Genomic DNA, 144,179 nt, shown 5'->3' with positions numbered 1-144,179 from the left:
AAACAAAATAAAGGCATTCTGTCCATCTACAACTACAAAAAAAAAAAAAAAAAAAAAAAAAAGTTGTTTCCTGCAGTGGATCCCTTGCCTTGTGTGACTGAGATAATGAATTCAGTTGTAACTTATCAGGTTAGGATGGTAACAATTGTGTCTTTGAGGACAGGAAAGGCACGTATTAATTGTTCTCTGTTACAAAAAGAAAAATGTATTTATTCATCATGAGAATGTCCAGCTTATTAGCAGAGCAGTGCACATTTAAGCACAAAGCAGTATGAGTTCCAGACTTTAAATAGCAATTCAGTCTGTATTGTTTTTGAATAAATCACCCTTGTAAGCATTGGGAATTGGAACTGGTGTTTGTAGAGAATATGCCCTTTCTCAAGTTTTCCAATCTGGAGAAGAGAATGTGATGGTTAGTTGAATGTCCTGGAAAAGAGGGTCACTGTGTCACAACGGCTTCACTTTTCCCCAGGACTTAAGGACTTGTCAGAGAATACGCAACATGTTGTATAAAAAATATTGAGAAACTGATTTCTCTGGTCTGGCCAAATGAATACAATTTTAATGCTTCCTTAAAACAGTCTTTAAGAAATTAAAAACATAAAATCTTTAGTAGTGATTCTCATAGTGGTGGGCATGTGAACCTCAGTGCTGAGGATGCTTTAAAAAATCATATGGCTTAATATCAGAATCCCTGCTCTGGTGAGCCCTGTAAAAAATCTAGGTAGTTCTACAGACATACATGCTTCAGGTAAACACATGTAACAGAAATCTTTCTCAAGGGCTGGGGATGTGGCTCAAGCGGTAGCGCGCTCGCCTGGCATGCGTGCGGCCCGGGTTCGATCCTCAGCACCACATACCAACAAAGATGTTGTGTCCGCCGAGAACTAAAAAATAAATATTAAAAAAATTAAAAAAAAAAAGAAATCTTTCTCTATATTATACTCTGGGTACAAAGGCACTTCAAAAACCACATAAAACATGAAGCATACAAGGACAATTTACTTCTGTGTTCCCACAGGGTGGTGTTATGCCAATGGTTAGTTGGCATTTCTCTCCGTATTTCTTTATGCACTATATCTTGTCATTGTCCCCAATGCTGGCACACACTGCAAACTAAGTGCTTGTACTTATGCAACAGACATTTTTGTTCTTTATGCCATAAAAATATGTTCATGCAGCAAACATTTATTGAGCATTTACTATGTGCCTGGTAACAGTATGTGATGCATAAGCAAATGAAAAATAAAGCTCATGCCTGCACAGGACTTGCATTCTAGTGGGATGAGATAGACAACAATAAATCAACAAACCAGATAAATAAGTAAATTACATAAGGTAACTGCTGCAGGTAGGAATTTTTACCTGTTTTCTTTCCTGTTTTGTCTTGGTGTATTAGAACCATCCTTGGCTTACAGCAGGTACTCAGTAAGTATTTTCAATGAATCATGTGGCTTACTTTAATTGCATTTCAATAGGGAACTGTTGGCTGAATATTATGCTTTAAGGATTATAATGGTACTTACCAGGCAAATACTTTCGACAAGCTATTTCTTCCACATCCTTCTTAGTTCTCGGCGGACACAACATCTTTGTTGGTATGTGGTGCTGAGGATCGAACCCGGGCCGCACGCATGCCAGGCCAGCGCGCTACCGCCTGAGCCACATCCCCAGCCCTCTTCCACATCCTTCAATCACCGACTTTCAATACTATCTGTAAGTATAATTCTAAATAATGAAAGATAATATTGTCCATCGGATCCCCATTCCATGTGTTGATAGGAGTTGTGAATGTGGGGTTTTCCTGCTTCAGGGAGTAAATCTTGAGAAGGCAGGGCTTGGTTTGTTTTGTTCTTGGGTATGTATATTTCTTATTCCTCTCAACAATCCTTTTATGATCTCTTTCCCTTCTTGCTTTATTTACCTTTGCTCCTACTCCTGGCTCTAAAAACTGGAAGACTGCTTAATATCCAGGAAATCTAATCTTTTACTGTAATCTCCTTTTCAGTGTTATCTCAACTTTGCATAGACTCAAGGGAAATAAGTATTTCTTAGAGAGATTATTAGACATAGCTGTATTCATCAAGCTCTGCTTATTATAAATCTCTCTTGGTTGACCCCATGTACAAATTGTGTTGGTAGGATGGAGAAAGAGTAGAGGAAGCTTCTGGAACTAGCAGCTATGTTCCTCAAAGACGGGTACTGCTTGTTGGTGTTTGTAAGGCAGTTGTCTATTAAGTTGGATTTTCAAGTTATTTGGACATCATCACTCTGCAATATATTATCAACATTCCTGAGTTAAATTTCTAATTAATCTTCCCATAATTTTAAAGCATATCCACATATTATGATACTTACCTGGAATATATGAGGTGGTCAGAGAAATATTTGAAACTTGGTTGATTTAAATATCAAGATTTGGGGGCTGGGGTTGTGGCTCAGTAGTAGAGCACTTGTCTAGCATGTGTAAGGCACTGGGTTTGATCCTCAGCACCACATAAAATGAATAAAACATAGGTATCGTGTCCATCTACAACTAAATATGTATATTTACTATATATAAAAATTAAGATGTGTTTTTTAAGGTGTGTACATTAAAAATGTTTTGTAAGCATGTGTTTCCTGTGCATTCTAAATAAAATATAATGAATAGAGAAGAATAACCTCTACTTTTTATTATGGAGGCTCAGCATTCAAGACAAATGCTTCTTGTCAATCCTTATGCTTTTGATTATTTATAGTTTTTTTAAAAGTTACTCTCAGCTCATGAATTGTGTGTTACACTCCCACATTTGGACACCTTAAATTACTAAGTGTATGAGAAATCTTTTTTAAGGTTAAAAATTCACCATTTTAAGCATTTGGAGATTTAAAGACAAAAGCATAAAGTTATTTGTGGAGAAATGTTACATGATGGCTGAAATAAAAATCTTGGGATAAGAATAGTGTGTGTGGAGGAGGGTTTGAAATATCCACAAGACCAACATTTCACTTTTTAAAATGGAAATTCCTTACTTTGGTCACGAGAATTCTAATCGCAGAGCATGCCAGATTTTAAAATGTTTATTTTTAAAATTGAATCTATATATTTACCTTCTTATAAATCATCTTAAGGCTCAGTTAGTTATTTGGCTTATCAGGATTCCCCTAAAGCCTGTAGATTACTGGGACTGGTTTCACATTTGTTAGACGTTTTTTGTTTTTTGAGAAACACATGCACCCAGGTATAATCATTCACTTATTTTATTTGTCTACTGGTAGCAGTTTTGAGTAAAACCTACTTTCCAGGTCTCTCTCCTAGGACAAAAATATGCAGTATAATAACAGCTGTCATTATCCCCGATGATAAGAACCTCAAACATCTTTATTTGAAAGCTTCAGATTACATCTGTTGCAACATCAGTGAGTCGGCTCAGTAATCTCCTCTCTTCCCCACCTGTAACGACCTGCCTGCAATATGATTCCAGGTTCCCCAATGTAACTTAGTTTTCATTTATTTTTTAAATTAGCAAGTCAAAGTAGTCGTGGGAGGAGGAGAGGTGAAGAGAGTCACCTTTTTGTTGTTTGTGTACTCCCTGTCCATTCGCAATTATTTCTGCCACCTGGTACACAGAGGATGTGATCCAAGAAAAGGGATTTTCTCTTACACACACACACACACACACACACACACAGAGAGAGAGAGAGAGAGAGAGAGAGAGTCATAGTACCAGAAGTTGACATATTTCACTTTTGCTCTTTGGTCTCCCAGTTTCATGTTCAAGTTATTCAACTGCCAGGTTTCTTTTAAAGTAGGAGGTATCTGCACAACAAAACTAGATGATAAATTATCCCTCTCAAAAAAATAAAATATAGCAGGGCATGGTGGTGCATGGTAATCTCAGCGGCTCAGGAGGCTGAGGCAGGAGGATCGCCAGTTCAAAGCTAGCCTCAGCAATGGTGAGGCCCTAAGCAACTCAGTGAGACCCTGTCTCTAAATAAAATACAAAATAGGGCTGGGGCTGGGGCTCAGTGGTTGAGTGCCCCCGAGTTCAATCTCTTGTACCTAAATAAATAAATAAAATAAAGTACAAGTCAGTTGGACAATAAAGTGAGAGCTCCAAGACTTGCAATCTCAGCATATATGCAGAAAGAACTCAGAGAAGCAAGAGGGCATCTCACTGACCTGGGAACAACAAAATAACCAATGGGTAGTTACAGAAAGCTCAGAAAGCCAAAGTAAGAACAGGAGCTAATAGTGTAGGGGGTTTAACACTCCAATGACCTCAGTCTGAAAAAAGGCAGAAAGGAAGGCTGGGGACATAGCTCAGTTGGTAGAGTGCTTGCCTCACATGCACAAGGCCCTGGGTTCAATCCCCAGCACCACACACACACACACACACACAAAGTCACAAGAGGACACAAACAGTCTGGGTCATATGAGCTCTTGGAACCAATCAGCCAAAGCATCCTTTGAGGATAAAGAGCCACATTGCAGTGGTGCATGCCTGTAATCCCAGCGGCTTGGGAAGCTGAGGCAGGAGGATCACAAGTTTGAGGCCTGCTTCAACCACTTAGTATATCCAAAACAATCCTGAAAATGAAGAACAGAGTTGAAGGACTTTCACTTCTCAATTTCAAAACTTATTATAGTGCTCATTTATCAATACAGTTTAGTACTGACATAGACATATAGATCAGTGGAACAGAATTGAAAATCTAGAAGTAAACTATTATGTTTATGGCCCATTTTTGACGAAAGTGCCAAGGCTTTTCAATGGGGAAAGGACAGATAGACTTTTTAACAAATAGTATTGGAAAAATTAAATATCTGAATGCACATCATACCTGAAAATGAACTTAAAGTCGATCAGAGGCCTAAATGTACAATCTAAATCTATAAAGCTTGTAACAAAAAACAGAGCAAGAATAGAAGTTCTTCTGCTTATACACCCCCTGCCCCCCATGAGGAGATTTCTGTACCTATCTATGAACTGAAGTGTTTGGGGGAAGTCTTGGAATTCACTTAGGAGGCTGTGAAACCAGAGTGAAATCCAAGGGCAGGAGAGTCATTTTGAAAGTGCAGACCCACACCTAGGTGTCACACCAGCTGGTCACTATCCTAGCCTCCGACCCAGGAACGGACTCATTCCCCAAAGCGCTTGGTTGTAACTCTTTTGGCCTTGAGCCATTCTATGAAAACCATTCATCAAGGGGTACTGGAGGAATCGGGCGAATGAGTACCTTGGCAGACAAGCCAGCCAACATGAGTCTGAGTAGTGGATCAGAAAGTTATCCTGTAACTCAGCTCCAGTCCCCTGCAAATTGCTACTGTTTGCGCAGGGACTCACAGAGAGACTTCCTTAGCTATACTACCAGGTCAAGTTTGCTGGCCTCTATGTTCCATGGATTCTCAAAGGAGAAGCTCGATTTCAGACCTCAGAGGCAGTCTGGGAGCAACCCCCAAAGGCACAGGGGATTGCCCATGTGTCTTCACTGGGTCACATTTGTCAGCCTGCATCCCATAGCAGACGCTTTGTGGGGAGGTTTTTGCTTACTGATTCAATCTAGTAGTAATTATGGTCTGTTCAGATTTTGTTTCTGCATGGTTCACTTGGCAGGTTATATATTCCTAGGAATTCATCTATTTCTTCTAGGGTATCCAATTTGTTCTTTTTTTTTTTTTTTTTTTTTTTTTTTTTTTTTTTTAAGAGAGAGTGAGAGACAGAGAGAGAAAGAGAGAGAGAGAGAGAATTTTTCAATCTTTATTTTTTAGTTCTCGGCGGACACAACATCTCCGTTTGTATGTGGTGCTGAGGATCGAACCCGGGCCGCACGCATGCCAGGCAAGCACGCCACCACTTGAGCCACATCCCCAGCCCTCCAATTTGTTCTTGTATAATTGTTCTTAGCAGTCATTTAGGCTCCTTTACATTTCTGTAGTATCAGCCGTCATGTCTCCTCTTTCATTTCTGAATTTGTGTCTTTTTTTTTCTTAGTCTTGCTAAAAAGTTTGTTGATTTTGTTTCTTTTAAAAAAACCAACACTTAGTTTTGTTTTTGTTTTCTTTTTCCCCTTTCTGGTAACAGGGATCAAACTTAGGGGTATTTAACCACTCAACCACATCCCCAGTTCTTCTATTTTTGAGACAGGGTCTTGCTAAGTTGCTTAGGGCCTTGCTAAATTGCTGAGGCTGGCCTTGAACTTGGGATCTTCGGCATCAATTTCCCAAGTGGCTGGAATGATAGGCCTGAGCCATCATGCCCAGCTTTTTGTTGATCTGTTCTATCATCTTTGTAGTCTCTATTTCATTTACTTCTGCTCTAATCTTTATCATTTCCTTCCTTGCATTGACTTTGGGCTTGGTTTGCTCTCTTGCTGGCTTTTTGAGGTATAATGTTAGGTTTTAAATTTGAGATCTCTCTTGTTTTTTGATGTAGGCATTTATTGTTCTAAACTTCCCTCTTAGAGCTTTTCTTTCTTCATCCCATATGTTTTGGTGTGTTATGTTTCCATTTCAATTTGTCTCAAGATGTTTACTTCTGTTGACTTAATCATTCCATAATATAAGCACATATCAAATATCACATTGTATTCCATAAATACATACAATTATTATTCGTCAACTGAAAAATTTAAAAAACAGGAGAAAACCAGCAGGGCATGGTGGTGCATGTCAATGATCCCAGTAATTCAGGAGGCTGAGGCAGGAGGATCGCAAGTTCAAAGCCAGCCTCAGCAAGGGTAAGGTGCTAAGCAACTCAGTGAGACAATACAAAATAGGGCTGGGGATCTAGCTCAGATGGTAGAGTGCTTGCCTTGCACGCACAAGGCCCTGGTTCAATCCCCAGCACCAAAAAAAAAAAAAAAAAATAGGGCTGGAGATGTGGCTCAGTGGTCAAGTGCCCCTGAGTTCAATCCCCAGTACCAAAAAAAAAAAAAAAAAAAAAAAAAAAAACAAGGGCTGGTGGTGTGGTTCCATAGTAAAGCACCCCTGGATTCAATCCCCAGTGCTGCAAAACAAACACACTTCAACAATAAAACAAACAGAAAAAACAGGAGAAAATCTTAATGACCTCAGGAAAAGATTCCTTAGATACAATCTCAAAAGCATGTTCATAAAAGAAGTTAATAAATGCGGATCATTAATATTTAAAGCTTTTGAATTTCAAGTGACACTACTAGGAAACTAAAAAGTCAGAAACTGGAAGAAAATATTTAAAAATAACACATTTAGATAAATGACTTATACATCCAGAATATACAAAGAACTCTTGTAAACTCAATAATAAACCAATTTCATAAATGAACAAAAACATAAACTTGTCTACAATACCTTAAGAGGACGACTGCATACTAAAAGCATGAATGTATACACACACACACACACACACACACACACACAATTCCTTTTTTTAACTGATGAGAGAATTTTTACTTGCAAAATAAAAAGTTTTTAACAAATAATAAAACAAATCTGTTCTATACACATGTCACACTTTCTTTTTTATTTTTAAAATTTTTTTTTAGTTGTCAATGGACTATATGCAGTGCTGAGAATCGAACCCAGTGCTTCATACATGCTAGGCAAGTACTCTACCATTGAGTCACAAGCCCAGCCCAATATGTCACACTTTAAATATCAATACACCAATAAGTTAAAAGCAAAAGATGAGGAAAGTAAGCATGAGAAATCTGAAGAGGAGCTATTAATATAAAATAAATTTCAAGAAAAAGTATTTTCAGAGATAAAGGGGAACATTTCACAACCATAATAGGGTAACTTCTTCAAGAAAGTATAACAAGGGGCTGGGGCTGAGGCTCAGTAGTGGAGCACTTGCCTAGCACATATGAGGCACTAGGTTTGATCCTCAGCACCACACAAAATAAATAAATAAAAGTATGTGTCCATCTACAACTAAAAATTTTTTTTTAAAGTAAAAGAAAGTATAACAATCCTAAATGACACACAATTTCAAGGAAGAATTAAAGGAATTGATCACAATTCATTCAGTTCCTTTACAAGGAGGATAACCTTAGTTATCCAATAATGTCTATTTATGATTACTGATAAATTAGAATTTATTTCTACTACCATAGGCAATTTCTTTTTCTTTCTTTGGTACCAGGGATTGAACTCAGGGGCACTCGACCACTGAGCCCCATCCCCAGCCCTATTTTGTATTTTATTTAGAGACAGGGTCTCACTGAGTTGCTTAGGGCCTCACTGTGCTGAGGCTGGCTTTGAACTTGTGATCCTCCTGCCTCAGTCTCCCCAGCTGCTGTGATTACAGGGGTGCACCACCACTCCCAGCTTATAATTTGTGCTTTCTATTTCCTGTCCCTTTTCTTTATCCTCCCCCCTCATTTCATTCAAACAAGTGAATTGACTGCATTTTACTCTTTCCTTCCTTTCCTACTTCTGGTCTGTACTCTTGTTATCTCTGTTTTTTTTTCTTTCTTTTTTCCTTTTAAGTGTTTATCTTAAATTTTTAAGATACTTGGCTTGAAGCCAGAAGCCAATCTAGATCTTTATCATTCTCTCACAGATTCATGGGTCTTAAAATATTTGACCTCCAATTTTCCCTCTCAGTTTTACATGTTATTGATAATATTTTATTTCTACCTTAATTAATAATTATTGTCATTTATTATTTTTGTAGTCAAAACTATAGTTTTACTGGGCTGGGCGTGGTGGTGCACACCTGTAATCCCAGCAGCTCCGGAGGCTGAGACAGGAGGATTGTGAATTCAAAGCCAGCCTCAGCACAGTGAGGCCCTAAGCAACTCAGTGAGACCCTGTCTCTAAATAAAATACAAAATAGGGCTGGGGATGGGGCTCAGTGGTCGAGTGCCCCTGAGTTCAATCCCTGGTACCAAAAACAAAACAAAACAAAACCAACTATAGATTTATCTAAATCCAGATTTAAATCTAGATAAATAGCTAAATTTAAACAAATTTATCTAAAGAGATTTAAATGTATTTATTTATTAGATTTATCTAAATCTAAATCTAGATTTAACTCTAGATTTATCTGCATATTTATCAATTTTTTCCCCATATATTCCTCACTTTGTTTGCTAGCATGGCTTTTCATATCCTATACTGTCCTTCAGGATTCAAAATACAGTGAATGCTTTAGAGGTCCTTAGGATGACAGTGTCAGAGTGCTAGGCTCCTTCAGTCTTTGTCCGGAAAATGTCTTTATTTGGCCTTTGTTTCAAAGCAAAATTCGGTGCTATGGAGTGGCGCCTATGAGAACCTGCCACGCAGATCTTTTGCTACAGGGAGCGCCACTGACAGATGGCCTCAGCGCGGCTCTGGGAATCTAGGCGGCAGCAGGCAGCAGCGTTAGCATGGAGGCCACGCTCCACAAAGGCTGCTCTCAGCTGCTGACTCAGCTGGGCCGGGATCCCAAGGCCGACCCACTTCTGCGCGACGTGTGACTCCTCCGAGGGGCTGCTCGGGCTTGAGGTTGCCTCATGGGCCGGCCCGACCTTGCAGAACTGTGCTGCATGTGGCATCTGTGCGTAGGCAACCCCCCCTCTGCAGCGAGCCCTCCAACTCCTGGGTCTCCGTCCCTTTCCCCCCTCAGCAGCATCTCCCTGTCAGTCCCTGAATGTCCACCTCCATCTTGGCTTCTGCTTCCCAGAGGATCCAGACTCACAGATATTTTGTCAATTAAACCATACAAAATATGTACAGTAGTTCAGGCCTCAGTCCCTCCCTGCCCCTGTCTACCATTTCCCCACCACGGGCACATTCAAATGGATGTACTACTTTTTTTTTTTTTTTTTTTTTTTATTGTTTTAGTTGTCAATGGACCTTTATTTATTTATTTTTATGTGGTGCTGAGGATCGAACCCAGGGCCTTGCACTTGCTAGGCGAGTGCCCTATCGCTGAGCTACAACCCCAGCCCCTACTTTTTAATCCACTTATTTCTTGTAAATTTTTTGAATTTGTTATGGAAATGAAATACAAGCCCATATTTAGTCTTCTTTTCCTCTTTCTTGGGCAAAAAGTAGCCTACTATGATCACAGCCATTCAACATTTTATCTTCCAGGTCTCTTGTTTAAATATTTTTAATCTTTGTGTCACTCCATTCAAAGCATTTGAGAAAATTTCCTTACATCTATTTTATTCTATTCCTTCTCCTTTTTAGCTCCATCTAATCTGCTTTCCAATTCATCTATGGAATGCCTTTCTAGTTCTTGCTTGTTTTTGGTTCTGGGTACTAACCCCAGGGCTGCTTAACCACGGAGCCACATTCCTAGCCCTTTTTATTTTTTCAGACAGGGCCTCGCTCACTTGCTGAGTCTGTTTTTGAACTTGTGATCCTCCTGCCTCTGCCTCCCCGGATGGCTGGGATTACAGGTATGTGCCACTCTGGTCACTGGCTGCTTTTAAATCTCTACAGTTCTTATTTTTCCTAATCTTTTTCTTTTTTCATGTTGCCTATTCTTTGCTTAGAATTTCAATCCTTTCAGCTTTCTAATTGTTTAAACTATAGCGATTTTAGATTCTCTTTGAATTTTATCCTAGTAAAGTCAGCTTTCCCTCACTGTGACCAATATACCTGACAAGAACAACTTAGAGGAGGAAGTTTGTGTGGGCTTCTGGTTTCAGAGGTCTCAGTCCATGGTTGGCTGATTTTATTGGTCTGGGCCCAAGGGATGTCAGAAAATCATGGTGAAAGGGCATGGGCCAAGACGGCTACTCAGGTCATGGCAGTCAGGAAGCAGAGAGAGGGTGTACGCCTGGGACAAAATATATAATCTCCAAGGCACAGCCTCCGTGGCCCACCTCCTCCAGCCATGCCCACCTGCCTACAGTTACCACTCAGTCCATTCAAATTATTAATCGATCAAATGGATCAATCTACTGATTGTTACGATCTTATAATCTAATCATTTCATCACCTTTTAACATTCCTGCATTAACACAGGTGCTTTTGGGGGGTACCTCATATCCAAACCACAATACCTATTATTTCTGGTTGGGGGGGGCTCTAGATCCTTCTACTTATTATATCTGCTGATTTCTGTTTGTTTCTTTGTGAGCTTTTAAAATGTTTGTATTGTAAATTCAAGCACAGTGGGGTGTGGTTTCCATGGGAATCCAATCTAGCCAGGGCTCTTTGTGTTCACTTTTGCCAGGTGTTATCAATTAGGGTCCCATCAGGCCCCAGAAACCATACCAGAAATTTGAACATAATTAATGCAAAGAACTAGTTAAAGGTGATTGCTAAAAGGATAAAAGAAAACTTGAAAAAATAGAGAAATAGCATAGCAGGGAGCAGCTTCTTCTAGAGCTGAGGAAACAGATCCAGGGAGGCAGATACTCTGCCCCTTCTCCCAGCCCAGGCCGAGCCGCAGAGCTTGTGCGACTGTATGGCTGCCTTGTTGGATGGTGGAAAAATTCTCAGGAGGCCAAAAAGGGCAGAGCTGGCCCACAATTTGCTGGCCAAGGCTGGAGATCAGGAGACTGCCCACCAGGGTGCTGGGGTGCTGTGGCTGGTGAGCAGGGAATGCCTGTTTGGGTGCATGCCACTGGGCCTCCTGTGCGGTGCTGACAAGGACTTCATCTTTTGGGATTCGGGTGAAAACTGCTGAAAGGTGGGTGCCACAGTCTCCTGCATACCACTGGCAACTGCACCATAGCTTTCTGGAAAAGTAAACATATCAGACCAGAAAGAAAAGCTCCCGCCTCCGCTGGGCTCTGCACTGTTCCTCCAGCACCCTCACCTGACCAAGCGCCGGCATTGCGCTATCTGGCAAAGCAGAAATGTTTAAAAGGTTCAGTGCCACAAAGCAGGGCCGAGAAGGGTGGATCTGGATCTGTAAGGCAACAGACTAGCAAAACTAATCATCCATCGGCATATCAGGTTCTTAAGGGGACCAGGACCAATTTTCTTTTTTTTTTTTTAATTTTAGGATCAATTTTTAATGTTGACTTTTATAGTTTTAGGATTATTAAAACATGAGTAATATAAATTTGGACTTCAAGCCCCAAATAGGTATATCCCTGAGATTTTGATTTTTTTTTAACAAAGATTTTTTAGAATATTTTTTAGATGTTGGTAGACCTTTATTTTATTTATTTTTATGTGGTGCTGAGAATCGAACCCAATGCCTCACACATGCTAGGCAAGTGCTCTACCACTGAGCCCCAGCCCTAGCCTGTGAGATTTTGATTTTTGAAGAGACATTTCTAACCAACCCCTAAAGCTTCCCACATACCATTGCCTAGAGTAGAGAAGACCCCACTCCTATGTGGCATTGTTCCACAGCTATAATGATGTCTGTGCAAAAATTATTATGTTTTAGAGCTATGCTGAAGATTCATTCAGATAAGTGAAACTTTTAGACCCTCTCATGGCTTACAATATCAAATTCAGTATATGTAATAAAAAACCCAAAGACAGAAAAACAAAGTATCTCAAAGAAAGAAGTATGCAACCAAAAAAGTAAGCTAGCACACTTCCCAAATGGAAGAAACAGTAGCAAACTGAGGATGACTTTAGGATTAAACATCATATCCTCAGGAATATTCTAGAGGAAAGCCCATGAACAGAGGGTTATAACTGGAGCTTTTGGAAATGAAATATATGAACATTGAAATTAAAAGAAAACTCAAGAGATGAGCTAAAAAGGGTAATGGACACATCTAAGGATGATGTTCAAAATCTTGACTGCGCCGGGCACAGTGATGCAGGCCTGTAATCTCAGTGGCTTGGGAGGCTGATGCAGGAGCATTGAGAGTTCAGGGCCAGCCTCTGCAACTTAGTGAGACCCTGTCTTTATTTTTATTTTTTATTTTTTTAAAGAGAGAGTGAGAGAAGAGAGAGAGAGAGAGAGAGAGAGAGAGAGAGAGAGAGAGAGAGAATTTTTTAATATTTTATTTTTTAGTTCTCGGCGGACACAACATCTTTGTTTGTATGTGGTGCTGAGGATCGAACCCGGGCCGCACGCATGCCAGGCGAGCGCGCTACCGCTTGAGCCACATCCCCAGCCCGAGACCCTGTCTTTAAATGAAATACAAAAAAAATGGCTGGGGATGTGGCTCTGCCCCTGGGTTCTATCTCTGGTACTGGGGGGGGGGGGGCTTTACTGAGTAGTACAACACAGGTATCAAACCATCCAAATATACACACCTAACAATGAATACTGGCCTGATCTCAGCCTTAAACACAAATGAAGATTGGGCCAGGAGATTTTTCCCAGAGTATAATGCATAGGAGCAAAGAAATGAAAAGTAAAAGATACACATCAAGAGACATGGAAGATAGATCCAGATATTTTAAGTGTCTGTTGATAGTGACTCTTCATAGATAAGAGAATAAAGAAATAATAGAATGTTATCAGAGCTCAAGAAGATGAGTCTTCAAGCTACTTGGATGCACCAACACTAATTATACAGATCCCCCACCTTTTTAGCAAAATCCCCCACCTACACATATTATTGTGAAATTTTAGATCTTGACATTTAAAGAAAATCCTAAAACTTTCAGAGGAAAAATAGACTGATTACCTATAAAGAAATGAACATGAAATTGGCAATAATGTATCTAATACTATAAGACAGTATCTTGAAAGTTCAGAGGAAAAATTATTTTGATCCTAGAATTCTATCCCCAGCCTCACTAGCATTCAACTTTAAGTGTGAAATGAAAACATTTTTGATAAATAAGCATCTCTAAACTTTTCCTCAGACCCGGATGATTGCCAAATTACTTATTTCTTAGATATGTAAACTATTTTTGAAAGAGTTATCTCAGTATGTGAGGGGTACAGGTAGAACATGGAACTGAATAACTGAAGGCCTGCTACGGTTCTTCCTTTATTGGGGTAGGCTGTGGAGTTAAGAGAAGAGAGTCATCAATGTTGCATGTTGATGAAAAATAAATTTAAGTAATGTGACAGGAACAACTATATGACACAAACAGAATTATTCAGTAAATTATTTGTAATACTCTATTTACATTCTGGTCCATTAGGTGGGCCTATCTGAAAATGATCCTTATATTCTAAAGATCTTTTATTCTAGTTTGGACAAAGGCTATTGAAAAAAATTAAAGCTAGGGCTGGGGATATAGCTCAGTTGGTTGAGTGCTTGCCTTGCATGCACAAGGCCCTGGGTTTAATCCCCAGCACCACCAACAAATAAATAAATAAATAAATAAATAAATAAATAAATAAAAGCTAACATTTAATGAGCAGTTACTATGTGCCAAACACTTTTTAAGTATATCATATGTATTATTTCATTTAAACCCAATAAAATATAAGATAGAGAAAAGGATCATTATTCCTGTTTTACTGGTGAGAAAACTGAGGCTGAAGTAAGCCAGGATTTGAATCCAGACAATTTGATTTTTAATCATTTTCTTAGGTGTGGGAAGCCACCCTTGAGCTGTTTGAGCGTCTTCCCTTGGCCTTGAGCCGAGATTTAGGTTTAAGCATTGCAATCTGTTTCGTGGCTCCTCCTACCTGATGGATTGCGCAACGCACTGACCTCTATCTTCCATGGGCCAAGGAGACCAATCTCATAGCTCCGCAGTTGGGTGTAACCCCTTGGAAACTGGACAGCCCACCTCCTACCTTATTTGTTAAAAGAACATTCCATGGAAAACCTTTGAAGTTTCCCCAGTATAAATAAGCCAATGCGGGCTCGAGCTCTCTTTCTAGTGTAGGAACTCAACCCCTAAGGTTAAAGAGCTGTCCCATCTTGCTTTCTAAAATTCCTTCTCATGTCCTAGGATTTCTTCGCAGTTTTTTCTTTCTTCGCTTTATTCTGCAGCCAACCCGCTCCACGAAGAGGAACTCTGATCCCAGCACCCTCGCAGGACATAGGTACTGTTTTGCCTTCACTTTGCTTCTGTATTTGCAACTGTTTTGGGGTCTGGGGATGCAGCTCAGTGGTAGAGTACTTGCCTAGCATGTGCAAGGCCTTGAGTTTAATGGCCAGTCCTGCAAAATGAAACAAGCAAACCAAGACACTGTTTTGAGTACCTTTGAATTCTAAGGCAGTGGGGTGGGTAAGGAAGGGGTAGAAAAGAGGCTGTGAGTAAGATACCATTTCTACCTGACTTTTATCCACTTGCAGTCAGGGGTGTGGGGAAGCAGTGTGGCATGGTGTAAAGGGGGTGGGTTTTGGCCTTTCACAGGGCTGGGGTCCAGTCTCCCCTCTAGCACTTACTAGCTATGTGCTCTATCTTTTCTGTGTGTTGGTTTTGGCAACCAGACAATGGAAACCCAACATCTATCTCATTGGGTGGTTGTGAAGATTGAGCTATCCTATGTGAAGTACGCAAGTTATTGCAATTTTATTAATTTTTTATAGTTGTAGATGGACAGCATGCCTTTATTTATTTGTTTGTTTGTTTATTTATTTATTTATGTGGTGCCGAGGATCCAACGCTGTGCCTCACACATGCTAGGCAAGCGCTCTGCCGCTGAGCAACAGCTGCAGCCCAAGTTATTGCTATTTTAGATGATAACATGCCTTCGAGCTCACCGATAATTTCCATTTGGGGAGATTAGGATACACTTCACGGAAGAGATAATATCTGAGCTGGGTTGTAAAGAATAAATAAAATGTTTAATATGCAGAAATGGGAAAAGAGGTTCATTATGGCTGAGCTAACAGTGTGAGCAAATCCATGTTAGTGAGAAATGAAATTGGGTCACTTCATGCAGTACACCAAAGGGAATGAGAGTCAATAAAGCCTGAATGGCAGCTTTGATTGTATTTTGGAGAAGTAGATGGAACTAGATTTTGAACTTCCCAGACAGAATTACTTTGATTTCCTTCTTAAGTTTTCTGCCCTGTGTCCCACTGCATAGACCTAACAGCAGCAAATTACCTGAGCTTCCCAAGGGCTGGTAGGCTCTCACTGTCCCCTGGTCTCCATTCTAGGGGCTACAAAAGCCTTTGTTTCCCAGCCTCTTCTGCACAGAATAGTGGCTGCACTACACTGTTTCTGACTAATGAACTACAAGCAGAAATCCACTGGAGGGCTTCTGGGAAAGTTTTACTTTCGAAGGGACAAAAATTCTGGGACCATTTCTTTCCCTCTGTTTCATGTTGTGTGGAGCTGCAGCCACTAACTCATGGCCATGAAGTTACTGAGCAAAAGATCCCGTTACAGTTGAGACACTGAACCCATTTCCCAGCAGTTGCTAATCTCCAGGACATCTAGATGTATGAGAAAAATGAGCCCCTGTCCACTGTTAGCCGGTTTTTCTGTCCTTGTGGCTTCTAATCAGTTCTAAAACAATGGGAGGTATTCAGGCTTTGGGCATTTCAAAAAATAAGGCAGAGGGCCCGGGGATTGTGGCTCAGCGGTAGAGCGCTTGCCTAGCACTTGTGGGGCCCTGGGTTCCATCCTCAGCACCACATCAAAATAAATAAATAAAATAAAGATATTGTGTCCATCTACAACTAAAAAGATTAATAATATATAAAAATAATAAGGCAGAACTGGTTTGCACTGAGGCTAGATTCTAGTTATTCTGTTTTTCTTGAGTCAAAGCCAACAGTCCCAATGATTTTGAAACACAATCTAGTATTTGGCTGAGGTCAGGCTTGGACTGGGAGAGTTTGTAAATGGGCTGAGACAATTACATAACAGAGACAGATGGGCCACGGTTCAGAGTCACTACTCATCAATACAGGTATCTGCATGGTCTCTTCAATCTATTTATTATTTGTTCTATCTAGAAAAGTGTTCTGTTGTCAAAGAGAAAATACTTTGACATTAAATCATGACCTATAATGTCAGAATAATTGGATACAACATCCATAAAGAGGAAATAACAGAGTGATGTGGAAATTCAGTTTGACAGAACTGTTACTTTACTGTCAAATATAAGGCAATGTCATCTAACTTTTCTGCTGTGAAAAAATTGTTATACAATGATTCCCAGGGCATGATAAAGGTTTAGCCCAGTCAGTTTTCAGGGTACAGATTCATCCATGTGTATTTTTCTGTCTTGGTGACCCTCAAAGTTGACTTGTTTGGATTCAGTACAGTCTAGGTTCCAGGACAGAAAATACATTTCTGGTTGTTGGGTTAGCAAAAAGAGAAAGCTTTGAGAAATTAAGAAAATATATTTACAAATGAAATTACTGAAGAACTGACCACCTCAAAATATTTGGCAATCTTTGTTTTGAACTTTGGTTTAGTGAATATTCCACTACCTGTCACTCAACAGTACCTAAAATTCAATAATCTTTTTGGGGGGATACCGGGAATTGAATTCAGGTGCACGCCACCACTGAGCCACATCCCCAGGCAGGAGGATGGTGAGTTCAAAGGCCCTAAGCAACTCAGTGAGACCCTGTCTCTAAATCAAATACAAAATAGGGCTGGGGATCAGTGATCGAGTTTCCTGAGTTCAATCCTGGGTACCAAAAAATGAAGCAGTGAATATGTTTACAGACCAAGAAACTGTGATCCAACATCAACAACCCTAAAATTCAGGCCTCTCTGGCAGCAAACCTCTTCACCATTTACAGGCCATGCTGATACAATGCAGGTGGCAGAAATGCTACCCAGCATCTTAGACCAACTTGGGGTAGACAGTCTGACTAGCTTAAGGAGACTGGCTGAAGTTCTGCCCCAAACAATCTGTGGGTGGAAAAACACCCTTTGTTAGCGGGGAGAATAATGATGATGAAATTCTAGATCTTGTAGAGAATTTTGATGAGGCTTCTAAGAATCAGGCAGAGTGAAATTGTTCAACTTTTTAAGAAGATAAAACTTGGAGAAATTACTGGAAGCTGTTATTTATATTCTGACCTTTTTTTTTTTTTTTTTTTTTGTACCAGGAATTGAACCCAGTGAGCCACATCCTCAGCATTTTTAAAATATTTCTTTTAGAGATAGGGTCTCAGTAAGTTGCTTCGAGCCAGGCTGAGTTGCTGAGACTGGTTTTGATCTGTGCTCTTCCTGCTTCAGCCTCCCAAGCTGCTGGGATTACAGGTATGTGCCACCATGCATAGTTTATGACTGTTTATTTTTTAATATATTTTTTTTGTTGTCAATGGACCTTTATTTTATTTATTGATATGTGGTGCTGAGAATTAAACTCAGTGCCTCACACATGCTAGGCAAGCGCTCTGCCACTGAACCTTAACCCCAGCCCGTATGACTGTTTTTTAAAAAATTGTTTTTGTTTGTGGCTCTGATAAAATCTAGGTCGCTAAATTCTTTTTTTTTTTTTTTGTACTAGGAATTGAACCCAGGGGCACTCAACCTCTGAGCCACATCCCCGGCCCTTATTTTGAATTTTGAGACAGGGTCTCACTGAGTTGCTTAGAGATTCACTAAGTTGCTGAGGCTGGCTTTGATTTGTGATCCTCTGGCCTTAGCCCCCTGAGCTGCTGGGATTACAGGCATGAGCTACTTTACCCAGTGGTTTCTAATATTTTTAAGCCCAAGCCCCTTGAACACTGCAAACTCTTTTCAGTTTTTGCTTATACACAATTTATTCTTTATAGCTAATTAAGCTGAAGAAGCCTGGGAATGAAGTTGGAAACAAAGGTTAATAAATGCCTTTTTTTTTAATAAAAGTGAATATAAACTCAATAGTTGGTTGAATTCTATTTTTGAGATCAATCATACACAAATTGAAGCCATTGTAGGATAATCATCAAGCAGCGATTAAGGCTGTAATGGACAATATTAATAGAATCATAAAAAAGAAAAAAAACAGGCGTGGCAATGCACAACTGTAATCCCAGTGAATCGGGAGGCTGAGGCAGGAGGATCCTGAGTCAAACCCAGCAATTTAGCAAGAAGAAAGAATAGGACCATAAACATGGTTAAAGAAGTCAATAATCTAAGACTTAAACTGGTAAAGAGAAAAAAATGTCTTGTGCACGAGTGGGTGAAAACTGCCTGCTTTATGCTGTCACTTGCTTCTGAAGGATTCAGGACAATCAGTTTGAGGTCTCTGGCTGCTTTGGTCTTCCAGTAATTTAGGGGTGACCTATAGCTCTTTGAAAGACCTGAGTGCAAGGATCAATATCCTGGAGTATTATTGTTTTGTTAGTTAGTAGTACCTGGTAATGACCTTCTCATCAAAGTTGGAGGGAAGCCTTTCTGTGATCATTCTCCAGAGGACAAAGTCTCTGAGTTTTAAATTGCAAAGAAGGCTGTTTTAGAGTAGTTTCTTGATCTTAGCACTAGTGACGTTTTCAACCAGATAAATCTTTGTTGTAGGGGGGCTGTCCTGTACACTGTGGGCTGTGGAGCAGCACTCCTGGCTCCTGCTGACTCAGTGCAGTACCCTGCCTCCAAATGTGATAACTAAATGTCCCCTGGGGGGGGCAAAAGAGCTGCTTATTGACATCACTATTTTAGAGGATGTCATGAAAATTCTTGTACCTGTTGAACATAAGACCATGAATGATGTGGGCAGTGAAGATTATAGGTAATACTTGTGTGTGTGTGTGTGTGTGTGTGTGTGTGTGTGTATTTATCTATCTCATGGTGCTGGAGATTGAACCCAGGGCCTTGTGCATAGTAGGTAATTACCACTGAGCTACACCCTCAGCCTTTATTTTTTTTAATTTTTAATTTTATTTTGAGACATGGCCTCACTATATTGCCTAGGCTGGCCTCAAACTTGCAATCTTCCTGCCTCAGCCTCCCAAGTATCTGGGGTTAGAGGCATGTACCACTGCACCTGGCTAAGATGTGATAGTGTACAAAGATATTTAGTAGCATTTCTAGAGGAGAATGAGCATCGCTAGAGAGAAAACTCACAATTTCCTGAGTAGAAAACAAAGACAAGCAGCTTTTCCATTATTAAGTTGTGGATTTTTGCTTAGCTTTGCTGATCCTCAGAACAGATACATAGTGGGCAAACATATTAATATCCATAGCTAGGGGCAACTAAATATAATTCACTTGGAGTTTTCTTTGGTATGGGATTGAACCCAGGGGTACTTAACCACTGAGCAGCATCCCCAGCCATTTTTTATAGTTTATTTAGAGATAGGGTCTTGTTCAGTTGCTTAGGGCCTTGCTAAATTGCTGAGGCTGGCCTCCAACTTGTGATCCGCCTGCCTCAGCCTCCTGATTTGCTGAGATTACACATATGCACCATTGCACCTAGCATATTTGGCGGTTTTTAAAGGAGATCTGAGGCTATGGCTCCAGTTACTATCCCATCTTTAGAGTTTTGAGAGAATTATGGCACAGGCAAGTAGAAAATGCACTTAGCTGCATATTTTTCCACCAACTTGGTATAAAGCCCCAGGAGTTAAAATCGGCATACTACAAAGATACCAGCATACTCATGTTTTTTTGTGTCATAATTCACAATAGCCAGGTTATGGAATCAGCCCACATTCCCATTAACAGATAAATAGATAAAGAAAATGTGGTGTACATACACATTGGAGAGTTATTTGTCATAAAAAAGGACAAAGTCATATCATTTGCATTAAAATGGATGGAACTGGAGAACATCATGTTACGTGAAAGAAATAAGCCAGACTCAGAATGACATGGATCACGTGCTTCCTCTCATATGTGGAACCTAGAAAACACCAAGATGACATGAAAGCAGAAGGGAGACCATTAGAGAAAAGGAGGGGAGTCAGGGGAGGGAATAAGTAGGGTCATGGTGGAGGTGTGGAAATAATCAAAATATGTGACGTGCGTGTTCGAATAGCCACAGTGAAATCCATTACTCGGTATAATTAATATGAACTAATAAAAAATAAAACAGTAATAAAGCTTTCCCACCAATGCTGGTTTAAAAATTAGTCAATTTATCTCTGCCTTGATAATATGGCTGAGCACCCTGGCTAATGTGCTGTTAATCAGCGCTAGCAGAACACAAAGGAGCAGAATCCTCTCTTGGGGTAAAACACAACTAATTTATAAGGACAGAGTCCAAATTGCCCAGTAGCAATAATATAGTATGAACAGCAGGGACACTGGCAAACTTCCAGCACCTTTTGTTTTATATCTTAGAGGACTGCCCCTGATTGACAAGGCAACTGGCACCCAGAAAGAAAATACCTTTGTGGGAAGCTTTTATACCAGTCTGTGTGCTAGCACATGATCCATCTCCTTTAACCTGAAAGCACGCAGTCACTGAAATGTATTTCATCTGCTTATTTTATATACAAGGAACCAAGGAAGACTGAACTCCTTTGATGGTCAGACTCTTCCAACCTTAACTTTGGGAAATCAGAGTTCTCACAACAGTTCTGAGTTACTTAAATGTGGAGAATGCTGAAACAAACCTGACTTGTATTTTTTTCCCCCAGCCCTTTTTATATTTTATTTAGAGTCAAGATCTTGCTGAGTTGCTTAGGGCCTCACTAATTTGCTGAGGCTAGCCTTGAACTTGCTATCCTCCTGCCTCAGCCTCCCGGAGTCAATGGATTACAGGTATATGCCACCACGCCCGGCTCTAACTAGTATTTCTATTATCTTTACTTTTTATAAGGTAAAGGAGCAAATTTTTTTTTGGTGGGGGGTGGGTACCACAGCTTGAAATCAGAGGCACTTGACCACCAAGCCACATCCCCAGCCCTATTTTGTATTTTATTTAGAGACAGGGTCTCACTGAGTTGCTTAGTGCCTCACCATTGCTGAGGCTGGCTTTGAACATGCAAATTTTTGTTGAGGCCATTCCAGGAAATCCAAAGACAGCTTAGGCATAAAAGACATCCTTAACAGTTTTATTATTTCATATTTAGGCTCTGATAAGGGAAAGACAAAGTCAAGAACTGTCAGGAGACAGAGGACACTAACATAGCTGTCATTTTAGAAAACCTAATATACAGTTAGTTATAAATATTTTTAAACTACAGTAATGATTAACTGTGTTTTAGGAACTTACTTAAAAATGAGAAACTTTTGTCAAAATTATTCAAGAGTTTTCTAGAAGTATAAAGAAGTAAAAAGAGTATTTGCGGGTATTAACAAAATATGTACCATGACAATAAAAACAGGTCATAACAGGAACCTCTGTTATCCAGGTAGAGAATTACTTAGCTATTTTTACAAAGAAGAAAATCTAAATCTAGTTTTATACTTTTTTTGTATATCATATATATAATACTTTGCAGCAAAATTTATATGCCTTTTTTTTGGGGGGGGGTGTACCGGGATTGAACTCAGGGGCACTCAACCACTGAGCCCCATCCCCAGCCCTTTTTATATTTTATTTAGAGACAGGGTCTCACTGAGTTGCTTAGGGCCTTGCTTTTGCTGAGGTTGGCTTTGAACTCGAAATCTTCCTGTCTCAACCTCCTGAGCTGCTGAGATTATTGGTGTGCACCACCCTGCCTGGCCCGGCTTTTATATGCCTTTTAAAATAAATCTACCAATATTGAATATACCCTTAATTTTTTTTAACCATTACTACTACCTTTAAAAAATATTCTTAACATACTTTTTTTTTTTTTTTTTAGTACTGAGAACTGAATCCAGGGGGCACTTAACCACTGAGCCACATCTTTAGACCTTTTTTAAAACTGAGACAGAGTCTTGCTAAATTGCTTAGGGCCTTGCTAAATTATAGAGGTTGGCTTTGAACTTCCTGCGTCAGCCTCCTGAGCTGCCGGGATTATAGGCATGTGCCACTGTGCCCAGCAATATACTTTTATATATAGCTAAAATTCACATAGTATAAAATTAAAGTGTACAATTCAGCAACATTTAGTGCATTCACAGTGTTGTGCTACCTTTACATCTATTCAGTTCCAAAACATTTTCATCACCCCAAAAGAAAGCCTATACCCATTAAGCAGTCACTCCCCCGCTGTGCCATCTCCCTGGTAATCCCTAATCTGCTTTTTGTCCTTACCTATTCTGGGTAGTTCATGCAAATGGCCTCATGCAATCAATATAGGACCTATTATTATTATGCATGGCTTCTTTCAGTCAAGCATGTTTTCAAGGTTCATCCTTGAACCTTTTATGTATCAATATTTCTTTTCTTTTTTAATGGTTGAATAATATTCCATTACACAGATCTACCACCTTTGATTATCTATCTATTCATGGATTGGTGGACATCTGGGTTGTTCCCATCTTATGGGTACTGTGAAGAGTGATGCTATGAACATTTGTATGTAAGTATGTGTTTGTATGGCTGTTTTTAATTTTTTTGAAAAAAGATAAATGCACACACACATACACCTGTTCAGATTCATGAGTAGAATTGCTGGGTTATATGCATTCTTCTGTTTATTGTAGCACTATTTATGACAGCCGAAAGATGGAATCAATCTAAGCATTCACTAACTGGTGAACATATTAAAAAAATGTGGTATATATGCACAATAGAATACTATTCAGGTATAAAAACGATGAAATTCTATTGTGACAACATGGATAGAACTGGAAGTTACTAGAGCCAGGCACAGAAGGACAAACGCAAGTGGAATCTAAACAAATTGATTTCACAGAAGTTCAAAGTCAAATAGTGGTAAACAGAGGTTGAGGAGAGTAGGGAGAGGGGCGATAGGGAAAAGCTAATCAAGAGGTACTAACTTACAGTCAGGAGAAATAAGTTTTGGTGTTTTATTGTACAGTCATTACCTATTAATGACATTGCATTGTATATTTCCAAAAAGTCACAAGAAAGAATATGGAATGTTTTTAGCAAAAGATAAATGTTTGATTTGAACGTTATACAATGTGTACACGTATTGAAACATCACATGGTAACCGTAAATATGTATGATTCTATGAGTCAAAAAATTAATTGGCCATAGATATATGGGGTCTTCTGGACTTTAAATTTTATTTCATTGATTTATATGGGTTGTTTCCTTGTTTAGTGACTTTTCAAAACCATTTTGGTGAAGTCTGTATTCTTTGTCATGTGGCACTGAAGTCTCTGTTCTGTTAGCTTACGGTTAAGTCTTTTTTTGGGGGGGGGGTTCCAGGGATCGAACTCAGGGGCACTCGACTGCTGAGCCACTTCCCCAGCCCCATTTTGTATTTTTTTTAGAGACAGGGTCTAACTGAGTTGCTTAGTGCCTTGCTAAGTTGCTGAGGCTGGCTTTGAACTCATGATCCTCCTGCCTCAGTCTCTAGAGCAGCTGGGACTACAGGTTTATGGTTAAGACTTTTGACAGTGTTTCCTGAAATGCTTAAGGGTCAAAAACAGGAGGAGGAAGAGGGAGAAGAACACACAAACACTCTCCCAGTCCTTGCAGACAGGCTTCGTGTTGGGGTCCTCCTTTAACATTTGGCCAGGCCATTTACAATCTTGGTCTTTCTCTTCACATCTTGATGGCTGGGAGCCTGATGACCAGCTAGAGGTGAATGTTTAGGATCTTTTCAGAACATGCAGCAAACCCTGGGCATGAATGTGGCTTTTTTTTTTCTTTTCAGTATTGGGGATCAAACCTAAGGGCAGTGTACCATTGAGCTATAACACCAGACTTTATATTCTTTATTTTGAGACAGGATATTCTAAGCTGCCGAGGCTGCCCTCCCAATTTGTGATCCTCCTGCCTCAGTCTCCCATGTCACTGGGATTACAGGCCTACGCTACCACACCTGTGGCTTTCTTGATATAGAAAGCTATACCTTCCACCAGGTATAGTTGGGAACTTTAAAAGTCCTTATTCACCCATATATCTCTTTTCCCAATCTTTTCCTACCTAGGTCTTTCGGTCTATTTTTTTGTTTTGATTGTTGTTCCCTATCCCAGATTACTACAGTCAATACTTGTGCCTTTAAATGCTTTTTGCAAAAGCTGTTTAGGAAGCTGGGCCTGGGAATACTGAGTTGAGTGAAACACGGGTAGACCTTGTACTGTCCTTTGAAGAACCAATGGACAAGTATAAGCCCATCACCACAGATGAGTTGAGAGGATGGTTCATGTTGTCCCTTCTGAAATTAGCACCCTGCAATAGGAGTGTGGACTGTTGTCCCCATGGCTGCCACCAGTATGGGAGATTGCGGGCAGGTGCTGTCTTACCTCAATGCTTTTGTCTTCACTAGTCTTCCCCTGGTTGGTTTGAGTAGATTCTGAAGTTCTGCAAAAGTTCACCGCGACAGTTTTTCCTAGCTCGTCAGTTGCTTTTGTAGAGGGAGTACCCTACTCTGCAATTTTTGGTGACACCACTTCTTAATATTCTATTTTATTAAAAAAAACATATTTATTGTTTTTAGTGATAGTTGAAACCAATACCTTTATTTTATTTATTTACTTTTATGTGGTGCTGAGGATCGAACCCAGGGCCTCACACATGCAAGGTGAGCGCTCTACCACTGAGCCACGACCCCAGCCCAACTTCTTAATATTCTTTCATTTTAATGTGCTTGGACAGAAATACTTAGCTATGTAAAGAAATAATAAAAGGCTTTAACTTTAATTTAAAAATATAATCAGTCTTAGCATATTAAACAAAACAATGTTAATGTTACATTGAAACACGCATTTTAACAAATAGTATCCTTAGGTAACAAATCATATCTGTTTTCTTCCAGACATATTTATATTTTATGTAATTACAATATCATATATAGTCTTGATTATTTTTATCTCTTTTAATCTAAATAATTAACTTCTGTTTTCTCTAAACCAAGAGAAAACCAGGAACCATCTAGCTAATTTTCTCTGAGCACAATTTTCAGATTATCTATATAAATTTTAAGGTGGCAAAATGAGCATATGACATCATCCAAAGCACTGGAACATTTTAATGTATACCAGTAAATGTATACCATTTTATAATACATGCAAATAAGGGTAAATTGAAGTTAGGTTTAGTGACCAAAAGCTTTATATATTCTTTTACTTAGAAACTATCCAAATATCCAAAGATTGTCAATGAATTCAGCCTAATATTTAAAATCTTAGCAAAGGTTAACTAAAGATCTGGAAATTACAGTTTTAGCTAACACATTAAACCCTTATGATCTGTAAACTTACAAGAAATTTATAAGCGTCAATCCTTTGAAATGACATCTGTAACTAAAATTTCATTTAGTAAAAAGCCATTTTATGTTTGTGATCTTCAATATTCAGTGGAAACAATGATAACTTATTTGATCCACAAATCTAATTTAGGAAGTTTAAATCTTGAGAAGTCTGACTTTAGTTATATCTCAACTAGAACACGGGCTTGCATTAATTTTATAGATTAAAATCAGAAGACATTCTTCTTATCTTGTAAGGATAGTAACAAAGGCTATTACTTAAGCTTATCTGTATTAAAACTGAAACAGTTATTAAATTTTTTCTTTCTCATAAACATCTGAGACTATCTGTAGTAGACAGTGCTAGAATATGCACATGATGGAATACTTTTTCTGATCAATTATTAAAATTTCCCACTGCTTAGGGAAGGTCAGATGGAGGGAGGAGGAGCGGGAGACTGGCACTCCATGTCTGCAATCTCACCCTATTTCCAGTTATTTCTGATGTTTTTTTTCCTGCTGCTCCTGGTGCCTAAAAGCCTGACTGGCTTCATCCTAAGGTGGCAATTAGGCAACATAGGAAGATGCCTGCAGTTTTTTGCTTCTGCTACCACTTGGTTTCAGTTGCTGGGTGTGGAAGGCTGCTGACCACAAGGAGAATTATTAGGTGGTGAAATTCATGAACCCTAGTATATACCTACAGTGTCCTGCTTGGGCAGTATTAAGAGGACATCCTGAGCAGTGGTGCACGCCAGTTATCCCAGTGGCTGGGGAGGCTGAGGCAGGAGGATCATAAATTCAAAGCCAGCCTCAACAACTTAGTGAGGCCCTAAGCAACTCAGCGAGACCCTGTCTCTAAATAAAATATAAAAAAGGGCTGAGGATGTGGCTCGGTGGTTGAGTGCCCCTGAGTTCAGTCCTCGGTACCATTAAAAAAAAAAGAAAAAAGAAAGAAAGAAAAGGAAATCCTGCCTCCTGGGTTGTTCAAGTTCTAACACAGTGCTCAGTTAGCCATCACCCATGTGGGTGCAGGTGGGAGAGGCCCTTGTGAAGGGAGGAGAAATAGTGGCCAGTGACTTAGAACAAATGGACTATGTGGCTATGGAAAGAACAACCTGGGCATCTGAGGAAGGAAGGAATACCTTAGTCCCTAAGAGGTGTGGGAGTTGGGGAAGGGGAGTATTTAAATGCTTTCTTTTTCCCCTAGATCCAGCCCTGCAGCAGCATAAGACACCATGTCCCTTGAGTCAGGCAGCAGCTGCAATTGGTAAGAAGACCCTGTTGCATCCCTGTCCTCATTCTGGAAACAGAAACACTTACATAGGCACGGCTGGCTCGGAACTGTTTGCTATGCCTAATACCCTCACACCAGCAGGACTATTCAGCCACTCCTGACACCCTCACAAGGCAGAACTGTCTGCCATGCGTCACACCCCGCTCCTTCCCAGTGTGTACCAAAACAGCCTTGTTTCACTCAGATGCGAATGAAGATATGCAGCCCTTGGCCTTGGCTCCTTAGCTGTGGTGCAACTCCTGTGCATGTGGTCTCCATGGGGGCCTGCTGCATCTCTCCACAAGACATGGTGACATGGGAACAAGAGCCACCTCACTGATGCCCCTCCCATCTTGTTGTTTACTTTCAGCATCTATCCATGGCAGTTTTACTCCTTGCCAGACTGAGGGGGGGTCGCTTCCCTAACAAAGATGGAACAAGGTAAGATGAGATTTTCATTTTTTCAGAGAGAATATAATTGTGCCCTAAATGGGCTCCTTCTCTCTCTCTCTCTTTTTTTTTTTTTTTTGGTACCAGGGATTGAACCCAGGAGTTTAACCACTGAGCCACAGCCCTTTTTTTAATATTTTATTTAGAGACAGGGTCTCACTGAGTTGCTTAGAGCCTTGCTAAGTTGCTGAGGCTGGCTTTGAACTTTCGACCCTCCTGCCTCAGCCTCCCCAGCCGCTTACAGGTTTTACAGGGGGAAGTCCGCTTACAGGTGAGTGCCCCTAAGCCTGGTTCCTTCTCCTTTCTAACAGTGCCCCTCCTCTTATTCTTCCTTTATTCCCCCATTAGGAATCACTTATTTATAAGATGTTGCATTTTAGCAGTTAGAAAACAGTTAGATTATAAATTTGGGTACGTTTTTTAAGAGTTCCTTGGAAACATTCTTTTCCAGGCCTAAAACCCAAAGTGTTAAACTATCTGATATCTTCATCTCTTTCATAGCAGTTATAATTGAAGTTTCCTTATAGTCTTCTTTTTTATGTTAGCTTTAAACACTAGAAATTACAAAAATGTTTTAAAATCTGAAACACTGAGTAGATATGTATGAAATGTTGTTCATTAGGAGAGAAAAAAGATCTAAGCTTTTAATTGACTACCCATGCCCAGTCTTGTTTTCAAAAGACTTTACTGTATATGTCCTCAAATATATAGAAGAGAAAGAATATGAACCTTCATGTTTTTTTAAAAAATATTTCTCTCTTTTTTTTTAACCTTTATTTTATTTATTTATTTTTATGTGGTGCTGAGGATCGAACCCAGGGCCTCGCACGTGCTAGGCAAGTGCTCTACCACTCAGCCCCAACCCCAGCCCCTGAGTTGCCATGTATTTATCATCAACTTGAACAACTGTCAACGCAATAGAAACAGAACAAGATCAACATTTTTCTAATCTTTTTTATCTACTTCCCCCAACATTTTTTCTCAAGTATTTTAAAAGAAACTCCTGGCATTTCATTCCATATAAATATATTAGTCTTATTCTACAAAAGTAATGCAATATAAAAAGAACAATAGAACATCAGCGAAGGAATATACTTGTCCCATTCATTCATCAAAGGCAATAGATGGGTACTAAGCTAAGTGCTGGCTATACTAGAAAGATAATCATGTGAGTACAGAAGATAAAGCCAGGCGTGGTGGAGCACACCTATAATCTGGGCAGCTTGGGAGGCTGAGGCAGGAGGATCACGAGTTCAAAGCCAGACTCCACAAAATCAAAATGCTGACCAACTCAGTGAGACCCTGTCTTCAAATAAAATAGAAAATAGGGCTGGGGATGTGGCTCAGTGGTTAAGTGACCCTGAGTTCAATCCCTGGTATGCCCTCCCCCACAAAAATCTAAAAATTCATGGATTATTAGGTGAATAAATAGAATGATAATGATAATGATAATTTATAAGTCACTTACTGTTTTAAGCTTTTGCAAATGTTAATTCTTTTATTCTTCATGATCATTTTCTGAGGTATATGACTATTACAGATGAGGAAACTGAGACCCAGAGGAGTGAAATAACTTGATGGAAAGAGTTCAGATAGTATGTAGTAGAGCCAGGATTTGAATCTAAGCAGTTTGATTTCAGAGGCTGTGCCTTGAGGGATAAAAACAGGGAACCATTTTAATATTGTGGTAAAAACAATGCTATTTGTTCATCAAACCATTTCTTTGCCTTTGTAAGTATACAGACTATTTCCCATCTCCCTAGCCTTCAAGTGGGGCCATGTGACTAACTGGTTAACGGAATGTGGGTGGAGAAGTGGAGACAGGCAGGCAGGCAGGCAGACAGACAGACAGGCAGGCAGGCAGACAGACAGACAGACAGACAGGCAGACAGACACACACACACACAAATGCACATAAATATTTATTTATTCTGACGGTCATAGAATGATGGCTGCCCAGTATGATTAAGTTTCTACCTGGAGGAAAGCCTCCTATTAGGCCCATCTTTATTGAACTTTGTGAGCTCAAAACTGTGTTAAGTTATTGAGATTCTGGAGTTTGTTATGACAGCTAGTGTAAATTATACTAATACAAACATTAATTTAAATGTTCTAAAATGATCAAATATTTAAAAAATATTGAAACATACAGAATTCATTAAACAATCATATCTCTATCCCCAGATCTAACAGATAGCAAAAAGGTCATATTTTCTTCATGTTTTTCTTGAAGAAATCCATTGCAGCATATGTTAAGAGAAATAAGCCAGACTCAGAAAGTCAAGAGTTGTATGTTTTCTCATATGTGGAAGCTACAGAGGAAAAAAGAAATAAAGGGAGGGTCTCAGGAAATTAGAAGGGAGACTAGTACAGTAGAGCAAGGGGAGACAGGGAAGAAAAGGGGAGGGCTGGGAAATCAAAATGACCCATCATGCTATATACCTGGATGAATATCTCACAATGACACCCACTATTATGTGTCACTATAAAATTAATAAAAAATAATTTAAAATTCCATTATCTGACTAGTAACTGCTAACTAATAAAGCACCACCTCATCCCTTACCCCTTCCTAGAAGTAACTACAATCTTGAAGGTGGTGTATATTATCCTCATCTAGATTTATACTTCAATATATTATAGATATTGTTTTATGTGCTGTGAAAGTATAGAGTGGTATCAAAAGAGATTGCATGTTTCATTCAGAATTTGTTTTATTTTGGGACTGGGGATTGAACCCAAGGGTGCTTAACCACTGAGCCACATCCCCAGCCCTTTTTATTTTGAGACAGGATCTCATTAAATTGCTTAGGGCCTCGCTGAGGCTGGCTTTGAACTTGTTATCCTCCTGTAAGCCCAAAACGCTGGGTTTGCGGCTAGCCAGTACTGGTTTTTAGATGTATTCACATTGGTGCAAGTAGATCTAGTTCATTTGAACACTGTACAAATATACTAATTTAATCATTCATTCTCTCTTTTTTAAAAAATTTATTTTAGTTGTAGATGGACACAATATCTTTATTTTTATTTACTTATTTGTATGTGGTTCCGAGGATCAAACCCAGGGCCTCATGCATGCAAGGTAAGTGCTCTACCACTAAGCTATAACCCCAGCCCTCATCTGTTCTCTTACTGAGGCAGTTAAGATTATTCATAACTGTTTGTTTCTACCAAGAGGGCTGGGATGGACTTTCTTGGCATATGACAATATAATATCTGAGGGTTTTTGTTTTTTTTTTCACTTAAGCTGATACTTGATGAATGAGAAGTCATCCATGTGAAGAGCCAGGAAACAAGCTGTTTAAGCGTCTGGATCAGAAGACAGGCCCTAAGGTGAGAGGGAATGGCAATGACTAGACAGACTCAGTGAGATCCTAGTGTAGTGAGTGAGAGAAACAGGGGCAAGAGTCGGGGGGAAAAAGGAGAAGCAGAAAAGGGCTGCTCTGCTAATAGCTTTAGAGGTCACAGTAAGAAGTTTGATTTTTTTTTCTAAATGCAAAGCTATTAAAGTGTTCTTGTTTTTTTTATGTTGGTCAGACCGTGTCCCAACATTGTAAATTCCTTCCCTCAATTCACAATGAATATAGCATCTAGCATCTGTTATATGAATGCATTTACTGCTTTTGCTCTCTGTTTTGGAGAAATTGCAACATATTCTAAAAAGAAAATACTTTTCAATTCCTTCCCTACCCTTTTGTGGCTGAACAGCATTTATATATTTCAAAATGAAACCATATGTATCCCAATTTCATTTTTCCATCAAAAAGACTTAAAAGAAATGCCTTTTCTCCCCCATCCATGTTTTGTAATCAATTTGTTCTCTTTTGTTAAAATCCAATAGATTTCATCGAAGATCTAAAGCACGTAGGTCGATTCAGGAGCTGAGAAAATATACTGCTAGTCCTGAAACTGAGATGTGACAGAATCACAGGACGCCCAAACAAAGGAACTGAAAAATGTGAATGAAAAAAGTAAGTAACTCTCTTACAGTGCCAAACAGTACTACAGACTTTCAAGTGACAAATTAGAAATTATTTCCAAATGTGGGTCATGCCTTTAGTAATTCAGCCCAACATGCTAACATTTCCTCTCCTTCACCATTCATTTCTTTTACTAGCCCTCTGTATGTCTGCCAAGTGTTTATGTTGGAGTATCTAGGAGACAGAGGTATCATTCCCCTTGGGAGCTTTCATTTACTTTATCTACCTGATCTTCAATATTAAAGCAGAGTAAGGTTCACAAGTCCTTTTCCTGTATTTTCAACCTATTTTCCTTTAAGCCATCCTTTTTTTTTTTTTTTTTTTTTTAACCAGGGATTGAACTCAGAGGCAGTCAACCACTGAGCCCCATCCCCAGCCCTATTTTGTATTTTATTTAGAGACAGAGTCTCACTGAGTTGCTTAGCACTTCACCCTTGCTGAGACTGGCTTTGAACTCATGATCCTCCTGTCTCAGCCTTTGAAGCCACTAGGATTACAGGTGTGTGCCACTGCACCTGGCTTAGGCCATCTTTTTTGACAATGAGTACTTACTAATTTTTAAAGATACCTATTCAAAAACAGAAATCTCAATAATCTATAATTGATGTGGATGAAATTTCCTTTTTTCTAAAACAACTTCCCCATCCACTGATTTTTTTTTTTTTTCCCCTTTACTTACAAGTTGGTCATACTCTTTCTAGGTAGAAACACACTGCTAAATAGAATGATACCAAAAGGCAAGATGTAGATTTGTGTTTATACAATAAGGCAGAGTTAAAACCCTATCACACAGAATCAGAGTTTCAGTGTTAGGAAAGACTTTTAGGATCACCTTGCACAATTACCTATTTTTGGTGTATATGTGACAACCCCCCATCTGATTCCCATATTGGGGATTGAACCTAGGGGTGCTCTGCCATTGAGCTATACCCCTAACACTTTTTATTTTTTGAAACAGAGTCTCATTAAGTTGCTGAGGCTGGCCTTGAACTTACTGATCTTCCTGCCTCCACCTCCCAAATTGCTGGGATTATAGGTATGTGCTACCCTGCTTGGGAGACAACCAGATTTCTTAAGTAAAGTCAATATCCTTTTTCAGAAGGGAGGGAGAGAGAAGGACGGAGAGGGAGTGAGACAGACACAGACAGAGATACTGATACAATGAAACAAGTCAAAACTGCACAAGAGATGGTCCAGTTCTACTTAACATAAAATTTTTGTTTGTTCCCCATGCAAATTAAAACCACAATGAGATACCTTAATCTGTTAGAAGGGCTAGTAAACAAAAACAAAAACAAAACAAAACAAAACAAACAAAGAAAAATGCTGATGAGGATATAGAGAATAGGGAGCTCTTGTAAACCCTTGGTGGTAATGCAAATTAGTATGGCTATTTTGGAAAACAATAGGGAGATTCCTCAAAAAACTAAGAAAATTGCCATATGATCTTGAAACCCCACTTCTGAATATATATCCAAAGGAACTGAAATCCCTATGCCAAAGAGATGTGTGTTTGTTGCAGTGTTACAGTAGCTAAGATTTAGAAACAACCTAAGTGCCTGTTACTAAATTAATGGGACTTTTAAAAGGTTGTATACTGTAACAATACAATCATCTTTAAAAAGAATGAAATGCTGTCACTTGCAACATAGATGATTCACCTTAAGTGAAATAAGCCAGGCACAGAAAGACAAATGTCTCATGATTTTACTTGTATGTGGTATCTAAAAAAGTGAAAGTCAAGTAGAAAGAAGAATAGTGATTACCAGAGACTGAGGGCAGGGGAAAGTGGGCAGGGAAAGGAGTATTGTTGTACAAAGGGTACAAGTTTCAGTTAGACTTAGGAGGGGAGGAATAAGTTCTGGTGATCTATTGCACAGCAAGTTGACTGTAGTTAATAACAATGTATAGGGCTGGTGTTGTAGCTCAGGTGGTAGAGTGCTTGCCTTGCATGCACAAGGCCCTAGATTTAATCCCCAGCACCACACAAAAAAAGAACAAACAACAACTATGTACGGCTCAGAATTGTTAAGAGTGGCTTTAAAATGTTGTCACTCCAAAAAAAAAAAAAAAAAAAAAAAGTGAGGTGATGGTATGTTAACTAGTCTGACTTCCTTATTCCACAGTGTATACATACACTGAAACATCACTTTGTAGCCTACCAATATATACAGTTATTCATCCATTAAACATGAAAATAAAATTTCAAAAAAGTTTGCTCCCTAGGGGTAGCTTGCCTAGGGATTAATGATAGTCTCTGCCCTGCAGTCACAGCACTTGTAGGGGCTATAGATAATCCTAAAACATTTTAAGTACTATAGTGATACATGTAAATGTGCTTTAGGCCCACAAAGGAAGGAGAAGTGATTACACTGGAGGTTAAACCTTCAAAAGACAAGTGAAAGGCTTTCAAGAGTAAAGAATTAGCCAGCACAATACCACGGTTCTGGTCCTGTAGTCTCAGTCACTCAGGAGCCTAAGGTGGGAGGATTGCTTGTGCCTTGGAGTTCTAGGCCAGTCTGGGCAATGTAGGGAGGCCCCATCTCAGTAAAAAAAAAGAAAGAAAGAAAGAAAATAAACTATTAGGTATATGTATAATGCACTAATAAAAGGAAAAGAAACAATAAAATGAGAGTATCTTAACTGTAGGAAAAACAGCACCAGCTTTGCTTACACCTTAGGAGCTGCAAAAATATGTCAGTAAAGGATCAAAACAACTGACACTTTAACAGTTAATGTCTACGTGAGTACACATTAGAATCCTTTGGGAAATCAATACCTAAGTCCAGACCAATAACATGTAATCTATGGGGGTGGAACCCAGAGGACTGCTTTTTTTCTTTTTTTTCCCCCTTTTTTTGAGAATCATCATTTTAAAGCAGGGGCGAAATAGTAAACGTGGATTTTGACGCGGAAAACTCCCGGTTAGGAATAGATTCAGTGAAAGCCCTTGGTAGGCAGGGTAGCTATTTCAAGAGCAGGGACAGAAGCGGGAGCCCGCCGCAGAGGATTTAAGGACTGTTTCTGTGTTGCACTAGGGATCTGCGTGGCGGTAACGGGCTCAGCACCCGCCCCACTCTATTAAAAGTAAGTGATTTTGTGGGGTGACTCTGTCCCTACCCCGAATCATGTCTGCTAGCACATTTTCCCACAGTTAAAAAAAAAAAAGGACAATACGTCTCTCTCCCACGCAACACGCCTAGGACGTCTGTGGGAGGAGCAAAGGCCTGAAAAAAAAATCACTCGCGCGCTGCCACTCCGTTTTCTTTGCGATTCCAAAGCCACAACTCACGAGCTTCCAGGGTCGACCTCCACGGTCGTGTTAGGAGCCCGCTTAGGGAGTGATGAGCGACCCCTTAGGGCAAACTGCTGTCTTTAAGACCCTGGGTGGGGAGCGGGGAGCGGGGGGCGACGGTAGGGGCTGGGTACTGACGTTCGCGGTGACGCGGCCCGCTCGGCTCTCACTCCGGCTTCCGGCTGTACGCGGTCCCTTTTCCGCTTCCCCCCCCCACGCGCCTGCTCCGCCCCACTCCCACGCACCCCCCTACCCCCCACCGTCACCAAGCGCTACCGCGCAGGACAGCGGGGAGAACAGTCACAGGTTGTTATCGGAAGGCCCCCTGCAGGTTCCCCTTCCGCTCTGTCTAAAGACTTCCGCTTTGGGCCGTCAACATGGACGCTACTGCTGCCGGGCGCAGCGGCCTCTGAGCCATCGCGGAGGTGCAGCTTTTCTGCGGCGGCGGTCCCCCTTCCCCGCCCTCTCTGCCTCCCCCCGCCCCTCGCTCCCGTCTCTGGAGCCGGCGGGCTCGTAGCTTCATGGGGGCGGGCCTCTGTGGCCGGCGCAAGGCTTCCTGTTCTGAGGCTGCCCGGCTGTAAGCGGCGGCGACTCTGCCCGCGCCTGCCTCGGCGCGGTGACCGAGCGCCCGGGAGGTCCACGGGCCGCATCTTGGCCGCTGCACTAAGCCCGACCCTGCGTCGCTATGGCCCCAGTGCAGCTGGAAAACCACCAGCTGGTCCCGCCGGGAGGCGGCGGCGGCGGCAGTGGCGGCCCGGCGTCAGCCCCAGTTCCTCCTCCTCCAGGAGCCGCCGTGGCGGCGGCCGCTGCGGCTGCGGCTAGCCCCGGCTACCGATTGAGCACCCTCATCGAATTTCTGCTGCACCGGGCCTACTCGGAGCTCATGGTGCTGACCGACCTGTAAGTGCCGCGAAACCCACGCCTGCTCCCCAGCCCCCGCTTCCCGCCCAGCCGACTGAGGGTTGCGCCTCCCTTTCCCCCGAGAGGCTGCCGTTTTCTCCGCTGGGCTGGCTGCTTAGTCTAGAATTTTTGAACTCATCGGGTGCAGGGGAGGTGAAGAAGCTTTGTATTGGGGGGGTCTTTCTCGATAAAGTAACCGAGACTTGGCTCATTTAGCGTGTCGTTACACTGAAGCTGAAGATTGTCTTTGGGATTTTTGTCTGAGTTCCCAACAGAACTCTATTGATTTCTGGCTGAAAGCTTTTTAGCCCAAAACCCAAGATCACAGTGTAGTATTTAGGAATACATAATATTCAAACTTTAAAAAAACCCAAAGACAGGAAATCTTTCATATCTGGATGATACATTTTAAATAGAGGTTGTAATTGCTTCTGTTTAAACGCAGGAGATATATTGTGTTTATATTGTGTTTAAGGTAATTCATCGTTTCAGATGCAAGTTTGTGTGTGTGAGAAACATTTGAGAATGTTTGAGTCTTTATGAATTTAGTCAAAGTAAAAAAAAAAAAATTGTAACCAGCCTGCTGCTGTTATTTCACCTAGTTACCTATGAAAAGCCTTGGGGCTTGATTAGGGTGTTAATCCCTTCAGAATAGGATCAGAATACACTAATGATTCAGTGCATGAAGAAAAGGCATTATAAAATTTGGGGGGCTCTTTTACATCTTTTAACCCAGGTTCAGAAAAGGTAAGTCAGAGAGGAAAGAAAAAAGAAGAAGAAAGATTAGTTTTGATCTAGATTAATTTTTTAATCTATTGTAAGACATCAGGGTTTTCAATTACATTAGTGTGGAGATTTTAGGTTGTACAGTGCCACAGTAATTTGTTACTGGAGACTTAAAATATTTGTTTGCATGTCACTAAAGAAATTAGAATGGGTTCCACTGACTCCTGTGAAACGTCATTCTCAGTTTTGATGTACTTCATTGAATGAGACAGGAAGAAATCTAAAGATAAAAGAAATCTACCCCTGTCTAATGAGAAATTTAAATAGCTGTCACGATTGGGAATTCTTTTTTTTTTTTTTTTTTTTTTTTTTTTTAAAGAGAGCGCAAAAGAGATAGAGATAGAGAGAGAGAGAATTTTAATATTTTATTTTTTAGTTATCAGCAGACACAACATCTTTGTTGGTATGTGGTGCTGAGGATCGAACCCGGGCCGCACGCATGCCAGGCGAGCGCGCTACCGCTTGAGCCACATCCCCAGCCCACGATTGGGAATTCTTGCAGTACTTTATTCCTCTGCAATGATTATTGTTGGATTTCGTAAGAATTCACGAGTGTCCATGAGACAATTGGATATATGTGAAGGTCACCTGTCTTATGTATAGCTGGGAAGAAAATGGTGAGGACTGCTGCCATTAGTAATTGTGTGATTCGTTTTTCCATAGGAAATTTGGAGAGATTCCTTGAATTATATTGTTTTGTTTTTATTATTTTAAAAGTTGGTTTATGAAGAAGAAACATCTGTTTTATTGCTGTAGAATAAGTATATAGGTATAGTATGTTGATGTGTGCCCCCCACACCCAGCCCAGCGCAGACATCTCTGTTGAACTCCAGATAATATGTCCAGATACCTACATTTCAGTATCTAGTGGGCATTTCAACATATCAAGGCCAGATTCAAACTCCTGATTCTACTTGACATCTCCCCTCTATCTCAAAACCTTTTCTTTCTCAAAGAATACATTCTTTCTGTTGTTGCTCAGGCCAAAAATTTTAGAGTAATTCCTGGCTCCTCTTTTTTCACATCCCATCCCCAGGGTACATCAGCAAGTCTTGTCTCTCACTTTGGAATCCCACCACTTCCCAATGCTGTTTCACCAGGTGTTGGTCCAAGCCACCCAGTCTTCAGCCTGTGCTCTGCGGTAGTCTGCTTGTTGGTGTCTTTCCTGCCCTCGCCCCTCTAGTTTCTTCTCCACAAAATAGCTGAGATGATCCTTTTAAAACTTATCTGATCAGAACCCTCCAGTGGTTTCTCATCTCACTTAGATTGAAAAATTTTTATAATCACCTACATAGAGAGTGCCCATAAAGTTTATGATCCAGCAGGACACTTTTGAGCCTAAAGGTAAGTGGCATTAATAGTGGTGTCAGAACAGCAAACAACCAGGACTATCTTGTGCAAACCAGGACATGTGGACATGTGGTCATTTCCTTTTATTTCTTTTTTTAAGTACTGGGGATCGATTCCCCCCTACCCTCTCCGGGTGCTTTACCACTGAGCTACATCTGCAGTCCATTTGCTTTTTTATTTTGAGACCAAGTTGTCAGTCTCACTAAATTGCTGAGGCTAGCCTCTAACTCACAAGATCCTCCTGCCTCAACCTCCTGAGTCACTGGGATGACAGGTATACAACTCTGGATCTAGCCCCTCATTTTCCTTTTAAGGCCCTGCATGATCTGTGCCTTTTTTCTCTTATGCCTTTAATTCATGTCCTAATACTGTCATCTTGGAGCCTTTGCTCTTCCCTGAGAAATCTGTGTGATTTGCCTTCTCATTTCCATTCGATCTTAGTTCACATATAACTTATCAGAAAGACTGCCTTTCACTACCCATTAAAATAGTATTCTGCACCTTCGTGCTGTTCTTTCTCTGTGCTTGGTGCTTTTAGTTTTCTCTTCAGGACTTACTGTCTCCTGACATTATTATTACATGGTACTCTCTCCTCTGGTCACTGGAATGTAAGCTCCTTATGGAGAGAGATTTTGACTTGTTTTCTACATTCCCCAGGGCCTAGAATAATGCCTGCACATACTCGGGTCTTAACTAAGTATTTTTTGATTTAGTGCATGAATAACTGAATTTTTAGAATTGTCATTGCAAACCTTGGAGAATGTGATGGGAGGAGTCATTGTTGCTCTTGATACATAGGTATATAAAATAACTTTCTTCATTTTTTATTTGTGTTAGAGAACTTACTGTGAAGGTGCCTAAATACTGTGTTTTCCCTTGTTCCAGGTAAAAACTCTTGGGATTAATGTATTATGTACAGCCAATGTTCTAGTAGAAGGGTCTTTAGGGACATAGTTACTTATTTTGTAACACTTGATGCTAGACTGTGAACTATTGAAGGTAAACTGGACAGCCTTGGTTGGGCTTTGGCCCCACATTTCTGTTTTTTTTTTTTTTCCCCTTCTGCTAGTCTACCCCCACCCCCAACAGATATGTTCACGTCTTAGAGTTTACTCTCTGGTTTGATTTTTGTAGGGAATTAGATTTCTCTCTCTTTTAAAGACTTTTAGAATCAGAAAATGCTAGGATCTAAGTCATGTAAAGTTGTCTGATTGCACTTTGGGGCAAATAAGTTCCTTTGCCTTACTTCTTCCAACATTTGCATTTTAAGGCTTTTACCCCAAATGGTGGATTTCTTTTCATAAAGGAATTTTAAATAGATTAGAAGGCATGGGGGGGGGGGAGAGGAGGCAGGCAGCAAAGCCTGTCCATTGTCCTTGAAATGACAGCACCTCTGATGTGAGATGATCCTTTTAGGGTCTCTGGGGCAGGTGGGAGGAGCTGGAACAATGGTTCCTGTTCTGTCTACCCCCAGAGGATATTCTCTTCCTCCCACCCCTACAGACAACCATCCTTCTCATTTTCTTTCTCTCTTGAAGGAAAAGGGCTGTGGCTTCTCAAGGACTGCTTGTCAGCAGCTTTTGCATGTAAAGGAATTTACCAGTGGTGCTTTAGTTTGCAGTCTCCTAATAGGGCCTTTATTTCTCCTTCATCCCTTGGTCTGCTGGCCTTTCAGCCCCTCCCTAGTTGCCTCTGTGGCTCTGATCATAGCTTCTGCTTCCATTCCACTGTTTTCCCTAAGAATAGTAGAACTGACAAGCCAGAGCTCATTTTAATCATTCCCTTCCTTGCATCTTGAACCTTTGGAAATGGTTTTAGTTTTTCTGATCCTGTAGCACCTGGGTGGGAGAGAACCTTAGTGACTAGGTGTATATTCTTCAATATCTGACAATTGTGGGATAGGTATAAGAATTATTCAGGCTGCTGAGTCTCAGACCATGGGAATAGAGGTCAACAGAATATGGCAATTCAGGAAGCTGAGGAGGACCTTTCTAAACATCTGTAGATGTGAATATTAAATGGTATAATTTGTCAGAGAAAAAGTTGACATTAGTGCTGGCTCTCAATACTGGAGAACTAGCAAAAGGAAATCAAAACTCTACTGGAGCTGTTTTAAAGTAACACAGATCTTTTCATCTAACCACTATGTAATGTCATCATTAAACCCTTGACACTGACCCATTTATATGCTTAGCTTCCAGTTTTGCCCCCCATAACAAAACATGGAAGGATTATTGCTTAGAACCAGAGTGTGAGTATTGGGGGGCTGGCAACCAAGTAGTACTTTTACATCTGTGATCTTTTTGGTCTTCAAAAATATTTTTTCTGACTCTCTATGATATAGTGTGCTGATGTGAGACTTGGCTTTTAAAAAAATGTTTGAGGATTATGTAATGCTTCTTGAAGCAATTTGATTGGAGAGAAATATTCCTCCATTGTTTTTTTCCCTTATAGTCATATTGCTGGAAGCTTATGGCCACATGAGCCTGTAGTAGCTGGGTACCCAGGCTTTCTAAAACACTAAAGATATTTAATAGTATCAGAGTAAAGGCCATTGTCACATTTCGATGAAGGTATGCATATATTTAATCAATTTTTTTTTCTTCTTAGATTGCCAAGAAAATCTGATGTGGAAAGGTAAGTATAAAAACCTGAAATCTGCCTCTTTATTAATCTATCTGTGGGTGTGGATATGTGGGTATTGCTGGTGTAGGGCTGTGGATTGGAAACCTAGGACCATTTGTTTAGGAGTAGCAGGAATGTCATTATCTCATTCTCAACAATATTCATCTGTGAGACGAGTTCTAGATCTTTTGTTCTACAAACCTTTGAATGACTGACCTGATCAAGTCCCTGAGTAGGATAGGAAGATGTAGAAGATAATAGTCTGCAATGGAAGAAGCTGGGGGTCATACCGATTTAAGAATTTGGTTGCTAATTTATCTTTGCTCTAATGATGCAATTTGGTATCTTCAGAGAATTGATACTTGCCTCCTGCTATTGCTGTTTTATAGTTGAGACAATTTTGGTTCAATTGAAGTTGGGGGCTTAATACTTAACTACACACTAGTCTGTTTGCATAGGCCAAAGGAACAAGACAAATTAAGATTTCAAAGAAATCATGTGATGGGAATTTACATTGTGGCTATAGTAAAGGTGGCTTGATTATATCTTGACATTACTTATACTCCTTGGTTGGTTTTTTTAATACCAAGTCACTAGGGAGGATTTGAGCATTTATTAATGTCTACACTCAAATGCCAACACCAAGTGTCCTTTTTTGACAGAATTAGACATAGGTAAAGAGGTGAAAGAGACAATTGAAACTTACTTGTGTTATGGTTTAGCTGGTCAATTTTAAAGGACAGAAGGTTTTGTCTGTTGTGGGGTGAAGGGACACTGGGCCTTTGGAAATTGGCTCACATTCCTTATCGCTGAGACCCTGGTTCAGAAAACCAAACCACATCGCAATAGTTTACAAAAAGGGACTTCTTCTTTCTAGTAGAGGAATGTATTTAGGAAATCAAATTAATAATATGCAAATCTGTTTGCTCTGGGAGGGGAGCAGAGACCTCACATCCTCTGTAATTCATTGCTGAGTTAAAGTGACACTACAGAGGCTCCTAGCTCTCAGATGGCTGCCAGATCTTATTGGGGGGGATTATGGGGATGGAACCCAGGGCTTCATACATGCTAGGCAAGCGCTGTACCACTGAGCTACATCCCCAGCTCTGCCAGATCTTCATGTGCATTTAACACTTTTGCTATGTCTCTCTTGTCAGCGATGCTCTGCTTGTTTTTTTCCATAATCTTCATAGACATTAGCAAAGAGTCATTGCCAAGTTGTCCTTGATTTTTCTCTATATAGTGCCACCAATCAAGTTGTTGGCTGATCTCAAGGAATCCTTTCAGGTTGGTTGTGGGCTTCATATGCTCTTGGTAGCAGTTTGACTCTGTAGCCTTTAGTTAGGATTATACTTAAGCAAAAGCTTATTTTGGTGCATTTCATCATGGTGGTGATATTGGAGAGATGCAGAGATGTAGTTTGGATTTGTAGGTCATTGACAAGATGTATGAAAATTCATAGGTTAGTCCACCTGGAGGGAAGTTGGTATTCTTCTGGGTGCTGCCATTAGTTCTGGCATCTTGAGTATTTTTTTTTTCTTTAAGTGTCTTAAGGTAAGCCATCAAAGATATGATTATCCCTTTTGTAGCTGCCTTGAAGTTGAGAAGTCTAGCTAATGCACTGATTGACAACGTAAAGCTTTTAGTGAATCTCTAAGACTTTATGAGGAGATGATAAAAATACTGGTGAATGTTGGGAGAAAAAGCATAGAGATGGGTATAACATAAAAATAGATATGAACTGCATGTATAAATATGGCGTAATGGATCCCTCTGTTATGTATAATTAGAATGCACCAATAAAAAAAGAAAAAATTAGATATAAACATACCTTCTACTTTGTATTTTTATTACTCAACATATTCTCTTTGATTTGGCTTAAATAATTTAATTCTGTGTTTACCCACTAAAATTCATTTGATAAAGGGTTGTCCAGTTCTTTATTCAAATTTTTAAATCTTGCTTTTCCAAGATGGGAAATTGACCCTTGCTTTTGTAGAAAGAGTAATAGTTTCAAGCCTTGGTAAAAATGTATTTCAATTCCCTGCTCTTATCAAAAAGGTTACTGACTACTAATTTCAGCTAGGAAGTTAGTTACATCAAACGCCTAATTTGATTCCCTCTATGATGCAGTTAACTTCTATTACCATATATCCGCGAGTTTAGTATGTTTTAGAAACAGCTTTTATTGCAGTATGAAATTGATTTTAAAAAGTGATTTATTGCTAAAACATCCTATTGGGTTTATTACTGTGTGGTCAAAAAATAAAGTATATACAGGTGGCATACAAAATGTGATAATTCATATTTGGATAAATATTTAGGAGTTTCATTTTGTTGTAGTGGTTGTAAACACAGATTTTTTTTTTTTTTTAGCTCAGATGAAATAAATTTGTGGAATATCCATTGTAATATATTGGTTTTCTGAAAACTCTTTTATAGGAAAATAGAAATAGTACAGTTTGCTAGCCGGACACGCCAACTCTTCGTTCGATTATTAGCTTTAGTAAAATGGGCTAATAATGCTGGCAAAGTGGAAAAATGTGCGGTGAGTTAAACTTTTGGTTTTACTTTGTATGAAAAGCTTTGAATGTTATAGTAAACAGTTGCTAATTTTAGCTTCAATACTTCTTATTTAAATGACATCACCTTCATAAGTAATCATATTTCTCTAGGATAAGGTACAGTGGATTTCTTTGGAAACCTAGTATTTTCTTTGGACACTTGATCAGAAGAGTAGGAGGTATTTGGAGACATCATTACATAAACAGCTTTAAATATGGGATTGGAACTAAAGAGGGGAAGTTGTTAGCTTAAATTTTGTATTTTTAGAATTTGTAAAGATTTTCCTTAAATTTTGCTTATTGATTTTTTTTATAGTCAAATCATAAATATTTATTTTTCTCCAAAAATTTCAATTTATGTACTCTCTCACAAAAGAAGCTAGTCTTTGCTACGGTAGAATGAGACAGACATTATGACCCTACATACATGTATGATTACACTACTGTTGTGACTCTGCATGGTGTACAGCATGAACAATGAGAAGTTGTTCTCCATTTGTGTACAATGTGTCAAAATGCATTCTGCTGTCATGTATAACTAATTAGAACAAACAAAACAAATCAAATACAAAAAACACAAAAGCTAGTCAGTCCTTCCTGCTAGTATGCAGTTTTATTTCCTTTCCCCCTCTCCTAACCCTCACTCTTTTAAACTGTTCCTCAGGCAGCAGGCATTGATGAGTGATGTCTATCTAAATTACTTACCTTTAGCTCCAGACTTAGGTAGCCACATGTCAGGAGATTTGTTCAGTTTTTTTTTTTTTTTTTTTTTTTTTTTTTTAGCAAAAGACTATTCTCATCCTAGAGAATGTTAGAGATGCTTCCTTTCATCTGGTTGATGTAATTTCTTATCCTCCAATTGCACTCTTCCTCCTTTGTTCCTCACTCAAGAAGAATACATGAGCTGGGTGTGATGGTACACACTACTTGAGAGGCTAAGTGAGGAGGATCACAGGTTTAAGGCCAGTCTTAGCAACTTAGTGAGACCCTCAGCAACTTAGTGAGACCTTGTCTCAAAATAAAAATAAAAAAGCTCTGTGGATGTAGCTCAGTAACAAAGTGCCCCTGGGTTCCATCTTCAGAATCAATTAATCAATAAGAAAGAATATATGAATAGAAATGTATACAAGGAAGGACTTTTCAGGTAATCCTGAATTCACTCTGATTTCTCAACCTAAGTCATTAGCTCATATTAGTTTTGTTATCAGTGGTAAATTACTTGTATTTGGCAACTGATTTCAGGTCCATAGTGATTCTTTGGTTGAGAACTACTGAAACAGAATAGAATGAGGGGATACATGCAGACAGGATTCCCTAAGTTAAAGTTATGAATACTGGACATGAGGTAAGAAGTGCCATGGTTAAGAGCCTTTTTTGAACCTAGATGGTCTTTTTTAGAAGGGCCAATTCAGTATATACCCCAGAGTACTATTGTGAGAATTAACAAACAATAATGGAAGGGTAAGAACTAGGCTAGTCCACAAAGTGTTAGTTATATCCAATGATCCACAGGCCACACGGTTATAATCCTGCTTTGAGTTCTGGGGTACATTTATCATCTTCAGTCCTTGGGTACAGAGGTTTCTCAAGCACTGTTCAGAAGTTCACACATCATGTGTCCTCCACCAAAGCCCATACAGGCCTATAAAGGATTACGTTCTTGGGAGAGTGATTTCATCATCTCCTTCCATGTCATCCTTCCATTATGCCGCTTGAGTGAATTTTATGTTTAGGCTTCAGTTTCACTTATGTGGTGGGCAGCTTTTGAAATGGCTCCCATGATCCTTTCCTCTAGATATTCATGCCTTTGCGTGATCCCCTCCCCTTGAGAGTGGCCTGTGCCTAGTAACTTGCTTCATTCATGAAATCTTTCAGTGTCTTCATCTTGAACTTCCCAGCCTCCAGAAGGTTTTAGAGATTCAGTCCAGGTTGGCTGACTCCACAGCTCTGGGCCCAGGGTGACGCAGAACATCATGGTAGAAGGACATGGCAGAGGCAAGCTGCTTGGTTCCTGACAGCCAGGAAGCAAGAGAGCTGCTTATTGATTCTTGACATCTTTGTATGAGAATGGCAGAGTTGGTATTTTCTCCCTGTTGTATAGATGAGGAGATGAGGTTTCTAGAAGATTCTAGAAATTACGTGGCTTCTTCAAGGTCATAGAGCTGATAACAGCATTTATCTGTTCATTTGTTTATTCACCCATCTATTATCCAAACCTCTATTGAACATGAGTTATAGGGCACAATCCTTGTCTTCAAGAAGCTCCTGTTTTTTGGGGGGGTGGGTACCGGGGATTGAATTCAGGGGCACTCAACCACTGAGCTCCATCCCCAGCCCTATTTTGTATTTTATTTAGAGACAGGGTCTCATTGAGTTACTTAGCGCCTTGCTTTTGTTGAGGCTGGCTTTGAACTCAAGATTCTCCTGCCTCAGCCTCCTGAGCTGCTGGGATTACAGGTGTGTACCACCATACCCGGCCACTCCTAGTCTTTTGATGATTGAGCCACTCACTCGAATTTGGACAAGTGACAAGCAGTGAAGTATGCCAAAGATGCTAAGATCTACCCACCCCAAAAGTTATAAGCTATTTTTAAGAAGTGTTGAGGAAAGCTGTCAGTAGGGAATCATTTTTTGTTTTTGTTTTCTTTTGGTTTTGGTACAAAGGATTGAACCCGGGGGTACTTTACCATGGGCTATATCCCCAGTCGTTTTGTTTTATTGTTTATTTTTAGAAAGTCTTACTATGTTGCTGAGGCTAGCCTCAAATTTGTGATCTTCCTGCCTCAGCTTTCTAAATTGCTGGGATTATAGGTATGTACCACCGTGCCTGGGCAGTAGGGATCTTGTACGACCTCGTTGAGCTCATAGCTTGGGGATGTTGGTGTGGTGTTAACAGATGAGGCACATAATTGCTCCTGTTTTATTTTCATCACTCCTAATGAGGAGAATGGAGTTCATATTGGAAAGGGTAAAATAATTATCATAAAACAAATTAAGTCCCTGAAGTAATGAGAGCAATTTACCCACTTTAATTAAGGTCAGCTCTCTAGGCCCAACTCTGCAAAGCCAAGTAAACTTCTGGCTGTTGTCAGTTATATTTGGAAAGTGAGCAAAATGGGGATATGCTCTAAGTTTGACAATGATGCTCAAATTCCTTTTTTTTCTCCATTCAAGTTCGTAATGACATTGTAAAATGTTACCAGTTTTCATAGGTTAAAGTAGAAAAACAGCTTTACATTGGTTAAGTTATATTTAAGGGATTTAAACATTCTCTTAAGTTTATAGGGCTTCCTGGATAAGTTAAAATTAGCAGCTAACTAGTATAGAGGTACCACAGTAGTTTATTTTTAGTACCCTGACAAGCTAAGTTGAAAATATTTTTATAGCAGTTTTTATATTTGTAAATCTATATGGGGTTTTGCCTGTTCCAGAAAATACCACTTCAGAAAGAAATCCACACATAATTTTTGTATATGTGTTTCTGCATATAATTTTCCTGACATCTCACCTCAGTATTCGCCTGCTGGGTTTGTTTATCCTTTATTTCACTGGATTTCCTTATCATTAGACATAGAACTTATAGGAAAGTTGCCAGAATGAAAGGAGAAAGGAAGTTATGAAGAAATTGAGAATTCTAAATTCTAGAATATAGATTCTTCTTCTCCTTTTTTTCTTTTTTAAGCTTAAAAAAAAAGAAGGCAACCCTGATTATCATTGAAGTTCATGTACAATTTCAGCCCTGGCAGCTAATGGAGGGGCTGGAAGAATTCTGTAAGATGTAGCTAGCCACATATTTTGAGCCTCTTTGAGTAAACTCATATCCAGGTGTATAATATTGATCGAAGGTTTGTTTAGGGGGAGAATATTCTGTACCATATATGAAATTTTCCTTATGGGGGGAAATTTCTGTTAGTTCATCTATTGTGGTCTGTTGATGTAATTGGGAAATTAAAGTTCATAAACAGTCTTTTGTACAATGTGAAGCATAATTTAAAGAATAGTTTTTGTTATAAATATTAATAAACATGCTTATTTCAAGTTTAACTGAAAGTGTACAGTTCATTGTTTTGGAAATTTGGGCACCAGTTCTAATTAATCTATTTTGGCCTAAACAAAGAAGTGAGGTATAGTATTTCTGAAAAGTCTCAGATTTCTTTCAATAATTACTTAATTTGGGATGATATTTTATTACACATGTTCAAACCTTTAGTAAAAATTTAGGCATTACTAGCTGAGTGTGGTGACATAGACCTGTAATCCAAGTGACTTGGGAGACTGAGACAGGAGGATCACAAGTTCAAGGCCGGTCCTCAGCAACTTAGTGAGACCCTGTCTTGAAAAATAAGGACTGGGGATATGGCTCAGTAGTAAAGAGCCTCTGGGTCAAATCTCCAGCACCCCCCCCCCCCAAAAAAAAAAAAAGGTTAGGCATTTCTGAAGTGTATCAAAGTCAAGTGTTCAGTTTTTTTCAAGTCTGATATTAAGTCCCTAATTATACCATAAGTATTAAAATCATGTATTTGATAGTACTAAGTTGCATGCTTCAATAACATTATCAGACAAATTGGAAACTCTTGGTTTGAAATCAAGCTACATTGTATTCATCTTTCAGTGAAGCCTAGTACTATGTAGCATTCTTCTATTTGTTTTCTGAATTTGCTGTTCAAATAAGTCACATTCTGAAGGAAGTACCAGACTTGCAGAAAGTTTCAGTGTTTTTGTTTGTGAGTATAGACATGGAAGTGTTTAGTGTCAGAGGTCAAATCCATCAACTGGTCAATTAGAATATTGTTCATATTTTGACACCTATTTTCTCAGTCTAATGATCATTTAACTGATCTCATTAGAGGTTCTTTTTTTTTTTAGTTGTTGATGCACCTTTATTTTATTCATTCATTTATTTGTGGTGCTGAGAATCAAACCCAGTACCTCATACATGTGAGGCACACTCTCTACCACTGAGCCACAACCCCAGCCCCTCATTAGAGGTTCTTAATAGCTAATGATCTTATGTGGGCGCATGTCTGTAATCCCAGCTACTCAGGAAGTTGAGGCAGGAGGTTCACAAGTTCAAGGCTAGCCTGGACAACTTCTTGAGACCCTGTCTCAAGGTAAAATTTAAAGGAAAGGGCTGGTTATGAATGAAGCTCAGTGGTAGAGCACTTGCCTGGTATGTGCAAGGCCCTGGGTTCAGTTTCCAGTGCTGGAAAAAAAAAAAAAAAAAGCTCTTTAACACTACTAGCCATACTCAGTGTGTCGCTCTGTGTAACTGCACAGGTTATAGAGCTCTAGTGGTAATATAGTCTAAGTATGTTTTGTCTAAGGAAAAGAGAAAACCCTCATTACCATCCCTTTTTTCCCTTTAATAGGTCTATCGAGACACAATTCACATACCATACAACTCACCCATGTAGAGTGTATAACTCAATGATTTTTATTATATTCACAGATTTGTGCATCCATTACCACAGTCAGTTTTAGAATGTTCTTACCACCTCAAAAAGAATACTTACACCTTTTTGCTATCACCTCCAAGATCTCCTTTAGTCTTGAGCAACCACTAATGTGCTTCTTGTCTCTGGATTTGCCTGTTGTGAACATTTCATATAAATGAAATCATATGTTGTGTTTTTTTTTTTTTTTGGTCTGGCATCTTTATAATGTTTTCAAGGTTCACTTGTGTTGTAAAATGTATCAGTTCTTCACTCCTTTTTGTGGCTGAATTGCATGGATATACACATGGATATACATTTTGTGTTATCTTCATTAACAGTGGTTTGGGTTTTCAGTTCTTGGCTATTATGAATGATATTGCTGTAATTAATCTTGTACAGGTTTCTGTGTGAATATATGCTTTTATTTGTTTTGAGTACATACCTAAGAGTAGAGCATCAGGGTCATGTGATAATTCTACATTTAATCATTTGAGGAAACTACCAGACTGTTTTCTAAAGTAGTTGCAGCTGGGTGTAGTGGTGCATGCCTGTAATCCCAGTGACTCCAGAGGCTGAGGAGACTGGAGGATTGCAAGTTTGAGGCCAGCCTCAGCAATTTCATGAGGCCTTAAGTAACTTAGCGAGACCCTGTCTCAAAAATAAAAAATAAAAAGGGCTGGGGGTGTGGTGCCCTTGGGTTAAATCCCTGGTACCCAAACAAACAAACCAATAAATAAATAAGTGGTGCTCCTGGGTTAAATCCTGGCAAATAAATAAATAAATTAAAGTGGCTGCAGCATTTTTACATTCCCACCTGCAATATATGAGAGTTCCAGTTTTTCCACAACTGTTCCAACACATGTTATCTGGCCTTCCTTGTAGGTATGAAGTAGTATTTTATGTGGTTTCAGTATCCATTTGCCTGATGGCCAGTGATGTTGAACATCTTTTCATGTCCATGTTGGCCATTTGTATATCTTCCTTACAGAAATGTCTATTCAGTAGATCAGTTAAGTTCCAAAGGAGATTGTTGTTAACCATGTTAATAGTTGGTGTATAAATATTTTAAAAAAGAACATGATGATCATGAGGAACCTAATGAACTCACTAATAAGGTACTGGAAACTGAAGTTTTATCTTTATTAAATTTCTAAGTCAAAAGGGATGTAGCTGAAGCTAGTGTATTTTGAATTAAGCAAGTGTTTCATTACCCATGTTTAAGGTGGGTTTGGATAAATTGACATCCCAATAGGGTTGATGAAAATCTTCCCAGAGAGAGGATTTTGGTAGTCTTTGATCTTGACTTTGATTGATGAGCCTTTTCACAGTGACTCCATTGAGGGGACTCTTAGAATGGCCTAAATATCAGTGAAACCCAGTTTAGAAGACAAGGGTGTGTTAGCAGTGACATGGTGGCATTGATAGAAATCCAAGTCAGTCTAAGTCTAGGAGGCCATGCTTTTCAGTACTTCTACTAAGAATAGAAGCATTTTATTTTCTTTTCTTTTCCCAACTTTTTATATTTTGTGTGTTTGATGTTTAATATAAGAAACAGATAGTTTTGAAGCAGCTGAATGCATTTCCTTTTGCATTAAAGATGATCTCAAGCTTCTTAGATCAGCAAGCCATCTTGTTTGTGGATACTGCTGATCGCCTGGCCTCGTTAGCTAGAGATGCTCTGGTCCATGCCCGCCTGCCTAGTTTTGCTATCCCGTATGCCATCGATGTCCTGACTACTGGCTCTTATCCACGGCTGCCAACCTGCATTAGGGTAAGTGCTTTGACCTTGTGCTCAGAAAAGTTCAAGCTTTTAGCCTGCATTAGGGTAAGTGCTTTGACCTTTGTTCTCAGAAAAGTATTTGGTTTCGGATTAAGTAGCCTACCAAAAAAAACCATTTTCAAAACAAATACTTCATATGGTCCTTTTTCTCTACAAGTAAATTGTACATTTTGTGAAATAAATTGGGGCTGGAATGTGAGAGGTATCAAAATGGGTGAATCCTTTTTTTGGGTGGGAGTGGGCAGATGTGCCAACATCACTTAACATTGATTTCAGTCTGTGAGAATACTGCATGCTGATTGCCATTTGGAAGTGTTTTAAAATTTACTGTGCTAGTTTACCAAGTTGGTGTTACTATATTTTATACTTTTGAGAAGTATAGGGGCTAATGCACAAGGCCCTGGGTTTGGTACCTAGCACTCAAAATAAATTAATTAAAAAAATAAGTAGGGTAAGTCATCCCTTGATATTAAGTTGATTTCATAAATGGAGCATGAAGACCATGTCATACAGTGGTCTAAGCTGGGCGACCAAGGAATTTTTGGCACCCTAATGCATGGTTGTAATGTTCACTATTTTTAGATGTGAACTGCAGAAATGAAATGAGTGTTGAGTATCTCTTGGGTCAAGTTAAGAAAACATTGTGTAAAGACAGGCACAGGTAAAAATTATGCCTTGTGCTGGGAGTATAGTTCACTGGAAAGGTATACAGTGATTAGTTAAAAGTCACTTAACTTTTTTTTTTTTTTTTTTTTTTTTTAAGGATAAAATCATTCCTCCAGACCCAATTACCAAAATCGAGAAACAAGCCACACTTCATCAGCTTAATCAGATTCTTAGACATCGGCTTGTAACCACAGATCTTCCTCCTCAGCTAGCAAATCTTACAGTTGGTATGTACCTAAAACTTTTTCTTTCTTTTCTTTTCTTTTTCTTTCTTTTTTTTTTTTTTTTGAGATGGTGTTTTACTGTGTTGCTTAGACTGGTCTTGAACTCATGGACTTAAGTGATTTTTTTTTTTCTTCCTCAGCCTCCCAGGTAGCTGGAATTCTAGGAGGGTATGCACCAGGCTGAAATTCATTTTTTAAAGAATATTTTCTTAAATAGTTTTATTCAAAGAAATACTATGAAGTTTTGACACACAGTTTTGGTGTTTTTTGAGTCTATTCCTTGTCAGTCATCAGTCTCTTTAGTACCTAAAAATACAACGTCCATGTTGGACGAGATCTTGTGGAGTTGAAGGAGAAGGGTCCCTGATTTGAGTCTCAAGAAAATACTGTTTGTCAAAAGAGCTGCCTTTAGTTTCTTAATGACTTGGGTGCTGGCTTCTGTTCATGAGAGAACCAATGAATGGTTTGAAGACTTAAGAAAGAATTCTCAGTCTAGCTAAAACTTCTTTACAAGACTGAAGCTTAGCAGGAGGCTGCTTGTTTGGGAGCAAAGTACACTTCTTTCTCTTTTTCTAAAAGCAAATGGCCGCGTGAAGTTTCGAGTTGAAGGAGAATTTGAGGCTACCTTGACAGTGATGGGAGATGACCCTGATGTTCCATGGCGTCTTCTCAAGCTAGAAATTCTGGTTGAGGATAAAGAAACAGGAGGTAAATTACAAATACTGATTTAAATCATAAGTATTGATTTGAATGTTTGGTGTATTGTTGAAATATTCTTGCAGAATAATGAATCTGTATAGCAATTTATCCTGTAATTGGAAGCAAGTTTTATCATAATCAGAACTACCTACTGCCTATGGAAGTTTCAGTTCTTTCGCAGAGTATAGTGTTCCCGAATTTCCAGGGTTAATTTCAGTTCTTTTCTTTTTAAAATTCATTGTTAGTATACACTTCCTTAGTTGGCATCATGACGTGATCTGTACCCTTTTCTGATGAACTGCCTTCTTTTCTCCTGCCAACGGAAGATGGGCGAGCCTTGGTTCATAGTATGCAGATCAACTTTATCCATCAGTTGGTGCAGTCTAGGCTCTTTGCTGATGAGAAACCTCTTCAGGACATGTACAACTGTCTACGTATCCTTCTGGAATTTGAGACATAAGGATTTTGTGTCTCCCTTTCCCTCCTACATTGTCCATTTATCTTTATTTCTGAACTGAAGCAGCTTAGCCTCTCCCCCACTTTGGGTAGAAACAAAACTGGGAAAGCAGCCATTGTGAAACATACTTCCCCATCTATAATGAAACAATGTTTAAATTTTACTGTTGAATTTGTAGGCAGGCCCCCAAAAGTGATATGTTAGAAAATAGTACTGTTTGGGGAATGAGTAGTACTACTTGGTTAATCCATATTTCCTAAACTTTGAATTAAGGGTCAACGTGGACCTTATGGTTTGTTTATGCTGGTTCAGAATTAAATATAAAACTTTTTTCTAAAAATGCCACAAATTTTACCACTTTTTAGCATGAGTCATCAGAGAGAGATGATTCCCAAAAGTTCCAGCTCTTTGGTAGTGGGTGCTTTGTTAAATGAAGTTTATCTACGTTTTATTGACTGTTAGAGTAATATATATATATTAGATTTGCTTAACAAGATCTACCAGATTCTTTCTGCTTATCACTTCAGTTAGAAGTGTTACATTCCCAGACTCTAATGTTAATCCGAGAGCGGTGGGGAGACCTTGTGCAGGTGGAAAGGTATCATGCTGGAAAGTGCCTCTCGCTGTCTGTTTGGAAGTAAGTAAAATTGGTTTTGGTAGATTTATGCTTTGATTAAATACTCTTTTTTATTTTCTCTCTCTCTCATATGTCTGACTTAATATATACTCATAATGAGTATGTGCCCATGGTAACTTGCATTTGTATAGTCATACATGCTAGGTAAGCACTCTACCACTGAGCTATATCCCCAACCCCACACCTTTCTTAGAACATTGCATGTTTCAGATCCATAAACATTTATTTGTTATATTAAGATGTAATATTTTTTAAAATCTTAAGGTTAGTTTACTCTAGAGTCATACCAGATTGCTAAAAGACCATTAGGTTAGGTTGTTGAGTATTTTTTTTTTAATATGTTTGCTTAGCACAGTTTTCTGTTTTCAACTATACCTTTTAAAAACTTTGTTTTGGAGAAGATATCAAGCTGTGTTTGAACTTTGCTTGATTCCCATTTTCTCTAAACGAATTAGAAGTGAATAAATACTGCTTAGAAGACAGGTTTTTCTGTTTTAGAGTTATTTTTTGATTATTCCAAAAGTTAAGCTGTGTTGAAATTTTTTTTTAATATTTCTTTTTTCTCTTCAGTCAACAGGTTCTTGGTAGGAAAACAGGAACAGCTTCTGTTCACAAAGTTACAATTAAAATTGATGAGAATGATGTCTCCAAGCCTCTACAGATTTTTCATGACCCCCCTTTGCCAGCTTCTGATTCCAAATTAGTAGAAAGAGCTATGAAGGTGAAGGATCTCAATATATTTTAATATGGTTTGATTAAATCAGTATGACTTAATTATAATCTGATCCATAATAATTAATCATAATTATATTATTATAATTACTAGATTATAACATGATTAAATCAATGTACCCAGTTCTTTAAAATCGTTAATCGTTTCTAAAATCCTTTATGAAATTTGTTTTGAGTGTTACACTTCTGTATTCATTGTGTTTTTACTTAACATGTGATACTGACTTTGACTTTCACTTTTGGGTGGGGGTTTGCTGGGGATTAAACTCAGGGCATCGTGTTTACTAAGCATGTGCTCTACCACTGAGCCACCCACCCCCCAATTCTATCGCAAATTTTATAGTTCAGACCATTATTTTATTTTTAAGGTCTGGCATTTGATTATTATAATAACTGATACACACACACACACACATGCACACACACATACACACATATTTTTTATCTCCTCATCAAAATATCAACTGTAGTTTTTTTAAGCTTCCAATATCACACAAGTTAATTTTTAACTTAATATGATATAAATTGATTTTTAATTTTATCTAAGTTTACTTTTACTGGTTAACAATCAGTGTGATTCTTCTAAAATATTTTGTAGCACGGAATTCTACTCTCAGGCTTTTAAAGTAAAAATATTTCAATTGCACATGCACTTTTGTTGTTGTTTATGCAGATTGACCACTTATCAATAGAAAAACTCTTGATTGACAGCGTCCATGCAAGAGCTCATCAGAAGCTCCAGGAACTGAAGGCCATTCTTAGAGGCTTCAATGCCAATGAAAACTGTAGGTGTTTTAAATTGACATTTCTGCTTTGCTTTTCTTTAAGTTAGCATCCACATTTGTTGTATGAAGGGTCTTTTTTAAACACAACTGTTTTCATGGTACATTGGTTTTGTGTGGAGGCTGGGCATTTCCATGTTTTAACTTGTAAAATTTTCAAACTTGTTCTAATTTCTCTTTTATTTTATTCTTTTCTTTGCTTGGCCTCATTTTTGAAATGTTTGCATAGTGCCTCTGTTTCAAACTTTTTTTTAATATTGAAATGGAAGCTTTTTAACATGAATTTTATTTCTTTTACTGATGAGGCAGCATTCCACGTATTTATATTTATAAAATACAACAGAGTAAAGAAGAATTTCATCCCTTTACAATTTTTTTTGGATTGTTAATATAGTAACAGGGTTCAAAATAAGAAATGCATTTAAAAACAGAGTGAAAAATCTTCCAAATTGACCAATCGTTTAGAAAGCAAAACCCTTCATTCTATATAGGTTCACATCATAATAAGCTTGTTTACTATGCTATCCCAATTGTTTCTGACCATGATTACCTTGTGCCCCACTCGAAAAGTTAATTAAGTGAGATGATGTAAGGTGAAGTAGGAAGGTAGGAAGGTAATTAAGAAGATGATGTAGGTGAAAGTAGGAAGTCTTAATAGTGCTAGTAGCAAAGATACTGCCTTTTATCATCATCACAAAGCCCAGCTCAATCCATTATACTTAAAAACAGCTTCTTAGGTATATTAGTAACCTGGATTAAAGCCACTTTGAACAAAAGTATATAAAGGCACTTTTGAAGAAAAGGCCAAGTCAGAAAAAATTACAATATTCATTCAAACAGATTCTGCTGCTTTGTTGCATAGCGGCATGACTAGACTTGGCTACAACATTCAAAATAGAAAAGAGGTTTTTTTGAATGTTCTTATCACAGAGAAATAATAAATGTCTAAGGTGATGGATACATTATCTTGATTTGATTATTACACGATGTCTACATGTATCAAAACATCACGTTGTACCCTATAAATATGTACAGTTATTTTGTGTCAATAAAAAGATATATGTTCATTCAAGAAAAATGAATAATAGATGTGAAATGGAGGATCTAAGACAAACCAAAGTATTAGCTTACATTTTTAAAGAGATTAAGGGAAGGGCATCTTAATGGAATTGCAAGTGTGGACCTTAAGAAAAAAAGAAAGGGTGTACCAGAACTCTGCTGAATGTATTGATTAAATCTTACTTTGCAGGGAGAGGATGGGAGTCCATTAGCCTTATCAGGGTTCAACATTAGAATTGTCAGTGCTTAATAATCTTAATGATTAGCTTCAGTGGGAACCCCCTCCACCAATCTCTGAAGCAAAGATGTTGAATACATGGTTAAATAATTATGATCAGAAAGTATAATTGAAACCCATTGGGGTTAGGAAGGGTGCTGAATCCCCCCTTTGTTCTTTTTTCTTAACAGCTTTATCGAGATGTAACTCACATGGGATTACCTCATTTGATGGTTTTCACTGTACTCAAAGAGTTGTACAGCCATCACAACAGTATAATTTTAGAACATTTGAATCACCCCCCAAAGAAACCCTGCACCCATTGGCAGTTCCTCCCCATTTACCCTTCCCCCACCTCCTGACAACTACCAACCTACTTTCTGTCTTCACAGAGTTGCCTATGTAGACATTTCACATAAATGAATCATATAATCAGGGGTCTTTTGCATGTTGTTTCTAACATAATATTTTCAAGGTTCATCCATGTTTCAATACTTCCTTTTTATTGTCAATTAATACACTGTATGGATATTCCATATTTTATTAATTCATCATGGCTGGACATCGTGGTTATTTCTACCTTTTGGCTATTGTGAATGATGCTTCAAGTTTTTGTGTGGACATACATTTTCATTTCTCTTGGATATATGCCTAGCAGTGTAATGGCTGGGTCATGTAGTAACTCTGTTTAACCTTTTGATATGTTTAACACCACTTTACAATCCCATGATAGTGTGTGAGAGTTCTGTCTTCTCCACGTCCTTACCAACACTTGTTGTCTTTTTGTTTCTAGTGATTGTGAAGTGGTATCTCATTGTGGTTTTGACTTGCATTTCCCTAATGATTGTTGAACATGTTTCCATATATCTTCTTTGGAGAAATGTCTCTTCAGATCCTTTACCAATTTTATAATTTTTTTGTTTGTTTTTTTCTTTTTTAATGGAGTCGTAAAAGTTCTTTATATATTCTGGATATAGGTCCCTTTTCATATATCATGATTTACAAGAATTTCTCACATTTTTCTCTGGTTGTTTCATTTTATGGCATCATTTATTTGTAGTACTGATTTTTTTTTTTTTTCGGGGCATGAGGGTGATCCTGGGGATTGAACCCAGGACCATGTGCATGCCAAGCAAGCCCTCTACTGCTGAGCAACATCTCCAGGTCCCCCCCATCCGCTGACCAGTGTCTCGCTAAGTTGCCTAGGTTGGTCTTAAACTTATGGTCCCCTTACCTCAGCTTCCTGAGTAGCCAGGACTGAGTAGTCAGTTCTACCACACCTCACCACACGTGGCGCCTAGTTTTTAGTATTGATGATGTTTAATTTCATCTATTTTTTGTTGCTTGTGCATTTGCATCAAGCCTAAGAATGCATTTCTTCAACCCGAAGTTGTAAAGATACACACCTAGGTTTTCTTTTATTTGTCTCATATTTAGCTTTTACATTTAGATCCATGATTCATTTTAAGTTCATTTTTGTGACTGGTATAAGGTAGGGGTCCAACTGCAGTCTTTTATATGAACATATGCAATTATCTCAGTAACATTTCTTGAAGACTGTTTTTGCCTATTACTTTTTCACCTTTGTTGAAACTTCCATTTTGTTCTTAAATTAAGACTTAAGACTAAGCATTTTGCAATCTTCATTTTTTTAATTTCTAATTTTTTAAAATAGTAAAATGCTAAAATTTTATTTTTTAGATTCCATAAAATAAGGTTTGTGATCCTTTGATAGATTGATTTACTTTGGTATCATCTGTAAACAAAGCTTAGTAAGTAAAAAAAGTAAAATCAAGCCAGGTGTAGTGGTGCACACCTTTAATCCCAGCAGTTTGGGAGACTGAGGCAGGAGGATTGGAAGTTCAAAGCCAGTCTCAGTAACTTAAGGAGGCCTTAAGCAACATAGTGAGACCCTGTCTCTAAACAAAATATTTTTAAAAAGGGCTGGAGGTGTGGCTTAGTGGGTAAGCGTCCCTGGGGTTCAATCTCCGGTATCAAACAATAAAATGAAATTAGTGTGATTGCCAGGATATTTAAATTATTCTGAAAAGTAAGCCAAGTTTATGCCTACATAGAAATGGTTTTGTGTACTGTTCATCTAAGTGCAGAAGATTTCTCTTTAGTAGCATTTTTAGAGATGTCACTACCTGCATAGCCAGAAGATCTGAGTTCAGCTATGTACCCTTGAACAAGTCATTTACATATCTGGGCCCCATTCTCCATCTGTGATTTGAGGATATTAGTTGAGACTTAGCTAACTCTAGTAGCAGCATGCTACAGCAGTGGGTTTCAAGCCCTAGGTGTGTGTAATCTCAGTGTTAGGGACAAGTGTTTCACGGACTGTGATTTTGGAGGCAAGGGAGGAGCTTGCATATAGGGTTGGTCCCAAGTCCTGCTTTAATCAAGGCATTCTGCAAATACAACTGCTAGAGGAAAAGGTCTGCCGACCCACCATTTTCAGGTATAATTTGTTTTAAAAATTCACTTTCATGAATTTAAACTCTTCATGTGGTCCTATTTGATCTCTTTTGTGGTGGGAAATGTAGTCTGTTCTTGGAATCCCTTCGTTTTCCAGCTCCTAACTGGAATAACCTGAGCAAATGAGTAGCATAAAGATTAGAGCATGGGGGGCGGGGCGGAGGGAGAACACATAGCTAAACATTTTAGACAGCTCAGATGGCAATGTGTGGTTTCGTGGAGGCAGAAATGGCTCAGGGAAAAGGAAGCTCAGGATTTTGGAGAGAAGATCAAAATAGTGTGAAGTGCTAGAAGTGACTCCAGATATGTCCCAGTTCACAGCAGTTGCCTGACTCTTGGGAGCCAAGTTGTGTTCCTTTGTGTTGTAGTCTACCCTCCAGCACCTGAATCAGGGCAAGTGTTCAGTTCAGAACAACCATTCCTGATTGGCCTTAGTTACTTCCTTTCATTTTTCTGTAAAGAAAAATATGGACATTGGTGGTAATAGAAAATTTTCATAGACACGTATCTAAGGATTTTCTCCCTTTTGGACTGTGTTCTCTACCACTGCTCTGTGTTTTTGAGAATACTAAAATTTGATAGATTGTAACTATAATTGCTATCCCAATTCCCAGAAGTAGCTTTATTCCATTGCTACATTTTAGAAATAGTTTCACTTTAAAGGATACATTTGTACCCCATTAGTAATTGCAACTGTAAAGAGATGTTTTAAAAATCAGCAACCCTGTTTCAAATTTAAGTACTTTTTTATTATATTACTTGATTTAGTTAAGTGTAGCAAAACATCATTGATTTGAACAAATTTGTCACACTGGTCTTGAATTATAAAAATATTATAAAAGAAATTCCTGTGTATGCCTTTTTGTTCTCCCACCCCCTCAGGTGAAACTTCTGCTGCATCTGGATCTTAAGCATTTGTATACAAATATGTACTAGATGAACTTGAAAGCAATTTATTTTCATTAAATGCTCCTACATTCTTTTATTAATTTGATAATTTGTATACTTAGTACTAATGCTAACTCTATCCAAAATATTGCAAATTCATAAGAGGGTTTGGGTTATTTCTTCAATTCATAAGGGAATACAGATAATGTTCATTTGTTGAACACACTCTGCTTCTTTTTGGTACTGGGGATTCAATCCAGGGCCTCAGCTATACCCCAGTTTTATGTTTTTGTTTTTGTATCGGGAATTGAACCCAGGACCTTAAACACACGCTAGGCAAGCATTGAGCTGTATCCCCAGTTCTTTTAAAATATTTTAAAATTTAGAGACAGGATCTTGCTGAGTTGCTCAGACTGTCCTAGAACTTTCAAACCTCTTGCCTCAGCCTCCTGCATGGCTGGGATTATAAATGTGGATCTCCACACCCGGTTCCCACTTTACTTTTTAAAAGGTATCTGCCTAGACTTGTTATTTTTTTCCTCCTAACTACCTGTGTCATGGAGGGGAAGATACTGTTGTCCTTGGTTTATAAAGTGGCACAGAGGAGTCGTGCCTAGTGGAAAGGCCTATGCCCTCACTTTGCTCCCTGCCTGCCTTCTGTGCTGAAGCTTTAAAGGAACTTGGTCCAGAAGAGGAAATTCTTTTTTTTTTTTTTTTAAGACCCTAAGTCTTTTTTTTTTTTTCTTAAAGAGAGAGTGAGAGAGAGAGAGAGAGAATTTTTTTAATATTTATTTTTTAGTTCTTGGCGGACACAACATCTTTGTTTGTATGTGGTGCTGAGGATCAAACCCGGGCCGCACACATGCCAGGCGAGTGAGCTACAGCTTGAGCCACATCCCCAGCCTGAGGAAATTCTTTAGTGCGCTTTGCTTTTTACTGGATTTCATTTTACCAACTTGTGGGATTAAGGGAAAAGTGAATTGGGCTAGTGGAAATACTGTAATACTCTAGATCAAGTATCTTGTCAGCTCTGGGATTTGTGTTTAGTAATTGCTTATATTCTTGTTTCATCTGTGACTTGAAAATGAGGTGCACAAATGACTTGAAAAGAATGTTTCCCTATGTCATCAATAATGTTTAATAGTTTTCAAGTCTTTCTGGAAACACCTGCCCCTTATTGCCAGAAAAACACTTTATAAAATAAAGAATGACATTGAAAATCTTCAGCCTATAGATGAGATTTATTCTGTTTACCAAATAACTAATTTTCTTCTTGATATTTTTCAACCATTATCAAGAAGAAAATCCACAAAAGTTTATTTATTAGTAACCACTGCATGAAAATAAATCCAGAACTCAGTTAAGTGATGAGATTGACTTTTCACTAGATTTTTAAACACTTTTAAAGGAATCTTGGCTTTTTTTTTCCCCCTGTAATATTTGAAAAGGGTAGCTTGTTGAAACATTCATTTTTGAAAATTACATTCATCCTAGTTGACAATAATTCCATTCCAAATTTAGCAGAATCATCTTTTTCTTCTAATTTTTCAATCGTGTTTCTACTGAGATATATATATATATATGGAAAATATTCAGATAGAAAAGTAATTTTAAATTCTTACCTGTTCAGCTTCCATCGAGACTGCACTTCCGGCTCTCGTCGTCCCCATCTTGGAGCCCTGTGGTAATTCGGAATGCCTGCACATTTTTGTAGATTTGCATTCTGGGATGTTCCAGTTGATGCTTTATGGACTTGGTAAGTTATTAAATGATATAATCACTCAGTGTAAGAAAAAAAATTTAACAAAATAAAATTTTTTTGCCTTTAGGTATCAGAACGGGTGTTTTTATAGAGTGTTTAAAGTAGATATGGAAGGAATAACTGGCTGCCATCTGTTCCTCGGAGCCCTGTTTTTACCCTTGTTTGGATTTTCTTGCACCGGATGTTAAACTTCCCAATAAAAATTGCATTTATGCTGTTTCTCTTTTGTAAAAGTAATAATGTTGATAACTGATGTTGCTTAGATTAACTTATCCAATAGATGGTTTCTGTTTTACCACTAATAGTTGGGTGACATAGAAATGACTACAAGAGATTCTAATGTCATTCATGGCTGGAGAACATAGTTATGATAGTATAAATACCTATGATGACTTTTGAGGTACAGAGTTCTAGAGGAAAGTATTTATCTCTGCTTTAAACACAATAGAGAATTTAAAAATTTTGATTTCTAACTTTACTAAGTTGGTGTTCAGAAATAATGAAATACTAGGAACAGTATTTTTGCGTTGCAATTAAATGGTATTCTTGAATATATTAACACATTTTCCATTTGATATTCATATTAAGCAAGATAGATTGATGAAGATAAGGGGTTTTCTGGTCACATTTCTGGCTATATAGATTTATATATGAGCTGCTCATGGAAAGTAGGACTCATCATTGCTTTGAATCATAGCACCCTGCCTCATGATCTCTTCGAAACCTAATTATCTCCCAAGGCCCCTTCACCAACTATCACACTGGGGGTTAGGGCTTCAAAAATATGAATTCAGTGGGGGAAGGACACAATTCATTCTGTAACAGTGCTCTTTTGTTTTTTTGATATTATCATTTTTTCTATGCTTTTTTCCCACTAATTGAATTTGTTTTGTATCTTGCTTTTTTTTTAAACTCAGTATTTTATTTATTAGCATTTTTCTAATGTTACTAAAAATTCAACAGGATATATAGCAAGCTAATCTTTCTACACCAGCTCTTGTTTATGTCAGACATCATTTGTGTTTGGTAAATAAACATTTCAGTCGAATTTTGTTTTAAATAATGTTTAAGGCTCTAAGTCTAGTAATATTATAAATTTTAAATACATATAACTTGAAAATGCTAATAAACTAGAATAAGAGTTTTGGTAATTAAAATAAAGGGAAAGAATTATTTGTGTATTTGTTACTTGTTCTTCTTGCCAGTGCACATTTGCTGTTAGTTGTTGTATCTATAAATATGCTAAAATGTTAAAGAAGGAAAACAGATTAGGTTGATATGTACCTTATGATGCATTTTATTTAGTTTTTCTCTGAATGAAGAACAACATGATTTTCTGCCTAAAATAATAATTTTAACTTTGGTTTGGGGTTATGTAGATAAAGATTTTGTTTCTCATGTAAGCAATTAATTAATCAAGTACTTTATTCTGTAGACCAAGCTACTCTGGATGACATGGAAAAGTCTGTTAATGATGACATGAAACGGATCATTCCTTGGATTCAGCAACTTAAGTAAGCTTTTAAGTATTTTAGCTCAACACTAAAAATGGAAATCTATTTGACAGGATATATTTTCTTCTCCATCACCACTCTTGATCAGTCACTGTCCTTAAGTTTTATGACATAAAACTTGAGTGTCTTTTGAGAATCTAAATTCTCTTGGAATAGATCCAAGATGGCAGTGCCTCATATTAAATTGCCCTCTAGAGCAGATATAGGTAATGAAGGGCATGACATTCAACTTTCATTCCATACCACATTTCCTCCTGTACAAGCACTTTCCAGATCACTTATACAATGATTTTTTTTTTAATCAAGTTTTCTCTCTAATAGAGTCTTACTTGTTTTTATCCAGGAAAATCTTCATGGTATGAATGTACCAGCTGACACTGTCAGAATTAGTCATTTCTGCTTCTCTAATACCGTCATTCATTTTGTCTCAAAGTCTGATAGTGCGTGATCCTATTAAACTAAATGAAATTGAAAATGAAGCTAGAGATACTTTTATGGGGCTTCATTACCACCTTGATACACAAAGGTGCTATTATGGCAGCTCCAACAAACTCTTTTATAAAAATTAATAAAACAAGATTCCAGGGACTAAAAATAAACTTCAGAGATGAAAATCTGGCAAATGATGTAGGGGGAAAGACCAGAAGCCAACAGAAGGACTGTTCAGGAGACACTCTTGTTTCTATCTTCTAGTCTTCTCCCTCCTCTTTTTGCTGTTTTTGATTTTGTATGAATATTTGAAGACTTTATTATAATTAAGTAATGTTTTAATTAACAGGGCATGATTTTTAATGCTAGTAGGTAACATGAGCCTCTATTTTGAGCAGCTGTTTATCTGATTATAAAAAAATATATATATTATGGTCAATAATCTGGTAATAACTTACAACAGTTTTTAGTGTATTAGGGTCAGTTTTGTGCCTTTGGCTAAGCAAGGTTTAAATGCCTAACATGCTTAATAATTCATGCATGCTACAATGCCTTGAGGTTATTTATCTGTCAGTTGTAACTATCAGAAGTCTAACTTAAGGGTTGGGGTTGTGGCTCAGTGATAGACCACTTGCTTAGCATGTATGAGGCACTGGCTTCGATCCCCAGCACTGCATAACAATAAATAAATTAAATAAAGGTATTGTGTTCATCTATAACTAAAAAAATACAAAATAAAAAGTATATTTTAAAAAGATAGAAGAAATATAACTTAAAATTAGAAAACCAAGTCCCCAGAAGCCTTTAACTTATCAAATGTATAATGTATTTTAACTCACATTATTTGTTTGTTTTTAATGGTTATTTTTAGTTATACATGATAGTAGAGTCCATTTTGATAAAATTATGCACACATGGAAAATATTTTATTCTAATTAACATTATTTATAAAAAAAGTCTTGATTGTTACTTACAACAATAGTGTTTCTCAAATTTTTTATGATGAATGGCCAGTTTATCACTAATCTGTCACAGGATAATTTTTTCAAGACAACTTTTTGAGGTATGATTTGTATGCCATAAGCTCTACCCATCCTAAGTATATATACTTTGATTTGTAGTAAATTTACCAAGTTTTGCATCCATTACTGCAGTTCAGTTGTAGAACATTTCCACCACCACAAAAAGTTACCCATTTATAGCTAATCACCTTTACTGGACTTTCCATATAAAGGTAATCATAAGATATAGGTTCTTTTGTGACTGGCTTTTTGATTTAGCATGTTTTTAGGATTCATATTGTAACATGTACCAGTACTTTGTTTTTATGGCTGAAATGTTTTGTACTGTATACATATGCCACATTTTGTCTTGTTCATTAGCTGATGGAGATTTGGGTGGTTTCCACTCTTTGGCTATTATGATTAATGCTGCTATGACTACTCATAGCAAGTGTATGTGTGAACTTTCATTTTCATTTCTCTTTGGTCCACACCCAGGAGTGGAATTGCTGGGGCATATAGTCAGTTTATGTTTAACTTTTTAATGAACCTGCCAAACTCTTTCCCAAACTGGCTCTGTCATATTGCAATCCCATCAGCATGTGTGAGGGTTTCTATTTTTCTATGTCCTTGCTAATGCTTGTCATTGTCTTTGAATATAAGCCTCTTGCTAAGTGTGACTAGGTATCTCATTGTGATTTTAATTTACATTTTCCTAATGACTGATGATATTGAGCATCTGTTCATGTGATAACTTCTTTATGTTAGGCAACAACAATGAATTCTAGAGGAAAAAAATGAAAACACATATCAAAATATAAGCTCCAATTCTCATTACTAGAGTCAACAGACATAAAATTGCATTTCAGTAAATAAACTTAGAACAAATGTAAGAGGAAAAAAGAAAATTATAGTAACTGCAAATTATCCATACAATGCAGGCAATTAGTGTAGACCATCACTCTGGTTTTGGTTCCACAAATCAAAAATCAAAGTAACAAAACAAAAAAATCAAGAGTAAAATAGCAGTTCAACATATACTTTGAAAAGACTACCTTGTGTATCCATTTGCATTTTTTTTTTTTTAAAGAATTTAACCTTCAGTTGATAGAGTGCTTGCCTTGCATGTACAAGGCCCTGGGTTCAATCCCCAGCACTACCAAAAAATAAAAAATAAAAAAAAATAATTTAACCTTTATTTTATTTGTTGTTGTTTTATGAGTTGCTGAGAATCGAACCCAGAGCCTCACTAGTGCTAGGCAAGTGCTCCACCACGGAGCCACAACCTCAGCCCCTCATTTGAATTTTTGATATGGCAAAAATCTTGTTTCTTGCTTCTTTTAACTGATTTAGGTTGGATTGATAATACCAATCATGAGACATAATGTATATCTATCTTAATTGTGTTTTGGGGGGTTTTGTTTTTTGTACTGGGGATTAAACTCAGGGGACTCAACCACTAAGCCATGTCCCCAGCCCTATTTTGTATTTTATTTAGAGACAGGGTCTTGCTGAGTTGCTTAGTGCCTTGCTGTTGCTGAGGCTGGCTTTGAACTCATGATCCTCCTGCCTGTGGTGCTGGGATTACAGGTGTGTGCCACCGCACCCAGCTTCTAACATGGTTTTAATGCACATAACTAGTATGTGATTTGTACCACATGCAGTTCACTGTGCAAATATAATAGCACCCAGACTGATCTATGGCCTTTCAATAGGCGGGTGAGTCTGGTGATCATGAGCTTAGACACTTTGGCATTGTTATATTGCTATGAAAATTCTAACATGGTTATCTCATTGTGCTGAGAATTTGTGAACCAGTCATTTTATCCCTTTTTTGCGTATTTGATTATGTGGTATGCTAGCATCAAGGATAGATAAACAAATAAAAGGAATAAGAATACTCTAGTAAAAGCATCAAAGTGAAATATGGGGACTTCCCTGAAAGTGAGGGGGGGAGGAGGTAATTAATACTTGTACCTGCTTGATATACCAGGCATATATAATATAAAAACTAGAGGTATTTATCTTCAGTGATACAAAAAAAATAAATAAATAAAAGAAAAACTTTTATGCTTATTTATTGTTTTTCTGTTTCGTTTTATGAATAGTTTAGACATTTTATAAAGAATGTTGATGTTAGTTTGTGCTGTCTTTAAATAGGAAATCTGCAATTTCTTATAATAAAGTGAACTAGTAACTCAGCCTTACAGTTAGTTTTGCCTTATAAATAATCAAAATCATTCACATCACAGTTTAAACTTCTTAAACTAGAATGAGAACTAACAGTCTAATACAGAACTGTGATGAAATAATTCATTGATATGGTCATGTGTCCTTTTAGTAATTCAGTTAAATATCAATTGATTGGTGTTTTTTTGGGGGGGGGGCAGTACAGGGAATTGAACCCAGGGGCGCTTAACCATTGAGCCACATTTCCAGCCCTTTTTTAATTTTTTATTTTAAGATAGGATCTCATTAAGTTGCTTGGGGCCTTGCTAAGTTGCTGAGGCTGGTTTTGAACTTGGGATACTCCTGCCTCCGCTTTCTGAGCCACTGGGATTATAAGTGTGCACCAGCACACCTGGCTCAATTGTTGTTTTTTTGTGATCTTCATTCTATTTGTAAATCAGTAACATGCAGCTAATCAGAAAAGTATAGTTTTATGATGTGTTTTATCTCTTTTAAATTAAGGTTTTGGCTTGGACAACAGCGTTGCAAACAATCTATAAAACATCTGCCTACAATAAGCAGTGAGACATTGCAGCTTTCCAATTACTCTACTCATCCTATTGGAAACCTTTCTAAGAATAAGCTGTTTATTAAACTCACCCGTCTTCCACAATACTACATTGTAAGTATGCAGAAGGGTGATTAGGGGTGATCAAGTCCATTAATTCTGTTAATATCATGAATAATTTATTGTTTAATTTAATTTTTGCATATGAATTTTATTGGACATTTGACTTTTTTTTTTGGTTTTTTTTTTTTTGGTGGTGCTGACGATTGAACCCAGGGCCTTGTGCATTCGAGGCAAGCACTCTACCAACTGAGCTATATCCCCAGCCCTGAACATTTGACTTTTATGTAGTGATTCTCAACCCAGCGGGTAGGGATCGGGAAAGGGGATAAGTCGGGCTTTGGTTGGGGAATTTAAGGTCGTCTCCATCTCTCATTCTAGAATCTTTCCTATATTGATTTCTAGTTTCTGATTAGATTGAGGCATCTCCTCTATTAGAAGGAAAAAGTTGAGAGCTACTATTATGAAGGTTTGGATGATTGGGTGTCAGATAAATTTATTTGGTTTAACTGAATATGAACTTATTTAAAGCAGCCTTTTAAATATGGGCTGGTTGATAGAGCTTTTTTTTTCTCATCTCTAATTGAAGGCATATTCCATGGTTGATTGAATGTACATTGCAGTATACAATAAGATTCTTTCTTTTTAATTTTTACTCTTCCTGGGTGTTTTCCAGTTGGTTTCTTTGAGGTCTTTGAATTGGTTAGAATTAGAAAGCATTTGAAATATGAACTCACTTTAATACATTCCTTGCTTGTAGAAATTTCTTATATACCAAATAGATACTTTTTCCTAAGAATCTAAGGTATTCGAAATTTTTAATTCACGATGGGAGTGAATTTTTTAGTTTTGAAAGATACTATCTTAAAAAGATAACCTATGGCTGGGTGTGGTGGCATAGTCCTATAATCCCAGCGGCTTTGGAGGCTCAGGCAGGAGGATCTTGGCAAGTTCACAGCCAGCCTCAGTAATGGTGAGGAGCTAAGCAGCTCAGTGAGACCCTGTCTCTAAATAAAATACAAAATAGGGCTGGGGATGTGGCTCAGTGGCCAAGTGTCCTTAAGTTCAATCCCTGCCCCCCTTCCCCAAAAAGATACCCCGTGTAGGCTGATATATCTCTACATAGACTTATAAGTCTGTCATTGATATTTTAAAACACCTGGTGTGGAACTAGATGTGACACACAACAAAGGGCTATTATTTCAGTTCTCAGTGAACTGCCTAGCCCATGAAGTGATATCGTGCCTGGGAATACATATAGGTTTTTTAATACGCAACCACACACAAAGTAAAATTTGAAAGTTGCATATATTTTTCATTTTTTGACCTTATTTAGCATCAACAAATGCTCAGGTTTTAGTGTCAGTGACCAGTGGTAAAGCAATACTTTATAGGTTATTCCAACATTGTTCAGATTTATCACTTAGGGGTGATATGTTCATAAACATGAAAAGAACTGCTACCATGGACATTAAGAACAGAGGAGGCTGAATGCGGTGGCGCACACCTATAATCCCAGAAACTTGTATGACTGAGGCAGGAGGATTGTGAGTTCAAAGCCAGCCTCAGCAACAGCGAGGCCCTAAGCAACTCAGTGAGACCCTGTCTCTAAATAAAATACCAAGTAGGGCTGGGGATGTGGCTCAGTGGTCAAGTGCCCCTGAGTTCAATCCCAGTTCCACACCCCGAAACAAAAACAAAAAAAATAGCCATCTCATATAGTGGATAAGAGCCAGGTTTCTGTAGCCAAACATTTAGCGCGAGTCCATGGCTTCTTAGCTGTAAGACTTTGGGCATGTAACTTACATTGTCATACCTCAATTCCCTCCTTAAAAAAAACAAATACATAGGAATCTTAGGATTAAAAGTGTTCACGTCTAGGGCTGGGGATGTGGCTCAAGCGGTAGCGCGCTCGCCTGGCGTGCGTGCGACCTGGGTTCGATCCTCAGCACCACATACCAACAAAGATGTTGTGTCCGCCGAGAACTAAAAAATAAATATTAAAAATTCTCTCTCTCTCTCTCTCTCTCTCCCCTCTCTCACTCTCTCTTAAAAAAAAAAAAAAAAGTGTTCACGTCTATAAGGCACTTTGGATGGTCCTTGGTACATACCATTTTAAAGTAGTGCTGATGTTTTGGTCCTCATAGTGTATAGTTGAAAACCGGGGTGGGTTTATTTTTATATTCTTCCCAGTGAGAAATAGTTATCATTTTTCTCTGCCATAATGTAGAATGTTAGGTGTTTTAATGGATATAGGGAGACAGCAGGGCAATTTAAAATTGATACTGTTCTAGAAAATCTAGCAGCCGGAGTAGACATAAATTGTTTTTTCAGTTTATAACCTGAAGCATGAATATCAAGAACACCTACTGCTAATAATTTGAATGTCCCATTTGCTATGGTTTATGATTGGCTTACTTAGATCACTCTTTAATCTGGTCTGTTTTTTAAACAACAGTATATATTTACTAGGAATGCTTTTTGACATCATGATTGATTTGTCTGTATAAAATTTATATTAGATGTATAATTCTGAGCCATACTTGTTATAAGGAGAAAATATCTAATGCGTCTTTTTTTTTCTTTTTCTTTTTTTGTACTGGGTATTGAGCCCAGGAGTGCTTAACCAGTGCCACATCCCAGTCCTTTTAATTTTTTATCTTGAGACAGGGTCTTGCTAAGTTGCTTCGGCCTCACCATATTGCTGGGGCTGACTTTGAACTTGCGATCCTTCTGCCTCAGCCCGTCGAGTCAGTGTGATTCCAGGCGTGTGCCAACACCCATGGCCCAACACTTAATTCTCTGAGTCTCATTTCTGATTTGGGCCTTTTTAGGTTGTGGAGATGCTGGAGGTTCCCAATAAACCTACACAGCTGTCATACAAGTACTACTTCATGTCCGTGAATGCCACCGATCGTGAAGACAGCCCTGTGGTGGCACTTCTGCTGCAGCAGTTCAAGGAAAACGTCCAGGACTTGATTTATCGTACAAAACCTGGGAAACAGACTAAAACTGGAACCAAGCGTAAGGTATGATCATATACAAAAGTGAGCATAGAATTTATATGAATGTATTACCTTTTTTGTGTTCTTTACCCCCCCTTTTTTTTTTAATATGGAAAAGATAAGATTTTTTTAAAGGGCAGCAGTGGAACTTAAGTAACAATTCTCTATATTCTCTTGATACGACTGCTTCTTTTAATTAATTATACACCATTTTCCACAAGCAATTTTGTTAAACACACAGTATTTTCAACTAAATTATCAATGCTTAGGTTAGTATTTGCTCAATAAACATTTGTTGAAATCATTAACATTTGTTTTGGTTACCCTTGAGTTTTGTGACTGCTTTGATTGCTTTACTGAGTTGCATCATCTGTACTGTTTTACTTGAATTCTAGGTATGTGACGATCCATGTCCAGTAGAATCCAAGAAAACCAAGCGATCAGGAGAAACGTGTGCCTTCAATAAAGTTCTAGCTCACTTTGTTGCCATGTGTGATACAAACATGCCATTTGTAGGACTTCGGTTAGAGGTAATTTTTTGGAATGATTCTCAATATTCTGTATGAAGGAGGGTTTTTTTTTTTTAAAAAAAAACTCATTGTAAAGTTATGTGGATTTGATTAGGAGAACCAGGATGGTTGTCATCCTGTTCATTTTGGGAAGGGTAGGTCTACAAGCAGCCTCTCATGGTATACATGTAAAACATGGCTTAATTATTTCCTTTCTGTATTCCAGATTCTGAGCCTTCTGCTCTTTATGTAAATGGAAAGTAAAGTCTTCCCAGTTAGAAAAATGGACAGCTTTTAAGAATTTGCACCGTACTTTTACATCTTAGTTGGAACATTTGTTTAAGCCTATTAGAAATGGTTATTTAACAAAGGGGCAGCTCTCTTTTGAGTTGGTGAAGATGGGCATATTAAGTACTAATAAAATGGGGCTGCTTTCTGAGAAGCAAGTGAGAAAGAATATTAAGTCTTTTCTTTTATCACATGGAAGAAGCAATGGACTTAAGCAGAATCAGTGTCTTTTAAGAATATATAGTTGTGCAGTCAGTGTGATTCCCAAACATGAAAGTAAAAGGTGGCTGGGGTTGTGGTTCAGTGGTAGAGCACTTGCCTAGCATGTATGAGGCACTGGATTCAATTCTCAGTATTACATATAAGATAAATAAAATAAAGTCCATTGACAACTAAAAAAAAAAAAATTTAAAAAAAAAAGAAGAAAAAGAAGAAGAAAGTAAAGGGAGGTTAACAATCTGAATTTTTTGTATTTCCAAAAAGAGGTTTGGCTGAAGGTTGGCTATCCTTCAAAAGTTGTACACTTAGACCCTAATTATTTCCCTCTAGTGTAAAGTTTTAGTTTTTGTAAAAATCCTCTTCTCTATAAGTTATTGGTAATGAAGAAGAGACCTGGAAATATGAACATGGACTTTTTTGGTTGGGCTGATGATGATGTTCTTGGGAAGATATTTTCAAAATAGCTTTCAGGCCTTCAGATGGCTTGGCAAACCTTTTCTGGAAAGGGCCAGAAGTAAATATTTTAGGTTTTGGAGGTTACACAGTCTCTGACAGCTACCCAAACATGCTGTGGTTGTATGAAGCAGCCATGGTTGATATTTAAACAAATGAGCATGGCTATGTTCCAGTAAAACTTGACTTATAGAAAATAGGCAGTGGCTGGAATGGTCCCAGGAACTGTTCACCAGCCCCTGCTTCAGAGGGCTTTGGGATCTGCAGGCAGAGAATAAGGTGTGAAAATGCAAAGAGCAGCAGTAGCCCAGAGAGAAACCCAAGCCCAGAAACAGGCACCTAAAATAGGTCCTCATGTCCTTGATGGCCCCCAGCTCCTAGAACTGTGAGTGAGCTTGATGAATGTCCTTCCTGGCCCTTCTGTCTGAGAACTGGCCATAACTCCTAAACTGTACAGGGTATTCATGTTTCCTATTTACTTACCATGTTCTTGGACTCTTTTATCGGTCATTTAGATGGATTATATGGCTGTCACTTAGTTATTACCTTCGTAGTCGGAAGGGAGGATACATGGTGCTAGGACAGTGCAGTCAATGCATTTATGTCCTCTCTTCCCCAAATATAGACCAAAATTTGCAAGAATGTGTGTTTGCAGGCCCACCTAGACTGATGCCTGTAGACATATGTCTTCTCTTTACTCCTGTATTGTATATACATGGGGCACGTCAGAACATTCTATAATGCTCTGTTGAACTTGGTCAAGCTTGTAAAAACTCACTCTACTTTTTCTTTTAGTGAAAATTCTAGCTATGCTATGACAAAAGCAAGCACCTTTTTATGCTTACAGTAATTTACACTGAGATGAAAAACTAAATCTAACCTCACTGGGGATGTGATTTATGGAATAGTGGCAACATTTGAACCATCCCACACTTTATTTCCCTTTGAATCTGAACCTCTACTGCCCAGCAGCTGGTGTTTTTGAACCTCTGCCCTTCCCAAAGAGCAGGCCTCAGTGAGTTACTTAGAGCCACCCTAAATTCTTTTTGGAACAAGGTAGGTATAAATCCTCGGTCGTAGAAGACCCAGCAATGTCACCAAAGGTGGCAAGTATTTCTTTGGTGGATCCAATGGCTTTCTGGCATACCTTAGCAGCTTAGGGTTCCATGGAAGGGTTTCAGCTGCCATTCCTGCGTTCGTCGTGTTAACTGACTTTCTGACTCCTCTAGTTGGGAGAAATTTCTTTGGGAAAAGGCATAAATTTGAAATTTATTTTCTTGAGTTTCACGTAGAAAATGACTTAATAGTTCAAAATGTATTTTGGCAAATTTATAAACTAAAAAATATGGTTTATGATTAGGAATAAGATACAACTGTTGTGACTTAAACTTCATTTGGAATAAACAATAGAATTACACAAGAAAAATTGCCTTATTTTTCTGTTGCTTCATTTGGGACTACCAGAATTGAGTCTGGATACTTTTTTAAAAATATTTATTTATTTATTTAAGTTTTAGGTGGAAACACATCTTTATTTTACATTTATGTGGTGCTGAGGGTCGAACCCAGCACCTCGTGCATGCCAGGCAAGCATTCTACCACTGAGCCACAACCCAAACCCTGGATTACTTTTGACTCACTAAAAAAATTAGGTTAATCTCCTGAATTTTGAAGATTTGCCACCTGTGGAGACGTTTTGAAAAAACTAGAGACTCTGAGGCAGCTTTGAGTTTCACTGGATTTAATGAGTTTCCCAAGGAATCTAACAATGGGGATTTGCTCATGCCTCATAAGGTTCTAACTTTGGGAAAGTCTGGCTGTAAAACAGATGCTACCAACATAGAGACACTAATACATAGTAAAGGCAGCTCCTTTCCTTTGTAAAATTAATGGTCTGTTAAAATGTGTACTTTTGTCTTTCCAGTTATCCAATCTGGAGATTCCGCATCAAGGAGTGCAAATTGAAGGTGATGGCTTCAGCCATGCAATTCGCTTATTAAAGTAAGTCCCTGTCATGTGTCTCACTTGGTACCACATGTGGCAGTCACAGTGCCAGAGCTGTTCCCTCCTTCCATTAAAACAGTAGAACCTGCAAGTGTCATAAGTTTCTGTGTAGAATAACTAATGTCTGGGGGCACATTCTCTTTGACTTGTGGAGTGACCATTCAGCACCACTTGATATTTTAGGATATCTCCTTCGTGTTTCTTTAATTCATTCAATAGATATTTACTGAATGCAGCTGAGTGTCAGGCTTGACTTGTGATAGGATACTTCGGGTTCATAAAGCAGGTGGATGTGGGCCAGTTCAGAAGGTAGGAAAGGTATACCTCAGAAAGCAACAGTTATGCTCAGACTGAAGAAGCTGTGAGACTTAGCCAGAGGAGGAAAGGGAGGCGGGGTGGGAGTTTGAGATCCTTACCAGAGGGGACAACTGCTAATATGAAGGCTTAGAGGCCAGAGAGAGCTTGCTATCCTGGAGCTGAAGGGAGTTCAGCATGGCCACAGGTAGGAAAGGTGAGACTGGAAATGGAAGAAGGAAGGATCAGGTCTCATAATTTGAACTTGATCTTTATGGCACTCAAAAGCCATTAGATGATTTTAGGCAGAAACTGGCATCATTAGATAAGTGTTTCTGAAAGCTTAACCTGATAGCGATGTGGAGAATAAATTGGAGCAGAAACCAGTTGCTGAACTGGTTCACATCAAGTTATTGGTAGCTTGGCCTGGGGTAGGTTCCACAGGGACTTCAGACATGAAATATGAAAGGGTTGGTGATTCAGTTGATTGATGTTGGAGGTGAGAATGGGCAAGTGGCCAAGATGCTTCTGAGTTTTATCTTGGTCAAATAATGGATATTGATGGTGTTTTCTGAGATAAGGGACACAGTAGATGTGAGTTTGAAAAGGCTTTGCTAAGTTTCAGGCCCTAGACATCCTTTGAGCCAGAAGGGGTGTATCTCAAGCTCAGTTAACAGGTCCGTGCATAAGTAGATAAAGTCAGAATCCTGGATTGAGCTAGGGCAATAAATTAGATCGCTGGGAACAAGTATACAAAAGGAGATGAGCAGAGGGCTTGGTTCTAAGTGGCCAGAGGACAAGGAGCTGAAGGATGCTTAGAAGTGAATCTAATGTGGTCATCTTCACTTTACACAGCCATGCAGGTGAATGTGCAGTGCTAGAGTACCATCTTTGACATCATCCTTTTTGGTCCGGAAAACAGGTTTTTTGAGAGGGCTCTCCTACCGGGACCATTTTATTGTTTCTTAGATGTTGCTTGATGTATTTTATTAATATAAGAACAATTTTTATAGAATTCCTCTGTCTGCTAAGACATGGGTCTGTAAATTTAAGTAATAGGGCTTTAATTTTTGTTATGTGGGTATTTGCTTTTGTAGAAGGTGGAAAGGGCTACCAGATAAGGGTGAGCATAATGTATGTAATGGTGCTCACTTTGGGTCCTAAGAGTTGAAGAAGTAGGATAGCTCCTCTTCCTAGCTGACCATCTTAACACCATTTCTACACAAAGTTTGTAGGAGATAGAGCTGGTCTTACAATGGACTTCAGTAGGAAAATGCAATGTGTTTTAATTGCATTTGATTTTGAATTGCTTTGCCTTAAATGTAGGTTTCTTTTTTCTTTTTACTCTTCCTGGAAACTACAGATAAGTCAGTGATGTTAACATTTGTGATCTATTCTCCTTAGTTATATTTTTCATGATTTATAAGATTTTTTTTGGGGGGGGTACTGGGGATTGAACTCAGGGGCACTCAATCACTGAACACATCCCCAGCCCTATTTTGTATTTTGTTTAGACACAGGGTCTCACTGAGTTGCTTAGCGCCTTGCTTTTTGCTGAGGCTGGCTTTGAACTTGCTATCCTCCTGCCTTAGCCTCCTGAGCCAGTGGGATTACAGGTGTGTGCCACTGTGCCTGGCATACAAGATTTTAAATACCTTGTTCTTAATCATTTTTTCAAGAGAAGTTTTAGAATTCCCTTTTTTCTTTCACATAAGAATCTTATCTATGGGGGAAGCACTTCATATTTTTTAGCTTCATTTAACAATGATTTTTAAATAAAATTATTCATTCTGGCTTTTGATTTCTTTATTTAAACTTATAGGAAAATATATAGAAATGGTTAAAGTAAAGATATATTTGTCTAGTAAATGCTGTTCATTATCAGGATAGGGTATAGAAATGAAGAGAAAAAAGTAATACTGCCTCTGATTTTATTAAATTAAAATCCTGCACAGATCTAATTGGTATGTAATTGCTCTAATACATTTAATCTTGAGAAAATTTTCTCAGCTTTTAGTCATAGATTATTTTCTATTATAGTCTTAAAAATGAATAAATGTGTTTGGGGATACCTTAGTGCAGAGCACTTGCCTAGCATATGCAAGGCCCTGAATTCAACCCCAGTGCTGAAAAAAAAAATTGGACAAATATTTTATAGGTTCCATGAAATGGAGCCAATTATATCTGTCACAGATTAAGAAAGTGACACAAAGTGCATTCCAGGGTCCAGCTGTCCCTGAGAACATAAATTAAAAGGAGTCTTATACTTACCTTAGTTCTCACTTCAGAAGATGTTGGCTTCTGTGTTTTCATTTTCTAACCAGGTGGATTTCATGAGAAACCTCCTTAATGTAAAAGGATGATAATGTAATGCATTTATATTTTCAAACTTGAGATGAAATATCTATCTGAATTGGCTGCTTTTTATAACTTCTATGAGGAGGGTTATGTCATGAGGGGTAAGGACAAGCAAGTCCTCAGTGTACCTATCAGTTGAAGAACGTGTTTGCAAAATATGCAATTCTTTCTTGTAGTGATACAAAGAATATGGTATAAAAGATTTAACTTTTGAAAAGCTTTTGAAAACTCTTGATGAGAAGATGTGATAGAAATTTTGAGTAAATTTCTAGGGTACATTAATTATATTTTAACATTGTATATTTACATAGCTTTCTTTTCTGCCACACAACGAATTTCATTGATTTATTTTTATGGTCTGGGGATTGAACCCAGGGCTTTGCTCAAGCTAGGCAAGTACCTTCACTGAGCCACATCGCCAGCCCACATGTTTTATTTTTACTACATGCAATTCTCTTTTTTGTTCTCTTTGGTTTTTCATTCTAGGTCAGGGGTTCTTGACCCCAGGGCAGATTTACCCTTCAGGGAACATTTGGTAATCTTTGGGGATATTTTTGGTTATCATTAACTGGGAAGCGGGGGTGGAACATGCTACTGACCTCTAGTAGGTAGAGGCCAAGGTTGGACAAGAGAGGACAGCCCCCTCCCCCAATAAAGAATTATCCAGCTCCAAATGTCAGTATTGCTAAGATTGAGAAACCTTGTTCTAGGTGTTATATTCTGAATAAGAGGACTGAGCCAAGATTCTATATTTCTGATTGCATTCATTTTGTTTGCCTTTATGTAGATAACCATTATGCCACATCTGAGAATAATGTGTAATTACTGTATCACCTCAGTATTTCATCCATTACTAAAATAGTTCATAAACAAGTCAAATATATATCCTTCTGATGTTTTATGATAAAATTAAATAGTCCATAAAGCTCTTGAAGGAAAATGCTTAAGTAGGTATTTTTAAGACACCAAAGCTACTACACTCCTCTTGTATATGTGATATATATGATAGATATATACACAGTGTGTATGTTCAATTAGTTCATACATGTTAAGCTCCATCATAATAGGGTTACCTCTATAGAGAGGAGGTGAAGGGAGGATCATGCACCCAGAATTTTGTCAAGGCAATTCAGCCAGTAAACCAAGATTTGCTTTTACTACAAAATGATATTAACATATATAAGTACTTGCTCTACCAGCCCCAATAAACATTTGCTGTATATTATTTTGTCATTTTTCATCGGGTAATTTTTTATTTTATAGCTGGGAAATTGAAATTCAGAGGGGTTAAATGTGGCTGAGACAGAATTAGAACGAAAGACCCAGATTCCAAAGTCCTTATTCATTGTAGTATATTGTCCTATCTTCAGAGGGTGGTTTTATAAGTATTTTGTTCTCCTTAGCTTTTTTATTTTTTTTGAAGATGTTCCATAGAATCTATATTGTTGATTTATTTTCATTCTGTAGAATTAAAGTCTTTTTTTTTTTAACAATATTAGAAAAACACTTATTTTACTTTGTTAAAGGGAGAGGTCCTAATTCAGGCTGATATGAATGGAAATGGGTTAAATACCATTAGTTGCTGTGAATTGCTTTCTTCTTTTGCAGAAAGTATCTAGAAGTAAAACTAAACTGCAGCTCTAATGTCACACCCTGCCTGTCATTGTGTACATTGTGCTTTCTCTTTCTGTGTAAAGTATACTTCATATATTATTTTTCATCACCAGAATTCCCCCCTGTAAGGGTGTAAACGAGGAAACCCAAAAAGCTCTGGACCGCTCTCTTCTTGATTGCACTTTCCGATTACAAGGTAGAAATAATCGCACGTGGGTGGCAGAGTTAGTGTTTGCAAATTGTCCACTTAATGGCACTTCTACAAGGGAACAAGGTGAGATATTTCACACCCTTTGTTTTTGCATATTTCTGAGCTTTTTTTTTTAAGTATTGATTACTATTAATCTTCTCATTTAATCCTGTAGGCCCATCCCGACATGTTTACCTGACCTATGAAAATCTGCTCTCTGAACCTGTTGGTGGTAGAAAAGTGGTTGAAATGTTCCTTAATGACTGGAACAGCATTGCACGATTATATGAATGTGTGTTGGAATTTGCACGTTCCCTACCAGGTACATGTAATCATCATCATCATCATCATCTTTTTTTTTTTTGGTACTGTGGATTGAACCGGGGCACCTAACCACTGAGCCATATTCCCAGCCTTTTTTATGTGTGACAGGTCTTACTAAGTTCCTGAGGCTGACTTTGAACTTGAAATCCTCCTGCCTCAGCCTCCTGAGTTGCTAATCTTCCTTTAAAAAAAAAAAATAATAAAATAAGAATCCCCCCCTTTAAAATGGTAAAGCATGCACAATGTTAAAAAAAAAATCAAAAGTATGTCTAATGAAAATTATGTCCATTTTACCTCAGACTTCAATTTCCTTCCTCCAGAGGCAACCACTGTTAAGTTCTTTTGCTTCCAGAAATTTTTATAGAGAGATGTGCCTGTGTGTAATAATCCCTGTGTGCTATAGTAATACGATACTTATTATTATGTGCCATGCCATATAAAAAAACAATTTCATTAACGTTTAATCTTCACAATCGCCTCTGAGGAAGTAAGTGGTTATTATTCCTCATTTTTACAAATGAAGAAGGCAAGTCATAGAAACTAAGAACTTTGCTAATGTTCATATAGCAAGTAAGTGGCAGTGCTGGAAATGGAACCCCCCTAGCTGCTGTGCTAGAATGTCTCAGTATATCTGTGTCCTGCCCTGGCTCCTTTTTGGAGAAATGGAAGTATATTGTCTATTTATGCCTTTTTTTTTTAAACTCAATTATGTAGAGACCTTTTAATTAGGCACATAATATTGCCAAAGTGCCCTCCTTTTCAAATTTATAAAGTGTACTATTAATCTCCTTCTTGTTTTCTTTCTACTTAGACATACCTGCGCATCTAAATATTTTCTCAGAAGTTCGTGTTTATAATTATCGAAAACTTATCTTGTGTTATGGAACCACCAAGGGAAGTTCAGTAAGTCTGAAGTCCCTCTCTTATAAATCTTTGTAAAATCAAGAACTTCAGAAACATGAAAACTGCCTTAAAATCAGTAAGGGCTCAAGTAAAAATGAGGGATAAAGTGGTAAATTTTAAATGTTTTGTTGACATACATATACTGTAGCATACTATAAAGTTTTCATACTCTTCAGATTGAAAACAAAAATACCCTCTTAGATTAGGCATGTGATCTTGAAGAGTTTTGGACAAGATAATGCGCTTTTGGTGTTCCTATTTTTGTTTTCTTCACTGATTCTAGGTCTTCTTGGCAACACGATTGCTGAAAGGCAGAGTATATCTGAGTGAATATAAACAATGTAGTATGCCTTTGCTTTGGGTCACATGAATGTTATTGTTTGATCCTATCTTTTTAAAAAAATTTTTGGTACTGGGGATTGAACTTAGGGATGCTTAACCACTGAGCCACATCCCCAGCCGTTTTTTATATTTTATTTAGAGACAGGGTCTCACTGATTTGGTTAGGGCCTCACTAAGTTGCTGAGGCTAGCTTTGAACTCGTGATCCTCCTGTCTCAGCCTTCTGAGCTGCTAGGATTATAGGCGTATGCCAATGCACCTGGCTTCCTATCTTAACTTTGAAGGTATTCCCTGTAATCTAGTTTTTTCTTTTTTCCCTTCCCATATGTAAAGTCCTAGAAATTTAGTGTAAAAATTCAAGCAGCTGGCTTTTCTCTGGGCCTTCTTCACATCAAGTCATATCAGAAATCATTTGAGTGTTTTCAAGTCTATTAACTAAATGCATCTGTGTTGGAGGTGGCTTCTTTCTCTTTTACAACAGTGCTACGTAGTTCATGGTACCAAGAGTGTGACTTTTCCTTCAGTTCAAGGGAAGAATAGAAAATGAGAAACACTAATGATAATTATCAAATAAATTTTAATCAAAATTACTGCTTTAACATATTCTCTTTTTATTTTATATAGTAGAAGAAGGTAATACATGCATGTTCAGGGGATATACTGGTCCACAATAACAACACATCTGAAGTTTGAATCCCATCTCACTTAATTTTCAAAAAATGTCTCATTTGGATCTTTGGCATTTTGCTTTTTAAAACACTTTACTCTGTGTTTGACTCATAACTTTCCCAGTTTCTGAAATGTGCGATCTCTTTGATATAGATTAGTATCCAGTGGAATTCTATCCACCAGAAGTTTCACATTTCTTTGGGAACAGTTGGCCCAAACTCAGGTTGCAGTAACTGTCACAACACCATTCTCCATCAGCTTCAAGAAATGTTCAACAAAACACCAAATGTGGTTCAGTTATTACAGGTAATTCAAGTTTTATTTTCTGTCTAAAATATAAAATATAACTTTGACAGTTTCTCATGCAAAACTCCTCAAAAAAATCACGTGGAATCATTTGTTTTTATTGATTTGAATGGTACCTGTGTCTTTTATATCTTGAACAGTTCTTTGGGAATTTTCTTTGATCAAAGCAGAAATATGATCTAGTTTGTGTTCTTTTCCAGGGCTAGTTTACAGAAAGACATTGTCTTATTCTTGACAGTTATATATTGAAATTTTTAGGCTTTAGCACTTGTACAGGAACTGGCTTCTCTCACTATATTTGTTTCTTATAGGTACTATTTGACACGCAGGCTCCATTAAATGCCATCAACAAACTCCCCACTGTGCCGATGTTGGGCTTGACCCAGAGAACCAACACTGCCTACCAGTGCTTCTCCATTTTGCCACAGTCGTCCACCCACATCAGACTGGCCTTCAGGAACATGTATTGCATTGACATATATTGCCGGAGTCGAGGTGTCGTGGCAATACGGGATGGTGCCTATAGTCTTTTTGATAACAGCAAATTAGTTGAAGGTTTTTATCCTGCACCAGGGCTAAAGGTAATGGACTTAAGCATTAGAGTATGACATAGTCAACTTAAAAATTACCTCTAAAACAATTTCTTTGAGAGAGAAATAATGGGGAGAAGCAACAAAGTCCTGTTTGAATTTAATAAATATCAATGTTAACTCATCATCTCTGCAAGTTTTTTCTGAGGGAGCTGAAAGTTCTGATGAAATGCTGTGCCCATGTGTCCGAGGTGATGAGAAGTTCTATATTTCCTTACCCGCTGACAAATAAGGTGGAAGATGATGAAGAACGCCATATTTGCTCTTTGAAACTAAGAAATTTAAAAAGTTGTCTTTATCATTGATTACTGGAAAAGTTTCATCATCCGTTCCACTATGATGCCTTCCAAAAATGTGACATCCTGTGCCACAGCTGCTGGAGATTCTCATGGGATGGCTCAGTTGTTCATGTTTATAGTTTAAAGTCAAATAGTTCCAGAAGGTGGGCCAAGGATGCAGCTTAGTGGTTGAGTGTTACCCTAGCATGCGTGGGGCCCTGGGTTCAATCCCCAGCACCAAAGGTTAAAAAAAAAAAAATTTCAAGAAGGCTTATTTTGAAGAATAGTCTTCTGCAACCCACTCTTGCTATTTTCCTGCTCTTTAGACACAATTCTCTTGGAATTTATATCCATATCTCTAAATAGCATGCTTACAGTGCTGTTTGTTCACCTTTGGGGTCATTATCTGATTCTTACCATGGGAAAGGAGGATTTATGTATTTATATATTTATTTATTTATTTATACATACTACATACATATGTATCCCTTCCTCCTGCTTCAAGTACATAAATGCATTTTTTCCCTTCTGTCTTTAAAATATGGTTGGATGGTAATTATGATTCAATCATTTTTAGTGTTCATATTATTAGGACTATATAAACACTGTTCTACCACAGCTTACTATTACTTTTTCCTTTCTTGCTCAATATTTTATTTTCCTGGAACTATTCATTGGTTCTTTTTTCTGGCGGAGCTTTCTCTGAACTTCTCACTAACTCAGCTTTAAATTCTCTCCCAGTTATGTAACTCTCCTCTTGGTGCATTCAGACTCTACCAAATACCTCGTGTGTTTCATCTTGAAGATATCTCTTCCACAGTTCTCTGACCTGCTCCAGTTTGGACTGGTAGCACTTCATGGCCTTTTTACAGAGTTGTGACACAGGAATCTGTCACAGGATAAAGGGGGCGATTTCTTTACTTCTGTCTTTTGTTGCGTGCCCTGTGCCTGGGACCCCACCTTGGTTTACTTTGCCTTAGTTTACTTTGTTGTTTGCTGGCAGACCTCCTATACTAGCTTCTTGGGAGAAGGTACATGGTAGGTTAAATTGAACACAGGAGCTTATTTGAGACTGCATTGCTGCGAGCGCCTTCAGTTGACCCTCATCTAATTGAGAATGGCTAGGTTCAGAATTCTGGCTGCAATCATTTTCTGTAAAAATTTTGAAGGCCTTGCTTCATTGTTCTCTAGTTTCCATTGTGATGATTGAGACATTTGATGCTCTTCTAATCCTTGAACCTTATGTGACTGAGTGGGCTCTTTCCATCTGAAAACTTATTACCTTTTTGCACTTGGAAACTTATTTGTATTATTTCTGGATTCTTTCTTCTATTCTCTATTAGCTCTTTTTGGTAACCCTACTATTCTGGGCATCCTAGACTTGCCCTCTAATTTTATTACCTTTTGTTTTTACCTCTTTGTTTCTGGGAAATTTTTTTTTTCCTTCCAATTCCCCCCACCCCTTTTGTTGTGGTGCTGGGGATTGAACCTAGGGCCTTGTGCATGCGAGGCAAGCACTCTACCAACTGAGCTATAGCCCCAGCCCATCTTCCAATCCTTTTTTTTTTTTTCTTTTCCGTCAAGATTTTTTCTTTTGCTGTCTTTTAAAAAAAATGTTCAAAGCTATTTTTTCTTCCTAAATGTTCATTTTATGACATCATGTTCTTATATAGCTACTTTATCTTGCCTTACCTCTTTTCTTCCCACATAATCTCCATTCTTTTTTGTGTGTGGGGGGTGTGGTTTAATCTCTTTCATGTTAGTGTCTTTCTTCATATTTTAAATGATTCTTAACTCTGCTGTTATTTAAGGGTAAGATTGTATCTTCATTACAGGATGACCTGCCTGGGCCATTTCTTAGGGAAACTCCCAATATCAGTAGCTTTAGGTCTTTTTATTGGGTTGGTATGAGTACCAAGATGTGAGTGTCCAGATCTCCTGAATAAATGGTATACATCTAGCTCTTAATTTGGGCGAGGTCAAATGAGAGATGAATGCTGGGCACAAGCCTATAATCCCAGCTATTCAAGAGGATTAGGCAGGAGGATTGCAAGTTTGAGGTTACCCTGAGCAATTTAGCAAAACCTTGTCTCAAAATAAAATAAAAAAGGGTTAGGGATGTAGGTTAATGGTAGAGTATTTATCTAGCATGCTTGAGGCCCTGGGTTTAATCTGTAGTACCACAAAAAGAAAAAAAAATGCAGAAAAAGAAAACTAATACTCTTGACTTGACTTTCACTGTGCAGACTTTAATCCCCATTTTTAATATGGTGTTCCTTTCCATCGATCCTGCAGTTCCCTAAGTCAGACTTCCTCCAGCAGGGTGGAGATCAGCTGAGCTCACTGAGAATAGCAAGGGTCTGGAGGAGTTTCAGAGTTTCTTAAAGAGACTTTCACCCAGTCCTTCTGGTTTTAGTGCCACCTGCATCCCCATTTCCAGAGGTCTCTGTTGTTGCCAGTTCCAATGTGTCTTGAGGTTCTGGATGGAAATAGCTTTGCTTGTTGGCCTTCCCCTGCGGCCTGCTTAGACTTTCTCGCATGGGATGGTTCAGCCATCTGCTTCACAGCCTGCAGAATGTATTGCTATTTTTTCTCTTCTCCCATTTTTTCTGTCTTTGTAACTTACTGCTTTAGATTTTTTTCCTTGTAAGTTTTAGTAGGGTATTGAGAGAAGATGAATGTGTGCTGCAAATTCATTATGTTTAATTTAAAGTCAGGGTCAGGTTGTGTACTTTTGTTAGCCCTTTGATGATTCTGCTTAGCTTATGATCTACATTTTTTTAAAAAACTGGCAAATTGGGCTGTATTAAAAAAAGTCTGTGCTTGGGACCCAAATTTCAGTTGCCTTGCTTGTTTGGTGACATATTCTATAAAACAAAGTTGCTCGAACATCATTTAAGATTAAATCATATGGTTTAAAGAGCCCAAAGTTGGATGAATTCTCCTTTAGTGTTCCTAGCTTAAAAAGGGAGAACTCTGACTAAATGGAAAATTTTGCAAGTTACTTAGGTGGCCAACATACAACTTTTAATTTTTCCCCCATTTCTGGGTCAGAAGTTAATAAAAAAATATTTTGACCTGGTGGCAAGAGGTTCTGGAGGATGTTTTTTTGTTTGTTTGTTTGTTTAAAAGCTGCACTGGAGGATGGAACCCAGGGTTTTGTACATGCTCAGCAAGTGCTCCTCCACTGAGCTGTCCCTCCAACCCAGGGTATATTTCAACTTTGTGCTTGCACAGTACTAATTCGTTATAATTTTTTTCACTTAGATGTTTTTATTGTTTTTAACTGTTTTCCTCAATTACACCCCTCCAAAATTGGTTGTCTCTCTTCCAGGTGGTCTTAATAATAGTTTTCAGGGATGGATACGATATGTTTTGTTTCTGTTAAATTATTCTAAATGATTAAAAATATTTTAGTAAAGTCAGGTCATCTAAATTTTTCTTGTTTGTATCTGTAGACTTTCCTGAATATGTTCGTTGACAGCAATCAGGATGCTCGAAGAAGATCCGTAAATGAGGATGATAATCCCCCGTCTCCTATAGGAGGGGATATGATGGATTCATTAATGTCACAGCTCCAGCCACCACCCCAGCAACAGGTAATGCCTCCCAAGTTCCAAATGGTGTCAGTTTGCATAGCATCATAGGTTGCACAGATATCAGGGATTCTTTGTTGAAAAGCAAAGGATGTTCTTTGTGGGCCTCAGATAGCTGGGCAGTCCTTATGAAAAAAATAGTGACAGAGGGAGATGAGGAGGTTCTCAGTGACAGGAAGTGAATGGTGTTAGTAAAAGTATTAACTTCAGGTGGGGATGTGGCTCAAGCGGTAGCGCGCCCGCCTGGCATGCATGCGGCCCAGGTTCGCTCCTCAGCACCACATACAAACAAAGATGTTGTGTCCGCAGAGAACTAAAAAAAAAAAAAGTATTAACTTCAGACACTTGGGCCATTCATGCACTTAAAATGATGTGATTCTAAGGATGGAAACATTCTCTGCAAGATCTCAGGAGATCCTTGGGCAAGTGTCCTTACTATGTCTTGAAACATAGCTGTTAGAGCACAGAGCCAGGCATGGTGGTACAGGCCTGTTATCTCAATTGCTTGGCAAGCTGAGGCAGGAGGATCCCAAGTTCGAGATCAACCTGGGCAACTTAGCAAGACCCTGACTCAAAAATAAAATAAAAAGGGCTGGGAATGGAGCTCGGTGATATAGCACTCTGGGCTCACCAGTACCACCACACACACACAAAGCACAGAAGAGTCAGATGTCTAGTGAGATATTTTCAGTAGAAACTGTTGCAAAGATAAGTGTACAGATTTCAAGGGTTCTGTCCTCAGGCCCCTTGGATAAGCCATGTTATCAAATCTTAAAAACTTTCAGATCTGTGCTATCACCTGTACATGTCTGGGAATTGAACGGGCCTTCAAACCAGCCTTTGTTCTCATGCTGACTTTCCTGAAATAGAGGGTGGCCGGTGATCCTTTACCCTTTTAGTAGTCCTGGGTGACTCCTTAGCCTGGAAAAGACTCATTGTGACTATGCAGAGGTTTCCTATCTCTAGGCTGGAGCCTTCAGTGGCTCCATTTTTAGTCATATGTGAACACATGACATGTAGGTAAGACACTCTGGAACATCTTTGAGATTTGGTTGACAAAAAAGCTCACTGCTTCTCATCCAGAAGCCTCCTTGAAACAGCAGTCCTTAAAACCAGCATTGTGTAGAGAGTTCACTCATTGTTTTTATGGGCTAGCTTCTAGTCTGGCCACTTAGTGATTGCAACTTTACAGTGCTTGCATCTTTGACAGAGTACCAGACTCTTACCAGAAGGAGGGTTTTCTAGAAAGTATATTGTTCCTGGCAGCTATTTTGGTTTCTTTTCTCCTTTGTACTTGCTTCCATTCTTGTCCTTCATGAAAATGATGGAAAATTTATGAAAGCCCCACATGAGTGCCTCTCTGTAGCCCAGGTGTGGGGCTGTTGTGACAGACTTTGACTCACATGAGATGCTAGTCCTCCAAGGATGCTGAGACATGGTGGATGGAAAATGCCTTGGCCCGGCAGATGCCAAAGGACCTTTTGTTCTTGTAGAAACCACACTCTTGCATTGTAGGTCTTTCCTGTACCTGATACGTGGCAGGGGGTGAGCCACATCTTAGGGAAAGATGTCACTATGATGGGCTGGCTAGTGACCATAGCCATAGCAAGGGTAGTGTTACTTGGGGAATGAATAGAGAACATGATTCATCTCTCCCTCTCCCAGATATGTTGCTCATTGGCTTTTTTTTTTTTTGTAAGGATTTCTTGTCATTTAGAAATCATTATCTGCTACAGTAAGAGCCTACAGTGCTAGTGTATTTGATATTCTGATTTTGCTGAAAGCTCTCTCTACCAGTAGCATTTCATACTGAACATGAGCTTTTTATCTAGAAAAATAGTTATAGACCAGGGCAAAAGGATTAGAAGTAGTTAGGTGGGGAAAAAGTTAGGATGTTCCAAAAAAGTTAGAATAATTTGTCACTTTGTGAAAGCTCTAGGATTTTGTTTTTTCTTGTTCTATATTCAACCTGTAGGTAGATTTTTTCATTGATTGCTAAATTAAAAAGTTTGACATTTAATACCAATTAGAGTTCTTTTCAAATAATATTCATATGCTGTGGCTAAATGTATTTAGTTAGTTTCTTTGGCTCTAGGTACTTTTTAAGAATTGAGCATTTTATTGAACAATTTTAGTTTTCAATTCCTTTTTGTTTACTGGATATCTATGTTATATTCTTATTTGTAAACTGTTAATCTCTTTGATAAGACAGGAAGAAAAAATGTTCATAAAGGGTTTCATGTGCTTGAAGTGAGCAGGTAGCTTTTCTTCTTTTATGTAAAACACACGTTTAGTCCATGAAAAAGGAAGAAAATATAAAAGCTTAGGAATGTCATAGTTTTAGTTATAAGATAGCATTATTTGAATCTCAAAAAAAGAAAGGTACATTCTGCATTATTGGATAAAATATACCCCCAAATGTATGATTTTTGTAGCTTGTGAATTAGAGAGCCTGAATTCTATAATTTCTTTCAAATAGTTAAGGAAGAATCAATAAGGGAAAGGGGAAAAAAAAAGACAACCTAGTTTTAAAAATGAACAAAATATTCAAGGCATTTCATAAAAGAGGATGTCCAAATGATCAGATGTACAAAAAAGATAGTCAAACCTCGTGGCACCACAGAATACAAATTTAAAGCCACACTGAGATAACACTCTACACCAACAGAGAATGGCTTTAAGAAAAACAATTGATAATTTGTGCCAAAATTTGGTATTAATAGCAACTAAAACTCTCATTTACTGCCAGGAAGTGTGTAAAATGCTGCAACTGCCTTGTTGTGGTGTTTAGCAGTATTCCAGGGTGCTGAGGCTGAACATTATATACATAACTCTGATTTAACAATTCTGCTCTTGGGTATATATGTAACTGGAACGGATCAAAAAAACACAAAAATGTTACAGCAGCAACATTCAAAAAACTATAAACAACTTGAGCATTCAGCAATAGTAGAATAAATGAATAAATTGGGGTCTATTCATACAATGGAATTTGTTACAGAAATGAGAGAATAAACTACTGCTACTTGCAACATACTGGATGAATTTCGCTGAGATAATGTTAAAAGAAGCCAAACACCAAAGAGTACATTCAGTATATTTATGAAATACGAAAATAAGACTAAACTTGACTGATGGAAGTCTGAACAGTGCTTATCTTTGGGGAGAAAATAAAGAGATTTGGCAGGTGGTGTATAGGGAGGTCTTTGGGTGCAGGTAATCGTCTTTGGTGTCTTGATCTTGGTAGTTAACATTTTTAAAAAATTCATCCAATATGTTTCACATTTATCCATTTTATTATATGTAACCTATACCTCAATTTAAAACATCAGACTAGGAAGGTAATTAGATTATCCTTGGTTTTTTATTACTGGAGATCAAGGTAACTAGAGGTCAGTTTGAACTACTGTATTTCATTGACTCTAAACTCCACCAAATATAGGATGCAGCATTTTTATGTGCTTCTAAAAGCAAGAACAACACACTGCAAATTAAACCGACATTCCAGGTGTTGAAAATTATATTCTGATTTCAGAAATCTGAGAATGTATAGGAACACGCCTTATATGCAATGAAGTGTTGGTAAATGGTAGAGATAAATCAGTGATATGGATATGGTAGACAAAATGGGCAAAAAATAACCTAGATGGATAGAAGTGGTGATGTCGCAAGGTCAGGAATGAGGATGTTGCTATTTGAAACACCTTTTGAATGAGTTTTTAAAGACTGTGTATTTTTTGGGACATTTTCATATGTCATATTTCCTGTTGGGTAGCCAGTGAAGTGTGTAATTGTTAATACCGTAGCTATAGTGGAGGAAAGCCACACTCTTATATTATCTAGAGTCGGCCATTTTATCAACGTTGAATTTTCTTCTTTTCAGCCATTTCCAAAGCAGCCAGGAACATCAGGCGCGTATCCTCTTACTTCACCCCCCACATCTTATCACAGCACAGTTAATCAGTCTCCCTCTATGATGCACACACAGTCTCCAGGTAAGGTATTACTTATTCACTTGTCATGTTCAGCCTTCAAATCCAGAACACACACACACACACACTCACAAACACACACACACACACACACACACACATACACACACACACACATATATACACACACAGAGAAGAACTGTGCATGTGGCCTCAGGCTTCAGAGAGAATTCCCTTTCTAGTCTATGGCTCAATACATGCCTTGCATTCATTATAGCAAGGTTGTAAAAATCTGTGTTCATGGTTCAGGAGCACTTTAAAAGGTTTGAATTAAGTGGAGACATTGTCATCCAGAGCCAAGGGGTACTAATTACAACATGATCTCTATCAGAGGTCAACAACCTGAGGCCTGTGGGTCACTTACTGCCCGCTACCTAGTTTTGTAAATAAACAAAGCTTCCTTCTACAGTAACTCCGTTTTCCAAGTCTTAGTACCTGTGAAGATGCCTGCTCCTCAGGCCCCAGAGTTAGGAGGTGCACATCTTGTTAGTCTAGACAAAATGGCTTTGTGGGCAGCTCTGTGAAGTGCGCTGTAAAAGTGCTTGACAAATTTTTACTTTTGATTCAGTGATTCAGTGGAGTACCAAGTGCCAGTTGGTGCTAGGGGTTCAGTAGGGAGCCAGATACTGGCCCTGCTCTCCAGCTTAGCTAGCAAGGAAGATGGGTATCAGATTTCTTGTGGCTGGTGACCCCCTTGCCTGCCAGCTTCCATACTTAATCTGTTCTGCATCAATAATGATACAAAGTATGATGCTTTTTCAACACAAAGTTTCAGCATACAAAATGTCATGTAATGTGGGATGTAATAAGCAATTAAATAATTTTTAAAAGCACGTGTGTAGTAAAATCCTTTAATTCAAATATATCAGTCTGGTCAACTAAAGAATACATTGCCATTTGAAGATATTCTAGCTTATTAGAAAACAGGACAAACATAGAACTGATTTGTTTTTAAAAGAGACAAATCCAACAAATGCTTTCACTTTTTAGTTTTCACATTGTAAAGCAAACTTTGCAGTGTGCACTTTTTTCCTTTTTAAAATACAAAAAAAAAACCCCACTTTCATTTATGTATAAGTATATATGAGAAACTTGTATTGACCAGCAGATAAGAAATATAGGGATATCACTTGTTTTTAACCAGCTAATTGCATTTGTCAAAAGGGAATAATATAAACCATTTTGCTTAGAGGTATTAGGAGAATTGAATTCCCGGAGGTCTTTAGTCTTTGGCCCAGCACTTGGCTCCTGCCTCTTTGACCAGCCCATTCAGGATCTGCTTTGTTGTCCATATTGAGCATCACCCAGGCGACTCACAGTCCTGTCACATCCCAGCCCCACTATGTGTGTCATACTTAGCCACTCATGGCTCTTCAAATTACTACAGTAGCATGGTTTAAAAATAAAGAAAAGAAATTTTAAAAATCCTCATCTAACAAAAAATATTTCAACCCTCCCCCCTTTTAGGAGGGGGTATGTGACCTGCTTCCTCTGTCTTAGATTGCTAGATAAATAGACTGCATCTGTAATACCAGGTGTGTTAAGTGTAACAAAAGGGGTTAGTCATGCTTTTGAGCATTTTGAGCATTCTGCAGGGGTTTGACTGTTATTTCCTGTAGATGCCTGCCTGCACCCCTCCCCCTTGAAAATCCATTGTTGGATTTAAGCAGGGCCCTGTGGGGTTCAATTTGCATAACTGAAAGGGGTAAGCGTGGTGGAGGGGCAGATTTCAATGTGGGGGTGGTTTCTCTGGAACCTGTTGCTTGTAAGTTCCCAGAGACATCTGAGTTAAGATATGACATGCCATAGGCAGTTGGCTGTATCAGAGAGATGATAGGACCATAGATGAAGACTTGAAGTTTTTATTGTCATGTCCAGGGTCATTGAAGCCTGAGTGGGTGGGTGAGCTCAATTCTTAGGAGCACTAGTGGTCTATGGTGAAAGAACTGCTAGGGAGGAAGTAGGCAGATACAGAAACAGAACCCTAGGGGACTGTGTTTCTAGGATATGTGTTGCAATGGTTTTTTCATAGGAAGAAGGGAAAATAATTTTGAAATCTTTATGTTAGCAGACAAGTATATAGTGCTTACTGTGTGCCAAGCCCTATTCTAAGCACTTTACTCATTTAATCCTCACAGCAAACTTGTGGCATAAGTCCTGTTATTAACCCCATTTTATGGAGAAAAACTGAGGTATGGAGAAGTTAAATCTCCTGTCCAGAGCATATAGCTAAATAAGGTTAATCAAGTTGATCAATGTATTTTCTGAGGATAAGATATTGCTTTAGGTACTTGGGAATATAAAAACCTGAAATTTTCTTAATAGTGGTAGAGGCTTTGAAACCTGCTGTTGTTTAAGATAGTGATGGAAATGTAACAAATATTTTAATGTTGTGTTCATTCAATAGATTGGGTAGCCATAGTTCCCCCTTCGAATCCTAAATTAAAATAAATCCTATGGCTTTAAATACTATTAAGTTCATGTCTCCAGTTACTCTGGAACTGTAGCCCTATATTTTCTAGTTGTCTATTCACCATTTGCATATAAAGTCTAGAAGCTACCTGGAACTCAGCAGAGCTGGAACTAAGCTCCTACCGCTGCCCTATTGCCCAGTCCTTCTCCTCCCACAGACATCCGGCTTTAGAAAATGGCAGCCTCTAACTTCCTGTTTCCTGGGCCAAACCATGGAAACTCAACTGGCTGGCTCTTTCTTTCAGATCCACATTTAGTCACTGTCAGCTCTATTGTCCGATTTTACCCAGAATTCGACTACCAGTCCTCTCTCACGTGGGTTACGGCAGTTGCCTCTGACTGGTTTCTCATCCCTACCTCTCCCTTGTTCCCGAGTCTATTTCCCCATAGCAGCTATGACAGGAGATAGTTCACGACTTCTGCTCCAGGCTTCACACTAGCCTCCCACGCATTTGGGGCAAACCCTAAGTCCTTAGAGTGGCCTACAAGTCCCTCTGTGGTTTGGACCTCGCCCAGGCTCCTCTCCCCTGCCCCTTGCTCATGGTTCCAGCACACTGGCTGCCTCCCGTTTGCACATAACTCTTTCCTCCTCTGGAACATTTGTACTAGCTCTTTTGTTTACCTGGAATATCTTATCCCTGGATGTCCTCATGCCTTATCCTGTACTTTCTTCCCGTCTGGCTCACATGCCCCCTTAGAGAGATAGGTCTTCTCTCAGCTTTATATACAGGACAGCACTCATCTCCACCACTACATGAAATTGTCCCCTTACTCGCTCTAGTTTTCTCCATAGCTCTTATTATTACCTGACATAGATGTTTGTCTTTCTCATTCTACTAGAATATAAGCTCCACGAGGACAGGAATTTTTGTCTCTTTTGTTAACTGCTGCATCCCCAATGCCTAGAACAGTGCTTGGCATGAAGTTGGCATTCATGCCTACTCGTTGAGTGAGTGAGTAAAAAGTACACTGGATTTTTTTTTTAAATTCGTCAATATAAGAACTAGAATTTGGGCCCATGGAATTGAGCTCTCTTTTTCAATAATGAAATCTTTCTAGTTTTTTGTTACATTATTTATGGGAGCTTTACCACTTGTTTCTTTAGGGAGATTTTTAACTCGGGGTCCTTGGACAGGACGTAAAAGGTGTCCTGCAAGATCATCTATAATTATTTTCCTTTATTAGGAAATCTGCATGCCGCCAGCTCCCCCAGTGGGGCTTTGAGAGCCCCATCACCAGCGTCATTTGTTCCAACTCCTCCCCCATCCTCGCATGGAATCTCAATAGGACCAGGGGCCAGTTTTGCTAGTCCACATGGTGAGTCCACACGTAGAAATCGCTATAGCATAAGAGCTTGACATGAAAGTAATTTTTGTTAGTAAATTTCCTTATTGCTAAATCCGTGTCTGTTTATTGAGGAAATAGCAAAAGAACTGCTTAAGGAGAAAATCAGTTTTTCCTAATCATACCACACAGAGGTAATGAACGACCAGTGGGTCCTCTCTGCTTTGAACTCTGCGCCCCACCTTGCCCTGCTCTGCCCTTCCTGTGTACTTCTTGCTCTCCTGCCTTCTCACCTGTCTGTGGCTCTTGCTTGCTCCCTACCTATCCACTTCTCCGCCCCCCCCACACACCTCCCCCACAAATGGTAATATGAATTGCTTTGTGACTTTAATTTTTTTTTTTAACAAATTTACAACACAGTGCCTTTATTTTTATGTGGTGCTGAGAATCGAACCCGGGTCCGCCCGTGCGAGGTGAGCGCTCTACTGCTGAGCCACAATCCTAGCCCGTGACTTTAATTTTTTAACTTTATAACTCAAAAGATACTTTTTGGATGGATTCAAATAAAGGACAGAAGAGGTAGTCAGTGAAATGTTTCCTTTTTATTCCACCAACCACCTGGTTCCTCTTCCCAGAGGTATTTGGTGTTAATATTTTCTGATAATTTTGCAGAGCTGTTTTATACATATGCAAGCAAATATGTATCCCTCTTACACATGTGGCAGCGTACTGTAGGGTGTTCATTTTTTTCATTCAATATATCATGAATATGGTGTCATACCAGAACATAAAGAGCTTCCTCAGTTTTTAAGCTGCACACCCCTGTGATTTTACATTAATACTTGTGCAAGTATTTGTTAGTAATAACTCTACATCATTGTACTGTGTGGCTTCATAGTATTTCTTGCATGGGCATACCATGATTGAACTGCTATCCTATTACTGTATGTTGAGAATGTTTCCTTTTTTTTTTTTACAGTTAAAGATAAAGGTGCTGTTTCTGCCCACATCCATGATTATTTCTTAAATAAATTCCTAGAAGTGGCATCTTGGTCTCAAAGGGTCTGAGAAATTCTAAAGCTTTTGAAACATTGCAAATTGCTCACCTGGAAAGTGTACGAATTTCCTATAGCATCGTACATTCTTGTCTGTTGTCCTGCATGTGTGCCAACGGGCGGGTGTTAAGATTTTAAAAGGTCTTGGCCATTTTGATAGGTGAAAAGGGGGATCTTATTGTTGACTATGTGTTTCTTCGATGACTGGTGAAATGGAACCCTTTCTAAAGTAAAGACCATTTACTCGCGGACATGTAAGGTAGAAGTGTCTTCTGTTTTTCTTGGTGACAAAGATCTATAAATATGTCAAAGGTCATCTGTAGGATGAACTATAAATTATTCAGGAAGTCACTGCTTTCAGAACTTGTATCTCGGTTCATGTTTTGGTAAAGGGGGCCTTTGCTGAAGAAAGAAAATGGAAACTTTCCCTCTCTTTGTCCATCTCTGAGTAGAATGAAAATATAATTTGTTAGGGGTTAGTTTAAAAATAAAATATTTCTCTCCTTAAAGGAGCTTCAAGATTGTTGGCTTAGTATTTTCAAGCACATATAGTGACAAAAAAAAAGTAGATTGTGATGCCTTACATGATGTAGAAAGAAGCTCATGTGAAGGTAAATTTTATCTTTTCTTAGACATATTTTTCTAAATTCTTCCATCCATCCAGTTGAAAAGTACATAAACTACATAAAATAGAGATTCATGCATGGCATGTTAATAAACATCAAGCTTTAATGGCATATCTTATTGAAAGAAAAAATAAACCAGCATTTGAGGATTCGAATGCTGTCACCTAATTTTGGGTTATTAAGATGTGGGTTTTGAGAACCATCTGATTACTTCTTTCAGGAACTCTTGACCCTAGCTCCCCATACACTATGGTGTCACCAAGTGGACGAGCAGGGAACTGGCCAGGGTCCCCTCAAGTGTCTGGCCCTTCACCAGCAACACGTCTGCCTGGAATGTCACCCGCCAACCCATCACTACATTCTCCAGTTCCCGATGCTTCTCATTCCCCTCGAGCTGGAACAAGTGAGTGTGATCAACATTTTTATGTTCTTTTTTTAATATAACCAATAAATGGCCTATTTATTTTCATCCTCACACTTGAAGGTTGACCTACTTGTTGAATGAGGATACCTAAAAGCTTCAACTTTATCCACATAGTAAATCTGTTCACAATCGTTAATTTGCAGAATCGGGCAAAATGTAAGAAAGGGGTGATATCTTTTCCAGAAGCCTTAGAAAGTGAGTCCCAGTATTTCTGTCATGACCGCTGCATTGTTAGCTGCCACGTTGAATCATAGACAATACCTTAAGATACAAATGAACACAGAGGAGAAGAATTATACCAGTGTATTTCTTGGCTTTTGCTGCATAGCTTTTAGTACTTAAAACAACAATCATAAGTGGCTCCCAATTCTGTAGGCTGCCAAGCTCCATAGGGCTCGCTCACGTGTGTTTGGTCAGTTACTGTGTTCATTGGGGACTAGCTGGCCTGAGATGGCCTCCGCTGGATGTGTGGTCTCATACTGGATCACAAGTTTGTTCACATGGTGACCGGAGAGGGTTCCAAGAGAGGAAGTAAATATAAGTCTAGGCTTGCAATTAGGCCAGTGTCACTTCCATTGCATTCTTTTGGCCAAAAGAAAGTTGCAAGGCCAGTCAGATTCCAGGTGGAGATGTAGACTGCACCCCTCAAGGAGTTCCTGCAAAGTCACTTGCAAGGAGCCTGGCTACAGAAGGAGAATAATTATGACCATCTTTGCTAGCAGGAAATTAATAAATGATTGTAATACCATAAGGAGTAACTAAAACAGTCCAAAATGATTTAGAATGACAATGAGTTATAATTATGAACCTTACAAGATAGTTCATAATTCACAGCAAAACAGGAAACAAAAAGATAGTATGTATTTGTCACTGAAATGACATGTTTTCCTTCCCCAAAGGTTCCCAAACAATGCCGACAAACATGCCTCCACCTCGCAAACTACCTCAGCGCTCCTGGGCGGCGTCCATACCTACCATCCTCACTCACAGTGCCTTGAACATTTTACTGCTGCCCTCTCCAACGCCAGGTCTCGTGCCCGGCCTGGCAGGTAGTTACCTTTGTTCCCCACTTGAGAGATTCCTTGGATCAGTCATCATGAGACGACACCTTCAAAGAATTATTCAACAAGAAACGGTATGAGTACCTCTTAACCCTCTCAGTAGTGATTGTCAAAAGCAGAATGCGGAGTTGTCCTTCAGAAAAGGATCTGAACTAAAGTGATGCTTCTCACACCTCCTTTAACTAGCTTATTAGAATTATGCTTTTCATTCTGCCCTAGTGTTAAAAATGGGCTCTGTTTTCTTTTGTGTTAACATGTTTCTGCATTTCATAATCTTTTGTGCTGTGACTTCCATGGCACAGGACTAACATGAACCTACAAATAGGTCACCACAGTATTCAGAGGATATGACCTTGCAGAGAATGGTGTGGGAATAACTGTCTGCCCTTGAGAGTGCCCTTGAAGACGGGCTGACTTTGAATATGAGTCTCCATTGAAATGAAATTATTTATGATCACAAGGATGAATCTCCTTTTAAAATGCATGAACGATTGAATTTAGTTAAAGCATTTATAGAAAAAGACGTCTGATCCCGTGGTGATTCCCTTACAAAATAGTTCATAATTCACAGCACCAATTCTAGAGTTAGGTTCGTGGCCAGGCCATATCACCTGCTAATATGCGCTTGGGCAAATTTTTTTTACCTTTTTGGTAAAAGTAGATAATAGTATCTATCATCCGGGCATGGTGGTGCATACCTGTAATCCCAGTGACTCGGGAGGCTGAAGCAGGAGAATCCAAGTTCAAAGCCAGCCTCAGCAACATAGCAAGACCCTGTCTCAGAAATTTTAAAAGGTGGGGGGGGGGCTGCTGAGGATTAGCTCACTGGTTAAGCACCTCTGGGCTCAATCCCCAGTCCAAAAAAAAAAAAAAAGAAGAAGAAGAATATCAATCTGACTAATAACAGTAGAGGGAATTTGAGATATTTTATGAAAAAGCCCTTTGCATAATGTCTTGGCTTTCAAAACATGTTAGTTACTTCTACTTGCTATTGATATCTGTATGTATTAATGCAGTAGTCAAACTGGTGAATGTTTAAAATGTCAGATTTGGAAAAAGGATAATAATAAAAGTTTTAGCATAATTTGAACAAATTAGTATTTAAACGAGTAGTCATCTGACCTGTGACCCAGCCTGAGTTCTGCCACTTAAAATCCATGTAAGCTTTCAGCTCTCTGAACCTCATTCTTCTCATCTGTGTTTACTTAGTTGTTTTTCTTTGAAACAATTCATATTAATTTGATGCTTCCTTCTTGTTTTGCAGCTGCAACTGATAAATTCCAATGAACCTGGAGTGATCATGTTTAAAACTGACGCCCTGAAATGCAGAGTAGCTCTTAGTCCCAAAACCAACCAGACCCTTCAGCTAAAAGTGACACCCGAAAACGCAGGACAGTGGAAACCTGATGAACTTCAAGTTTTGGAGAAATTCTTTGAAACACGAGTATGTGTTAATGCATAACTTTAATATAATTGATGAAACAGAGAAGTCAAGGTGGAATGAAGAATAACTAGCTTTATTTATCCCGACAGGTTGCAGGCCCACCTTTTAAAGCCAATACATTAATAGCCTTCACGAAGCTGTTAGGAGCACCTACGCACATCCTCAGGGACTGTGTGCATATTATGAAGCTAGAACTGGTAAGTTCTGGAGAAACGCGTGCTTTTCTAGCAAGGTCTGTTTGAGGAGGTTAGAGTTGGTGGGAGCAGTGTTGATTAAGTTTCACTTGTTTATGTACTTTCTTCCTTTTTTTTTTTTTTAAAGAGAGAGAGAGAATTTTAATATTTATTTTTTTAGTTTTCGGCGGACACAACATCATTGTTTGTATGTGGTGCTGAGGATCAAACCCGGGCCGCACGCATGCCAGGCGAGTGTGCTACCGCTTAAGCCACATCCTCAGCCCACTTTCTTCCATTTTTCTCCTTAATTCTTAATTTTTAAATTAAATTTTATTTATCTTTGACCAATTGACATAATTCTGTTCTCTTGAATTCAGGACAATGTGATATAGTGAGAAGTTCACTCTCCATCCCTGTCCAGCTAGAGTCCAACCAGAGTTCTCAGTGGCTCCCTCTCTTTGCAGAGGTAGTCCATTCATAAAGGCCAATACATCTCTCCTATATACTTTTTAAATAAAGCAATAACATTTACACATGCTATTTTGTACTTTTTCCCCATTTAATTATGAAATATTATATACACATTAATTTATGTGTTATAAAATTTTTTAAAGATCTGACTCCCCACCTTTGTTGGTCATGGATTTTGTGTCCATGAATAGCTGCTGAGACTGAAATGCAGAGTCACAGACAGCAGAAGCTGCATGGGCAGCAGCCCCCTTTAGAGCACTAGATATCTGCTCTTGCTCTGGTATTGGTCTTTGTGGATTTTTTTTTCCTTCTGCATAGCTCTGTCCATTTGTATTAGTTTTCTAGGCCTGCTATAGCAAATTACCACAAACTGAATGGCTTAAAACAACAGGGGCTGGGGATCTAGCTCAGTTGGTAGAGTGGTGGCCTCACATGCACAAGGCCCTGGGTTTAATCCTCAGCACTACAAAAAAATAAATAAATAAAAATTTTAAAAAATTTTCTCTTAGAGCTCTGGAGGCAAGAGTTCGTAAATCAGAGTGTCCATGGGGCCATGCCCTCTCTGAAGTATCTAGTGGAGAAACTGTCATGTGCTTTTCTCTTAGCATGGTGGTGCCAGCTGTCTTTGGTGTTCCTTAGCTTGTATATTTGTCACTGCAATCCGTGCATCTCTGTGTGTATCTCTGTCTTTTTTCTTCTCACAAAGGACCATAGCCATATTGGATTAGGGCTCACCTTAATGACCTCATCTTTACCTGATTTTATCTGCAAAAACCCAAGTAAAGTCAAATTCTACAGGTACTAGGAATTAGGACTTCATATCTTTCAGGCACTCAGTTCAACCCATAACAGCATTTAAAATGATGTCTCCCTACTCCAAATATTTGTTAGCGTTTGTGGTGGAAATGATTTCCAGAATATCAAGCTTGACATATTGTCTTGCTTAATTCACTGAATGAATCTTGGAGATTTTTCCAAATCGGTACATAAAGAGTGTCTTTGTGTTTTCCTTTTTAAACAAAGCTTAGCATTTCTTTATATGAATATGTTAAAATAGCTAAGCAATCTTCTCTTTCGGTCATTTTAGTGATTTCTAATATTTTACTATTACAAACAGGGCCATAATAGAGAGCCTTTTTATGGATATGCTCGTATGTCTGTAGGATCCATTTCTTGCATGAATTGCTGACTCAGAGGATATGTATATTTATAATTTTGATAGACACTGCCAGATCATTCTCTAGAAGTTATGTGAGTTTATATTCACACTAGCCATTTATGAGAATGCCTGCTTTCCACATCATTATCAACAGTTTTATTGATCTTTAGATTTTGGGTCTTTCTCTTACTAATTTGTGGGAGCTCTGTGTATATTACAGAAGTTACTCCCTTGAAACATTAGTTATAACTTTGTGTGTGTGTGTGTAGTGGTGGGGTTGGAACCCAGGGCCTCCTGCATGTTAGGCAAGCACTCTACCAGTTAGCTCTATCCCTACCCAGTTATAAATATTTTTCCTAGTTTTATATTTGTACTTTTGGTAGGTTTAACTATTTCTTACAACTATATAGATGGAATTCTGGTGGCAGCTGATTATAATTTTTTCAGTGTTATAGCAGTCTTGTTTTAATGTTTCCAGTGTCTATTTGAGGAACTCTAATGCCTCATTCCTCCTTTTAGTTGGTGTTTTACTATGAGTATTTGAGAAGCAATGTCATTTGCTAATAGTCTGAACATTTGGCTTCTGATCTGATAGGACTATAGCAACTATTTATGTGAATAAGAAATCTATGACTTTTTAAAGGAGTAAATATATGTTTAAGAAAACACCAGGGGGATCAGGTACCATTTCCCACTCCTGTATTTCCAGCGACTTGGGAGGCTAAGGCAAGTTTGAGACCAACCTCAGTAACTTAGGACCTGAGGACTTAGCAAGACTCTGTTTTAAAATAAAAATTAAAAAATACAAAAAGATCAGGGATGGCTTGGTAGTTAAATGACCCTGGGTTCAATCATTGGTACTGCCCCCCCCCAAAAAAAAAGGTACCAGCAGATATGATTTGCAATTAACACATAGACTAGTTTGTTTAGGGAAGGAGTTGGAAGCAGAACTAGAAAGTCTAGATTGACACCAGTTAAGAATCTTGAGCTGCCACAGCATGGTGGTGCACACCTTTAATCCTATCTGCTGGGGAGGCTGAGGCAGAAGGATTGCAAATTCAAAACCAGCCTCAGCAACAGTGATGCACTAAGCAACTCAGTGAGACCTTGTCTCTAAATAAAATACAAAACAGAGCTGAAGATGTGGCTCAGTGGTCTAGTGCCCCTGAGTTCAATCCTCAGTACCAAAAAAATAAAAAGAAGGGCCTTGAATACACTCGTCAGGAAATGTCACTAAACATTTCTGAACTTGATTAGAAGAATCACACTACAGGATATGTAACTGACATATTCTATTAATAGACTGGGAGAGGCAGCGACTGGAAGGGACTGTTAGGGAACCGTAGGAGACGTAATGATCCTTAAGCTTGGTGGCCTCCATGAAAAAAGAAAGGAATAGGTCAGGTGTCAGAGACACTGCAGAAGCTGAATCCATAGGCTTTGGGAACCAATGAAGTGAGAGGGAAGGACAGGGAACATATTACACAAGTTCAGAGTTGACTTTTCAGTTGTTTCATGTCTGTATTTCTTTTGAAAAAATGCAGGTCATCGCTTTATGTTCTGTTAACAATTGGATGTAAAGTGAAATTCTAATGTTTCAGTCTCCTCGAGTATGATTTTAAATGTTCATATGATTTTATCATGATGTTTCTTTTTCTTTCTTCTTTTTGCAAAACAGTTTCCTGACCAGGCAACACAGCTGAAGTGGAATGTTCAGTTTTGCCTGACGATTCCCCCCAGCGCACCGCCCATTGCACCTCCTGGGACACCTGCTGTGGTGCTGAAATCCAAAATGCTATTTTTTGTAAGTACCACCCACATCTGTGTGTATGTACAGAGCTTCTGAGAAAAGTGCCAGATGGGGGTGTCTGAGCAACTTTTGGATAACTGCATGAATCATTCATTACTGCCAAATAGAGGCCCAGGTCCCTTGATTGTCCGTTTAGACTTCATGGGATCCTGGTTCCCTTAGTAACTATAGAAATGTATTCCACTAGGTAATTGCCTGACACAGTTTCACCTTAACCATAATATTCAGTTGTCAGTTTTCTTATCATATTTAATTTTCTGGTCCTTGCTAGTTAATGTGAAAGTAGAGTAAATGATATGACCTTTGAGAAATTGAGACAGATGTTTTATTTCCTTCTGTTTTTATTCTCTTTGTGTATCTACAGCTTCAACTAACTCAGAAAACATCGGTCCCTCCCCAAGAACCTGTTAGTATTATAGTTCCCATCATTTATGACATGGCTTCAGGTACAACTCAGCAGGCAGACATTCCCAGACAGCAGAACTCTTCTGTTGCTGCTCCCATGATGGTCAGCAACATTCTGAAGAGGTTTGCAGAGATGAATCCACCGCGACAAGGTACATGACCAGTAGACGATGTTCTATTGCATATATGTTATCAAAGTTCTTTTGAGAGACACCCCTTCTCTCCTCTCCTCCCTGCCCCTACACCCCAGTCCCTCCCTAGGAGTAGAGCTCTGGTTGCCGTGGCCCTCTTAATGTCTGCCTGTCGCTGTCTTCCTTTCTCACTGGTTCTTCATTTTTGTCCATTTCTCTGCTGCCTGGACTTTTATTTTTGTTAGTGATCTACTGTTGGGACTGACCCAATTGCTAATGCCAGAAGCTTGTATTTATAGCACACATTGCCACAAAGCCCTAGGTTAGGATGATAGAATTTTCCATGGCTGTGAATTCCTGCCCTACCATCAATATCTGCCACTCTGTACATCACAAAGTTGCAATGCATGTTGGTTTCTCATATTTCATGGTTCAATCATGAATAGAATACTCTCATTAAAAGTTCTGTATCTTCTAAATGTCTTGTGAAGAATAAAAGCTGATACAAATGGCATCACTGCTTTTTGGGCTTCTTATATAAGTGTCAGGTGGGTGCAAGTGAACCTTTTCACCAAGTGCACAATGAAGCTCTCAAACTGAACATTTCCGAGGAAACCAGAATGCTTCTAGAAAGATAAACAAGGTCCCTTCCATACTGGAGTAGCCTACGCTTAACACGTAACTCCTGGCAGTGCTAAATTTGCGGTTACAGAACATGAAGCTCAGCAAAGGGAACTTTTCTTCCATTTTGCTCATTTCTAATATTAAGAAAATATCAATGAAAATTTTGCTTGTTTCTAATATTAAGGAAGTCCTCTGTATCTCAGCATAGTTTGCTAACAAAATTATGGTAAATGAGGGAAAGTTGTTCTCTGAAACATTTTTAGGTACCTCAGTTTTAGGAATCATGAGATGATATTTTTAACCGTTTGTTTCCCCATGTTGTACACAGGCAAGTTCTCACTTTAGTTTCTAAGGAATACGCTGGGCAGTAGAGAACGGTGTGCTTCTTTTGTTGTGATACTTCTTCCACTTCTTACAATTTTCTGCTTTCATCCTTTGACTTCTCTCTTCTTTGAGCTAAAAATAGGCCCTCAAGAGTCAAAGTTCAAAGCCATTAGAATTCTCAGAGTACCAGCCCAGTAGAACTTTGATAATAAACAACCCTTCCTTCACAAGCAGATGGCTATCATTATCTTATGTGTTTTTATGTATTATGTCTTGTGGAATTTAAAATGAAAAGGAAAATGTTTTGATCCTGTTGGATCAAGCAAGATTTTCTACTTACCAATGAAAGTACTTTTTAAAAAGATATATACACACACACACACACACACACACAAACACATATGTGTGTGTGTATATATATATATATATATACACACACACATATCTTAATTCTTTTATTTAAGAAATTGGTGAGATATTTTGTTTTTTTTATTTATGAAATTGGTTAGATACTGTAGACGTGTTTCTCTTTTCCTTTTTGTTTTCCCCTTTTGACTGGACAAACCTTGGATTTCCTTCTTTCTGTGCCTTGATTCTCCAGTGGTTGGAGAGAAGGTTGGCAGTAACTTGCACAGGGTCACCGCACATCCTGCCCTTTGCCAGAGGCCATGATTCACATGAGTTCTTCAGTGCTCCCACTTTCAGCCACCACAGTGTCAGACCATGCTCTAGTGCAGGGGATTCAGCTTTTGGTTTATGATTTTTAATATGTGTAATATTTACAAGAAGTGAGAGGTGAGGGGGAAATCAATAGAATGAGCCATTAGTACCCCCTCCCCCTCCCCACAAACAAATCTTTTAAATTGCTGGTATGCCCTACTTAAGCCTCTGCCCTCCTCCCACACCCGTCACTTTCCTGGGGTAAAGTGTTTCTAAGAAAAATCTCCTTTTGGTTGCTAATTGATTTTAATTGAATTTTAATGTTGAACTCCAGAAGTTGACCATTTCCTTGAAATTTGGGAGAAATCTCCAATAGATGTTGTACTTGCACTGTCCAATATAACTGTAGTTAGCTAGATGTGACAATCTAATGAAAACAAACCTTTTAAGTTAAAATTTAAATTCAGTCTCAGTCACAGTGGCTGTGTTAAAAGGGCTCAGTAGCCACAGTGCACATACACAACATTTCCATCTTCACAATGTTATGTTGGACAGTGCTGTCATAGACATTTTTATTTGGCCTTTAATGCAACATTAGAGGGACACCACTGAAATTAGAACTAATACATAAGTATAAACTCGATCTTTTCATTCTAGGTTCAAAATGCACAAGCCTTAAACCTTAGCTTAAAGCTCAATTTTAAAGGCTTATCCAGAGGAACATTATTTCTATAGAACCCTTGGTGTATGTTCTTAAATTCATACCTAAGTGGGACTTTCCCACTGTTCTCTCTTGAGAACAAAACGGATCCCAAACCAAATATTATCTAGTTCTTCACACCACAATTTAGTCCTCTATAATCTGAACAGTGAAATAGTTAGTCTTTCTTTTAAGTTCTTACTAATTTTATATTTAATTCCCCTCTCCCCCACCGGTGTGTTAACATCATCTTTCCTGTATTGCGAATAGCTAATGACCATTTTTCTCTGTTGCAGGTGAATGCACAATATTTGCAGCTGTTCGTGATTTAATGGCTAATCTTACACTGCCCCCTGGTGGGCGTCCATAGACACTATTGTTTTTAAACCAGGAAGGCTGACAAATGAGACAAAACAACACAAAAAAGTCTGAATTCAGCCTTCAGTTTTAAAAAAGGAAAAGGACTTTTTTGATTTTCAGAGATAAATATTCTAAACTGGCAAAAATTTTCAGGGTGCACTTCTTTCATCAAAAAGACCTTCAATCTTTTGTATAGTGAACTTGTATAGTGTGTTTAAATGGGACACATTTCAAATTAGGTAATTCATGAGTGTCCGCTTGCCAGTAATAGATTTAATATTCTGTTTTATACTATAAAGTTATGAAAATGCCAAACTTGTTTATTTAATTGTTTTCTTATGTTTTGGGTGTAATAGTCCTTTTTTTGATTTTTGTTTTTTAAGGCAGGTCTGTCATTTTTGAATACTGTAAAACTGTGATAAACTTTATATTGGAGCTGTATTTTAATATGACCGCTTTGAATCCTTACATGAAAATGTTCTGGGAGTTGTTATAAACACATCCCAAAGAAGCAATATTTAATAAAACTAGGTTTAAAAAAGTGACACTCACTTGTGTGTGTATAAGCTCTCTAGACTTCTTAGGGCCTCCCTTCATCTTTAACCTGGTGGGGCCAGTAATTTCTAGTCAGATATGTCTGAAGTTTGACCAGAAACATCTTCTTTATTTCAAGGTTAATTTATTTTCTTCAATCATGCCTAACTTGACTGGTGATAATATTTAGCACCTTGGTTGTCTTTCAGTGTAGGATTTGGGTGAAAAGCAGTAAAAGAACCTAGTCTTTGAGAAGAGGAAGTGATTTGCACTGATCAAGGATCTCAGACAATGCAATCATTCTCATCTGTTGAGGATACGGAAACTTTCAGGCAAATTCCATCACAGGATACTTGTGTGTACAGCGTTAATTAGGAAGCAAAAACTCTAATGTTCTACCTTTGCATGAATTTCTGTGACATTTCTTTATCTCGCTTCTCCTTGCCTTCCCAACCAAAATTGGGGTTGTTCTAAACAATCTCAATTCATTGTCCACAAAACAGTAGGATGTTTTACTTAGAAGAAACCTGGTCCAGTCATTTTGAAGAGTCCAAGATTCAGGGCCTCTCTAGGGTCCAGTGGAGTTTCTGGTACTGATGCATCTGAGCAAGGTTTCTTTTTGGAGACCCGCACTGTCTCTCCCAGTCGGGGACTTTTTCAGCTTCAGAGAACATGATCTGAATCAGAGATCTTCTGGTGACTTGATGTGATTTGGAAAAGTTTTTAAAATGATAACGCCATGCTGAGTTATCTGGTCACTCTAATACTGGCTCTCCATTAAATTTTAGATGCTTTGTCTAATTCCATTTTAAGATAATTGGGCTTCTATAAGTATAACCACCAAATTATAGCTTCAAGCCTCTCAACTGTAACTGTATATCATATCTGTTCTCAACTTTGCTTGATTCTCCATTCATTTCTGGTCAGAGTTGAAGCCTTCTTTGTCTTATTTCTATGTCTTCTGCCTTCATCTCCTGCTTCTCACCCAACTCTGCCCCTATTCAGGAGTAGGTGACTAAACTTTTATCCTTCCTTTAACTTGCCTTTTTAATCTTTGTTTTCAGTTCTCCTTAGAGTGATAATCACATCAGTTTGGCAATCTAAGATGTCTTTATCAAGGATCAGTCCTTTTCCGTTTGGGACTGAATCCCTTCTTTCATGTAGAAATCTACATGTATATATAAGAAGTGTATTTTTATCCATAGGATAACATTGTTTCAAATAATTTTATTAATAGAGTTAACTTTTCAGGCATTTTCCCTTTTAAGTGTGATTTTGAAATGTTAATTGCATTTTAGACATGATGCATTCAACGGACACTTTTTCCCCTAATCGTAACTCATCTTTGAATGCATTGTGCAAGAGTAAGATAGGATTCAGTGAAAAGAATTTGCTTTTGATGCTTATTAAGAGTCAATCCATGAATTTGAATTTTTATATCATGCTTGGTACTTGGAATTGGTATATATACTTTATTAAAGCTTGAAAACATTTAGTGTTTGAATCATAAGTTTCATCACAAACCATGTCTTTTGCCTCATTTGTTATCCACGTTCAATCAAAGGGACTGGATGCCCATAGTAATTTTCCATAGTAGGTGGTGTGGGACTTAACTTGAAGGTGTTTTTCAATGTGATTTTAGTATTTACATGAATAAATAAAATTTGTACAAGTTTCAGAGAACTACCAACTCTCTCTAGTTAATTTTGGTGAAGATGTTTTGGATTGTAGTTTGGTTTAGTATTAGTTTTAATTTTGAAAGAAGAAATCTGTCCTAATTTGTTACCTTCTTTTTTCCATCTGCAGAAATGCTTTCAAAATGGGTAGAAGTACTTTTAGAATAAGGAGGAAAGTGAAAACTGGACTAGACTATACCAAGTTATTAATAGCAGGAGCTGAACCTTACCTTTGAAAATTAACTGAGTGAGCTAAGTGCAAGCATAAACAAAAATATACATGATTTTGAATTTCTATACCACTAATAACTTTGCTGCAGTTAACACAATAACCTGTTTGGCTATGGGATGCCAACAGTCTTTGGACTGTGCGTAATTTGATAACTTCAGGAAATATAACTTTGCTACTCTGAGTTCTGACACAATTTCAATATAAAAGTTGTTTCTTTCTTTCATGTTTTTCCCCCCAAAAGAAATAAAGTCCATTACTTTTTAAAATTTTTTTCAAGACACGGGGTCTCGCTATGTTGCCCTGGCTGGCTTCAGACTCCTGGGTTCAAGCGATCCTCCTGCCACAGCCACTCAAATAGCTGGGACTATAGGCGTGTGTCTCTGTGTCCAGCTCCAAGTGTTCTTGATATAAAATAAATACACAGAAAATTAAGGGACAGAAAGGAAAAAATGTTAATGTAGATTTAATTGTTTCTTGTGAAATTTTCATTTGGTTTTGATGTGGAATGAACAGAATGGAAATGTGTCAAAGGGTATGATTTGCATTTATTTAGGATGGATATGGTATTGAGGTAATTAAGACAGCAGAGGCCAGCCAGCACTCCAGGAACACCATCATCTGCTCACAATTTTCTATAAATTGCTTCCACTTACAAGTGGCCGGTGATTTATTAAAATACCTTACCCACGAATGTAACTGATTGAAAGGGCATATTTAGGTCAACACAAAATAATAGTTAATATTTACTAAGTTTATCTGAGCACTGTTCTAAGTGTTTCAGTGAGCTTTTAATCCCAATCCTCCCGCACTCCTCCCCACCACCACAACCACCACCCTAGGATGTAAGTATCAATATCCTTTTACAGATGACACATGGAGGCCCAAAGAAATGAAGTAAATTAATTTGGGATGAAATTAATATTGTTTAAGTTCAAACCACAAAGAGGCACCTTGAGTCCAGAGCTGCTGCTTCCAAACACTGTACCTGTTGCTGTGAACCATGCAATCAGGGGAAGGTTTTCAATTGTTCACACTAGTTCCTTCAAAGCCTTTTTTTTTTTTTTTTTTTTTTTGGTACCGGGGATTGAACTCAGGGCACTCGATCACTGAGCCACCTGTCCCTGCCCTATTTTATTTTAGAGACAGGGTCTCACTGAATTGTTTAGCGCCTCGCTTTTGCTGAGGCTGGCTTAGAACTCGCGATCCCCCTGCCTCAGCTTCCCTAGCTGCTGGGATTACAGGCATGCGCCACCGCGCCTGGTGGTTCAGAGCCTTTTAACTACAAACAATTTAGACATGTTTTTCCAAGCTCAAAGAAACTCACTAAAAGCAGCTAAAGCTGACAGGACCTCTTGTCACTTGGAGTTGACAATCTGATGCCCTCTAACCTCCTAGGCACTTAGTTGGAACTTAAATCAGACTGTTTTGTGCACTCTGAATAATGTAACCTTTGCCCTATGCTTCAGGACGCTATTATCCAGCTTGGGGCTGTGCAGCCTCCCAAATCCAGGCCCTGTCTACCTCTGCTTGGTGACCCAGTAGTGTAGCTTTTGAGTTTTGTGTCACCTTGGCACACCGCGGGCGCAAAATAGGTGCGCGGTGCAGGGAGCCAGCGTTACATTAACATCTGGATTTACTACAGTAGTCCGTGCGTTTAGGAAACAATGAACTTTCTAGAATTGCATAACGGAAGGGATACACAATTCAAGACGTGTTCCTGAGTACTTTACACTGTTCGACGATAGAGTTAAAACAGGAACCTGTGCATCAAGAGAGCAAGTCGATCGGAGGCTGGCAGGGTCTCACTTTGGGGGGACAGAGAAGAGGACCTAAAGGGTTTCAGGCTGAGACTGCATTAACAAGCACCAAACATTTAAATAGCGGTCACCTGACGTGTCCCGGAAGCAAAATCGCTCCGCCCCCGGGTCGGTGACGCAGCGCCTCGCTCCACCACTTCCTCCCTGCGCATGCGGCGGCTGCTGGGCGGGACCGCGCCTGCGCCTGAGGCGCCTCCCAGGCGCCTGCGCCTGCGCACTGCGGTCCGCCCCGCCCGTTGGGTGGCGTGGGAAATGGTGCTCTCGGAGCTGGCCGCGCGCCTCAATTGCGCAGAGTACAAGAACTGGGTGAAAGCCGGACACTGCCTGCTGCTACTGCGCAGCTGCCTGCAGGGCTTCGTCGGCCGTGAGGTGCTCTCCTTCCACCGCGGCTTGCTCGCCGAGGCCCCCGGCCTGAGCCCCAGCGCCACCTGCCGCGGCGGCTCGCGGTGCAGCCCGCGTGCCCGTCAGGTGAGCACGTGGCCCGAGGCCTAAACCAGCCCTCCCCACCCCCTTCCCCTTCCTTTTCCTGTCCCGGAGCGCAGTGTTCCGTTCCCTCCGCGGGGCTCGGATTCCCAGGTGCCATCCCTCCCTCCCGGGCTCTCCTTAGCGTCGGCCCCTGTAGTTTCAGCCGCAGTGTCAGGTGTGCGCGGAGTGGAAACGGGAGATTTTGAGACATCACATCAACAGGAACGGAGACGTGCACTGGGGAAATTGCCGGCCGGGCCTCTGGCCCGTGGACGCTTGGGAGGTAGCCAAGGTAAGTCAGCGGGCATCTGGTGTGTCTGTGCTGAAGCCCGGGCCCCCAAAACAGGGGCAGAGTGATTGGCTATCCTGGGCCTAGTGTCTAGGCAATTTGGGTCTGTTAGGATGAACCAAAACCCAGCTCAGTGAAGTAGAAACTTTCTCCCACCCGTCTGCTTCCTGGGAAGCAGAGGAAGCCCGGCCCAGCTGCTGGTGTGATCTTGGGCCAGCCTTTGCTCCCTAACCTTTAAAAACGAGCGAGTTGGACTGTGCCCATGACCTGAGACTTGGAGACCAGTAAAGTTACCACACCTACATCCTCCTCCCCATTTTGTTTATTGCCGCCACAGAGTTACCGACTTCTTTTACCTAGAAAAGAGAAAAAACCACACACAACTTAAGGTAACAATACTCTACCCTTGGCCTTCACTGTGCTTCACTTGTTTAATCTTCATTGCGGTTTTCATAGTCTCAGAATCCCCTTGAAGCCCATGCCACCTGCTTATGCCGCTCTTTCATCCTCATTGTTGCTGATCACCTGCAGTCCTTCCTTCTCTGATCCCATCCTCTTAGTTCCTGGGAGCCCAGCATGGTGGCACACACCTGTAATTCCAGCTACTCAGGAGGCTGAGGCAAGAGAATCACAAGTTCCAAGTCAGCCTTAGCAACTTAGCAAGTCTCTGCCTCCAAAAGGGCTGGGAATGGGGCTCAGTGGTAAAGCACCCCTGGGTTTAGTCCCCAGTACCCCCAAACAAACTTTTAGTTCCTAGGCTCCCTATCCTTGGTCCACTCCACTTCAGCATCCCTTTTACATACTCACACCCTGAATGGACCCTGTTGGCACCGGAAGGGTCAGTGTCTTAACATCCTTCTTGCCTTTGGCACACTTTTCCAAACTCTCCCACCCCCACCCCTTGTCCTTATACCACTACCTCTTTGAGGCTCCCATTACTTTCACAGTACCCAGCAACCTTGGTCCCCTGCCTGCCTTTGGCTCTTCCCATCACCCATCATTATAATCAGTCCCTTGCAGCCCAACTCTAGCCCTAATGACACCATTATCTGCTTCTGCTTGGTGAGGGGGCTTACAAGAGCTGACAGGGTTGTGGATCAGGACCCCAGTGGCCTGGCTCCTCTTCTCCCTAGGGACTACTCTTCCTACCTTTCCTCACTAAGTTCCCACTCTGGATCCATCACTCGCCCCAGCCGCTAACCCTGTGTACATGTCATGGAGTAAATGGATGTCCCCAAACAGACCACCTCATCTTCCCCAGGTACCAGGTACATCACTTACTTCCTTTTGCTACAAAGGAGGGTGTATCTCCTGTCGTCCTCCTTCCACTTATATACTGGATCTTATCCCCTCCCACCTGCCCAAGGACCCTGAGCCTTTGGTTGTCCACTCTTCCTCCCCCTTAGCGTTTTCCCATCACCATACAAGTATCTTTAATATCCCCTTGGTTTATTTGATTTTTTTTTTTTTTAAGAGAGAGAGAGGAGGAGGGGGAGGGAGAGAGAATTTTAATATTTTTATTTTTTAGTTTTTCGGCGGACACAACATCTTTGTATGTGTGCTGAGGATCGAACCCGGGCCGCACGCATTCCAGGCGAGCGCGCTACCACTTCAGCCACATCCCCAGCCCCTATTTGATTTTTTTTTTTTAAAGAGAGAATTTTTTAATATTTATTGTTTTTTTTAGTTTTCAGTGGACACAACATCTTTGTTGGTATGTGGTGCTGAGGATCGAACCCAGGCCGCACGCATGCCAGGCGAGCACGGTACGGCTTGAGCCACATCCCCAGCCCCCTATTTGATTTTTTAATTAACTTTTTTAGTTGGACACAATACCTTTATTCCATTTATTTATTTTTATGTGATGCTGAGGATCAAACCCAGGGTCCTGTGCATGCTAGGCGAGCGCTCCACTGCTGAGCCACAATCCCAGCCCCTATTTAATTTTTTCTTTAAAAAAAAAAAAGAAAAGAAAGGGTCAAACAGTTAACATATGACCTGGCAGGTCTACCCTTCCACACATACTCGAGGAATGAAAACATCCCCACAAAAATATGTGCACAGATGTTCATAACAGCACTGTTTGCAATAGGTCAAAACAACCCAAATGTCCAAATGGATGAGCAGAATCCATACAGTTGAATGTTATTTTGCCAGGAGTCACGAAGCACTGATACATGTAAGAACATGGATGAATCTTGAAAACAATACTAAGTGAAATCATACCATATGATTCCATTTATATGAAATGCTGAGATTAGGCACATTTATAGAGACAGAAGTAAATTAATGTTTATTGGCCTGTGGGTATGGATATAATAGCTAATGGATATGAGGTTTCTCTTGAGGGCATGAAAATATTCTAAAGTTCACTGTGGTGTAAGATGCACAACTCTGGGAATATACTAAAGACCACTGAATTGTATGCTTAGATGGGGGCATTCTATCTCAATAAAGCTATTTTTAAAAATCACTTGTAAATACTTAGAAATAAAATTTAGGAAAAAAGCTTCCTTTGATCCATTCTTTCCAACTGTATCCCCATTCCTCTGCCTGCCTCCTGAAGGTGTTCTCAAAAACAGTATTGTCTATTCTCCTTTCCTTAGCTCCCATGAACTCATTCTAGAGCCTCTGTGGCCTTCAGTTCTCCAGCTCATCTTTCTTACCTCTGAGGCATGCAGCATTACCTGTCTACTGGCTACTCTATTCTCTTTTTTTGTCCTGGGGATTGAACCCAGGAGCACTTAACCACTGAGCCACATCTACAACCCTTTTTATATTTTATTTTGAGACAGGGTCTTGCTAAGCTGCTTGGGGCCTCACTAAATTGCTGAGGCTGGCTTTGAACTCACAATCCTCCTGCCTCAGCCTCCTGAGCCACTGGGATTACAGGTGTGCGCCACCGCACCTGTCCTGGCCATTTTTTTAAATATTTATTTTAAATATTAAAATATATGGACACAACATAATGCCTTTATTTTTATGTGGTGCTGAGGATCGAACCCAGGTCCCGTGCTAAGAGAGCGCTCCACTGCTGAGCCACAATCCCAGCCCCATCCTGGCCATTCTGAAAACACTCCAGGCTTTGTGACATCTTTCTTTCCTGCCTTTCTTCTATCTCGTGTCTGCTCTTCTGTCTTCCTGGTGTCCTAGGAGTGAACCTCTTCCGTCCCCTTCTTCTCTGATATTGCCAGGCCTGTGGAGTTGAATACTGCCTTCACGCTGGTGGCTCCCACATTTCTGCCTGTAGCACTCTGTCTCAGAATTCTGAGGGGCAGAGGCATGGATCCCGGCTGCTTAGCTGACTTGCCCTCTTCCTTGCCTTCCCATCCTAAAGACTCCCCCACCCAACCCCCGTTCACACCAACAGCTTCCTGGAATCTTATTTTGTCTTTTTCCCTTTCAATATCCTTGTTTGGGGGCTGGGGGTGTGGCTCAAACGTAGCGCGCTCGCCTGGCATGCCTGCGGCCCGGGTTCGATCCTCAGCACCACATACAAACAGATGTTGTGTCCGCCTAAAAATAAATAAATAAATAGAATATTTTTTGAAAAAAATCCTTGTTTGTACCCACATAATACTTTTGGAATCCTCCTCCATCTTCACATCACAGCTCATACCTGTCTCCTACCTGGACTCTAATTGAGGCCTCCCACCTGGGCTTCTGGGCTTCTCTAGGCACCTCTGGTTGGCCCAGGTGGCAGGGCGGGCCATTTTCAAATGGAAATTCAATCAGATACCCCATGCCCTTGCCTAAAACCCTTGGTTGGCTTTCGACAGCCCTAAAATAAACCTCCCACTTCTGCCCAGAGCCAGTGAGCCCCGCATGATCTGGCCCTGCTCATTTCTCTAGCCTCATCTCCTATCAGCAAAGTGACCACAGGCGGGGAGGGGAGGCTTCTAGTTCAGGGGTGGGGAGATAATTACTAAAGTAAAATGGTAATGTGGAAGGGCCAGACGGGACCTGCCTTACAATGGAAAAGAGAAACTAGACCTGGTTTGGAGGCAACTAAAGCCCCTCTAATTTGCTTAATTCCACGTTGCTGAAAGGAAAATGCAGTTTCTTCTCTGCCATTGCATTGCTTTAGTCTGCCTGAGATTGGTTTGCTTGTTTGCTCATCTTTGTAGCATCTGTGATGAGCTTCTATCAGAGTTGTTGGCATGTCAGTGGCCTTGGAGACATAGAAATATGGTGGTGGTACTGGCCACTGTACCTTTGTAGGGGGCATTCAGTGGACACAGAATTCTTAATTAAAAATTCCAGTTCCCCTGCCAGCAGCAGTGCAGCCCTGACTCTGCCCGGCACTCGTCAGCACTCACCACCAGCATTGTCAGAGCACAGTTCCAAGCCACGCTGTAGGAGGCGGCAGTTACTTGCTTATTGAAGTATGTTTGTGTTGGTGGAGATTCCTTTTAGTTAGAGCTCTTGTTGAGAGTGATTTTTTTTTTTTCACTTATCATCTGTTCTAGTCCCTTGGCAGGGCTGTACCCTTGAGAGTCCTAGCCTGGGAAAGTGGTTGCATCCAGGTGTAAACTTGGCAACATTTCAGGAGAGAAGTATGCCCAAGTTTTGTGGCCCATGCCATAAACTCCTGCTGGAGGCAAGGTCTTGCTAAAACAAGGCCTTCTGGTGCGTGCAGGATCTCAGATCCTAGGATTCCCTCTGTGACTCCCGTGCAGGTCCTACTTCACCTCACACCATCAACAACATAATTGCCAGTATTTCTGGCCTCTGTCACCGTGTGCCAGGCCAGGCACTGCAGTCATCTTCTGCTTGCACTCACTCAGTTCTCAGCATCTTTTAAGGTAGATGAAGACAGTTATCCTTCATTTGCTGACGAGGAATCTGAGGATAAGAAACTTACCGATGGTCACACAGCCAGCAAGTGACTGATCCAGCATTTAAACCAGCTTTGTCACGCTCCAAAGCCCAGACTCTTAAAGCAGCTGTACTGAAATTTTTCAAGTCACTTAAAAAGTGTCCACTTTGGAGTAAATATTATTTAAAAATCCTTTTTAACAACTCAAGCACTGAAATTTCAGTAAGGAAAAGCAAAAAGGTACCTTCTACCATCCTTTCTGCTTCTGCTCCATTAAGACAGGTCTGAACCCGGCTATGTCAGGTGAATCTAATAGCAGAGGGACAGCACGGCCCTTCAGTTATTGCCTTTGGTTCAGGCTTAGCTGTGACAGTTTTCTCACTTGTTGAGTCTCTAACTTGAAACCTCAGAGTGCAGGAGAATGTCAGTCCTTGCTTGGGAAATAGGCAGGTAACTTTGCCTCGCCAGCTCCTAGAGTTGGAGGGGCTCGGAGACCTCTTGCACCTCCCTCTCCGGACAGGCCTTCATGCCCCGAGGACTAACAGATAAACGAGGCCCCGAGGAATGCGATGCAGTTGCACTTTTAAGTCTCATCAACTCCTGTGATCACTTTGTGGTTGATCGAAAGAAAGTCACAGAGGTAAGAGCTGTTAGATTCCAAACCATACACTAAGTCTGTTGGGTGGGGACTGCAAAGGCCAGCTGTGAGACACACCCTGTGACTCTAAGGCAAACGTGGGTATAGCACGGTTGTCCCCCAGAACAGTGGTGTGCAAAGAAAGTTAAACTTCAGTCCAAAGTTGGCATCACTCGTTTCATGTGTGATGTCCAAGAACCTTCATGTAAATGCAATCAAGAACTAGTCTTTTAGTACTCCCTAATTAAAGTTTCTTGGCGACTTGTTACTGTAACGTTTGCTATTAAAATGGATACAGCTCAGGTTTCTCTTCCCTGTTTGCCATAAACAGAAGCAAAGTAATTTTCTGCATTGGGGGGAAAATCTAAGGGTGCAGCTCAGTGGTAGAGCAGTTGCTGCGTGTGCACAAGGCCCTGGGTTCCATCCTCAGGACTGTAATAAAAAAAAAAAGGCATCATCTTATCTGTCATATGCCAGCATTTGAATCCTGCCTTTCTGAATCTCATTGGCTAAACAGTTGCAAGACCACATTACATAGCACTGAAGAAAATGTGAACACAGACGGATAAACGGTGTCAGATCACTGTGCTTGCCAGGTTTCCTCTGGGAGATTTAGCTTTTTCTCTAGTCCATCCACCAGATAACAACTCTCACATGTTTTTTTGTTTTTGTTTTTTGGTTTTTTTTATTCTGAGGGTCATTGAAAAGAGTAGATAGCATTACTGGATTATTTATGGTATGTAGAGAAGATGCTGTATATTTTGCCACTGTGGCAGCAACTGAAAGGATTAAGACTTCTTTATGACCTCACAGAGACAAAGACCTGTCACACTGGTTGACCCCTTTGATATCTTTTTGCCAAGAAAGTAGAAGACTTTATGTGAATTATATGTTAATATGTGAGCGCCATTTTTCTTAAAATATAGGCAAAAGTTGATTTTCTTTTCATCATGGTTTCCACATCAGGAAACTCCCTTGACCCAACTTCCTGGCACTCTGACAATATTTAAAAGATTTTCGCATTGTCTGCTTCAGCCTGTGGTTATACCCAGAACCAATATGCTTGCCCTTCCGTGATTTGTTGTAAGTTAAGAGATTTGGAGAAATGTGAACTATCCAGGCAGACCCAGTGTTGCAGAGGCTAAGGATATTTGTAGGCGTATTTGTGTTTCTTTCCTTGGTTAGTTCATTATTCTTGTGGCAGGGTCTTGAACATCCCCTCAAGACTCGAGAGTACTCACAGGCACCTGCAGGTCCTATCAGGAACTTCTGGATTCTTGGGTGTCTGCATCAGAGGCTTAGGGAACAGGCAGAACCATGGTCGCCCCGTTTCCATCTCTATCCTGGAGCCCTCTGGCCAAATAAAACTGTAAGAGTTGTTACCTGGCTGGCACATGACAGATGGCATGATGCCTCTCATCTTTTATTTGTCCTGCCTAGTTGTTATTTTTATGATTTTAATTAAATTGTTATAAAAAATATTAATTTTCAGCTCCTCTTGAAAAATCAGAAGGCCTGGTGCCACCAGCCTTGTAGCTCCTGTAGCAAAAAGCCGGGAGTTGAGTAGAGGCTTCCTCTTCAGATGGGCCAGCCACTCTGCACTCTGTCTCTCTGCCATCTCTCCCAGTGTCCCTACTATTGTGTGTGGCCAGCTTCACTCGGGTTATCTAATAATGCCTTGACAGCATTTCAATTTGTGAAGTGACTTGAATTCTTGGTATGTGCTCTCTGGGAAGAAGAAATGAAATAGAGATCTGACTTGGCGGCTGGAGGGCCGCATGCCCGCTGTGCTGATGAGACATTTATATGCGTGTTTCCAAGAAAGCTCTGCCTCCCCACCCCTTGCCCCCAGACCACACTTGCTGATTTTGTAACAAAGCCTTTCTGCAGTTTTTCTTTGGAGCCACAAGATCTCTGTTTACCCCATTAACTTTGAAGCTGTATAATTATTTATTTGTTTTTTTATCTTTCTATAGGTGATTAAGTGTCGCAACGAGATCATGCACTCTTCAGAGATGAAAGTATCATCTACATGGCTCCGAGACTTTCAGATAAAAATCCAAAATTTTCTAAATGAATTCCGGAATATTCCAGAGATTGTGGCAGTATACTCCAGAATAGAACAGGTAAAAATCAGTTCTGGGCCGGGCACAGTGGCTCAGGAGGCTGAGGCAGGAGGATTGCGAGTTCAAAGCCAGCCTTAGCAATTTAGCAAGGTTCTAAGCAACTCAGTGTGACCCTGTCTCTATTAAAATACAAAAAGGGGCTGGGGATGTGGCTCAGTGGTTAACTGCCCCTGGGTTCAATTCCCAGTAACAAGGAAAAAAGAAAAAATTAGTTCTGGTGTACAGAACTAAGGAGTCAGAAGCCCAGTCACTCATATAGAATTTGACGTTTATTAAACTAAATTTTGTCTTTCTATAGATCTGGGGTTCAAATGCAGGGCCTCATGCATACTAGGTAAGTGCCCTGAGCTACATCCCCAGCCCTAAACTAAATTTTAGAATGGCAGAGGAAACAGTACTGAAGGACTGGGAAGCTTTTGTATTATTAAAATAGATCCAGTTAATGATGTTCAATTACAGATTTTTTGAGCATCGAATCCCTTCAGTGAGCCTGGGGTGTAGCTCTGTGGTGGAACACTTGCCTAGCATGCAGGAGGCCCGAGTTCCATCCCCAGCGCTGCAAAACAAGGCAACAAAAATCGATTTTAAGAATAAATGTATAGGGCTGGGGATGTGGCTCAAGCGGTAGCGCGCTCGCCTGGCATGCGTGTGGCCTGGGTTCGATCCTTAGCACCACATACCAACAAAGATGTTGTGTCCGCCGATAACTAAAAAATAAATATTAAATTTTTTTTTTAAAAAAGTATAAAATATATAAACGAGTTCACATGCTTGTGCCGTCCTCCCACAGTTGTTGACGTCTGACTGGGCTGTCCACATCCCCGAGGAAGATCAGCGAGATGGCTATGAAGGCGAAACAGGAAGTTACCTGAGTGCAAGCCAAGTAAATGAGATCGAAATGGAATTACTGAGGGAAAAACTTCACGAGATGTATCTTCAAGCAGAAGAACAAGAGATGTTGCCCGAAGAGGTAAAGGAAAGACTTATGTGCTCTGTGTGAGTAAGGAAAGAAGGGTGCCCGGGAGGAGGAGCAGATCATTTTGACAAAGTAATTACAAGACTAGTTTTTTCCGGAAGTGAATTTTCTTTTGGTACTGGTCAGTGTTAATTTAAAAAAAAAAAATATATATATATATATATATATATATATTTTTTTTTTTTTTTACTTTTTAGTTGCAGATGAACACAATACCTTTATTTTCTTTATTTATTTTTATGTGGTGCTGAGGATCGAACCCAGGGCCTTGCACATGCCAGGCGAGTGCTCTACCGCTGAGCCCCAGCCCCTGGTCAGCGTTACATTTTAACAAATATTTTCACTTTAATCTGAATGCATTCAAGGGCCTAATGTGTATCAGGGCTGCAGCAGAATTCTGAATGAGTGCTGGGGGTGTGGTTCTCTGCCAGGCAAGGGGGATTGCTAAAAAAGCCTTCACCAAGAAGGTGCTGTTAAACTGGAGTTCACAGGTTCAACAAGATTTCTGCAAATCGGCAAAGAAAGAAGGATGTTCTTAGCAGAAGGGACAGCACTTGGAAAGGCATGAGAGACTGGTCTGGGCCTGGCTGGTGGCAGGGTGAGCACAGACAGTGTGGTCAGGTAGGCACGTGGGATGAAGGGCTGAAGCCTTGTTTTGAAAGGTTTTCTGTGCCACACCAAGGGGTTTGTGCCTTACTCCCCCAAAGTGATGGGGAGCTCCCATGTTTTTAAGCAAGAAAGAACAGCAGTGATAGAATCAGATGTGGCTTTTAGAAAGTGAACTCTAACTTGGATGAGTTGGATGAGTAGCCAGGGACTGTGCTAAAGTCTGTTGGTCATGTGAGGCTTTGAAAAAAGGACACAAGCTAGAGTCTGTGCAGGAGGAGCCAGATTCAGGAGGCTTTGCTCAGCAGAACTGATGGACCTCAGGGGCTAGGTACATTATCAGGGACAAGGGGTGAGGTTCGAAAAGTAGGAGAGAGGAGGGGTAAAGGATCATGGAGGTTTCTAACTCATGACCTGCAGGTGAGCCATGGTCTCAGGAATCTCCTTTGTTATGTGCAAGGTCTAAAAGAAACCAACAGCCACAGGGTTGTATTCAGGAAGGGTTCAGAGATATTCCAGACCTGGCTGAATTCAAATTCTAGATCACCAGGAGATCTGGGACACACCCTTTCAGGAAATTGCATTCCTCCTTAGCCAAGGAAAGTGATTTTGCTGGGTTACCTCATTAAACACAGGGGGAGTATTCATTTAATACAGAGTGCGTGTTTCTCTCATTAAGCCATGCTCCTTCCTGGTAAATATGCCAATATTAATCATCTGGGCCTTGATCCAGATGTTTAATCAGTGTGAGGAGCTCTGTTAACCCAAAGTCCAGTACACTGGGGCATGGGTGTACCCACTAGGGTTTTTTAAATGGTAACTTAGAACATGAAGTCTTCTGAATCCACGTGTTGCATCTGACTTTATTTTTAAATGCCATTAGAACCAGCCCTGCTTTTCTTCCTTCTGCCGCTTCTGGAAGCAGAATAGATCAAAGAAGACACCCAGGAGACCAGACCCCCTGCCCAAGTCCCCGGGGCTGTGCTCTCCTCTCTTGGGGCAGCTGCAGTTCTTTTCCTGCTTGTGTAGCCAAGAGCCAGGGACATGTGTGGCAGCATGATGGAGCCAGGCATCTGTCATGGAGAGCTGGAAGGGAAGCTGGCAGTCATCTGACCGTCTCCCCTGCTAGACAGGCAGCAAGGGCTCCAAGAAGCTGGCGCCAGGGTGTGAGGGTTGCCCCAGGGCTCCTGCGGCTTTCCACATACTGTGCTGCAGATCTGGTGTTACTGACGCTCTGGCAACTGTCAATTCTAAACTCTCATCGTCTCTCTTACAGAGAGGAAATGAGTGTTAATCGGCCTGTCCTCTGGGTCACGAGGTCCCTCGGTAGAGTTGACAGATTCTCCTTTTTCATGCTGTCGGTTCTGCTGACCACGGCATTTGTCCTCACTTCAGTTGATCAGAATAAGTTGGGATTGATTGGCATGTTATCTCAAAGAAGTTGAAGGTCAGCTTTCCATGTGTGTGAAACTTGACCTTTTCTGAAAGTTCAGTACTGTATAGGTTATCCATGTTCTTTAGGGTTAGTCTTGGAAGTTGGGATTCAATAAGACCACATTTCAGTCAGTCTAAAATGCCATCTATTGTAAGACACACCGTCATTTCAGTTACTTCTAAGAAAGAAAAAAATGCTGCCAGTTTCTTGTAAGACCCTGTCAGTGGTAAGATGCATTCTCTTCTAAGGTGACAGGAAAAAACATGTACCCAGGAGTCAAGAAATAGAGTGATAAGGTTACAACCAGAGAACTTTTTTGGTGAGCGTTTATCAAGCCCTTTTTCTGGGTTCTTTTAAAACAGTAGAGGTAGATTTGGAAAGCCAACTTGAGAAAACCAGTTGGGAGCAGTTCTTTAGTTTGCTAGTTCCTGCAGCTGCGTCACCGCACCAGACCACGGAGAGCTCAGCATCTCCATTCTTTTCTGTTAGCTTCATGAGCCTTAATGATATGTATTACTATTAAAGGGGTGGGGGCTCACATTTAAATGCACCGTACATGTGGAACCGTAGTTGTAAGATGCTTTCTGCTTTGGAGTCAAATGGGAACAACAACTACTCAGGCCCCAGAATTCCACTGCTACCAAGTTCCCTTCATGTAGTCCTGCCAACCCTCAGTGAAAGAACATTGATCACAAGAAATGGTTGAAAAACGTGAAGAATCTGCACATGTTTGGAAATCTTTATATAGATTTCTTTAATGAGGGAATCACTTTCACAGAGATCCATGGGGAAGCTTAGGAAGAATGGATGGTGACAATGGCCATCAAGGAAAGGATCGAAAAATGGCACCTCATTTGTTATATTCCAGAGTATTTATTGAGCACCTACTATATGCCAGGCACAGCCCTAGAAAATGGGTAGGCATCAGTGAACAAAACAAAGATCCCGTAGAAGGAGATGGACAATAAAGAGGAAACAACAGGTAAATGATGTGGGTCAGAATGGAGAAGAGGAATGCACCATAGAGCAGAGCCTGGGGAGGGCAGGCATGGCACTGTGGGGACAAGTGTCAGAATGGCCTCCTGGAGGTCAGAGTTAGCAATACCTTGGAAGGAGGTGAGGAGTAGTCGCGCACTTGCCTGAAGGAAAAACACTTGGGCAGGGGAGACTAAGTTGAGCAGCGAGGCCGAGTTGAAAAATAATTAGGAGATGAGAGAAGGGAGAGGAGACGAAGCAAGTCGTGGGCCTTGTGAGGCACTGGAAGGACCCAGGCTCTTGGCCTAGCAGAGATCCTAACCAGTGACTATAATAATAATGACCAAAGGAGCCAGCTCTAGTAGAAGATGCCCTGGGGTGGAGGAAGAGGGGGCAGAGGTCGGAGCAGGGAGACCTGGTAGGAGGCTCCTGCAGTTACCCAAATAAGAGAGGGTGGTAATGGGGATGGGGGCTGAGGTGGTGAGGAGGGTGGGTGTGATGTTGGAGGGGGCACAAAGATAAGGGTGAGAGTTTCAGCTCAAGTGACCGGAAGAGTGACGTTGCCCGGCATCCTTTATCAGAATAGTAGACCAGCATATGGTAGCTGGTCTCTCAGATATTTCTTGGGGACAGGGGAAGAGTGGCTTGTTGCAGACAGTGCTCATCGGTGCTCCCAGGAGATCATTTCTAGTTCCCAACAAGAATCCTAAGTGGTATTGGGTTATTGTCCTTAATTTGCATACAGAGGTGTACACGAGCCTAGTTCATTCTTTTAAAAAAATTTTTTACTTTTTAAAGTTTTAAAAATTTTTTTGCAGTACTGGAGATTGAGCCCAGGGTGCTTGGCCACTGAGCCACATCCCCAGCCCTTTTTATTTTTACTTTGAGGCAGGGTCTCACTGAGTGGCCCAATCCGGCCTCCGAGTCCCTGGGGTTTCAGGTGGACATCACTGCACCTCATGCCTCGCTCATTCTTTTTTTTTTAAATAAAAAAACCTTTTATATATATATATATATATATATATATATATATATATATATATATATATATATATATTTGTACATTTATTTTATTTATTTTTATGTGGTGCTGAGAATTGAACCCAGGGTCTCACACGTGCGAGGCGAGTGCTCTACCACTCAGCCCCAGCCCCTCACTTGTTATTAATAATTTTTGTTATCTTTTGGTCCCAGGGATGTACACCCAGGGCCTCACGCATGTTAGACAAGTGCTCCACCACCGAGCTACAGCCCCAGCCCCAGTAACTTTTTTTTAAACCTTCTTTTGACTGCGTCATCCCTAAGCTAAAATACTTTCCCTGGCCATGAACATTTCTTAGGCACATTTATTGCTTTACATAAAGGGAAAAACTGAAATTCCAAGAAATGTCAATTATGAGGCACTCCTGTTGGAAGGATGAGAAAGAAAGGCAACTTGGAACAGAAAAGAAAACTAAAGCAGATGGTGGAGGAGGCGCAGAGGCTTCTGCATAAAACCCCTGAGCAAAGAAAAAGAAACCGAGAATAGAGAAAACCTGAGCTGAGGGTCAACAGAAAGGGTCAGGAGGTGATCGCACAAGCGTCACAACTCCAAAGGTACCAAGGTCTTGGAACAGGGAGCAGGGGGCGCCAGTGAGGATCAGTGCTCTTGTGGCACAGAGCTGCCCTGTGCAGTGCTGGGCATTGGCTGGAAACTCCTAGCAGCCCCAGGGCATCAGGCTTAAGAGCTAACAGTGCAGTGCGCGTGGTTACTAACGTGTAGGCGTGGTCTTCCTTTCAGTGTGTGTGTGTGTGCGCGCGCACGCGTTGTGGTGCGGGGGATGGAGCCCAGGGCCTTGTGAATGCTAAGCAAGCGCTCTACCACTGAGCGATTCCCCAGCCCTTTTTATTTTGAGACAAGACTGAGTTGCTGAGGCTGCCCTCACTCTTGGGATCCTCCTGCCTCAGCCTCCTGAGTAACTGTCCTTTCACATTTTGATGGTTTCCAGGTTTGTTGAGAGTGCAGGCGTCTTGCAGAAGCTCTGGGCTGGCTACTAGCCATGTCATTAACAGCTCCACCCGGAGGGCGCATCCCCAGTCTGCTTACCAACCAGTCCGAAAACTTGTCATCTTCCACTGCTCTGTCCCTCCCTGCTACTAGTCATCCTGGCCACAGCCTTAGCCATTCTTCCCCCAGCTGTTTTGGTTGCTTATATCTCAGTAATCTGAATGCGCACCGAGGCTCCACCCAGACCTACTGCAGTGGGGTTAATCGTGTCCACTCTACAGTGTCGGAGCTCCCTGTCCTCTAGGGCAGGTACTGCACTATTTTTCTTCTTTGGATTTTTAGATCACCTTGACATACCTTAGAATTGGGGATCCTCCATCTAAAACATCAACCACACCTCAAAATTTGAATAACTCTCACCTTTGTGAGCCCAGCGGAAGCTACTGCGGGCCGCTCTCCATGCTGGGAAGCGTGTTGCTGGGAGCGGCTTAAAATTGGTACAACCTTTATACGTGGAGTTTTGGCAAAACCTGTTAAAATTAAAATAGGAAACTCAAACTGCATCTCACTTCTAAAAACAGATCCCACAGACGTGCCACTTGTGCAAAATAACACATGTACCAGGTTAATTACTGTAGCATTATCTGAACAGAAGGTTTGAAATGTGTTAAGATGTGAAGCAGCCATAATTGGAATACTATTCAGCCATTAAAAAATAGTGAAGGTATGCTTTATAATCTCCTAGAGAAGAGAGCCATTGAAGAACAGTGTCTAGTCTATTGCCATTTGTGTTTTAAATGTCCACAGACATGCTTGCGTGTCAATGCATGGACTGTCTTGGGAAGAAACAACAGATGGTTCATTATGGTCACCTCTAGGGAGAAGAGCTGGGTAACTGGGGACAGGGTTCAGAAGAGGGCCGACTTTTTTCCTTTCACCTTGTAGATTTTGAATTTTATACCTGTACATTTATGTGAATGTATGTTTGTTTATTTAACAGCAATAAAATAGGCACAAAATTCCAAAGGAAAGGGCTTTATTTTATATGTGTCTCTTCATCTGTATAGAATATATTCTGTATTCATCTATGTAGAATATAGATGAATAGACACATATATAAAACACGTGTGTGTAAGATGAAGCTCTCATAAATGTAGGAAGTTTTAAAGCAAAAAAAAAAATATTTTTTCAAATATTTGTTTTGTTTTAGTGGAGGGTACCTCATTTAAAAGGGTTTGTTTTGTTTTGTTTTTGTTTTTCAAATTTTAACCCATCGATGGACAGATACCTGTAGGCAGGATTTCTGTTTCTTGGTGGGCACTTGAACAAGAGCCCGCCTTTGGGTCCAGGCTGGTGGGACGCTGGGGATGCAGCCTATGGCTTCGAGCTTCAGCGTGCACTCGGTTATCGAGCTCCAGCCCTGGGGCCAGTCTTGTAGCCAGTGAGTTTTTCATTGGCATGACAAATCTGCTGTAAGAGTCACCCTAAGCTGTGCTTTGTATGGCTGCTTGCAGATCTCAAATCGACTGGAAGTGATGAAGGAATTTCTGAGGAACAATGAAGATCTGAGAAATGGTCTTCGAGAAGACATGCAGAAGCTAGACAGCCTCCATCCCCCGAATCCAAAAAGAGACTCAAAGGAGCCTGGGAGAGAGACACCTGAAAGGAAGGACTGAGGTGAGTTTAGGCATATGATGTTAAATAAGGATGAAGAGCCTTGCTGCTTAGATTCTGTCCTCTTATGTGAGTCCATAATAACACACAACGGTCTCGTCTGCTTCCCTATGTTCTTATTATTTCAAAGGAAAGACACTGAGCTTTGTGCTCTTTTTCTAATGAATGGTTCTCATATCTGTGAAGTAATTCAACAGCACCTCCCTGGCAGCTTTGTTTAGCCAAATATACCTGAACTCACTGATCTGCTCTTCAGTGAATCAACTTTATAGCAGAATCCAAAAGCATTTCTGCCCCCAGAAATGACAGCTAGCTTTTACTGTGGCATTAATAGCAACCGACTGGTTTTCTTTCTATTAGGAAAACTGGTTCACATAAGTAACCATCTTCAGTATTTAACTTTTTTCTTCTCAAATTAAGGAAACAAACAAAAAAAAGACTTTTTCTTTTATTTTAGGTTGACCTTCAACAAAAATCAGGCATGTCCTGTGAAAGTCAGCATGGCTTCCAGCTCAGGCAAAAGGAAGAAGTTTTCAGAGTACTATACCCCAGCGAAAAGGAGGTTTTGTTGTCCTGGACTTTGCTCTGATTCTTTGGAAATACACACACACACACACACACATATATATTTTTTCTTTCCCATATTCACAAATTTGCGGTTGTGTGATATATGCCAATCCAAAAATATTGCATACTCTTGTGCCATAGCTGTTAACAGCCAGGGACTTCGGCTACTTCAAAGGTGAGATTCTTTTCTGGCCAGGCCTGTGTCAAGGCCTCACATGGAGTGCTGTGCCCCATGCAGATGCATCCTATCCCCCTGCCCGCTGCCTGACAGTGTCTCACATGCAGATGGCCAGGGCTGGGCTGGAACCTTCCATTTTGGAAGAAGGCAAGAGGACAAAGTGCCTGGAAGGCCGCTCTCTAGCCAACCGAGTATAGAACTGAACCATTCCTAACAGGTTTGAATAGACCAAGGCTCCAGGCCAGGGGACTGCCATGGTGGTGAGTGCAGGGCTGGAGGACAGCGAGTGGCTTGACTAACAAGGGCCCAGGCCCATGTCATATCAGGGACATCAAGGGGAGGGCTCAGTTGGCAGCTTATTTACAATATACTTATGGGGAGTAAACTCGGTGACAGCCGTGGCTATTTTTGTGCAGTTGTATACCCAGTGCGGGGGGCAGGGCCTGGCCCTCACGGCCAGCGTGTACTCATCTAACTGAACATTCATCTTTTGGCCTTTGAGTGTTTATGAGTATTTATTGGTATAAATGTCATACTGCTAACTAAGCCTGGTCCTTCATTATGAAATTTAAGAGTGAACTTTCAACATTCTTATAAAACTAAGACATTTCCTTTCAACAGATTCAGATTCCTTTGTACTTAGCTCTTTTCATTTTTGCACCCCAAATCTCCCACTCCTGGCTTCACCCTGTTTGTGCCTGAATGACACAAGCAGTGCACCATTGTGTGCAGTGATCTATGGGGTCGGCCTCACTTTCACCCCATCTGATCACTTGCAAGGCCAGTGGCACTAAACTGGATCAAGTCACCTCTGAACCTTTCAGGGACGGAATTTGTCTGGAAGAAGTACACTGAGGGAAGGTGACCTGCTCCTTTGCCTATCCAGCTTCCCATCAAGGTTGTAATTTGTAGAGAATGGGTGGAGGGAGGAGGTATATTGGACATAAATGTCTACATTAAAATGCATTTACTACGATTCTTTAAAACCTGGGTGAGTGCACATGTGCCTACAGCTTCACGCTTTGTCTTCTCAGTTGCTGTGCAGTTTTTAGTCTTGTGTTTTCTTTTTTCCTGGAGCTCTTTGGGAACTCTTCAGTGGTGAAGGAAGAATTTTAATTCATCTTGCAACTTTCCCAACTAAGAAACTTTAATGAAATATCTCCTGGTTTCTAGCTCTGAGATACAAAACGTGGAATCAAATGGAATCTGGTTGATGCACTAACCAGTTTAAGACCTGATTTCTACCTCTAGGAACTTTGGAAAGTGAACTCATACCTGTGTCTAGTTAATTTTTCCCTATTTATCTGAAAAACACTTATGGAATGTCCACCATGTTAGAGACACTGAAGTAGATGCACATATAAGGATTTGTAAAGTATGGATGACCATAGACAAGCTATTATCTCATTGGATTTGTCTGCTCTGAAACATCCAAGGTATTCAGAAAACTTTATATCAGTAACAGATAGGAAGGCGTGTCCAGAGAGGGCTTTAAAGCCAATGTAGCATATACACGGACATCAGCCTGTGGGCAACTCTCCAGCAGAGGTGGGCCCCGGGGTGTGCACAGAAGGATGTGCACAGTAGCATTGTTACCAGCCATTGTCAGAGAGAGGACCCTTAAAGAAAGTCTAGCGCATCCATCCTGCAGAATAGTGGGCAACTGTTAGGAAGAAAGAGATGGCCCTGCAGTGCTGCAGTACAATAGGAGAGCAGGCTGCAGTGGAGCACTCACCCAGCAGCTGAGGCCCTGGCTTCCTTCCTGAGCATCACCACAAAAAAATAAATAGAACATCAAAATGTTTAACAGCACATAGCATGCCATAAGACTTTTTTTATGTTCTAATAACAGGTATGGAAGGTCGTGTGTTTTTCCTAACCTTTTGCTGTGCTGTGTCTATAAAGGAATTGGGGCCATGGGGTACTTACAAGTTATTTGGTTTTTTTGTTTTGTATATTCCTGTGTGGAATTTTCTTAATTTGTTTAGTTTCAAAATAATAAAGTATAAATTCAAGTTGCAAGACATCTGTGTCATATTTCCCAGAATTTGTTGTAGCCCCTTTTTAATGAGTACACCTCCAGGGGCCACTTGGGAATCCTCAGGGTCACGGGAAGAAGGCCAGGAAGAAGATTCCTTTCTGCCTAGAGCTGTCTTGGTTCTATTGGAGAGTGGCTTGTCTTCGTCCAGCAGTATGATTTGCTCTCCACTACATGGGATACAAGATGTGTGGTTCAGAATTTTGAAAGATTTTGAGAGCCAGGTGTGATGGTGCACACCTATAATGCTACTTGGGGAGGTTGAGGCAGAAGGATCACGTGTTCAAGGTCAGCCTGGGGCACTCAGCAAGAATCTCACAGTTTTAAAAGGGCTGAGGATGTACCTCAGTGGTGGAGTGCTTGCCTAGCATGCTCAAGGTCCTGACCTCCATGCCCAGTACCAAAAAAAAAAAAAACAAAAAAACGTTCAAACTTGTATTGCAAAGATAAGGCAGTTCCTTGGCTTTAGCCTGTTCTTTACCACAGGTCTCCAAGAATTCAGAGGAATTGGGGCTGGGGATGTGGCTCAAATGGTAGCGCGCTCGCCTGGCATGCGTGCGGCCCGGGTTCGATCCTCAGCACCACAAACAAACAAAGATGTTGTGTCTGCCGAGAATTAAAAAAATTAATATTAAAAAAAATTCTCTCTCTCTCTCCTCTCTATCTTTAAAAAAAAAAAAGAATTCAGAGGAAGATGTGACATATTAAACTCGATAAAAACACCTGAATTCTGGGAAATGATTCAAGTGTGTTGGTGTCCAAAACTTCTGGAAATCTATCTCTGCCAACTCGGATGTGTTATTACTGGCTTCATAAAGTAGTGGTAAAGAGATCTGTAGACAGTTTTAAATAGCCAAGGTCACAATATTTGAGAGTTTGGGGGGGATTATGAAATTATTGTTGCCCTAATGATATGAAGAGGTTCATTTTTTATTAAAGCATTAATGACTTCTGTGGCTTTAAATACTAACATCCTAGGCAACAAAGGGCATGTTACAAAGTAAACGTAGTAAGCATGCAGCGTGGCATGGGAGTGGAGGTGCTGCAGTCTTGGAGACTCTGGGCATTTTGACCTCTGAATTATAAATGTACATTGGTGGGAAATTATCAGCAGGCATTGCCTCCTTTACCAGGTTAATTAGAAACCTAGCTGCACTGAAGTGTCTTCAACAGACAGTGGCCACTTATTGAAATATGTTTTGTTTTGTGTTTTGTACCAGGAATTGAACCCAAGGGCTCTGAACCACATCCCCAGCCCACCCTCTGCCTTTTTTTTTTCCTTGATACCAGGGATTGAACTCGGGCACTCGACCACTGAGCCCCATCCCCAGCTCTTTTAACATTTTATTTAGAGACAGGGTCTCACTGAGTTGCTTAGCCCCTCGCTTTTGCTGAGGCTGGCTTTGAACTCAAAATCCTCCTGCCTCAGCCTCCCAAGCTGCTGGGATTATAGATGTGCACCACCACACCTGGCTACATATTTTGTACAAAAATATGTTTTGTAAGACATGCCTGAAAATATATTAATTTCTACTCAGTGAAAAAACCTTTAATGTTTTAATAAAAATCTTGATATGATTCATTTCATAACTCAACTGGACTTTATGACTACATTGTAGTCTGGATTATCTAAAATATTAAGAACCACCATCCCCAAAACTTTTCAAACCCATGCTCTGATATGTGCGCATTAGTAATTGATCACACAACTGTAAACTAAGCTTCTTGTGACGATGTCTTTGTAAAGATGGGCAATGACCTTACTTGGTTCATACTGAGTACGGGAAACATGACAATTTTTATTCTAGAACTATGTGGTAGCCAGCTTCTAAGATGACCCTGGTGATCCTCACCTCCTGATAGTCCCACCCTCACACTGTCCTTCCAGCGTCTAAGGTTGCTGTGTGTGAACATAGCACGTGATAGTATGTCGCTGCAATTAAGGTATAAGGTGCAATTAAGGTATAAGGTACGATTAAGGATCATATCTTGGGCTCTCTCAGAATACCCCTAAAGGAAGCTGTGTGGCATCACTAGCAGCCCTAGGTGGGGCCCACATGACAAGGAACTGAAGCTCCCTGCAAACAACTCTAAGTGATTCAGAAGTACATCTTTCAGCCCCAGTCCAAAGACTGCAGCACAGACTTCTGACCCTCAGAAATTCTGAGACTCTTCGTTTTTTTAAGCTGTTAAGTTGTGGGCTGATTGGTTACACAGCGATAGATAACAAATACAATATACTGTCCCATAATCTGTTCCCCACCTCTACTGCCATATGCGGAATGTGAAACTGTCCCCAAAGAGGTCTAATGCTTAGATGCAAAAAGGTGAGGAATCTTCTAGAATTCCACTAATGTAACTGAACCAAGAGCTGTTATCTTCAGAACCTTTCAGTTTCCTTTCCAATTTCTTTGCATTTGAAAACTTAAAAGCAGTTTAAGTGGTGTGCAATGACACATTCCTATGATACCAGTGACTCAGGAGGCTGAGGCAGGAAGATCACGAGTTAGAGGCCAGTCTCAATAATTTAACAAAACCGAAAATAAAAACAAAAAGGACTGAGGATATAGCTCAGTGGTAGGGCACCCCTGGGTTCAATCCCCAGTACCAAAATAAACAAAAGCATAGTTTGAGCACTTCCAAACATACATGGGTTCCCCAGTGACAGACCTATCTGGATCTTCCTGCATCCTCCAGAGACAAGGGCGGGGGGGGGGGGGGGGAATGTAGGATCAAATGCCAGAGGGCAGCCTCTACCCTGGAGGTCATGGCCCCACAGCCCTCACCCTTCTCTTTTCCCTCTTCTTCTGCTCCTTGGTTTAAGTCTAGCACCCACAGGATCTCTAGGGAAATATTCTGGGCTACTCCTTTGACCACTTCCCTTCACACCCCAACCCCAGCTAGCATTCAACACAGGGTGATAGGTTAACTATCTATCTCCATTTTTGATAAGGAGGAAAGAATTATGGCCTTGTCGTTTTTACTTTTTATTTGCCTAGAACCCAACCATCCTCAGAGTTGTTATCCCGTCTCCATGGCAGATTCTATAACTGATTCTAGATTCTCTAAGTGGTCCTTACAAATTTACACTGGATTTCACATTCCTGTTTAAACTCACATGGAAACATTTCCCTCAATAGAAGTAGCCCCCAAACTTTTTTGGTACAGACTTGTATCAAGTTTTAAAAATCAGGTGTGGTATTAAGCATGTTCCCCAGAGAGCCAAACAAAAAGGAAAGGAAAGCAAAACAAAGAACTATGAGCTAGTGGATGATGTTAAATGTTTTCCTAAAGTCTTCGTCCTCCCTCCAACCCCCCAATGTGCAGATCCTCCAAGCCAAACTACCCTCCGCCAAAAACTGATTTCCAGTTCACAAAATAGGCAACGATCAACAGCTTCATTGTGATGCTATTGTTTATTAATCAAACTGCAGTTTTAAGTCATTTTCTCATTGTTTTTTTTGAGTCAGAACCAATTTCCATGGGTCTTCAGAAGGAAATGTGGCTCAGCCTGCAAGCTGCAAAGATCTGATGGAGTCCCCACACATTAGGAAGCTTTTGGGGGGCACTGGACACGGGAGCTAGCCGCTGGAGTTGCGCTGCCCTTGGCGGCGGTGGCCCGCTGGGCGTCACCAAGATAGTGAAAGTTTATGTAGCGGCCAGCCTGCACACTCTGTGCCACCACGTTGGTGAAGTGGCACGCCATCAACAACATGTTTCGCGGCTGCACACGGTAGGCGAAGCGCATGAAGGTCATCGAGTACAAGATGAGCGCTGTGGTCATGCGGCCACTGATGAGCTCCGGCGACGCCTTTATGTCCCTCAAGGCTGCCAATGGAAGGCCCCAGTTGGCCACAGGACCCCAGAAGTGGGTGCTGGTTACATAATCCCGGAACTCCTTAGTCTTCACGTAGTCTTTGGCCTTCTTCAATACCTCTTCCGTCACCCCCATGATCGCCTGGCCGTCGGACCGTCAACCGCCGAACTGGCAGCCCTCAATGACTTGGAGCGTTGAGCCCAGAACACACAGTGCCCCCAACGTGACGTCCTCCAGTGGCCTCGTGCCTCCCCCCATTGCCGTAAAGCGCCTCTGGCCGCACGTGCTGCTATCGCGTGGGGGCGTGGCTTGCCTTCGCGCCTGCGCCTGTCTAAAGTGCGTCCAGGCGTCGGGCGCGCAGAATCCCTGTCGTGTGCCTGTCGGGGTGGGTGCGCGTGCCTTCGCCCCAGGAAACAGTGGACCGAGTGTGCCTGTGTCTTTGTCCCCGTGGAAGAGGTGGAGGCGGCTTTGCTTCGCCCTCCCCGCTGTGCTACGGCCATATTCAGGGCTCCACGTGCAACCCAGGGAGGCGACGGCCCAGCTTCTGCATCTGTGCAGAGGAAACGTTGCCTGTTTTGTCCTTGCTGCTCATGGCGTGCACCGTCACCAGCGTGCTGGCACACAGTGTGCAGGCTGTCTGCGACCCTACGCCACCATGGTGACGGCTACATGGCGCGGGCCACCGCAACCTGAAATCCCCCAGCTACCAGCTTTATCCAGGAGGCTGTCGGTGCAAAATTCCTCAACTAGGTATAGAATTTCAGTCCTGGCACAACTGCCCGAGTGTGGTACTTGGAGGCATAGAGACTTTTTTTTTTTTTTTTTTTTTTTGGTACCAGAGATTGAACCCAGGGGCATTTAACCACAGAGCCCCATCCACAGCAATTTTTTATATTTTATTTAGAGACCGGGTCTCACTGAGTTGCTTAGGGCCTCGCTGAGTTATTGAGGCTGGCTTTGAACTCAGGATCCTCCTGCTTTGGCCTCCCAAGCTGCTGAGATTACAGGCATGCGCCACCACGCCCGGCTCATAGCGACATTCCACCAGTAAATATTTTAGCATGTGCCTCTGAAGAACAAGGAGTTTCGCCTACTTAACCACAACACAATATTCCACTCAGATAATTAACATTTAGTACTGCACTATTATCTAATATGCAGTGCATATTTAAATCTTATAGTGTTAACGGGTTTTTTTTTCCCCTTGTCGGAGGGGGAAGATTCAAGATCTAATTCAAAGTTCACATTTCCTTAACTCTTTCAGTTAATCCATCATTTTAGAAGAGATCCCCAGCTTGTTTTGCCTTTTGCAACATTGACATTTTTGAAGAGTCCAAGTCAGTGGTTTTTAAGAATGTCCCTAGGCTTTTATTTCTCTTTCTCTCTCTCTCTCTCTCTCTCTCTCTCTCTCTCTCTCTCTCTCTCTCATATATTCATATATATATATATATATATATATAGCTTCTCCCCGTTTTTCCTCCCTTCACTTTTGCTTGGCTGTTTTCTGTGCATTCCTCCTGCTTATTGTGGGGGGACTATGCAGTGTGCTCCCTCCCTCCCTCCCTCCCTCCTTCCTTCTTTCCTTCTTCCTTTCTTTCTCTTTTTCTTCTTCCCGTTGTCAAAAGCTCAGTCCTTGTCCCCGATGCCAGTCCAATAACGAGGTTTTGAGAAAAAGGAAAAAGGAGGTTTATTGTTTGCTAGCAAAGGAGAAACACAGGGGGCTTCCGTCCCAGAGGCTGTGATTCTGCCCAACAGCAGGAACTGGGGGCTTTTAAAAAAAGGTGATTCAGTTTTTTTTGTTTGCTTGTTCTTTGTGTGGTGCTGGGGATGAACCCAGGACCTTATGCATGGGAGGCAAGCGCTCTGCCAACTGAGCTAAAGAGGCAATTCAAAGGATGCATGTTCTACGTGTTCTCTGTTGAGTTGTAATTCACTTATTAATTTGGGAGATAGTCCTTTCTGAGATCATCTGGTACCATCCCTAAAGTCTAGATTATTTCCTTCCTATGGTGGGGACAGATAACTCTTGTCTAAGATGGGTAAGAAAGGTAATCCGTTTCCCCTGACATTACAGAGGGGGAGAGATTAGGGAGAGGCAGAGAGAGAGGAAAAGAAAGAAAAGTGTTCGTTTTAAAAATAAGTTGCAGAGGCAGAGCAGCAAGGGCTGCACTCACAGCATAAAGCGGACACTGTTACATTCCTTTCTTTCTTTCTTTTTTTAAAATTTTGCACTGGGGATTGAATCCAGGGGTGCCTGACCACTGAGTTACAACCCCAGCCCTCTTCGTTTTTTGTTTATGTATTTATGTATGTGTGTGTGTATGTATGAATTTATTTATTGGTATTGGGGACTGAACCCAGGGGCACTCAACCACTGAGCACATCCCCAGCCCTTTTTACATTTTATTTAAGGACACGGTCCCACCAAGTTGCTGAGGCTGACCTTGAACTCCTGCCTCAGCCTCCTTAACTGCTGGGGTTATAGGCATGCGTCACCACACCTGGCTTTTTATTTATTTTGAGACTGGGTGTCCCTAAATTGCTGATGCTGGCATAGAACTTGTGATCTTCCTGTCTCAGCCTGGGATTACAATACATTCGGCTCTCCTTCCTTCTTCAAACAGTGGTGGCACGTCATGATATGTGACAGGGTTGGAGAATTGGAACGGTTTTCTCCTACACGGCTATCAAATCTGCAGTAGGACACATCCATCCATCCCACAGTGGAGGCTCTTTAAAGGATCTTCAAGGAAAAGACGGAACAGAAGGAGTCTCAGAGGCTCTTCCCATGGGTTCCTACCTCTCTTTCTTCCACTCTTCTCGGAAATGAAAACCCAAAGTTTAAATAAGTTAATAACAAACAATAAAACAAATGTGAGGGAAAAAAAAAAAGAATGTCCCAAGGCCAGGTATGGTGGCACATGCCTGTAATCCCAGAGGCTCAGGAGGCTGAGGTAGGAGGATCACAAGTTCAAGGCTAGTCTCAGCAACTTAGCAAGACCCTAAGCAACTCAGTGAGACCCTGTCTCTAAATACAAAGAGGGCTGGGGATGTGGCTCCATGGTTAAGCACTCCTGGGTTCAATCCCCAGTACCAAAAAAAAAATGTCCTTAATATGGATTTGTCTATTTTCTCACAATTAGTTTGAGGCTAAGCATTTTTTGGCAAAAATAACTCCACAGGTGACGTGTCTTTAGTGTGCCACAGTGGGAGCCACCTTATACTATGTTGTTTCCTCATTGATGGCAAATTTGATACGTGGTTGAGGTGTCTGGCAGGGTTCTCCAAGGTACAGGTTGTTTATCCTCTCAGTACTCAACAAATAATGCAAAGGGGGGCGGCTGCTTTGGGAGTGTACGGATATTATATTCTCCGAATCTTTGTATCTAATAGTTTTAATATCTGTTGATGAAAATTCTTTAATGACAAAATTAGAGATCATTTTCTCAGTGTTTTCTTTTTCCCATAAAAATAGCAACTGTTGAAAAGTAATTGAATATGCATTGAAATATTAATACTTTAGTGATTACAAACAAGTCTTTTGTATCTTTGAAAATTAGTATTCATTCGGTGTTCATTTACATTCCAAATATTTACAAATGCAGCTTAAAATATATAATATAAAGTGATACAATTTTTAGATAACCCTTTTAAAATGTTAGGCTTCCAGATATGGATGACTGGCATTCTGGTCTAAATCAGTTCAGTGTAAGTTTAAATTAATAAATTAGCAAGCCTAAGTCTGGTGTCGTGGCATACACCAGTACCAGCAATTCAAGAGGCTGAGGCAAGAGGATCACAAGTTTGAGGCCACCCCAAGCAACTTAGTGAGAGCTGTCTCAAATAAAAAGGGCTGGGGATGTGGCTTGGTGGTTAACCACCGTTGGGTTCAATCCCCAATACTAAAAAATAAAGTGTGTATTGAATGACTTTTTTATTTTAATTTTTTATTTCTTTGATACTAAGGATTAAACCCAGGGTACTTTATCACTGAGCTACATCCCCAATCTTTTTTATCTTGAGACAGGAGTTGCTAAGTTGCTGAGGCTGGCTTGCGATACTCTTGCCTCAGCCTCTAGAGTTGCTTGGTTTACAGGCATGCACCATTGTGCTCTGCTTTGAATGACATTTTAGGCCAGTACTGTCAAATGATTCAATATTCTAAAAAAAGTCTAAGCTATTATTCTTTGTACAAGAAGCTTCTGGTACTTGTAGATCATATCACCTAGTTGTCACTTGATTTTGATTACCTATGGTTAGGTAACAAATCCCCCCAAAACTTACTGGATGAGAACTACAACAATCCTTTATTTGGCAATAAATTTGCGATTTGGGCAGGACTTAATGGGGACAGCTCATCTACTCCATGCATCCCTTGCAGCATGGTTCATCTTGGGGCTTGGAGGATCCACTTTCAAAATGGCTCACTCAGCTGGTGTGGTGGTGCACACCTGTAATCCCAGCAGCTCAGGAGGCTGAGGCAGGAGGATTGAGAGTTCAGAGCCAGCCTCAGCAACTTAGTGAGCCCCTAAGCAACTTAGCAAGACCCTATCTCTAAATACAATACAAAAAAAAAAATGGCTGGGGATATGGCTCAGTTATTAAGTACCCTTGGGTTCAATCCTCAGTACCAAATAAAGAAAAAAGAAAAAAAAAAAAAAGGGCTCATTCATGGCTGGCCGAGTGATGCTGGTTGTTGGCTGGGAGCTCAGCTGGGGCTGTTCCAGGGTGAGGAGGCCTATTTTCCACATGGGCTACCCCACAGGCTGCTTGGACTTCCTCACAGCATGGTGGCTGACCTTTAAGAGCAAACATAAAAGAATCAAGTATAGCTGGGGATACAGCTCAGTAGCAAAGTGAGGCCATGCACAAGACCCTGGGCTCAATTCCCACTACCGCCAAAAAAAAAAAAAAAAAGAATGAAGAAAAAAGAAAAAAGAATGAAGCGGAAGCTGTGTGGTAGGCAGAATTCTGAGAGGACCTTAGCAATCCTCACCCTTGTATAATCTCCCCTTGAGTGTGAATTTCCTAGGAATATCATTAACTATTACTCCCATGACTATATGACACAGGGATTTTGTAGATGTAGCTGAGGTCTCACCTGGGTTGACCTTAACACAGGGAGATTGTCCCAGGGGACCTACCTACTCACATGAGCTCTTTCAATCAGGGTTGTTTGAGTCACCTTTTTTGCTGCTGTGACTAAAAGACCCCACAAGAACAATTTTAGAGGAGGAAAAGTTTATTTGAGGACTCACAGTTTTAGAGTCTCAGTCCATAGATGGCCAGCTCCATTCCTCAGGTCTCCAAGTGAGGCAGAGGGAAGCAGCTCATATGATGATCAGAAAGCAGAGAGAGACCCCACCCTTCAGATACAAATATACACCCAAAGCCACGCCCCAATGCCCCCTCCTCCAACCACACCCCCCCTGCCTCCAGTCACCCACTCATCCCATCAGGGGATTAACTCACTGATTGAGTTAAGGCCCTCCTAACCCAGTCAGTTCTCCTCTAAAGCTTGTCTCGCACATGAGCTTTTGGAGGACATAATGTCAAAACCATACAAGGGTCTACAGATCAGAGACAGGAAGTCAGAGTCTAAGCATGGAGGCTTGGATGTGAGAGATCCTCTGCAGCTGGTTCTGAAAGTGGGGTAGCCACATGACCTGGAAGGCAGGTGGCCCCCAGCTGAAGACCAGCAGGGAAGCAGAGAGCTCAGTCTTAGGAGCATAACGAACAGAACTCTGCTAACAGAGTGAATGAACTTGGAAGCAGAATTTCTCTTGGCCCTCCAAGAACTCAGTCTAGCCAACGCCTTCCTTTCAGCCTTTTGAGACCCTGAGCAGAGAATCCAGCTATGCTGTGTCCAGAATTCTGGCCACAGAACCATGAGCTGATAACTGAGTGTTTTTTTTTTTTTTAAGCCACTAAATTTGTAGTAATTGGTTTGCAGCAATAGAAAACTAATATAAGCCGTATGGGTTTTTATGGACCTAGCCTGAGAAATCATGCAATATCACTTTCTCTGTAGTCACAGAGGCACCCGAATTCAACAGGAGGGGACAGAGACTCACCTCTCAAAGGCGGGAGTATCAAAGTCACAGTCAAAGAAGAGTGTATGAGATGTGAAATACTGTGGTGGCCACTTCTAGAAAAATACAGTGTACCACATTACTTGAAATTACCTAATGCTAGACCTGGAGTTGAAAGGATCTCACGGGTTATCTGTAAAAGGAGAATGACAGTGGCACCTGCCTCGGATTGTTGTGATGTTTCAATGTGTTAATACACAGTGACACTCGGAGTAGGCTGGGCAGGTACTAAGTGCTCAGTGAATTTTACCAGTTGTTATTTTTTAAAAAATGTAACCATTTATTTTTCATTTATTTATTTTTAATGTGGTGCTGAGGGTTGAACCCAGTGCTCCCCCATGCTAGTCAGTCACTCGGCTGTTGAGCTACAACCCCAGCCCTTGACCTGTTGTTGTTGTTGTTATTGGTACCAGGGATTGAACTCAGGGGCACTTAACCACTGAGCCACATCCCAGCCCTATTTAGTATTTTATTTAGAGACAGGGTCTCACTGAGTTGCTTAGCGCCTTGCTTTTGCTGAGGCTGGCCTTGAATTTGCAATCCTCCTGCTTCAGCCTCCTGAGCCACTGGGATTACAGGCATGCGCCACTTAATGTGCTATTATTATTATCATCCATTCCAGCCTCTCATTTTACAAAGAAGGCCTGAGGCCTTAAGAGATCATGTCGTTTGCCATGGCAACACAATGAATATATGGGAAAATAGGATTAAGGTTTCCTATTTCTTGTATCTTCTGCACTGATCACTGCCGCAGTCTCGGCTGGGCACAGAATCACGAGCCACCACACAGCTTTGTAGATTCAAACAGCAATTCTTTATTCCCGAACTCACGCCGGCCTCCACACGCGTTCTGGGGCAATCCCAGTTCTCCTACCACCCAATTCACCTACTCCACGAGGCTTATTTCCCAAAATGCTCTCTGAATCTCAGGAGAGTTCAACAGGAGCTTAGGCAGCAGGAACGCCCTAATTCCAGCAGCAATAATCCTCAACATCGAACTTCCCTAAAATCCAAGGTCTTAAACTGGGAACGCCTTAAACTTGTCTTAAACCGGGAACGCCCTAAACCCAAGGATTGGGATACTTCCTCAAACTGCAGGATACACCCTAATCCTGGATCCACCCTCGTCCTTGGGCAGGATCACCTAACATGCAATGTCAACAGCGAAATTAACATGGGGTACGCTGGCAAGGAAATTTCCTACTTGGTAATGGCCCTCAGCAGATCACTGTCAGTTCTGATGAGTTTTTGTCACTCTAACTATGTCATAAGTTCCTTTAGGCCAGGGAAAGAACGGTAGTACACACCTGTAATCCCAGCTACTCGAGAGGCTAAGGCAAGAGAAACGGCAAGTTCAAGGGCAGCCTGGGCAACTTAACAAGACCCTATCTCAAAACAAAAGGACTAGGGACGTATCTCAGTAGTAGGGTGCCCCTGGTTCAATCCCCAGTACTGCCTACACACACACACACATACACACACACACACACACACACACTCACAAGTTTATGTACCCATCCTCTACTCCAGTTGAAGTCACTGTGTTCTGTTAGCTTAAGGGTCAGCTAAGAGGATTGTGAATGTAGCTTAGTGGTAGGGTATGTACTTGGCCTGTGTGAGGCCTTGGGTTTAATCCTTGGTATTTCCCTGTTCCCCACCAAAAAAGAAAAAGAAAGAGAAATATTTCTTCTCCCTGCAAGCCTTTCTAATATGTTGACTAGACGTGGCCCTTGTTGACCGTAACAGGGTCTGCCTATTCTGAAGGGCATCTTGGAGCTAGAGAAATGGAAGCACGAAGGAGCTTGCTTTACTGGTAGATGTTGGCTCTGTTGCCACCATAGCCGTGGCTGTGCATCCAGGGATTGAAGATGGTTGGAGAAAAACTTCATCCATACAGAACATGGACAGACTTTTTCTTGTGATTATTCCCTAAACAATACCGTAGAACAACTATGTACATACCATTTACATTGTATTAGGCATTTTTTATTGGTTTGTTTTAGTTATGTAACCGTGGAATCCATTTTGACATTGTTTCAGTCAGCTTTTTCGCCGCTGTGACTAAAACCAGACCAGCACAATTTCAGGTGAGGAATAGTTTATTTGGGGGTTCACAGTCTCAGAGGTTTCAGTCCATAGACAGCTGGCTCCATTCCTCAGGGCTCAAGAAAGGCTGAACATCATGGCAGAAGAGGGTGGTGGAGGGAAGCAGCTCATGTGATGATCAGGAAGCAGAGAGAGACTCCACTCTCCAGACACAAAATATACACCCGAGTGTGTGCGGATACAATTGCGTGAGGAATTCCTGCCACCTTCTGTGTTTGTTCCTTTCCTGCTCAGCCGTGCAGGTTGAATTGACCAAGGTAACGGTTATGGAGAAGCCTAGTCCCCTGCTGCTCGGGTGGGAATTTGTGAGACAGTATTACATACTGCTGAACCAGGCCCCAGACATGCTACATAGATTTTATGGAAAGGACTCTTCCTATGTGCATGGGGGATTGGATTCAAATGGAAAGCCAGCAGATGCACTATATGGACAGAAAGAAATTTATAGGAAAGTGATGTCACAGAACTACACCAATTGCCACACTAAGATTCGCCATGTTGATGCTCATGCTACTCTAAATGATAGTGTGGTGGTCCAGGTGATGGGACTCTTATCAAAAAACAACCAGGCTTTGCGGAGATTCATGCAAACATTTGTCCTTGCTCCGGAGGGCTCTGTTGCAAATAAATTCTGTGTTCATAATGATATCTTCAGATACCAAGATGAGGTCTTTGGTGGCTTTGTCACTGAGCCTCAGGAGGAATCTGAGGAAGAAGTAGGGGAGCCTGAAGAAAGACAGCAGACACCTGAGGTGGTACCTGATGATTCTGGAACTTTCTATGATCAGGCTGTCAGCAGTGACTTGGAAAAACATTTAGAGGAGCCTGTTGCTGAACCAGAGCCTGATCCTGAACCAAAACCAGAGCCAGAACCCATATCTGAAATCCAAGAGGAAAAGTCTGAGCTCCTGAGGATGCTCAGAAGAGTTCTTCTCCAGCACCTCCAGATATAGCTCAGACACTACAGGGAAACTTGAGGACATTTTCTTGGGCATCTGTGACCAGTAAGAACCTTCCTCCCAGTGGAGCTGCTCCTGTTACTGGAATACCACCTCCTGTTGTTAAACTACCAGCTTCACAGCCCCGGGGCCAAGTCTAAGCCTGAATCTCAGATTCCACCACAGAGGCCTCAGAGGGATCAATGAGTCCGAGAGCAACGAATAAACATTCCTCCTCAGAGGGGACCCAGACCAATCTGTGAGGCCAGTGACCAAGGTGATATTGAGCCCCGAAGAATTGTGAGACATCCTGATACTCACCAACTCTTCATTGGCAACCTGCCTCATGAAGTGGACAAATCAGAACTTAAAAGATTTCTTTCAAAACTATGGGAATGTGGTAGAGCTGCGCATAAACAGTGGGGGGAAATTACCCAATGTTGGTTTTGTTGTGTTTGATGATGCTGCGCCTGTTCAGAAGGTCCTTAGCAACAGGCCAATCGTGTTCAGAGGTGAAGTCGACTGAATGTGGAAGACAGGAAGACTCGAGCTGCTTGGGACGGGGACCTGGAGGCCCTGGAGGTAGCCTGGGTGGTGGAATGAGAGGCCCTCCCCGTGGAGGCAGGGCACAGAAACCAGGATCTGGAGTGGGAAGGGGGATTGCTCCACGCAGTGAATGGCTCTTCACTGATCTCATGAAGCATAAAAACCCCAGCTTCTGCAGAAGGGTGAATTTCTTCAACCAGCCTTTGTTATCTTGGAGTATGATGATCCTAGTCTTATAAACCGCTTAAGTTTGTGCAGTTTTACTTCTTTTTTGTGTTAATGGTGTGTGCTCCCTCCCTTTCCCCTTCTCCTGGCCTTTTAGTCCTTCACTTCCAGTCTTGTGGAACGCTATTTTAGGAGTAACGAATTTTTAAAGAAGAAAAAACGAAAAGACTTGTTAAGGTCTGAAACAAGTCTGGATGGCACCTGGCATTTTACAGAGGGAGTGGTTTGTGAAGTAACGCCAGCGAGCCATTAAGTGTGGAGATTCCTTATTGGTTGACTGCTGTATCTAGTTTATGCTAATTAAGATAAGCTGTGTGGGGCAGGGGATGTGGCTCAAGCGGTAGAGCGCTCGCCTGGCATGCGTGCGGCCCGGGTTCGATCCTCAGCACCACATACCAACAAAGATGTTGTGTCCGCCGAGAACTAAAAAATAAATATTAAAAATTCTCTCTCTCTCACTCTCTCTCCTCTCTCACTCTCTCTTTAAAAAAAAAAAAGATAAGCTGTGTGGAATGTATATATACCCCTCCTGTCCTACAATAAACGGCTCCCACTCCTGCTGTATCAATGTACACAAGTTGCTCGTCACCCCCCGGTTATTTTGCTGCAGCCGGACTGCAGCAAAGACTGAATTTTCTTGTTTGCTTTGCATATATAGACTGGATTTTTTTTAAAAAACAGCTATTTCCCCAAAGGAATGTGTCTTGCTTATTACTGACATTTGGTATGTTTCATTCATTGGAATATTTCTTACTTATTTTCTACGTGTTTCAAAGCCTTCGAGGAATGAGGATTTGATAAGCATTTTGGAGGCAGGAAAAATCCAAATTGTTTATTTTTTGAGACTTACAATTACCTTCTGATGTGGAAAAATTGCCATTGGAAAATTTGACATTTGATTCTCTCTGATGTGGTTAAAAACTGAATGAAAGGTGTTAATAGAACTTTTTTCTTTTGATATGTGATCACAAAATAATTCTAAAACCTACTGTTTTTACCATTGAAATTTAAATTGTGAGATAGGTTTTAAGTGTCTAGAATGCAATTAATAGGCTTTTCTTGAGCTGTTAGATTCTTTTGATGTAGAGTTTTTTCATATTTCATTTGTATTTGTTTAAAAAAAAAAGAAAAAAAATCCCCCTAACCAAATAACAACCAGAGCAAAAACTGTTGTGCCTTCTATTTATCTTTGGTTTCAATCTTGGCAGTTGTTTAAAGAAAAAATAATAAAAAGAATTAGAAAAAAAACAAAAACACAATATATACCCCAGATCTATACCCACCAATGCCCACCTCCTCCAGCCACACCCCACCCGTCTTCAGTGACCACTTGGTTCATCTTATCAGGGGATTGGTTCACAGTTGGGTTAAGGTCTCTTAACCCAATCATTTCTTCTCTGAACCTTTTCTTTTAATGTTTTCTTTTTAGTTGTAGATAGACACAATACCTTTATTTTATGTATTTATTTTTATGTGGTGCTGAGGATCGACCCCAGCACCTCCCCCATGCCTGGGGTGAGTGCTCTACCACTGAGCCACAATTCCAGCGCCTTCGGAACCTTCTTGCTTTGTCTCACATGTGAGCTTTTGAGGGACACCTCACATCCAAACCATAAGAGACATAATTGTACAAGCATGGAATATATTATTTAATTCAGACCCCAGCACCTCTCTTTCCTCTTCCCTTCCCCCTCCCCATGCTCTCTTCCCTCTATTGATCTTTTCCCCATTTACCTATAGTTATTTTTAAATTTAATTTCCTACAGATGCACATGATGGTGAGATTCACTGTGCTGTATTTATATATGAACAGAGGAAAGTTCTCTCAGATTCATTCCCCTGTCTTTCCTATTCCCACCCCTCCCTTCCCTTCATTCCCCTTTGTCTACTCCACTGAACTTCTGTTCTCTCCCGTATTCTCTGCCATATTATGTGTCAGCATCCACGCATCCGCATATCAGAGAAAACATTTGGCCTTTGGTTTTTGTGGAGCTCACTTAGCATGATAGTCCCTAGATCCATCCATTTATTGTCACATGTCATAATTTCATTCTTTATGGCTGAGTGTGTGTGTGTGTGTGTGTGTGTGTACACACACACCACATTTTCTTTATCCATTCATCTGCTGAAGGGCACCTGGGTTGTTTCCATAGCTTAGCTATTGTGAATTGTGCTGCTATAAATACGGATGTGGCTGTGTCATTATAGTATATGAGGTATTATGTCATCTAAACATGATTTACAGGATAGAGGATGAGCCAAGCCCAGTGGTACACATCTGTTATCCCAGCAACTTGGGAAGCTAGGGAAAGAGAATCACAAGTTCGAGGCTAGCTTCAGCAACTTAGCGAGACCCTGTCCCCAATTTTTTAAACAATTTAAAAATGTATATGGAATGATGTGTGTGCAGGTTCTATGCAAATACGATGCCATTTTACATGAGGGTCTTGAGTATACACAGAGTTTATATCCATGGGGGGTCCTGGAACCAATCCTGTGGACACTAGGGTGCAACCGTATAGCCTTTGTACAGACTTTGTGCCTTGTGGTAGTTTTTGATTGTTAGAGTTATGATGAAGGGGCAGACTTATTCTGGGAAGGGAAGGTAAAGCATAATGGAACCTGGCCAGCAGCTGAAGGAAGACAGAGAAGCAATGGAGTCTCCAAGCTGAGCTGAGAAGGGTGCAGTGGTAGGAATGAACCAAACTACCACGGACTTTACCTGTCTGAACTAAAGGTAGGGAGTGACAGAACAGTTTTAGGCTTAGATAACAGCAGTAATGCTGTCCTAATTGTCCCTCCCCGCAGATGGATTAGCCTGCCGTGTGTTTCTCCCTCTTTAGTAGATGAGACGAAACAGCTACGGATTTATCATTATTTTCAATAATATTACTTTACCATTGATCTTATTGGAAGTGGCATTTTTACTCTTTGTGCTGCCTTTTAAACGTGAACCCCGCTGTGTGACTCAACTATGAGATACGAACATGAACATGGCTGTCAAGTTCATTATCATCCTTAAAAGGAAAAAGATGGGAGAAGACAAGCAAATACAAAGATAGATTCATACCTTTTCCTAGTCTTGACAATGTATCATCACATATTTTCTTCCTGTTGGACATGAACAATCCTGGGCCTACGTGATTCTGCAGTGAGTTCCAGTGCACAGTGGACCAGAGAGGTTACATTTTTGCTTGTTCGTTTGTTTTGTTTTTGGTACTGGGGATTGAACCCAGGGACTTCGTATGCTAGGCAAGCTCTCTACCATTGAACTATGCCTCCAATCCCAAGAGATTGCATTTTAACTGTTCTTTATTTTTTTATTTTTATTTTTTAGTTGTTGATAGACCTTTATTTTATTTATTTATATGTGGTGCTGAGGATCGAACCCAGTGCCTCACACATGCCAGGCAAATGCGCTACCACTGAGCCCCAGCCCCAGCCCCTTAATTGTTCTTTTAAACTTTTTTTGTGTGCATGGGTGTGGTGCTGGGGATTGAACCCAGGGCCTTGTGCTTGCATGGCAAGCACTCTACCAACTGAGCTATATCCCCAGCCCTAAACTTTTTAAAAAAAACATATTTTTAGTTGTAGATGGACATAATACCTTTATTTAATTTATTTATTTTTA

The 144,179-nt window shown here is 40.1% G+C and overlaps 3 protein-coding genes, 1 long non-coding RNA gene and 1 pseudogene across 10 annotated transcripts; 3 read left to right on the top strand and 2 right to left on the bottom strand.

Moving 5' to 3' along the window:
* Window positions 1–27,495: 27,495 nt before the first annotated feature.
* LOC308638894 lies at window positions 27,496–35,026 on the bottom strand. Its single transcript, XR_014019959.1, has 4 exons — window positions 34,890–35,026; window positions 34,037–34,140; window positions 29,086–29,266; window positions 27,496–27,589 (listed from the first exon to the last, which is right to left on the bottom strand). It is a non-coding gene; the product is annotated as an uncharacterized lncRNA (long non-coding RNA).
* Window positions 35,027–35,196: 170 nt separating this feature from the next.
* On the top strand, window positions 35,197–104,794 carry MED14 (mediator complex subunit 14). 2 transcript variants are annotated; one of them, XM_081276825.1, is made up of 31 exons: window positions 35,199–35,792; window positions 40,539–40,565; window positions 42,996–43,101; window positions 50,150–50,323; window positions 51,096–51,225; window positions 51,802–51,930; window positions 52,248–52,355; window positions 52,883–53,015; window positions 53,586–53,736; window positions 54,421–54,532; window positions 60,802–60,927; window positions 62,369–62,447; window positions 66,569–66,728; window positions 69,509–69,703; window positions 70,075–70,209; window positions 73,073–73,149; window positions 77,532–77,692; window positions 77,784–77,930; window positions 78,744–78,835; window positions 79,999–80,151; window positions 80,463–80,732; window positions 84,478–84,618; window positions 88,499–88,610; window positions 92,265–92,396; window positions 94,265–94,447; window positions 95,368–95,603; window positions 96,794–96,973; window positions 97,063–97,170; window positions 100,458–100,583; window positions 100,954–101,146; window positions 103,730–104,794. In XM_081276825.1, exons 1-31 carry the CDS (start codon window positions 35,578–35,580, stop codon window positions 103,801–103,803), a joined length of 4,365 nt encoding a protein of 1,454 aa, XP_081132951.1. In that variant the 5' UTR covers window positions 35,199–35,577; the 3' UTR covers window positions 103,804–104,794. The 2 variants fall into 2 exon arrangements, with proteins under 2 accessions (XP_081132952.1, XP_081132951.1); XM_081276826.1 differs by lacking the exon at window positions 92,265–92,396 and having other exon boundaries at window positions 35,197–35,792.
* Window positions 104,795–108,227: 3,433 nt separating this feature from the next.
* LOC308639584 (uncharacterized protein CXorf38) lies at window positions 108,228–126,876 on the top strand. Of its 5 annotated transcripts, XM_081277798.1 has the most exons (9): window positions 108,228–108,520; window positions 108,675–108,809; window positions 109,940–110,074; window positions 110,335–110,400; window positions 114,146–114,265; window positions 116,239–116,388; window positions 117,179–117,358; window positions 123,882–124,044; window positions 124,499–126,874. In XM_081277798.1, exons 1-8 carry the CDS (start codon window positions 108,305–108,307, stop codon window positions 124,041–124,043), a joined length of 1,164 nt encoding a protein of 387 aa, XP_081133924.1. In that variant the 5' UTR covers window positions 108,228–108,304; the 3' UTR covers window position 124,044; window positions 124,499–126,874. The 5 variants fall into 5 exon arrangements, with proteins under 5 accessions (XP_081133924.1, XP_081133925.1, XP_081133926.1 ...); XM_081277799.1 differs by lacking the exon at window positions 110,335–110,400 and having other exon boundaries at window positions 108,234–108,520; window positions 124,499–126,873; XM_081277800.1 differs by lacking the exons at window positions 109,940–110,074; window positions 110,335–110,400 and having other exon boundaries at window positions 108,243–108,520; window positions 124,499–126,872.
* A 3,495-nt stretch (window positions 126,877–130,371) lies between these two features.
* On the bottom strand, window positions 130,372–131,232 carry MPC1L (mitochondrial pyruvate carrier 1 like; the record flags this gene model as incomplete). Its single annotated transcript, XM_081276921.1, has 1 exon — window positions 130,372–131,232. The coding sequence occupies exon 1, from the start codon at window positions 130,774–130,776 to the stop codon at window positions 130,372–130,374; it is 405 nt and encodes a 134-aa protein (XP_081133047.1). The 5' UTR covers window positions 130,777–131,232.
* A 7,855-nt stretch (window positions 131,233–139,087) lies between these two features.
* On the top strand, window positions 139,088–140,611 carry LOC308639803 (ras GTPase-activating protein-binding protein 1-like; annotated as a pseudogene). The gene has a single exon. The product of its transcript is annotated as a ras GTPase-activating protein-binding protein 1-like (transcript).
* Window positions 140,612–144,179: the final 3,568 nt, after the last annotated feature.

The sequence above is a fragment of the Spermophilus citellus genome, assembly GCF_964194105.1.
Source record: "Spermophilus citellus genome assembly, chromosome: X".
Lineage (NCBI taxonomy): Eukaryota > Metazoa > Chordata > Mammalia > Rodentia > Sciuridae > Spermophilus > Spermophilus citellus.
Note: the sequence above shows the minus strand (reverse complement) of the source record. Positions and strands in the feature narration are given on the sequence as shown.

Bases quoted from the DNA above. Each gene is read 5' to 3' on its own strand.
- MED14 (XM_081276825.1), top strand. From the start codon at position 35,578: ATGGCCCCAGTGCAGCTGGAAAACCACCAGCTGGTCCCGCCGGGAGGC. The intron at 53,016-53,585 runs GTAAGTAAAATT...TTTTCTCTTCAG, and splicing joins CTCTCGCTGTCTGTTTGGAA to TCAACAGGTTCTTGGTAGGA. The intron at 80,733-84,477 runs GTAATGGACTTA...TTGTATCTGTAG, and splicing joins ATCCTGCACCAGGGCTAAAG to ACTTTCCTGAATATGTTCGT.
- LOC308639584 (XM_081277798.1), top strand. From the start codon at position 108,305: ATGGTGCTCTCGGAGCTGGCCGCGCGCCTCAATTGCGCAGAGTACAAG. The intron at 114,266-116,238 runs GTAAGAGCTGTT...ATCTTTCTATAG, and splicing joins ATCGAAAGAAAGTCACAGAG to GTGATTAAGTGTCGCAACGA. The intron at 116,389-117,178 runs GTAAAAATCAGT...GTCCTCCCACAG, and splicing joins TATACTCCAGAATAGAACAG to TTGTTGACGTCTGACTGGGC.